This window comes from Pituophis catenifer, unplaced genomic scaffold, assembly GCF_029215685.1.
Source record: "Pituophis catenifer annectens isolate HBS135680 unplaced genomic scaffold, rPitCat1.0.hap2 SCAF_13, whole genome shotgun sequence".
NCBI lineage: Eukaryota > Metazoa > Chordata > Lepidosauria > Squamata > Colubridae > Pituophis > Pituophis catenifer.
Window position 1 is genome coordinate 8,416,360 of NW_027256893.1, and position 144,179 is coordinate 8,560,538.

The following is a 144,179-nucleotide window of genomic DNA, read 5'->3' on the forward strand; positions in this document are numbered from 1 at the left end:
AGAACACACCTGTGTCGAGGTTCTCCTAATGTAAAGATATTCATCAATAGGTTGAAAAGTAGTTATTAAATCAATTAAAATGCATCTCCTAAATTAAGTCCCAATCATACCACATACATCTTCATTTGACTTCTGTAGCTCTGCCAACTCTTAAAAAAACCCAAAACAATAGGTGGCAAATCTTGAAATGTAGAGTGTGCTGATTCTGCATCTTTGCTTTGATAAAACTCTTCATCTCAAGGGCTCTATTAAACTTCTAATACGGACTCTTTGAAGATAAGCAAAAGATCTAAAAAGCAGGAGTAGCTTTGCTTGGTTTTTGGCCTGGCATTGTCACTTACCAAACAGTGACGCCTGCATCTTTTGGTGCTGTTTCCAAAGGAAGCGTTACAGCAAGTTAGTCAATAAAAACCCAGCAGAAATTATCTTCCAACGCTGCTGATAATGGGTGGGTTTTGCACCTCAGCTGATAACAGAGCAGGGGTGGGTTCTACTTACCTTTACTACTGGTTCGCAACAGGGCCACGCGCACTCACTTTCTGCACGCACTCTCTTTGTGCATGCGCAGAGGCATCCTGTTGATGTTGGGGTTGGTGGGCGGAGCCTCCCGCCCGGTTTTACTACCGGTTCTATAGAACCGGTTCGAACCGGGGGCAACCCACCACTGTAAGAGAGGCTGTAATCTAAACCCAGATAGTACAATTACAAATGCATGCTGACTTTAGACTAAGACCTCATCAAGTTTGCTGTGACTGGTTTGAGTATGTACCTACCATTGGAGTTTGCAAACGGTGGTTGATGGCTTAGGGCGGGGGTGTCAAACTCTATTTCATTGAGGGCCAAATCGGGATTGTGTTTGACCTCGGGGGCCGGGGAGAGCGTGGCCAGGGTGGCCGTGGCCAGCTTGACATCACTTGTGTCGGGGGCGCTTGTGGTGGCCCGAGCGCTCGGCCAGCGAAAACGGGCTCCTGATCTCCATTTTTGGCCGCAACAGCCTCCTGCAGCCCTCTGACAGTGAAAATAGCTGGCAGGAGGCCATCACAGCCATAAACAGGGCCTGTGTCCGGCTCTCCCAAGGTCCATTATCACTGGCAGAGGCACCGCAGGCCGATCCTTCGCTGTTTGCAGGGCAGCCCGATGGGCCAGATCTAAGCACTCCATGGGCCAGATCCGGTCCCCGTGTCTTGAATTTGACACCCCTGGCTTAGGGTGACATGGGCTATGAGCAGAGGTAGGTTTCAGCAGGTTCTGACCAATTCTGTAGAACTGGTAGCGGAAATTTTGAGCATTTTGGAGAACCTGTAGTAAAAATTTTGACTGGCCCCACCCCCATCTATTCTCTGCCTCCCAAGTCCCAGCTGATTGGGAGGAAATGGGGATTTTGCAGTAACCTTCCCCTGTCACACCCACCAAGCCACACCCACCAAGCCACACCCACAGAACCGGTAGTAAAAAAATTTGAAACCCACCACTGGCTATGAGTGTCTTCATTAAACTATAGATTAGAGTACAAGAAACATGTCTTCAATAAAGCTAAACTCCTGATTAATATTTCCAGTTTCCAGGCTTATCCCCCATGATGAGGTCCTTCAGATATTCAGCTTTTAAATTATACACAGCCAAAAGTTTGGATTGCAAATTGGAGGTCTAATCTTATTCCACCATGTTGTCTCTTATTTAAGAATAGGCAAATTTATTTTCAGTTCAGAAAGTCCTATTTTCTCAGAGTCATCAACTCCATTGATAGGTGCGCCCCCTCTTAATTGCAACCCTCCCTTTGTGCCTCCCAGTAGTAAGCCACCAGAAAAGGTAATTAATTCTAACTTATCCCTGGTATGTTTCAAGGTATTGTTTGGGCCACACATAACTCTTGGGCTGAAAGCAACCAATCAACCTTAACATGAACCTAATAATACAAGATATTATTTGTTGCTCAGGGTTGAACTGTAGGCTCCTTGGTGCTCTGTAAGCTTGGTTGCTTCCTTGTAGATGTTTCATTACCCAGCTAGGTAACACCATCAATGCTAGAAGTTCCATTCCTTTCTAGCACGGATGGTGTTAACTAGTTGGGTAATGAAACATCTGCAAGAAAACGATTAAGCTCACAGAGCACCAAGGACCCCACATAAACCTAGTATGTTTACTTGGTCCACCCATCCTTCCCTCTAGGTCATGATTTGCTGAACAAGCCATAATAGGCCTTTTAAGCTAGAATTAGATAACACTGGAGAATCAACATCTGCAGCTTAGACTCCCATCCTTTTGAACAACTGTAGCAGGTTTCCAGAGATGCAGCAACATCATTGAAAGAGATAGTATGGTTATTTTTTTTTTAAATATATATCGTTGGCAAGATGTTTATGAAGAAGGAAGAGCAGCATCTCCTCCCCTCCCCAAGGAAAACTGCTCCTATTCCCACACGGTGTATTCCCACATTGAGCGGTGGCTCAGTGGCTAAGACGCTGAGCTTGTCGATCGAAAGGTCAGCAGTTCAGCGGTTCGAGTCCCTAGTGCCGTGTAACGGGGTGAGCTCCTGTGACTTGTCCCAGCTTCTGCAAAGCTAGTAGTTCGAAAGCACATAAAAAAGGCAAGTAGAAAAATAGGGACCACCTTTGGTGGGAAGGTAACAGCGTTCCATGCGCCTTTGGTGTTGAGTCATGGCGGCCACATGACCACGGAGACGTCTTCAGACAGCGCTGGTTCTTCAGCTTTGAAGCGGAGATGAGCACTGCCCCCTAGAGTCGGGAACGACTAGCACATATGTGTGAGGGGAACCTTTACCTTTACCTTTTTAAGCCGTCTAATCTCCGAAAAATAGGCTGATAATTTTCAGTCCTATGAACTTGGGGTATCAGAGGATTACAAATTGCTTATGTTTAACTTAACCTATAAGCACAAAGTTGGCATTCTTGCCCACAGCCTGTCTACCTCCTGTCTCAATGAGACTATTGGTTGGTCTGTAAATCAAACACCACTGAGTTGTTGATCTGCAGATGCAAATCCCTGGCACGTACAGAATTATGTAAGATTGTCACTGCACATCTTCTCAATTCTTATTTCACTTGAGCACTCAGACAATAGAATCAGATTTTGCAGAATCCTATAATAAACCTGTCAAGCTTGTTGTGCCAGTGAGTAATATAATAAATGATGTACATCATAAACAATGCCTCTATTATGCTGCTTTTCAGTCTCGCAGACTGTAGTCTGCTTCTAAACTTAGTTAGCAGCCACTGCTGTGTTTTCTAGTTGGCTTCACCAACCAGAATATGCTAATCACTTTCCTGTCTACAGGATGATGGTTCTTATCAGGATCTTCTTCTTGATGGAAGGGCTAGGAAAAAGAAACGATGCCAGCCGTTTCCGCTTTGCAATGAATTTTTTGTTCTCTTTATCAGAAACTCAAATTTAATAGGTAGGGAAAGTTTGCTTCCTACGTTTGCCCATACCATAGTCAGTGGAAGGGAGTTGTGAAACTAAAAAATATATGTATGTGTACATATGGGCAGGGGTGGGGGTTCGCAGGGGTTTGGGAGAACCTCTAGCTAAGATTCTGTGGAGTTCGGAGAATCCCCAAATCCCACTCCTGGATGGCTCCACCACTCCCGCCCCTCCCAGGAGTCCCACGTGACCTGTTTTGGATGCAGGTAAATGCAGGGCGCACATGGAAGCTTGGAGAGGGTGAAAAACGGGCCTACTGGATGTTCAGAAAGCCCATTTCCAACCTCCAGAGGGCCTCTGGAGTCTGGGGAGGCTGTTTTCGTCCTCCTGGAGGCTCGAGCAAAGCCTCCGGAGCCTGGGGAGGGCAAAAACAACCCCCCCGCCATGGTGCAGGAGGCCATCTAGGCCATGCCCACCATGGCCACGCCCACCCAGCAACCGGGCAGAGAACCCCTTGCTAAAATTTTTGAAGCCCACCCCGATACAAACATATACACATACACATACACAGACACAGACACAGACACAACATACATCCAAATTTTTCAATTCCAGGAACAGAACTCCCTTCCACTGACTATGACAAGGGCAATTGAATCTCTCTCTCTCTCTCTCTCTCTCTCTCTCTCTCTCTCTCTCACACACACACACACACACACACACACACACACACACACACACCTCGGATGCAAAGAGACTAACAATAAATATGATTGACCAAATATTAATTTAAAGTAGAATTATTGCCTATGGGATCCTTCTAAATTGAATAGAAGCTGCCCAAATGGAAGATTACATAGGAATTATGGTGTTGGGGAGACCCTGCTTCAATTGCTATTCAACCACAGACCCCACTGGTCTCGCTTTTATAACAAGTAGGAAAGTTCAGTGTAATGGGCATAAAAAGGGTTAAATGACTCAGCCTACTAATCCAATGCTGTTCTATTTAACCTCCAGGAAATCCATTCAGGGTTAAATTAACTTTACTCAACTATCTTGTAGGAAGGCTAAACTTAGTCATAACTAGGTTATGTAAACTTAAGTCAGCTATCATTCCTAGTCCTCTAAGTAAAAGGACCGAAATGAAAGGTTGACTGATCAGCAAGGAGATGTAAGACTGGGTTAATGGAAGACTGGGTTCTCCCAACACCCTACTTCCTCAACATAGTCTATATGTTCACATTACATTGCTTCACTACAAACTATCATAGATTAACATGATCAGATAGTAATTCACACTACATCTTAGGTCTAGAGCTGAATTCCTAGAATGTACTGCCCAATTCCACTGTAGCAGGGGTGGGTTCTACTTACCTTTGCTACCAGTTTGCAGCTGGGCCGCTCGCGCAGAAGCTTCTGCACATGCGCAGAAGCGTTTTGATGACGTCGGGGTCAGGGGACGGAGCCTCCTGCCGGTTTTACTACCGGTTCTATAGAACCGGTGCAAACGGGGGGCAACCCACCACTGCACTGTAGCCTAGCTGGTTGTGTGAATCTAGCCAGGTATTAGAAAGAGTAATCTGTAGTCTTTCCTATAACAAGTTGGTCCACAGAGTTTTTTCCTTCCTATAATAGTTCTGGCTATTTCTTTTATTTTGAAGGTCAGAGGGCAGCAAAGGACCCTGTAGATTTTAATCATTAGATGCAAATATTAGTGAAACTAGTACAGAAAACTTCCAAGCAAAGAAAATTAACTGTGAGCCAATGAAACAGAAAAATTTGGAGAAACACAATGACCGACAGGATAGAAAGCCATTTCTCTGCACTACCCTAAAAGTATCACACACGGAAGAGGAGCAAAACCTCAACGTTCTCCAGATGCCCAATAAGGCAAGACAGGCAGAGGTTTTGGCCTCGACAACAGGCACCGCCTGTCTGCAAAATCCCATTGATTCCTCTTGGCAGCCGACAGAGATTTTTTTTTTTTCATTCTGCCAAGATCTTTAACGGCACTTTGATGTCATTTCTTCATGCCATTTATATTGTCAAATCGGGATGCTGCTCATAAATTCCCTCTGTTCTGTTGTGCTGTTCCCTATGTATGTTGCAAGGCCTTTCCCGCCCCCAGTTCTGCATCGCTTTTAGATAGCTGTATTTGTTTACAATGTTTTCCTGACTCTACACTGACCTGGAAAGCTTCTGTTAATGCCAAGACTAAAAGCACAGCGGGAGAAGTGGAAAATTGCCTTTGTCTCCTTGAAAATGCCTCCTGATGGTGCATCCCTGAACTCTTAAAACCGCTCAATCTGGAAAGGAGAAAATGAGACAGGAGGAGCCGGTCAGTGCAATTTCTGCAAATTCATTCCAAGCTACATTACATTTAATGGATAAAACACCCAGACACAAACTGGGCAATATGATATACGCAGTACAGTGCAGTGAGACGTATGCAATAGCAATTGCAGTTAGACTTATATACCACTTTACAGTGCTTTATAGCTCTCTCTAAGCGGTTTACAGAATCAGCATATTGCCCCCAACAATTTGGGTCCTCATTTTGCCCACCTCAGAAGGATGGAGTCAACCTTGAGCTTGGTGAGATTGGAACTACCAAAATTGCAGGCAGCCGGCAGTCAGCAGAAGTAGCTTGCAGTACTGCACTCTAACCACTGCGCCACTGTGGCTCATGAAGATCTGTATATTGGAGAAACAAAACAACCACTTCACAAATGCATGGCGCAGCATAGGAGAACAAAACCCATCAGGAGAAGATTCAGGGGTCCATCTGCATTTGAAAGACAAAAGTCACTCTTTGGAAGACAGCAAAGTCCACATTTTGGTTTGAAAGAGGGGTAAAAGAGGCCATTTATGTTAACACTGAGCAGCCCTCTCTCAACAAAGGGGGGGGAGGGATAAGACACCCCTATCTCCTATATACAATGCAGTCCTTTCAGCAGTTCCAAGAAGATTCCACTCCCATTTGCACTCTGATTCAGGTGACCCTGAGGACACAGATAAACCTCCAAGGGCCTCAACGGCCCTCAGACAGAGCACTAACGACAAGATGACTGCAAAGAAATACAATCTCTCCCATCCCATCCTGTCAGGAACCCCCCCCCCCCCCCAATCCAATTATAACTGATGAAACCTCTTGGATAAGAAGTGAAACATCTTCCCATTCTTTTTCAAATAAAAAACAGTCCAGTTGTTTTTTGAAAGACAAAAGAAAAGCACCTTAGAGATAACTATGACCTGAATAGTTTGTCATGCTTTCAAAACAATGATTTATGAATTCATTGAAGAGACGTTCAATGCATTCATAAATCATTATTTCGAAAGCATGGCAAACATCGCAGCATGGCAGGCTTAAACTTGTTAGATGGCTAAAAGGCCGAAATCTAGGTAAATAAATCCCACCCTTTTAACAACAATGTAAAATAAGACAGAACAGGGCAACTTCAAAACCATAAATGTTTTCAACTTGCATCAGACACCTTTGTTAAAAGAGTCCCGCCCTACCAACCTTGTATAACAGTTGGCCTTTTTTATAGGATTGGGTTGATTTTGAGTTCAAAACTCAACTCGGGCCTAGACATCATATAATGGCTACTTCATCCTAGGATAGTGAGCAGGGGTGGATTGTTGGGAGTTTGCAGGGGTTCGGGAGAACCTCTAGCTAAGATTCTGTGCAGTTCGGAGAACCCCCAATCCCACTCCTGGCTGGCCCCTCCCACCCCACCCCTAAGCTTCCACGCAGCCCATTTTTGGATCCAGGAAAGTGCAGGGCAAACGTGGAGGCTCAGAGAGGGCGAAAAACAGGCCTACCGGAAGTTCAGGAAGGGCCTCCAGAGCCTAGGGAGGCTGTTTTTGCCCTCCCGGAGGCTCAAGGAAAGCCTCCAGAGCCTGGGGAGGGCAAAGGTGCCCCCCCTATTGGTGCAGGAAGCCGACTAGGCCACACCCAACATGGCCATGCCCACCCAACAACTGGGTAGAGAACCTCTTGCTAAAATTTTTGAAGCCTACTCCTGATGGTGAACCTCATTCTACTCCTGGGAACATGGGAGAGGGGGAAGGACCTCAGGAGGAGGATGCAAAGTTAAGGCAATACCATGAATGTAGACAGGGCTATGATTGTATGGTCCTCCAGTGTTTCCTAGAGTTTGCCCAAATTTTTGTTCATTGCATCAGTGACACTATGTACCAATCTCACCCTCTGTTGTCCCCTTCTTCTTTCCCAACATCAGGGTCTCTTCCAATGAGCCCTCTCTTCTCATTAGGTAGCCAAATTATTGGAGCTTCAGCTTCAGGATCTGTCCTTCCAAAGGACAGTCAGGATTGATTTTTTTTTCCAGGATTGACTGATTGGATGTCCTTGCAGTCCAAAGGAATCTCATGATCTTCTCCAGCACCACAATTCGAAAGCATCAATTCTTTGGCATTCAGCCTTTCTTATGGTCCAAACTCTCACAGCCATACACGACTACTGGGAAAACCAAAGCTTTGACTATATGGACTTTTGTCAGCAGAAAAAGCAGAGACATCATCCTGCCAACAAAAGTGCGTATAGTCAAGGCGATGGTTTTCCCAGTTGCAATGTATGGCTGTGAAAGGTGGATCATAAGAAAGGCTGAGCACCAAAGAATTGAGGCCTTTGAACTCTGGTGCTGGAGAAGACTCCTGCGAGTCCCTTGGACTGCAAGGTGATCAAACCAGTCAGTCCTAGAGGAGATCAACCCTGACTGCTCTTTAGAAGGCCTGAAGATGAAACTGAAATACTTTGGCCACCTAATGAGAAGGAAGGACTTCCTGGAGAAGAGCCTAATGCTGGGAAAGATTGAGGGCAAAAGAAGAAGGGGACGGCAGAGAACGAGGTGGCTGGATGGAGTCACTGAAGCAGTCGGCGTGAGCTTAAATGGACTCCAGGGGATGGTAGAGGACAGGAAGGCCTGAAGGAACGTTGTCCATGGGGTTGCGGTGGGTCGGACATGACTTCGCAACTAACAACACTTTTGTCAGCAAGATGATGTCTGCTTTTTAATAGGCTTAGATTTGCAATAGCTTTCCTCCCAAGAAGCAAGCTTCTTTTAATTTCATGGCTGCAGTCATTGTCTGCAATTATCTTGGAGCTCAATAAAATAAAATGTGTCACTGCTTCCATTTTCTTCTCTTTCTATTTGCCCCGAAGTGATGGGACCAAGATCTTACTGTATTCAAGTACATGAAGCCTATTTCTCCTGCAGCTTTTGTAAGTTTCCTGCTGCAGTTTCCTGCTGCAAGATGGCGAGAAGCCATGCTGCTAACTCTACCATAGCTAAAGGGTATTGGTGTCAACCCTGAAGCTGACCTGACCAAAGCCATCTTGACAGCTTTGGTGTTGCCACACTGGAGTTGAGGGATAGGGGATGTGGGGGGGATGTGAGATAGTTGGGATTTTGTAGCCAAAACAAAATACTTTCTCTTGGGAACCAAGGACATTCTCACACCTGGTCAGAGGAAGGCGGATTCATGTCACCAGGCAACCAGGCAGCAACGTGATTGGACCATGTGACTGACTGTTTTGAGAAAGTGACAAACTTTTACTTTTAATTAGGTGAAAACCGTAGGAACCTTCAGAGTCAGTTTTCACCAGATCTGTGCCAATATGATATGTCCAATAAAACTATTCTTTATGGAATCTACCTGCCTTGGAATTTTGCTTGCTATGTGTCTATTACTTGGAATCCTGACATTTGGCCTTTGGGGCTCAGCCAAAGAGGTCTAGTCCCTACATCAGTGATGGCGAACATCACCAAGTGCCAAAAAGGTTGTGTGGAAACGTTGTGTGCATGTCTGTGCACTTGTCGGGACCGTGCTTTGGAAAAGCCGAATTTTTGGGTTCTAGCGCGCATGCGCGCCCAACGATCAGCTGGCTGGCATGCATGCACATACCGGTTTTTGGCACTGCCATGTGCGCAAAGGACAGCTGATCATTGTACGCGCATGCACGCCAGAAACCTGGAAGAGAAACAGACAAGGCTGAGTGTGCCGGGCGACATGGCTTCGTGTACCACTTTGGGCACGCGTGATTTGCCATCATGGCCCTACATGTTGAGCTTGGACAGGATCACTTGTGATATGGGCATTCTTCTAGCACTTTTCATTTGGTGGAATTGTTGCATCCATTTCAAACTATTCCTAAGATACAGAAAGATCTTCATTCAAAAGGAGTTGCCTACCTATCTGTGCATCACTCTCAAAAATAAAACAGAGTCCAGAAGAAATATTCATGCAGATATGCAGATATGCAGAGAATATGGGAGGCATTAGACAATTAAACCTTTGGCTGTATACATAGTGAATTTAAAGTTCAATTTAAAGTCCAGATAACAAAGATCTTCTTAGTTAAATCCAATGGAGTTCCTGTGCAAGGAAGATAAAGCCATAAGTAGCAACCCACTTCAACTTTGCTTTTAACTTGTGCAAAGCTCCCAGTGAATTGGAGTTTGGTTGAAAAAGTGCTGAATTAGGGAATAAAGAGAAAGACCCGAGCAGTGGGAAGGATTTGAGGATCTGGTGTTAATCTTGCGATAGCCAGAAACAGTTTTTTAAAAAATCCATAATACTAGAGTTGGATCTACTATACAGGAAGGTAAGCATCAGAGCAGCCAACCTGAGATACAGAAAGAAGTTCATTCTAGATCAAAGTGATCAAATTGTCTACCCAGTCCAATATGGAACTTACTTAAGAATGAGGGGGAAAATGATGATTTAATGTACTTGGGTAGTGCCCAAGACATCCAGATAACCAGAATACAAAAACCAAGTTGGAAGAGACCTTGTAGGTCATCTAGTCCAACCCCTTGCTCAAGCAGGAGACCCTATACCATTTCAGACAAATCATTGTCCCATCTTTTCTTTAAAATCTCAAGTGACGGAGCGCCCACCATCGTCTATCAGACTAGTTCTTGCTGGTAAATGCAAACATAAAAATACTCATCTGGGGGAATTGAGCTAAAAAAACATAGCTAATCCATCACAGAAGCAGAATGGATAGCAAAGAGATGTTTTTTTTTCCTGGTTCTATAACCGACTCGTAAAAATTTAGAGGCATGTATAGCAAGAATTCGCTTGCAAAATCAGAACGTGCCATTTCTCCATGTAATTTGCTCATACGAATATATTTTCCAGCAGAAAATCTCCGTTTTTCTTCTTCTTTTCCCTTCTGATCTTCATGAGGATGGGACAATGCAGAGCTTATCTTCAGCCCTAAGATTAGGTACAAGGCAGCAATGATCTTACGTGACTGGTCTTGATCATCACAGAAGGCCAGCAAGTCAATAAGTAGCTACAAATCCTTGTCATTTTTTTTAGACCACAATGCTGCAGCTGCTATTGAAAAACTGAACCATATTGCTTTGGTTCTTTGATCACAACTATTGCTTCAGTGCAAACAAAAGATAAACTATATTTGTTCGGGCCAATAAAACAGATATGCAAACATTTCCATACCTTGCACAGTAACATTTCATGTTTTGGTCAAAATGAGCCTGTTTTGCCAGGAGTTCATTGGAGAGCATGGTAAAAACCACTAGCAAAGTCTTACGAACCAACCTTTAAATTATAAACAATCATATTTAGGTTAGACCAGAGGTGGGTTTCAGCAGGTTCTGACCAGTTCTGGGGAACCGGTAGCGGAAATTTTGAGTAGTTCGGAGAACAGGTAGTAAAAATTCTGACTGGCCCCGCCCCCATCTATTCTCTGCCTCCCGAGTCCCAGCTGATCGGGAGGGAATGGAGATTTTACAGTACCCTTCCCCTGGAGTGGTAGTGGGAATGGAGAGTTTACAGTATCCTTCCCCTGCCACGCCCACCAAGCCACGCCCACCAAGCCACGCCCACAGAACCGGTAGTAAAAAATTTTGAAACCCACCCCTGGGTTAGACGCACGAAATTTAAATAGACGGTATGGAATTTGAAAGGAAATGATCAAGTAAATAATTATGTACACGGAGAACCAAATAAGAGTGCCATAATCAGCAGTTGCAGAAAATTCACAATACTTAGCCAAAATACCCCAGGCCAAGGGTGTCAAACTCAAGGCCTGCAGGCTGGATCCAGCAGGCTTAGATCTGGCCTGAGGGGCTGACCTGAAAACAGCGAAGGACCAGCCTGTGGTGCTTCTGCCAGCGAAAATGAAGCTTGGAAGGGCCACACGTGCTCCGTTTTTAATGGCAGAGTACTCGGGCCACCACAGGTGCTCCCAACACGAGTGACATTGAACTAGCCACACCCACCCACCTTCCAAGGTCAAACATAACCCTGATGAGGCCCTCAATGAAATTGAGTTTGATACCCCTGCCTTAGACCTAGATCTTGCCATTTTTATAGAAGATGAGAGACAGAAGACCAGCTCATCCCATAGCTATAGGCTACTGCCCTCTTGAGTATTTGCATTGTGGAATGGATTTTTTTTTTTAAATTTATTTATAAGGATGCAATTTTTCAACCTGCTGCTGTGATAAAAGCTTGGATCATATCTCAGATCACATATTTCCAAGCTTTCCGTGGGCTTGGAGAGAGATAACGAGAAAAGTAGAGGTTACATCACTTTAAAATCGTTTTGGGCAGAAAAGATGGTTTCTGAAAAAAAAAGGGGGAAGAAAATTCTTTGAGAGATTGTCAGGCTTCCAAGTAACACCCCCAATGAAAGAAGACTCCGAGGCTAGAAGTTCCTCAAAGTTCCATTTTATTAGAGATGTCCTATTGGCACATCTGGGGCAGGGGTAAAATGCACTTACTACTGGAGGGGAAATGTGAGTGCGCACGCTCCTCTTCTGTGCATGCACAGAGGGTCAAAAACAGGATGTGATGACGTCCCGGCAGATGGGCAGAACCTCCCACTGCTGGCCCTACCGAACAGGGGTGGGTTCTACTTACCTTTACTACCAGTTCGCATTGCGCCTGTGCACGCTCTCCTGTGCATGCGCAGAAGCTTCTTTGCATGTGCAGATCAACTTTGATGACGTCTGGGTCAGTGGGTGGAGCCACTCGCCGGTTTTACTACCGGTTCTTGCGAACCGGTCCAAACCAGGGGCAACCCTCGACTGCTACCAGATTGCGCGAGCTGGATAGATCCGGCCGGATTTCTCCGCTGATCTGGGAATACCTGAATCTGAAAGCTTCCAGATTTTCCTCACCCAAAAGAAAGTCCAAATCCCTTCCCCTGCACCCACATGTCCATCACATGGTCCAATCAAAGCCCCATCCCAACTGGAGATGTGTTCTGCCCCAACTACAGATCCCAAAGAACGCAGCACACACAAAGTCCGTACAAACCTTAGTTTACTAATTAACGACTACTAATGAGCTTCCTTAGTAGTTGTTCGAACACAAGTACAGTTTAAATCAGTCTTTTCTGAACAAGGGCTGTTAATTTAACTTCATTAACAGCCAACAAGAATCCAAAGAATAATAACTCAATTCTGAGGCACAGTATTTCAGATAACCGTAATCCTACTGTGGTTGGCAGAATGCCCAGAAGCAATTTGCAGGAAAACTGATAAGAGAAACAAGAGCCGAATCAAATGTTTCTAGAATCAAGACGCGAAGGAATATGAATGAAGTTGTTTCCTGAAAATTGCATCAGTCGTCATCCTTCCTTAAATAGGCTAAGGGAGTGGCCAATTAGCCCCAAGCCTTACTCTCGAGGAGACCTCCTCCTGAGGAGCCACTCCTGCCTTTTAACAGCTCTGCGTGCTCATGCATCAAGAAGAGGCTCCTCCTCTTCTTCCACCTCACCAGCCTCCTCGCTGTCGGAATCAGCTACTAACTGCACAGGCCGCTGACGGGCCACAACAAGATGCCTCCCAGTCACGCCACTCCAGAGGCAGGCGCGAATGTCCTTGACTCTCAGAGAAAGGAATGTTATTATGGCTAACTATCTCCACTATGCAGTCCCTATGCTCTATGCAATTCCCCCCTCCCAGTTTCCCACAGCACTAAGTGTGGCAGCCCTGAAGACCCAAAGAAAAAGATGGCCTCCGGGGCTGACAGAGATGTTGAAGCAAAGAGCCAGGCCCGGGTTTTTCCAAGCATTTTAATCTATGGCAGGGGTCAGCAACCCGTGGCTCTGGAGCCGCGGGTGGCTCTTTCATCCCTCTGCTGTGGCTCCCTATCGCCAGTCGGCTCCACACTTGATAGGGCTTTCAGTTAGGACAGGTAGAGGAAAAAGGATGCCGCACTAGGAGGAGACTCTATGATGGGGGAACCGGACTTTCGGTTCGCTCCAGTATTGAACAGGGGGCTTCCGGTTAGTACCTTTGTGGCTCTTTGAGTGTTTAAGGTTGCTGACCCCTGATCTATGGCAAAGTTCGGAAGTAAAGTATTGGAGGAAGCATCATATGAATTTTCTGCCCCAGGCGGATCCTGAAGCTGTTTATAGTCCTCAACTGAGGCCATTCCAAGAAACTGGGTAAAACCTGTTCCACAGGCCTACCCATCTCAGTGGCCTAGTTTTCATCCTGGCTTCAAACCGAAACCTTGGAGTCTTCCTTAGAGAAAAGGAGTGTTTGTTGAAATCAGTGCTGGGATTGATGCAAATGATCTCCTGTTAGGAAGAAATACCAAAGGAAAAGCAATAATGTCAATAACAAGCTGACATTACCAAAATGAACGAAAAAAACCCACCAATCCTGAGGACTAGTCTTCATTTATTTGGCTTCTTCTGGAAAAAGAAATGATTTAATTTTAATTCTTTCTGACAAATTTTTTTTTACAAATGGAGTTATTTTTATAAGTACAAAGTAAGGTGAATTTGAGAGAACATTGGTGGACTTCTCTAAGCCATAAATAGATCTGTTTTGCTCTGTTTTGGCAGAGTGTACATAACCAGCCCATTCTGGTCTTTAAATCATCATTTATGACTTGGGAATAAACCTAGAACAGATGGGATGAAGCAGTGGTGAAATCCAAACTTTTTTACTACCGGTTCTGCCCATAATTACTAGGTTAATAACTAATCTGGCTGAAGATGTTCTATGGATACAGCTGGATGAACTGGAAGAAAATAGAACAGAATTCTTCATTGGCCAAATAAACATTGGATTGGATTGGACACCCAAGGAATTTGTCTCCGGTGCATAAGTTCTCAGTTTACATGCAAACATACACTGTACATACAAACATAAGTTCCCAGTGTACATACAAACAGCAAAGTGATAAATCATAAAATATAAACAACAAAGTGATAAATCATAAGGTACCAATAGGCGATGAGAATAGGAAAGACGAGAAGGATAGGAACAAAATCAATAATAGCAAAATTTGAAATGGTTTGACGGATAACTAAAATGGTTAAAAGAAACAAATGCCATAAAAAGAACTTTTTCCTGAACATTCAGCAGTTGCCACCTTCAGTCATATCCAAAGCCAGACCTAAATCTTAATCCCAGATGAACCAAATCCAGACAGTCATATCTACAGCCAAGTATTTTGTCTCCAGTATTCAGTTGAGTGCCTTTGGCATAAACATAAAGACCAGAACAGAGATAGTAGTAAATAGCACTAGCATGTAAATGCTTAGGTCAGCCACTCACAAACAGGTGCCATTAACTGGTGTTGAATTTCCACACACACAAACCTACTAACCCGACATCTAGTGGGAGAAAGTTTCTATTCTTTTTTTGAAGGCATGCTACTCAACCCATCCCTAATGATCTCTCTCCATCTTGTGGTCATTGAAGGTATTCCAAGCTTTCTCAACTATCATCCCTGTAGTCCATACGCCCAACATTATCCAGATTTTACAACCTAGCAAAGCTCTTGAAGAATATTCAGACTAATAATCAAACTCACAATCATATTGCGTGTAAAGCGGTAAGTCAAGAGCTGGTTTTTCTTGGGTTGAAGGAAGTCAGCAACAGCTGTTCATCAGCCTGAAAATCAACAACAATAGAATACTTTTATTGGCCAAGTGTGATTGGACACACAAGGAAGTTTTCTCCGGTTGCATAAGCTCTCAGTGTACATACAAATAACAAGTAATATAAGATACCAATAAGAGAAGGTAGTAGAAAAGATAAGGATAATAGTAATACAACCTACTACATGGGCAAATAGCCTTAGACATAAGACAATACTATGATAATTTGGTGTTCAGGAGGGTGATGGCATGGAGGGAAAAACTGTCTTTGTGTCTAGTTAGAATATAATAGAATACAATTCTTTATTGGCCAAGTGTGATTGGACACACAAGGAATTTGTCTTTGGTGCATATGCTCTCAGTGTATATAAAAAGACAAGATACGTTCATCAAGAATCATAAGGTACAACACTTAATGATATTCAAAGGGCAGAAATAAGCAATCAAATCATACTAATTGTTTTGGCATGCAATGCTCAATAGTGCCATCCTGAGGGGAACAGTTGAAATAGTTTATGTTCGGGATGTGTGGGGTCTGTAGATACTTTCTCAGCCCTCTTTCTGATCCATGTAGTATACAGGTCCTCAATGAACTTGTCTACTGCGTAGGTCATAGCTGAGAATCTGTGTAATGCAGCGTATAGGTTTTCAAGTAAATGTTGTTGCTGTTGTTAGTTGCAAAGTCGTGTCTGACCCATTGCAACCTCATGGACAATGTTCCTCCAGGCCTTCCTGTCCTCTACCATCCTCTGGAGTTCATTTAAGCTTAAAATGATGTAGGCTTCAGTATTGGATAAAGGACCATTGCAAATACACACCACCACAGGAGAGGTCTATCTTCAAGCTGTCTCAGAAAGGAAATACCTTTCCCCAGGAGCTTTATATAGCCAATCCAAAGCCCCTACTCTCTACCCACTATGTACAGCTGAAGCTAAACAGCTTTGGTTTGCTAAGGTCAGATTCTACTGCCTTCTGTCAAGGACTTCTTCTAAAGCTTGGTTCTTCAGCATCTGAATTGAGAGACGTACAAGCTCAGTCCTCTTCTGGATATGTCAGAAAGGCCACAAGCAAGCTAGATTGTAGTTTTCCTAGAGCAGGGCAATAGGACGATGATAGAATCAGAGAAGAAGACCAGAATATTTGGGTGAAAACTGTCATGTCACCCAAAATATCATGGTCATCACCTTTGACATATGTGTCATAGGTTTACCACCACTGGACTAGATCTTACTGAAAGGTATTTTTTAACCAGTCTTGAGATAATACTCCTACTATTCGAAACGTGCATGTCTTTCACCCCAGCAATCCTTAGACTGGTTAATGCATTTGCTGCTTGAAGAGATGCAAGGAAGTGACAAAGAAGATTTCTTTTTATTCCTCAACTCTCCAGAAAGTTGATGTGTACTGTTTCTTTCTATGGATATACAACTAATTTCCACATACCTTCTTTGTTCACAGTTTATAAGGGTTGCTGAAATTGTCACATATATCCCTCAGATGATACACATAATGTATCCCAACATGTCACTACGGATACTGAATTTTTGGCTGATTACCGTGATGAATCAAACGTTCAAGGTTTTTAAATTCTTATTTTGGAATAAAAGGGCCAACAGCTAAAAAATACAATAGCCCCTTTTACCGCCTCTTTTATCTGTGGTTCCCACACAGCTACGTGTGCTTATTTATCAATGTAATCTTCTCCGCTCACATGGAAATTTGTCCATTAAAGCTTGCTGTTTATTCTTCTTGATTTGTAACAGACATTTGCACAATGGCCCTTTTTCAAAAGCCATTGGTACATCAATAGCACCAGGTCGTGCTTTTTTAAAAAATGATGGTTCAAGAAGCTGCTTCTTCTTTTTTTTAATTGGAAGCAAAAGGTTTACTAGGCTGTCACGGACAATAGGAGAAGAGGTAGAAAAGAGAAATAGGTTTACAAAACCAAGTCAGAAAGTGTAGAGAATTGGTGATGGGCTCACTGTCTCTCTCAATGTAGGAGCTGCATCAACTGTTGATCCAGTCATGCATTTCCTTAGTATAATTTTTATACTCCTAGTTTCCTGGTCTACAGAAGAGGACTTATCCTTGGCAGAAGAGATCCCATGTTCAAAGTATCAAGTGGCTTTCAATTACTCGTGCTACGAATTTGTGAAACTCCAACGCACATTCACGAGTGCCCAGAGTTGGTGTGAGAGAGGAGGGGGCCATTTGGCTTTTATTTGGAACGAAGAGACTCAAACGTTCTTGGAGGAACACATCTCTGAGGAGAAGGAGTGGTGGATCGGGATAACCTACACCTCTTCAAATGAAACTAACGAAGGTAAGAAAAATTGAGGACAGTTGTGTGAGCAGCAAGTTGTGGTTAGAATCCTAGATACAAATATGAGAGGTAAATTGTAAAGGGAATGAGAAGCTCAGCTTCTGGTGCATTTATGAACATATCTAGGTAATTTTCTTGACAGTGCTACAAAGGTTTGTCACTGCTCCCTTCCTTCCTTCCTTCCTTCCTTCCTTCCTTCCTTCCTTCCTTCCTTCCTTCCTTCCTCCCTCCCCCTCCATTTCTTCCCTTCCATCTTTATCATTTCCTTCCCTCCTTCCTTCCTCCCTCCCTTCTCCCTCCATTTCTTCCTTTCCATCTCTACCTTTTCCTTCCTTCTTTCCTCCCTGCCTGCCTGCCTCCCCCTCTCTCTACTTCCTCCCTTCCATCTCTATCATTTCCTTCCTTCCTTCCTCCCTCCCTCCCACCCTCCCTCCCTCCCTTATCCCGCCATTTCTTCCCTTCCATCTCTACATTTTCCTTCCTTCCTTCCTTCCTTCCTTCCTTCCTTCCTTCCTTCCTTCCTTTCCTTCCTTCTCCCTCCCTCTACTTCCTCCCTTCCACTTCTATCTTTTCCTCCCTCCCTCCCTCCCTTCCATGTCTTCCATGTGTATACGATGCCAATTCTCAATAAATTGTATTCAAATGTGCCATATAAACAGAACCTTTAGATATCAACTATAAGGCATGGGGGAGAAAGCAGTCATCAGCCTCTCTCCATGCCTACGAACTTCTTAAACATTCTCAGATGGCCAATTAATGAGTGACCAGAATGCAGGAGAGGGCATGGCTCTTGAAGCAATTTACCGGGCATGTTCTGATCGACAGAATGCACCAAGAGCCACCTTTCTACTTACATAAGCACCTAAGATGACTCACAAATTTAAAAGCAAAAATGCCAAGTTTAAAATATTGAAATGAATGGTCCATGAATGATTAAAAGATTGATGGAAGAGCATCTTAGTCATCTTGCTAAATTCTCTTCTTGGTGTTGTGGCATGTGGCAGCAACCCATTGAGTATACTTTGCCATGGAAGCCAGGAGAAGAATAGTAGCTTGTTTGCTATCTGATCACCCACTACTTTCCGGGGGATCCTCTGGTTGAAGAGATATGTATCCAACTTCACTGTGCTACTGCTGGCCAGTGGCCAAGCAAGGAAATCTTGATGGACACTTCTCTTTATAGTTGTAAAATATTCTGTGCTGCATCCGTACGCTATATCAATTTCTTTCCATGCAGGATCGATGATTTGGCTAGATACTTCGAACATCACCTTCACCAAGTGGTTCCAAGATCCACCCTCAGTCTTTGCATCATCCTGCGGCTATATCCTGAAGAACGCTGAGTACCAGTGGGGAGTAACTGAGAATTGTAGCCAGGAGTTTGACTTTATTTGTGAATTTGGTAAGAAATGAAACCCATACCCATGCCTTTGAAATACACAGGTATAACCACCTAGACCAGTGTTTCTTAACTATGTCAACTTAAAAGATGGGTGGACTCAGGGGTGAAATCTGGCGGGTTCTGACAGGTTCTGGAGAACCGGTAGCGGAAATTTTGAGTAGTTCGGAGAACCGGCAAATACCACCTCTGGCTGACCCCAGAGTGAGGTGGGAGAGAAGATTTTGCAATATCTTTCCCCCTAGAGTAGGGAGGGAATGGGGATTTTGCAGTATCCTTCCCCTGCCACACCCACCAAGCCACACCATGCCCACCAAGCCATGCCCACAGAACCGGTAGTAAAAATAAAATAGATTGCACCACTGGGTGGACTTCAACTCCCAGAATTCCCCAGCTCTGCTGGCTAAGGAATTCTGAGAGCCAAAGTCCACCCATCTTCAGGTTGACAAAATTGACAAGTTTACAAGGTTGAGAAATACTAACCTAGATTATATTGACCCAACTTTTGATTTCTAAGCTTTTGGTTAGAAAAGCGAGCAACCGGGCAAATGAGATGGAGCGGATTTCTGCCTACATCAATGGCCAATGCCAGTCTGAGAACATTCAATCGCAGACTCCCAGGTTATTCCATTTTAATGTATAATGGTACTCATAGCAAGCTTCTAACGCCCCTCATTAGGCCATTGTCGAGACAACAGGACAGATGTCATGAAAAACTCCTGGCAGACAAAGATTCTAAAACAATGCAAACCTGTCACTAGATTTGCATTTGCAACCTACAGGACCTGCGTTTTGCCAATGGCACATCAATTGTGCAACTGAATGCTTGTTATATTGTGTAGATTATTAGAAGGGTTGTATTGTTCCCAATACAGTCCCCAACATTTTTGGCATTAGGAAGTGGTTTTGTGGAAGACAATTTTTCCATGTACCAGGGTGGGGGGAGTGGGGGGAATGGTTTCAGTTTTGCTCACTCACCCTGCAGCTGACAGACCATGGACCAGCACCAGTCCGTGGCCCCGGGGTTTGGGGAGGACCCCTGTTTTACAGTATTTCATTTTATTGTTTCTATTTTGATTTCCTTGATGGACCTCCGGCTTGTAATAAAGTTATTCATTCATTTAACGCTGCAACACCTTCAGCCTTTCCCATGTGGTTGAAAGATCGTTCCCAGCCTTCTTTACCAACATCCATGCTTGTTAAGCATTGGTGGTATTTAGCTGGTTCTATCCGGTTTGAGAGAACCGGTAGCAGCTGCTGCGGGAGACTTCGCATTTGCAAACCGGTAGTGAAGTAAGTGAATAGCACCCCTGTTGTTAAGGCTATGCTGCGTTGTTGAGAATGGGAGTTCACCAAATTAACAAAAGCGGCATCATACAAAGAAAACCAATATAAAATGTTATACCAATCTCACTTAGCGCCTGCAAGACTGGCAAAAATCTATCCGAATGTAAGTCCTAAATGTTGGAAGTGTGGGCATCACCAAGATACCTTCTTCCATATGTGGTGGCCATGTCCCGAAGCGAAGAGGTATTGGAGTAAAATACAAAATTAGCTACAAAATTAATTAATAATAAAATTGAATTGATTCCAGAAACTTTTCTCCTGGGAGTACTAAAGACTAAATATGACAAAAAAAACCCAGGATATTTAATCATACACATACTCACAGCAGCGAGAATAACATATGCACAACATTGGAAAGGAAACAATATACCACCACAGGAATCTATTATTCAAAAAATATTCAATTGTGCCGAAATGAATAAATTAACATTAGAACTAAATGAAAAAGAGGATTCAGAATACTATACGGTATAGGATAATTGGTACAGGTAGATTGATAACCGAATTAAAAATGGATAAAGACTAGTATAAAGTTTAAGATATATATATATATATATATTTAGGAGTTATAGAATATATAGGAATAATTAATTTAACCTGTGGGAAAAGTAACACTGTCTGATCGATTATGTACTGGAATTCTGGAAAATGAAAAAAACCACAATAAAAAACTGAACGAGAATTCAGCTCCCATAATTCCCAAGTAGTTTGCCTTTGGCTGTCTTTGGAAACTCTCATATTCAAGTCCAACATCTCTGGGGAGCACCTCATTAGAGAAGCTGCATTAAGAAAATAAAGACACTTGGAAGGAAACTTTCAGGTGGCTCAGTGGCTAAGACACGGAACTTGTTGATCAGAAAGATAGGCAGTTGAATAAATATAGGTTGGTGGCCTTATTTGCAATTTAAGTCACGATACTTAAAAGATAAAGAAGAATATGGTATTGAATTGGTCTCACAACAATAAAAGAGCCTTGATAGTGCAGTGGTTTGGTGCACCCTGTTATTAACACAGCTGCCTGCAATTTCTGCTGGTTCGAGTCTCTCCAAGGCTCAAGGTTGACTCAGCCTTCCATCCTTTCTAAGGTAGGTGAAATGAGGACCCAGTTTGTGGGGGCAATAAGCTGACTTTGTATAAAATATACAAAAGAATGAAGGCTATTGCTTAACGCATTGTAAGCCGCCCTGAGTCTCCGGAGAAGGGCGGCATATAAATCAAATTAAAAAAAAAAAAATTAGACAAATTATTGATTGGCCCAGATGAAAAATCGATAACTAAATTTTATAATTATTTATTAGAATTTGACAGAGCCGAGGATATAGTGAAGGGAGCAATGATAGCTTGGGCAAAAAATGTAGGACATAATATCGAATTAGAGGATTGGGAAATGATTTGGAACAGAAATTATAAAATAACAAAATCAGCAAAAGAAAATCAATAAAGAATGTTTTATCGCTGGTATTTGGCACCTTCAAGATTGGCAAAGATATATCCAAATTTAACCCCAAATTGTTGGAAATGTGGACAAAAGCAGGGTACCTTCTTTCATGCATGGTGGTGATGCCCAGAATCGAAAAAATATTGGAAAAAAAAAATCCAAAATTGGTTACAGGAATTAACTGGCATCCAAATAGATTACACTCTGGAACTGTTTGTTTTGGGGATAATGAAAAAGAAATACGACAAAAAAACAATGTACATTATTCTACATATAATAACGGTGGCAAGACTAACCTTTGCACAGTGTTGGACAAACACAAATATACCCTCGGAAGACTTAATAATTAAAAAAGTCTTGAACTGCACTGAAATGGATAAGATGACACTTGAGCTGAAAGGATTGATGGATCTGGAATATTATATAATATGGGAGAAGTGATATAAATGGATTGAGTATAGAAAAAAAAATAGATAAAGTAGGATTGAATTTAGTTAGAATCAGTGGTGGGTTGCCCCCGGTTCGGTCCGGTTTGCAAGAACCGTTAGTAAAACTGTCGGGAGGCCCCGCCCACCACCCCGGATGTCGTCAGAAGCTTCTGCGCGATCCCACTGCGAATCGGTAATAAAGGTAAGTAGAACCCACCTCTGGTTAGAATGTATAGAGTATAAGTGAAATATAGTAATATGTCACGTAAATGGTTACAGTTATGTACAAACTTTCTTCTTTTTGTATTTTAATTTTTGAAAATCAATAAAATATTTATTTAAAAAAAAGAAAGGTCAGCAGTTCGGCGGTTCAAATCCCTAGTACAGGTGTCCTGCGTGAGCAGTGGGGATTGGAGTAAATGACCTCCAAGGTCCCTTCCAACTCTGTTACTGTTAAAATGCTGTTAAATTATTCCTTACTGTCCAGAGTCAGGCCACAGCATTGCTTGTGACAACTTCAACGCCACCGTGCAGTGTGGATCGGGAGAAGTCATTCAGATCGGAGAGAGCTTCTATGGGAGGAAAACTCCTCACTACTGTGTCCTTGAGACCCCACTACAGTTTGATGACGAAGAAGAGTGCAGTTGGATTAGCGTGAAAGATGAAGTTGCAGGTAAGCCTCAAAACCCATATTGCTAGTATTAGAAAGCCCCACCCTACGTGGCCCTCACTTTGGAAGCCTCCAAAGATAAAGACGACCTTCAGTCAGGTTTGACGTACTATGACCACATGGACACGTCCAGTTAGTTTTCTTGACAGCAATAGGCAAATTCCCTTACATTCAACCTGGCAACTGCCTGGTTTATCCTACGGGTCAAACATTTCTTAATGGTTTCTCACCATATCCAGATGCTAACAAATCCAATTCTGCTTAGCTTCTTGGATAGAGCCTCAATGGGCAATCCAGGCCAGACCAACCCATAATCACAACCAGATGAGCTAATTTATTTTGTTGTAAATCTACATGGACAGAGTCTTGCAAGTCCTAAAGTACAATTCTGTCCCGTTTCTCCCCATTTCCTTTACAGTCCAAGAAACTAGGGAAGGTCCCTTCTGAGTCTCTTGCCCCACCCACTATTCAGCTGCAGACTATGCTGTTTTCCACCTGACTTTTCCCTTTGTAATGTCTCTTGGGCCAGTCTCCCAAGCTCTTTCACACATGTCTGCCTGCCTGCCTACCAATCTATGTATCTATCTATCTTCTTTCTATCTATCTATCTATCTATCTATCTATCTATCTATCTATCTATCTATCTACTTTCTATCATCCATCTATCTATCATCTATCTATCTATCTATCTATCTATCTATCTATCTATCTATCTATCTATTTTCTATCATCTATCTATCTATCTTTTTTCTATCTATCATCTATCTATCGTCTACTATCTATCTATCTATCTATCTATCTATCTATCTATCTATCTTCTTTCTATCTATCATCTATCTATTATCTATCTATCATCTTTCTATCTATCATCTATCTATATCTTCTTTCTATCTATCATCTATCTATCTATCTATCTATCTATCTATCTATCTTTCTATCTATCATCTATCTATACCTATCTATCTTCTTTCTATCTATCATCTATCTATACCTATCTATCTTCTTTCTAGCTATCTTATATCTATCTATCTATCTATCTATCTATCTATCTATCTATCTATCTTCTTTCTATCTATCATCTATCTATTATCTATCTATCATCTTTCTATCTATCATCTATCTATATCTTCTTTCTATCTATCATCTATCTATCTATCTATCTTTCTATCTATCATCTATCTATACCTATCTATCTTCTTTCTATCTATCATCTATCTATACCTATCTATCTTCTTTCTAGCTATCTTATATCTATCTATCTATCTATCTATCTATCTATCTTCTTTCTATCTATCTATCATCTATCTTTCTCTCTCTCTCTCTCTCTATCTATCTATCTATGTTCATTCTATCATCTATCTATACCTATCTATCTTCTTTTATCTTCTATCTATCTATCTATCTATCTATCTATCTTCTTTCTATCTATCATCTATCTATCTATCTATCTATCTATCTATCTATCTATCTATCTATCTATCTATCTATGTTCTTTTTATCTATCATCTATCTATACCTATCTATCTATCTATCTATCTATCTATCTATCTATCTATCTATCTATCATCTACCTACCTACCTACCTACCCATCCATCCATCCATCCATCCAGTCATTTATCTACTTATTCATCCATCCATCTACAAAAACGAGAAACTGAAACCAACTGAAATCATAACTCAGGCAGCCATCTTAACCTTTGCAGGGCAATGTCACGGGCTCCAGGCATGCCAAGTCGCAGCGGATGGAACCTTTTTCGGAGAGCCTTGTCCAAGTTTGGGAAGCTACCTCTCCGTCCAATACCAGTGCATGGAAGGTAAGCAATACCATTTCTACACACCGTCCAGGGAGACAAAGAATGGTCAGTGACATCTGCGTAGAAACCAGAGGTGGGTTTCAGCAGGTTCTGACCAGTTCTGGAGAACCGGTAGCAGAAATTTTGAGTAGTTCGGAGAACCGGTAGTAAAAATTCTGACTGGCCCCGCCCCCGTCTATTCTCTGCCTCCCGAGTCCCAGCTGATCGGGAGGAAATGGGGATTTTGCAGTAACCTTCCCCTGGATTGGGGAGGGAATGGTGATTTTACAGTATCCTTCCCCGGCCATGGCCACCAAGCCACAGCCACCAAGCCACACCCATAGAACCAGTAGTAAAAAAATTTGAAACCAGTAGTAAAAAAATTTGAAAAATTAGAAACCCTGTCTTGAAATTGCCAACCAGCAGTCTGGTTATTTTTTTCCTGCAACAATAATGCAATGTCTGAGATTCAAAGACTTGTCAGCTTGGTGCCAGCCTATATAATAGTTTGTAGAATCATTTAGATTCTTGCAAATGCTGCATTCCTAATGGAGGATTATTTTTAATGGTGAAGAAGCTGGATTTTAATTTTTTTTCAGAATCACCTTGATTAGACTCCGAAGCTACAAACAAACAAATCACTTTAGCAAAAATCCCTGTAGCCCTTGAGGCAAGATGGACGGCAAACACGTTTAATAAAACTAATAAATAAATAAATCTATTTCTTCTCTGACCTTCAGCTCTTTTTGAGCTGGAAATAATTCCAGCTGAAAATGTTAATTGTGCACTTTGCAATGTAGGGTTTATATTTTATTTCTACCTGCTCTGTGATCATAAGTAAACCAATTGTGTGTTAGATGAGAACATTTTTATATAATACTCACATTATTTGAGCCTATACAAAAAAATTTAGTATTGCAATAAACTCATATTAAAATTAATCATTTGGCTGTTATGATTTTTGATTTCATATTCTATTATAGTTTTGCTGTTTTCTCACAAGCTCGGTCTTAACACCGAGGACTCTTCTGTAAGGATCTTTAAGCCTTCAATATGAGAGTATTATGTTGATAATATTAGCTTTTGTTTCCCAGTTTCCATGGTGATGATTTAAATGGTTGTAATTTTTATGGAGGATATTTTGTGAAAGAAAGATTTGAGGAGGCTCAGAATTGTCTCTGGATGCAAAAGAGGATGGCATTCTCTCTATGTCAACTTTGAAGTGAACCTGGCTGAAGCCATCATAGTTGCCACAAAGCGAGAAAGGGGGAAGGGAGGGAGGAAGTAGATAGATAGGCTCTGGCCAAAACAAAATGCTGTCTTGTGAGAACCAAGGTCATTATAACAGGTGGCCTTTGAAAGTGGAGAAGAGCCTGCCTTCCAGGGGTGGGCTTCTGTGGAGTCCCCACACAGCCCATTTTGGATGCAGATAAGTGCAGGGCGCGCACGTAGGCTTGGGGAGGATGAAAAACAGGCCTACCGGAAGTTTGGGAAGGCCAGAAATGGGCCCGTTTCCGGCCTCCAGAGGGTCTCTGGAGCCTGGGGAGGCTGTTTTCGCCCTCCTGGAGGCTCAAGGAAAGCCTTCAGGAGGGCAAAAATGCCCCCCCTACCGAGGTGCAGGAGGCCGACTAGGCCACGCCCACCCAGCAACCAGGCAGAGAACCCCTTGCTAAAATTTTTGAAGCCCACTCCTGCTGCCTTCCATCTTCATTGGACAATGTGACTGGTGACACTTGGGAGGGGGAAGTTAATTAGGTGAAAACCGTGGGAACTGTCAGTGTTTTGTTTTCACTGACTGTGCCGATATGATGTATCCAATAAACATATCCTTTGAGGAATCTACCTGCCTTGGAGTCCTGTTTTCAATGGGTGCATTACTCGGAGCACTGACACTCTACTCTTTTACAGGCTTGAGTTTGACGGTAACGGAAACCACGTTCGTATTGGAAAATGTCACCATCTCCTTGAAATGGCTGCTCTCACCATACACTGGAAACCTTTCCTGCATACTCAGCACTGGAGATGGAAACACGGTGGACCCCTACTATCCTCCAAGGTCAGAGGAAGCTTGGGGAGAAAATGAGGCAGGGGCCTTCAAGAGCCGGCAGTTGCATCTAAGAGTCAGCGAGATTCAAGAGTGGGCTTTGCCAGACTTACGACTTCTGGATATGTTTCGATATTCCCCACCAATGCACCACCATGTCCCCTATAAAAAAGGGCAGAGCTTTGATTACAAAGTCACAGTCACTGTCTTAACCTTTTTGACCCCTAACCTCATCCCTAAATGTAATGTCCTCTAAGAAGGGATGCTTGGCCAATTTGAACCTACAGCCAATATCTTACACTTTTCAATGCCTTGCTGTAGATCAGTGGTGGTGGGATTCTCCAGGTTTAACAACCGGTTCGGTGATTGCACGATTTGCGTGTGCCCGGGCCTGATGCGTGCTGCGTGTGTGTGCACAGTTTGAAGAAATCTTCACTTCTGGGTTTCTTTGGAGGAGTAACACAGCTGATTCGAGCAGCAATCTGCTCTGCCGCGCGAATCAGCTGAGAAGATAAAGGTAGGAAAATAGCACAGGCAGGCGGGTGGGCTCATCTGATCATCGGGACGAACCGGTTCGCTTCCAGCTGATCGTTGGAGCTACCAGTTCACCCAAACCGGTCCGAATCAGTAGAATCCCACCCCTGCTGTAGATCTGGTGATTTTGGGATGGACTGTAGGAAGGAGGTGGATTTCCAGGAGGGAGGGATGCATTCCAGAGAATAAGAGGCAATTCCGTCTGGATACTTGTGACAGAAAGAGAGTGAGGACAGCCTCTTCTTCATAGTTCCTAGAATATATTGTAGATGCCAGATAGGACAGTCTTCCGTCTGACAAGATTTTGTCTACAAGTGTCAAACAATAAAGATCTCATCTTGGAAGAATTACCAAGTGTTATTCTTGGTTTGGGGCTTGACAGATCTGCCGATAATTTGTCCTAGTTTTGTGTTTACAGCTTGCATAGCAATGTGACTCATTGCTTCACCAAACCAGGCGAGTTCACCGTTTTTGTGGAGTGTACTACTAGCGAGTGGCACGTGACAGCTCAAAAACTCGTCACTGTTCGAGATAAAATGGATAAGCTCACCGTGACCGGGTGCTTCAGCAAATATGAAGTGGGGAACAGCTCTCATTGCAGGAGCCTTTATGAGGAAACCTTGTGGATTCAAGTAGAACTTGATGGAGGTTAGTGTAGTCTCTACACTAACTTAACACTTAACACTTAAGAGCCTTGGTAGTACAATGGTCTAAAGCACCCTGTTATTAAGACCAGCTGCCTGCAATTACTGCAGGTTCGAATCTCGCCAAGGCTCAAGGTTGACTCAGCCTTCCATCCTTTCTAAGGTAGGTAAATTGAGGACCCAGTTGTGGGGGCAATAAGCTGACTTTGTATAAATATACAAAAGGATGAAGGCTATTACTTAACGCACTGTAAGCTGCCCTGAGTCTCCGGAGAAGGGCGGCATATAAATCAAATTAAAAACAAAACAAACAAAAAAAAACCCACTGTCAAATAATTTACTATGACTGTATTACTATTATTCTTCTCTTCCTTACTAGGATCTTTCTCTTTCCACTTATGACTATAACCATGTTGCTTGTATCCTTCAATTTACATTATTTTTATTTGTTTCCTAGTATGACTTGATAGCTTATTATACGTAGGATACCAGATCTCCGGGCTTTTCGCCATGCCCTCAAAACTTTTCTATTTCACCAAGCTGGGCTGATGTAAACCCCCCTCCCCCTTAGATATTTTAATTGTAACGGATTTTAGTTGGGATGTTTTAAATTTGGGCCAAAATTTGTTTAATTCTTTTAATAATTTTAAATTTTGTATTGGATGTTTTTTATTCTTGGCTGTTCACCGCCCTGAGTCCAGCAGGAGAAGGGCAGTATAAAAATTTAATAAAATAAAATAAATAAATAAATAAATAATAATAAATAATGTTAGAATCCCTATCTTAGCTTGTAAAGCTGTTTTTCTAGAAGACAGGCCTCTAGGTATATTGCAATTCCCTTTATCTTCAGCTAGCACGGCTATTGTCTGTCCATCCATCCAAGTGCATTTGTTTATTTAATGTATATTGCATTCTATTTGTGTATGTGTATAACAAACACTGGATAAATACATTTAGTAAACAAATACATTTATAATAAGGAAGCCATATGGCGTTTGTTATAACTCATATCACCTTTAAGCCATTTTGGATATTTTTTGTTGGTTTTTTTTGTTGTTGCAGGGACTGGAGTAACCTATACTGTATTAAATGATAACAAGACTGTGATGGAGACCAGCACAAAAATAGGAACTGTTCCTCATAATCTGACCTTGGATGGGGTCCTTCAACGGCTGATTGGCCCTGGGGTCCATTCTCTTGAAATAGTTGCCACCAGCAACACCACAGATTCAGAGGTCGTAGAAATCCTGACTGTTCATTTAGTAGAGCCGATTTCTGGACTCCAAGCCATGTTAACCTCCGACTCCTTGGAATTAGGAGAAGACCTGGAAATCAAAGTCTCCGTACGTCGTGGCGCCCCTGAAAAAGTGAGATTCGAAGTGACCGGGATGAACGAAACATTTTCCCACCGGAAGGATTTCGTTGAAGGAAAGTCTGAAATTTATACCATCCCAATGAATTCTGAAGGTATTGCAATGCAAAGATTCTAATTATCTATATCTAGCTTGTTTACTTGTTTCCTCCAAGTATTAACCCAAGACACCAAACACAATACTCCAAATTTTTCTCTCTGAAAGATCTGGATCTAGCAGTGAGGAGATTTCATGAATGAAGACTAACCTACCCTGTGTCCCCTAAAATAAGACATCCAATGATAATAAGCCCAATTGGGCTTTTGAGCGCATGCACTAAAATAAGCCCCCCCAAAATAAGCCCTCCCCGAAAATATTTAAACGCATGTGCAACCGGTCCCCGCCATTTCCTCTGGTTAGGGTTAGGGAGACAGAGCTGGAAATCAGGTTAGATGGCAAGAGGAGCCCCATCTTGCTCCACATGCCCCAAAGTAATAAGACATCCTTATTTCGGGGTTCAGAAAAATATAAGACAGGATCCTATTTTTGGGGAAACATGGTAGGTTTCTTCATTTCTAAACCCAACCCCGTAAATAATGTATACAAAGATGGAACAGATTAAGTGAAGGTTAGGATTAAAAGAGGAAGCAAACGCTGAAGTATCTAAATCAAAATATGAAAATCTTATTTCGTTTTCCCTTGGGCACATCCAACTAATCACCATTTTACCCGATTTATAGTATTTTCAGGGAAAAAAATAGACTCCTGGCTTGGCATTGTTGGCTAACCGCCAAAGCTCACACTTGGCAAAGAGGACATTACCAAATACTAATGTTTTTGAGTTTTGTTAATGCTTTTCTCTCTCTCTCTCCCTCCCTCCCTCCCTCCCTCCCTCCCTCTCTCTCTCTCTCTCTCTCTCTCTTTGATTGCTGAACCATGAGATGGAACTGAAAAGAAGCAGCAGAAAATATCAGGAATTCAGTAATGACAGGAGGAAAAGGGTGGCTTGCTGACAGTAGAGAGGAAAGATTGCCTAAACTAGGCAGTCTGCTTGGTTGTCAGATCATCAGTATCAGGAATGAAAAGTTCATTCATTCGAGTTCTTCCGAGCCATACCATAATCTCAAACTTTTGCTGTCAGATTAAACTTTTTATTCATCAGGCTTTACTTGCCTTGCCATGGTCACTGCCATCCATCCCCTCTAGTTCTCTGAAACACCAAAATTGTCAGGCCTGGAAGCCATCTTTTACATTGGGCCTTTAGGCCTGCCACATTTCCTACTGTGGGAAACTGGGTGGGGGGATTATATGGAGCAAGGGTGATATATAGTCATAATAACATTCCTTTCTCAGAGAGTGAAGGACATCTTGCTCTGTACTTGGAGGGCTGAAACTGGGAGGCATCTCCAGTTGGAATGATGCTGTAATTGGACCAGGGGTGAGATTCAGCCTATTCGTCCGGTTTGGGTGAGCCGGTTGCTCCAACGATCAGCTGAGAGCGAACCGGTTCGCTCCGACTGTCAGCTGGGCCTGCCCGTCTGCCCCTGCGCTATATCTACCTATATTTCACTTGTTTGAAGCCCAGCTGATCGGCGCGAAAGAGCAGATTGCCGCACCTCAGCTGTTTTACTCACTGGGGCTAGTGGAAGGTAACTATTAATGGTGTTTTGAAATAGACTGGAAAAGTGATTGGCGAAGCGCACACTCAGCAAACCGGTTGTTACACTGGCTGAATCCCACCACTAGATTGGACAATGTGATGGACCTGTCGGTGCTGGACAGGGACTTGGACTTTCTGTTGGGTGGGGAAAACCTGAAAACTTTCAGATTTGGGTTTTTCCAGATGTGCCAACATGATATTTCTAATAAGGAGGAACATTGAGGAACGTCTAGCCTCAGAGTCTTCTTTCATTGGGGTGTTACTTGGAACCCTGACAAAGACCTTCTACCCAGCCAAGCTCACCTATGATCATTCAAGATTCATTTTCAATTGTGACCCTGCTTCAGTTATTCTATTTCATATTGGGTTTTTTTGCCATGTGTTTTTCTCAGGTACTTTTCTGGTCAAAGTGTTTGTGATGAATGCCTTCTCGAACATGAGTGTTGATGTTGGAACTGTCACAGTGTCTAACAGTTCTCACAAAAAAGGTAATCATGGGACATTGATTGTATGGTGCAGGAAATGGGTAGGATAAAAACTCAAAAATGAAAGCAAATATATGTGTCCTAGGATAATGTTGCAGGATCCAATCTGGGTCAGTCACTGTGACAGGGGTGAAATCCAGCAGGTTCTGACAGGTTCTGGAGAACCGGTAGCAGAAATTTTGAGTAGTTTAGAGAACTGGCAAATACCACTGCTGGCTGGTCCCAGAGTGAGGTGGGAATGGGGATTTTGCAATATCCTTCCCCCAGGAGTGGGGAGAGAATGGAGATTTTACAGTATCCTTCCCCTGCCACACCCACCAAACCATGCCCACCAAGCCACATCACGCCTACCAAGCCATGCCCATAGAACCAGTAGTAAAAAAAATTTGAATTTCACCACTGCACTGAGACCAGAAGTTCAGTCTTCTGAGCTTTCGGATTTGTGCTGGAGCCCATCCTCAGGGAACTTCTCGCTTCACATTCTGGTAAGGGATGAGGATAGGCTCCAGCATGAGTCCAAAAGCTTGGAAGATTAAACCTGACATTCTGGTGAGAGAGAAGTTCCCGTCCAGATGGGCTCCAGTTTATGTCCAAAAGCTCAGAAGACTAAACGCCTGGTCTTGGTGGCCGACTCAGATTGGATCCTAGGATAAAACCGTGTAACAAAGCAATGTGACCTTTCAGGATCAATGTCAGTGAATAAAGTGCTGTAATATATACTGTTCTGTGATCCCAAGACCAGTGATGAAAAATGTTCAGGGCGGAAGAAGTCCAGATTTAGCAACTGTGGAACCAAAACTCTTCTAAATGAAACTTCCCTTCCTTTTTAACTTATACCCAAGCCAGTCTTTCTAGAAACCATTTTAGTCATCTTTCGTATAAAAAGAGTGGGTAGAGCAAAGGAGAAACATCCATGTTTTGCAGAGAGAAAATTCAAGCCTATCTTGAATGATGAATTGTACCCTATGACTATCACTAAGTGTTGTACCTTATAATTCTTGACGAATGTATCTTGTCTTTTTATGTACACTGAGAGCATATACACCAAAGACAAATTTCTTGTGTGTCCAATCACACTTGGCCAATAAAGAAATCTGTTCTGTTCTGTTCTGTTCTGTTTTGTTTGATTCGATTCGATTCAATTTGATTCTGAAGTTTAAATCTTCTATTGTGTTCTTGGCCCTAACAGATCCTGTGGAGAATGAAGAACAATCCAGCACAAATGGGAAAAGAAGACTTGTGAGTACTGGAAAAATGTGGAAGACAAGGAAGTGCATAAGACAGTGGATAGAGGGGATAGATTGCTGAGAAATTTCATTTATTTATTTATTTATTTATTTATTTATTTATTTATTTATTTATTTATTAAATTTTTATACCGCCCCCTCTCCCCTCTCCAATTGCTGCCTGGGGAATTCTGGGAGTTGGTCCACATATTTTAAAGTTGCTAAGATCTAACAAGTCTTAAAGTTGCCAAGTTTGGAGATCCCTGCAAAAATCCCATTGGCCTATTGAAATAATTTGTAGACATTTACAATTTTTTAAAATTGTGATGAATCTGAATCCTTCAAGTGATTTAAATCAGATATGCAGTCCTTTATCCTCTACTGGTTTATTTAGAAAAAACGTAATCCAATTTATCCGAACTTATTCCTCTATGAGACATCGTATATGAGATATGATGGAATCTTAGACACATAAAGGCAACAGGTAGGAGAAGTACTTGTTAGTCAACAAGAGCTGAAGAAGCTTCTTGGATGAGAAGCGAAACGTCTTCAAAGAAAAACCAGAAAGTCCAGTTGCCTCTTGAAAAAGCACCTTTGAGACTATTTGTTAGCCATTTAACTCATAGAGGCAGGCAGTTCAATCCAGGTTGCAAAAAAAAAATTGATATTATTTATAAATCTATGCTATTTATGTTATTCGGTTATGCCTGTTAAGTAAGAAAGTTTGGAAGCATATGTCTACTGCCAGAGATAAAATACTTTGCAGAGATATATTTATGCCTAATTCCTCACATTTCTGTGGCTTTAGGATGACAAGGGGAAAAATAGGATATACATTTCACCCAGCCGCCATGCCGGTGTCTTTGCCACAGTTATCTTGGGTTGGCCTGAGACTGACAGCAACAATTCACTCTACACTTGGTCTTGTGGTAAGTGTGTGTCTCTAAGTGTGCTTCCATAATGTAGCCCAGTGGTAGGTTTCACATTTTGTTACTACTGGTTCGCAGTACGCGCCTGCCTTCCGCATATGCGCCCTACCTTCCGTGCATGCGCTTTACTCGTGCACGTGCCTTCCGCGTATGCAACCGTCCTCAAAAATGTGCCTAAATAGAATGGCATAGAGCCAGGGCAGGTGAGCAGGCCCACCTGCGATTTCCGCTACCGGTTTTTCCGAACCGGTCTGAACCAGCTGTATGCCACCTCCGATGTAGCCTTACAATAAAGTAGAATTAGCTCAGCTGATTGTGTTTCCTTCTGCTCTACTGTGAATGCTGACATCAATCTTGCGAGTTTCATAGTACAAATCTCACATCATCTCCTTTACAACCTGAGAAATTAGGGAGGGTCCTTTCTGATCCTCTTTTTCTGCCCATTATGCAGCTGTGGGCTACGCCCTCTCTTATCTAACTGTGCTCTGGGCAGCATCTTTTTGCTGTGTTTCTCAAGGTCTTCCTCATAAACTGTTGCAAGTATCTGAAGGAAAGAAAAGCTAGAAAAGTGGAGATCTGTAATGAGCTGAGCGTGAAGCTCTGGGAAATGGAATAGTGGTGTGTGATGCTTTACAGTTTTTGCAGGTAGAACGCTCTGAATCCTGAAAGGAGAAATCCATCCTTCTCCAGCCCTGAACAAGATAAGCCCATGTCTTGGGAACCAAAGTAAGGGGGAACCCTAGAATGTTTTCCCTCAGTGCTCATACCCGTAACTCTTTCACTGCCATGCAAGACTTTTCAGCAGCTATGGAGTCTTAAAGTCTTGTCAATTAAGTAACAGGAGGGCCAAGAGACACCATTGTTGGACTGTGCTTAGGGAATCAGGTGGCCTTCATCTGGCCTTGTCCATCTCTTAGTTTTGTCAAGCTCAAGCCCAGAAATAAAACAGCAAGATCCGATAGTGACCAATCCTTTATTTGCTTACACCTGGACAGAATCGTGCCAGACTAAAGCTATAAGTTTCTAAGCTGCTAGATACATCCTATGAGATTCTAGGGTATGCTTACCCTGAAATGCTCCCAGTTCAGACCGGTTTGGACGAACTGGTAGCGATGGTGGCCGGTGGTTCGGAGAATCAGAGAACCAGTAGCGATGGCAGCACAAGGCTCTGCTCACCCGCTCAGTCGTCATTGCTTCCTGGTTTTAACCAGGAAGTAACCTGTTTTTTACCCTCTGCGCATGCGTGCATGTGTGCATGTGACATGGCGCGTGCACTTCTGAACTGGTTGAGAAGGTAAGTAGATTTCACCCCTGCCCTGAACCTCTTCTTTCCTTCCATATCCAGCGATCCCTTAATCCTAGTTTCCTTTTGGGACAGCATTTTGTTGTCAGAAAACTCTCCCTCTGCTTCTATAGGTGCACATTCCATCACAAATTGTGTTGGGAAAATTCTATCTTTTTCAAAATAATCACACACAAAATAATGACTTCAATTCCGAGATAACTCATGATGCTCAGGACCATAACATTTATCCTGGTTCTGGGGTAGATGAGAAAGCGCAAATAAACTTGGCTGAAAAAACTGCCTTTTCAGGGTTCTGCTGGCCTCAGTGGGATGAATGTGTCCAGCAACAATCTATCGACACTGTACAAAGAGAGATCCGGATACCCCCCAACTGCCTGCCTCCTCCCAGCTCCGCAGTGACAGTGAAGGTTGTGGTGAAAACCCCAGAGAAAGAGGAGAAGCAGGACGAACAATGTTTGTACATCACTGCAAAACAAGATTTGAGCCTGAGGATCAGGTGTGGCATTCTTGCATTATTGTTCTTTAAGATAGATGGGGAGAAACCTCTTTAGAAGGTTAAATCAGTTTGACTGTAAAAAAAAAAAACCAACGGGACACCTTTCTTGTCCTACAATTATTGTTTGTAGGATGATTGAATACAGGTCAGCGGTGAAATCCAGCTGGATCTATCCGGCTTGCGCGAACTGGTAGCGCTGGCAGCGGGAGGCTCTGCCCACCCGCTGGGATGTTATTACGTCCCGTTTTTGACCCTCTGCGCATGCACAGAAGGCTCTGCACATGCGCAGAAGAGGCGCGCGTGCTCCCATTCCCGAACTGGTAGCGAAGGTAAGTGGATTTTACCGCTGATACAGGCCCTGATATTCATGAATTATGTTGTCTCCCTTTCGCTTCACAAATGTCTCTAAGGCATATTATTTGTTTGCTGTTCTGTTGGACAAGACCTAAATGTTATACTGAAACACATGGCTGATGTACCAATCTGGAATTGAGCATCCCTTATTGTTATTTTATTTTATTTTATTTTATTTTATTATTTTATTATTTTATTATTTTATTATTTTATTATTTTATTTTATTATTTTATTTTATTATTTTATTTTATTTATTTTATTTTATTTTATTATTTTATTATTTTATTTTATTATTTTATTATTTTATTATTTTATTATTTTATTATTTTATTTTATTTTATTTTATTTTATTATTTTATTTTATTTTATTTTATTTTATTATTTTATTTTATTATTTTATTTTATTTTATTTATATTTTATTTATTTTATTTTATCATTTTATTTTATCATTTTATTTTATTTTTTAATTTTTTAATTTTATTATTTTATTTTATTTATTATTCTATTCTATTCTATTTTTTATTTTTATCATCCAATCAATTAATTTCCATAGCCTCTCAACTCAAGCAAGTGACTGGATGGCTTACAATTTTAAAGTTTATGATTGAATGTGATGCATGGATCTAGCCATTGGGAATTATTCAGCAAACCATGGTTATGAAAAATGATAGATGAACAAGGTGTCTAAATCAATGTTTGAATGGAGTATGGTTTGTGACTGTCAAATAGATATTGTAGCAGTGAGTTAAAATGCCTTTGTATTAAGGATGGTGTGAATCACTCTCTGAACTGACAAGTTACAATATTTATTGATTTATTTACTAAAGTTATGTGCTGTTCATCTCATTATCAAGTGACTCAGCATATTGATTAGCATTCTCTGCTGCCGTGCGTCCAGTCAGACTATTAACATACCAGCTCCAATATTTTTTTCTTGTATGTTTATTAAACCAAACCATATTTAGGTTGTGAACCACTAAAAGTTAGTTATACTGAAAAATTGAATTTGTATATTGCTAAGAGAGATCAGGTATATGCTCCCTCTGGGAAAACACTGCTCAACAGAAAAATAGCTTGAAGACCCAGTTGTCATCTTGAGGTTAACCTCATGCCGTTTTGGTGGAAACAGTTGATTTTCTCAGCAGGCACTTATTTTTATTTTACTAAATGCCATTTTCTTTGGCTCTTCCTAGTTGTGAGAAGAATTGCCATCCTGTGAATAACAGTGAAGATGTTACGCTGAGAGTCTCAATGAGGGAAGATGCAAAGTCTGTACTTTACAAGTGGTATTTAGACCACACCTTTGAAAGAAAGGTAAGCCTATTATGACCACCTCAGAAATTCCATATGTCCCTACACACTCTGAAAAAGAATATTTTGTAGAGTTTGTAACGCTCCCTCTGAGAACAAACAACATTGAAGAGATATGGCTATATTGGATGATCAAAGTAGGGTTATAATAACTATGGTATGTAATTTTTCAGGGAGTAGATTCAGGGGTCGTGGGGAGGGGGGGTGTCGCGTGCACATGCACAGGGGGGGCATTGAATTATGGGTGTGGACACGCATGCACGCGACAACCCCTGTGCGACACCCCCCCTCCCCGGCTTTTGGCACGCGACGGCAAAAAGGTTAGCCATCACTGACCTAGAACTAAGGAGAAATTTGCTGACAGTGAAAATGTTAACCATTGGAAGAGTTTGCCTCCAGAAGTTGTGGATGCTCCATCATTGGATGTTTTCAAGAAGAGTTTGGGCCATGATATAGGGCAGTGATGGTTAACCTTTTGGGGGTTGAGTGCCCAAAGGGTGCACGTGCGAATCCCCAAAATGCAATGCAAGTGCCCCGCCCCCGCGCATGTGCTTCACTCATCCCCATCCCCCATTTTGCCTTCCAGGTTGGTGCAGGAGGCCTTTCAGACCCAAAATGGGCCACGGGGTGTGTATGTGCACGCATACCCCCAAAATGCAATGCAAGCAGCCCCGCACGCATGCACCCCACTTCCCATGCATACGCACGCGTGTCCTCCGCATGTGCCCCCACCCACCGTGCATGCGCAGCAGAGACCCAAAGACCAGCTGGCCGGCGGGAGGCGCATGTGCGTGCGTGGTGGAGCTGAGCTGGGGCAATGGCTGGCATACCTGCAGAGAGGGAGCTGTGTGCCACCTGTGGCACGCATGCCATAGGTTTGCCATCACGGATATAGCGTCTCCTGCTTGAGCCCTTCCAACTCTATTATTCTGAAACAGTGCGTCTAGTTTTCACCCTTTCTAGAAAATTATCAATCTAGTTTTGGAAAATTTACATGCAGAATAGGGTGGGCTCTTAGCTTACCCCCCCTCTTTCTCTCAACAAAAATGAAACATGTGTTCACGGATGTGTGGAAAGTTCCTTGAAGGCAGCTACTTCTTGGCAGCACTTCCTGTTATGATCTGGATGTATGTGATTTCCTTTTAACTCAATGTTTTTCTTCCTCTTGAGGCTTCATTTTTGTTGAAGTGAACTTGGTCTTCTAATTAAACAAAGCGGCCCGTCTTTTAGAAACCCAAAGCTATTGTTCCTAAACATAGTTGCAATTCAAATATATCCCATGTAAATACAAAGACTTAACAGAAAGATACATGAGCCAAAGAAATGCTGATTACCGTATCTTTCGGAGTATAAGACGCACCTTTTTCCCCCCTAAAAGGGGGTGAAAATTTAGGTGCATCTTATACACCGAATGTAGCCCTGCCCACCCACTGGCCCCCACCCTTTGGCCTCTGCCTCCCAGCAGTTACCCCCTTGCAGCAAGCAGCAAGCAGAAACAGCTCCTTTCAGCTTCAGCACAACCTAATTAGCACAAGTTGATTGGATCGGCCTCCCGACTCTCAGCTGTTTTGCTCTCAGCTGTTTTGCACAGGGCTCTGCTGCTTGCTGCAAGGAGGTAAATTGATGGAGCAGATTTTTTTTCCCCTTGTACTAATCAAGCTATGCTGAAAACGAAAATGAAAGTAAAGCAGGCTGTTTGCTGTTTGCTGCAATGAGGCAAAATTGCTGGGAGGCAGAGGCAGAGGCAGATTTGAGCCTTGGTAGTACAAGGGTTTAAGGCACCCTGTTATTAAGCTGGTTATTAAGACCAGCTGCCTGCAATTACTGCAGGGTTCGAATCTTGCCAAGGCTCAAGGTTGACTCAGCCTTCCATCCTTTCTAAGGTAGGTGAAATGAGGACCCAGTTGTGGGGGCAATAAGCTGACTTTGTATAAATATACAAAAAGATGAAGGCTATTGCTGAGCACATTGTAAGCCGCCCTGAGTCTTCGGAGAAGGGCGACATATAAATCAAATTAAAAAAAAAAAAAAAAGATTTCTTTTTCTTGTTTTCCTCACCAAAAAAGGTAGGTGCGTCTTATAGTCCAGTGCGTCTTATACTCCGAAAAATATGGTATATTCTTTCCAAAAGAATATTTAAGAAGGAAGAGTTTAATCCCACCATGTGAAGATGAGATGAAGCAAATAGTCCTACCTAGTGGACCTAGCCTGTTTGGAAGAGATGATGGCTACTTTAAAAAAAAATGGATATTTTTTAATTCCTGTTTTTCTTCGACTTTCATTTGATTTCCTTCCTCAGTCTAATCTGCTTCCTCCAGGATGCAATTTAAATGGTTTCCCACAAAGCTCACTCACTTTTCTTCAGAATGATACTGAAGTTCTTGTCCTGAACAGCTCCTTCTTGCAATCACATGGCGAAGCCTTTCAAATCAAAGCAACAGGTATTGGCCACTAAAATTTGGATATTTTGTTTGAAGCAATTTATTGCCCGATTTAGTGTTTTTTTAAAAAACTGGCAGTTTTTAGTGTTACGCTGATAATTGTTAATTGTTAATTGTTATGTTAATGGCTTATTTTAGACTTATGGACTCTCAAAGTACTTACAGGTGCTCCTTGACATACAAGCAGTTGCTTAGTGACTATTCAGAGTTAGGATGGACCCCTAAAAAAGTTACTCATAACCCAATTTTGATTTACTTTTTTGCCCATTGGATTTGCTTAACAACTGCCACAAAAAAAAAAAAAAAACCTCATAAAATCGGTCACAGTTACACTTAATGACTGAAAGAACTTAGAACCATAATTCTGGGATCAATTACAGTCACAGGTCAAGAACTACTTATATTGTCTTGCTCTTATTATTAATTCAATTTCAATTCAGTTTACTGTAGTCATAGACCAGTACAAGCAGAATGCTCTGTGAATATATACCGTATATATAAAATCTATCTTGGGAGACGATAAATAAAGTTTAAGGCAACGTTTAAATATGTTTATAAAACAACCCAACCAACATCTATAAGTGAGGTCCAGTTTATATTAAATTGTAAAGTAGACGCTAAAATTATATTAAACATTTATTATTGAAATACCATATTTCAAACTCCTACTTGGAATAGAGAATAACTAACATTTGTTTTGTGTAAAAATCATATGTTCATCTGAAGGAAACTCCAACTGATGAAAGGAAATAAAAACTGAATTATTGGATTTCTGACTTCCCCCTTTTTATAGCAATATTTGTAGACATTTAGCTTCCCTTACAAATGAGATTGTAAGTGATTATATTTACTATGCTGTGTAACATGTAGTATGTATGGGAACCATATTTGCTTAAATCTGATTAAACATCTCTTGTGTACATATACTGTTAGTTTTGCCATTGTTGCAAATTCTCCAAGTTTAAGTTCCCAATCAGATACTGTCGGAATCGTATCGTTCTTCCAATTCCGAGCAAAAATTGATTTTTTTCCCTGCTAACTTGGAGACTATCTTTTAAAGGTACTTTCCAATCCCAAATTCCTTTTTCAAAAGTTGACACCAACATTTTAAGTAGCTTTATGTTAACTCAATAAATGCTGCAATTCAGCTGAAAAATGTCATAACATGCTAAATCAATAAAATTTCTATTCTGTTCTAAGTAATAACAGGTAAAAAAGATTAAGAAAGGAATACTAGTAGATACATTTTAATGCCTATTCCTCATGATGTACATCTGAGGTGGGTCTCAGGAGGTTCTGATCAGTTCTGGAGAACCGGTAGCAGAAATTTTGAGTAGTTCGGAGAACTGGTGTAAAAATTCTGACTGGCCCCGCCCCCATGTATTCTCTGCCTCCCAAGTCCCAGCTGATTGGAAGGAAATGGGGATTTTGCAATATCCTTTCCCTGGAGTGAGAATGAAGATTTTACAATATCCTTCCTCTGCCACGCCCACCAAGCCACCACACCCACAGAACCGGTAATAAAAAATTTTGAAACCCACCACTGATGTACATCACAGTAAACCAATTTTTGACCGCTTCTTGTTTCCAAAATTTGCAGCTGTGAGTGAGAACAAATACGGAGAAGAAACCTACATTGTCAGCTCGGTGCCTCCTCCAGTAGTTCCAGAATGTTCTGTGTCTCCTCCTCAAGGATCAGTGCTCACCAGCTTCTCCATCTCCTGCCAGTCTTCCTGCCTATTGGGCCAGTGCCCTCCAATTGAGAGCTCTTCATTCACATACTGCTTCTACCTGGAATCAAGTGAGACTCAGTGATTAGGTTGATGCCCTCAAGGTCCTTCTTTAACTAATGGACTGTGATGGAATGTAGTCTGGATTCCCAGGAGGGAGGGGAGTAGATTCCAGAGGAACAAGAGACAGCAAAGTTTAGATAATTTGTGTGGGAGGGAAGAAGAGAGTTAAGTGGGTTTCAGCAGGTTCTGACCAGTTCTGGAGAACCGGTAGCAGAAATTTTGAGTAGTTCAGAGAACCAGTAAATACTACCTCTGACTGGCCCCACCACCATCTATTCTCTGCCTCCCGAGTCCCAGCTGATTGGGAGGAAATGGGGATTTTTCAGTAACCTTTCCCTGGAGTGGGGTAGGAATGGGGATTTTACAGTATCCTTCCCCTGCCACACCCACCAAGCCACACCCACCAAGCCATGCCACACCCACCAAGCCACGCCCACAGAACCGGTAGTAAAAAAAATTGAATCCCACCACTGGTTAAGACAGCTTCTCCCTTACATTTCTCAGAATATAGGTTTAATGATAATAGAATAGAATAGAATAGAATAGAATAGAATAGAATAGAATAGAATAGAATAGAATAGAATAGAATAGAATGCCGAATGGGAATGGGAATGGGAATGGGAATGGGAATGGAGTGGAGTGGACTGGACTGGACTGGACTGGACTGGACTGGACTAGACTAGACTAGACTAGACTAGACTAGACTAGACTAGACTAGACTAGACTAGACTAGACTAGAATAGAATAGAATAGAATAGAATAGAATAGAATAGAATTTTATTGGCCAAATGTGATTGGACACACAAGGAATTTGTCTTTGGTGCATATGCTCTCAGTGTACATAAAAAGAAAAGATCAATTCATCAAGAATCGTAAGTTACAACACTTAATGATAGTCATAGGGTACAAATAAGCAATCAAATCATATTGGGAAACAGTCAATATAAATCGTAATGATACAAGCAACAAAGTTACCGTCATATGATGCAAGCTTTAGTTTAGGAATATTTTGGTCTATAGGTGAGGAATAATAAAGGAAACTGCTCAGAAGAACCTCAACATGTCTTCCTTGGTTTCTGGATCTTGACAAGGATGGCACTAAGAGCCCTTCTGCAACTTCTGAATTCTTTCTTTATCTCATGTCCCCATGTTTCGGGGTTGGCAATTTATGCTTTTTGAACGCCACAAGAACCCCACAACTCTCCTAGATATTGTCTGTGGAATTCAAACATTTTAAACAGCCTAATATCTCATGAGGAACATTTGATCATGCATGATTTTTATCGCCCTCTCAGGAAACATCGTAAGATTTCAAATGACAAGGCATGAAACTCACAAAAGCTTCCACAAGGGCTTGCAGATGAGATTTCGCAATCTCACAAGGTTTCAGCTATATTTTCATGATTGGAATTTGGTGTTCCCTTCTGGCTTAATAGCGTTATGGTTTAGCACAATTGTGCAAATCTCACAAAAGGCTCTAACTGGGAAGTTCTGTATGCTAACTGCTGTTTTCTTAGATGAATCAATGATGTGCGTTTCCATTCAATGATAAGGCATTGAGGGAACTTTTTACCATGCTTGGTGGCTCTGCCCAGAAATTAAGAAATATTGGAACAAGATAAAAACATGGATAGTAGAAATAACAGATTACGAAATTTTTTTTTTTTAATTTGATTTATATGCCGCCCTTCTCCGGAGACTCAGGGCGGCTTACAATGCGTTAAGCAATAGCCTTCATTCTTTTGTATATTTTATACAAAGTCAGCTTATTGCCCCCACAAACTGGGTCCTCATTTCACCTACCTTAGAAAGGATGGAAGGCTGAGTCAACCTTGAGCCTTGGAGAGATTCGAACCAGCAGAAATTGCAGGCAGCTGTGTTAATAACAGGGTGCACTAAACCCCTGTACTATCAAGGCAAGAAATTGAATTAGAACCCGAAATTTTTTTATTAGGCATGATTAAAAAGAACATTAGAAATGATATAAAATATTTAATACTTCACATAATTACGGCGGCTAGATTAGCGGTAGCACAACTTTGGAAAATAGATTGATTGCCAACCGACCAGGAGCTAATACAAAAGATATACACATGCGCAGAAATGGACAAAATAAATTTAGAGTTACAGGACAAGGAGGACTCAAAATATTTTACAATATGGAATAGAGGGTACCAGTGGATAAATCAGAGGAGGGGAAATGGGTAGAGATGAAATTTAGAAGAAATCAATATAATTAAAAACTGCACTGTCAGATGGATAGAAAATGAAATATGTCACTGTATGTTTGTATATATGTATATATAATAATGGAAATTAGTTAGTAGGTGAAGTTGTGTACTGTATATGTAAATTTGTTTCTTGACTAAGAGAAACTTGTATGTTTTAAATGTTTTTAAGAATGAATAAAGTTTTGTTTTAAAATAAAAAAGAGAGAGAGAGAATAGCCAATAAATTATAACGTCAAGGCAATTTAAGGGCACATAGACTGGTTCATTAGCCCTTTAATGGCTTAAGGAAACATCCTTTTTCGTTTGGTGAGTTCCATCTGAGTCCACTTCCTTTTTTCTTGTTCTTTTCAGATTCACTCCTTCACTGTGGACAAGATCCAGCCCTACCCTTGGTCTACCTTCCTTTGGGAGAAGAAGACAATGACTTTATTCTTCAGATTAAAATCTCAGTGACCAATAATTATGGCCATATTGTTTATTCAAATGCCACTGTCAGGGTGAGTGATGGACTTGCTTGTTTTTTGTTTTTTGCCCTCCCCAAGCTTCCATGCTCGTCCTGAATTTACCTGCATCCAAAACAGGCCTCATGGGGGACTCCTGGGAGGGGCAGGGCAGGGTGGGCGTGGCTAGCCAGGAGTGGGATTTGGGGTTTCTCCAAACTGTACAGAATCTTAGCTAGAGGTTCTCCCGAACCCCTGCAAACCCCCAGTAGCCCACTCCTGGACAGAGGTCAACTAGACTTGGGACAGTGAACGGATTGGACCATGTGACGGACATGTGGATTAGGGTACAGAACTTTGACTTTAATTTGGGTGGAGAAAACGCGGGGCTTTCAGAATGGGGTTTCCCCCAGATGTGACAATATGACATTCCTGTTGTGGCCCATGTGCGGCCTGTGCGGCTGGTAGCTGATTCGGACAGCGAGGAGGCTGGTGTGGTGCTGCGCCAGCAGCCTGTGCAGCTGGCACTCGAGTCGGACAATGAGGAGGCTGGAGAAGATGTGGTGCCAGAGGCGGGGATTCAGCCAGGGCCTTCAGAACCTCCAGAAACTCCTTTAAGTGAAGAGGATGAAGAGGAGGAGCCTCTTCTCGATGCACGGACGCGCAGAGCTGCCAAAAGGCAGGAGTGGCTTCTCAGGAGAAGGTCTCCTTGAGAGTAAGGCTTGGGGCTAATTGGCCACTCCCTTAGCCTATTTAAGGAGGAATGCCGACTGAAACAATTTGCAGGGAACAACTTCGTTCACTCTCCTTCGTGCCTCAATCTTAGTTCTTTGCAAATTGCTTCTGGGCTTTCTGCCAACCAAAGTAAGATTAAGATTATTTATTCTTTGGATTCTTGTAGGCTGTTAAGAAAGTTAATTAACAACCTTTGTTTGGAAAAAAAAACTTATTTAATTTAGTAAAACTAAGGTTTGTACAGACTTTGTGTGTGCTGCGTTCTTTGGGGTCTGTAAGTGGGGCAGAACAATTCCTAATAAATCTATACTTTGAGGAATACGTCTGCCTTGGAGTTTTGATTCTGCTGGGGGGGGTGTTACTTGGAACCCTGACAGACGGACAGACAACTCTGTTTTTCCCCCCTCCTAAACCATCTTGTTTTGCCAGGTTCAACCTGAAGATATAAACAGTGGGAACCAAACTTTGCAGGCCATGATTTTGGAAAAATCAAACAGCATCCTAAAAGGAGAGAATAACAGCATGTCCCTCTTTCAGCTGTATAAGTCGGTTTCTTCTGTTCTTAACCAAGAAAGGAAAGAATCTAATTTTAATTCATCTCTGCAGACAGATACGCGGAAAGAGGTTCGTCTTTTGAGCTTCTCTCTCAAAACCATTTGCTCCAGTTGTGCTTGAGTTTGGAACCAATAGTTCAAGAAACAATATCTGTACAGTTCAGTTATGGAAAGCAATTTTGGGGTCATAATAATTTGTTGTCATATTGGAAAGACCATGAAGTGAACTGAAATATCATATTATTATTATTATTATTAGTTCAATTTATATGCCGCTTTTCTCCGAAGACTCAGGGCGGCTATAGCCGTGATTGAGAACCTATGTCACGTGTGCCCAAAGTGGCACATGGAACCATGTTGCCTGGCATGTGCGGCGTAGCCCGTTCCTCTTCCGCGACAATCCATTGGCCTTTGTGCGTGTGGCAGTGCTTCCATTTTCCAGCGTGAGCATGAGCACTGGCCAGCTGATTGGCGTGTGCGCATGCGCGGCAGTAACTGGAAGATTTGTTGGAAACCGGAAGTACCTTATCTGGCACGCACATGCCTCCTTGTTATTCTATGCGTCCTTCCTTTCATGGTCTCTCCTTGTCTCTCAAGCTTAGAGAGCTAATGCTGACAACCCTTTCCGTGGTTAATGTCACATCGATGCAGACAGCCCTCAAAATGTCAGAAGTCCTCAAGGAAATCACCTACAGGAGCGATGAACTCTCTTCTTCTGCACAGGTGAGTGGGCAGCCCAGCAGGTGTTGTAACAGTAACAGAGTTGGAAGGGACCTTGGAGGTCATCTAGTCCAACCCTCTGCTCACGCAGGAGATCTATACTAGGGATTCAAACCGCCAAACTACGGACCTTTCTGATCGACAAGCTCAGCGTCTTAGCCACTGAGCCGCCTAGCCAGTCTGTAAGAAATAAAGCGAGACTAGTATAGATCTATTTCAAGCTATTTAGCTCTCATCAGCTAGCCATACCCTTCGGGGATTTGAACCTGGGTTGCTTGCATATTAGGTAGATGTATTAACCCCTAAGCCAGTCGTGTTTTCCTCGTGTTTTCTGTCCTCTGGATAAAACAACCCAGAATGTAAGAAGGATGTCAGAAGCGGAATGTGGGTCATTTCAGAAAATATTCCACAGCGTGTAAAAGGGGGGAAATTTGTTTAAAAAAAAAAAAAAGTTGGGGGAAACAAAGAGGGAATGGGTCAGAACAATTTCATTTATTTATTTTTTTTTAGAAGGAGAGCAAAGCATTAACTTGCAACATGGCAAGATTGGACAATAATAATAGCCAGGCCAAAATTTCTGTGTGTTAAGTGAGACATTTGTTAAGTGAGTTTGACCCCGTTTTATGACCTTTCTTGCCACTGTTGTTAAGTGAATCACTGCAGTTAACAACCCGGGTTGTTAAGTGAATCTGGCTTTCCCCTTGACTTTGCGTGTGAGAAGGTCGCAAAAAGGGGATTTATTTATTCATTTGTTTATTGGTTCGATTTATATGCCGCCCTTCTCCGGAGACTCAGGGAGGCTTACAATGCGTTAAGCAATAGCCTTCATTCTTTTGTATATACCTGCTTAGTAGGGCTTTTGGCCCCCCTAAGCGGTGTTCTGTTTTATACAAAGTCAGCTTATTGCCCCCACAAACCAGGTCCTCATTTTACCTACCTTGGAATGATGGAAGGCTGAATCAACCTTGAGCCTGGTGAGATTTGAACTTGCAGTAATTGCAGGCAGCTGGTGCTACTTAACAGCACTTTAGTCTGCTGCGCCACCAAGGCTCTTGGTAATTCCAGAACATTTTCAGCCATCATAAATATGAGTTGGTTGCCAAGCATTAACATTTTGATCACATGATCATGGGGATGCTGTAAAAAGGTCGTAATTTTGAAAAACAATCGTAAATCACATTTTTTAGTGCTGTTGTAACGTTGGTCATTAAATGAACTGCTGTAAGTGGAGGAGTTTCTGTATAAGAATCTGAACTATTAAAGAGGGGTCCTTGGTGCTCTCTGAGATTGGTTGTTTTGTTGCAGATGTTTCATTATCCAAACTAGGTAATATTATTAGTGCTTTGGAGACCCCCCCCCCCCCATTTCAACCCTAAGCTACAAATATTTTTCTTTATTGGGAACTATTAGCAGTCAAAGCATATTGGCACTAGATAAGAGTCAATAGAATTCAAGGTGTGCTGGAGTTAAGATCTCTTCTGGGAGCGAAGGGACTTGAGACTGATGACATGCTTGACCCCGCCCTCAGGATCAGCCTGGTCATCTCCTGCAGACCTCTTCTTCTCCTCTCTAGGTGGAAGCCAGTCATACGCTGAAGAGTGTTAGTAAATCCTTACTGGTGTTGGACACAGAAGATGGAGATCATCTAAAGCGCAAGGAAGCTGCCAGCTACCTTTTCAGCGCAGTAAGCAATGTCCTGGAAGCTACTGTGCAGAATGGAACAGAAGAAGTCTCTGTCCCTGAGATGGCACAGGTGAGGGTGTGGTAAAGCAGGTGTGTTGTCTTGCAATTTGCATGCCTCTGCAAATCTTGTTGGTATCCTTGTTCACTATTTATGGTCCCATGTGATGCTGGTCCCGAGCATGTTCTGGATACTCTCATAAAATCGGTGCCTGTCTTTTCACCCACTGTTATCATTAACAGGTTGCATGTAATTTCTAACACATCTTCATATTCAAGTCACATTGGAGGGTAGCAATTTATGGTGTGGTTTTCCCATTTCCTACTTTGTAAATGGTTAGAGGCATCCAAAACAGGGGTGAAATGCTACTGGTTCGGACCGGTTCGCTCAAACCGGTAGTAATAAAAGCTAGCGGGCGAACTGGTAGTAAAAAAAAATGCTACCAGTTCGGACAAACCGGTATTTCCGACAATCAGCTGTGCCGCACGAGTTATATTAGCTAGAAGGCAGGATTTCCTGCTTTCTAGTGAATCTAAATCGTGCGGCACAGCTGTTTTTCCCCTCCTCACTGTTCTACTTACCTTAGAAAAGGCTTCCTAATCCTCCTTTTTCAGCGCTGCGCGGTAGCGCCTGCAGTACGCATGCACACAAAATGAGCATTTGGCGCACACCGCACATGCGCACACTCAGCGAACCAGTAGCGAAAAACACCAGTAGCAGACTTTGGAGCATTTCACCCCTGATCCAAAATATAAAGCAATGTTCTGTTAGATAACAGTTTGATGGATGTCATAGAAGGTGGAGATACTGGTATCCCATTGGAATATCTTTAGGGGACCTCCGTTCTACCTGACATAAAGGACTCTTACAGAATCTGGTTTATTTCTTCTGCCATAGAATTCAGTCTCACAAGAACTCATAACCACGGTTGAAAACCTTCAGAGTGCTCTCCTTTTTGGAAAATTGCCCGACAATGAGCCTTTGGTGCTAACAGCTCCTTCTGCGGCTATGTATATCAACAGGTAACCCATCTCAACTGACTTCCATTTCTGTTTAGGAAAGACATATTATACCATGGGTATCCTATCTGGGCTGCAAACTTTCTTATGACCCTAGGGAAAAGAAGGGAGGGAGGGAGGGAGGGAGGATTTCCAGCCCTCTCCAAACGGTTTACAGAGTCAGCACATTGCCCCCAACAATCTGGCTCCTCATTTTACTGACCTCAGAAGGATGAAAGGCTCAGTCAACTTTGAGCTGGTCAGGATCGAACTGATGGCAGTTGGCAGAGTTAGCCTGCAATACTGCATTCTAACCGGAAGGAAGGAAGGAAGGAAGGAAGAAAGGAAGGAAGGAAAGAAGGAAGGACGGAAGGAAGGATAGAAGGATCCTAGTTTGTTTCATAAAGTGCATTTCTGAGTTTATGCATTGTATTAAACCCAAAATAAACTGATTTCACTTAGCATTTTTTATTTTCCTAGAAGTAGCTTCTCAGAATGATTTCCTAGATCTTCTGTTTAGGCTCCTTAAGCTGGAGATGCTAGGAACAAACTAAGGTTTACCTAATACTTGTCCTTTCTGCTCATCTCTGGTCTTACCTAACAGTAACAGAGTTGGAAGGGACCTTGGAGGTCATCTAGTCCAACTGCCTGCTCACACAGGAGACCTGTACTAGGGATTTGAACCGCCAAACTGCCGACCTTTCTGATTGACAAGCTCAGTGTCTTAGTCACTGAGCCAACTAGTCAGGCTAGTCAGGCCTGATAGCCTTTCCCTTCCTTTCCCTTCCTTTCCCTTCCTTTCCCTTCCCTTCCCTTCCCTTCCCTTCCCTTCCCTTCCCTTCCCTTCCTTTCCTTTCCTTTCCTTTCCTTTCCTTTCCTTTCCTTTCCTTTCCTTTCCCTTCCCTTCCCTTCCCTTCCCTTCCCTTCCCTTCCCTTCCATCATTGCAGGACATGTTAAATCATAAACCATGATTAATAACATTATCCAGATCCCTATAATGTACTAAACAAAACCCAAAGCCAAACAGCCACATTCTATCTTACAGAGTGTTATGAACCCAGTTTCTTACTTGTTTCTTATTTCTCCTCTTAAGAATGCATAAGAGAAGATCAAGGGAGGAGACATTCCTCATAAATTGAGCCCTTTCACCCAATGCAGCCTGCGACTTAGGATCTGTGTCTTTGCTTTTCTGCCTTGTCTTCTCATCTGTCTTGTTTTCTGACCCTTTTGTGTAAAGGTTGCAGACCGAGAATGTCAACAGCACGGCCATTAAAATCTCCAACTCCAGTTCCGCTGCCTTCACGCTCCCTTCTGCTTCTTCTCTCAGCATCTCGGGAGACAGCGATGAGATGGTGGACATTAGGGCAAGCCTGCACTTTTATTGGGGTTTTCTTTGTTCTTAGAATGGGTTTCCTTCTGGTCTTGAAATCTCTTTTCGTTTTTAGTCAGAATTTAAATGTTGAAACAGCAGCAAGGGTCCATATGACCGTCTCTCCTTCTTTTTTACTTTGGTGGGTTCAAATCAAGACTGACTTCCGGTGACTGTTCGGGAAAAGTTTCTGCAGGTTTCCCTGGCAAGATTTCAGAAGTGATTTGCCATTGCATCCTTCCAAGGGCTGAGAGACAGGGACTGGCCCTTAACTGAAGAAATGTTGACCATTAAGTATCCCTTCTTGCAGATGGTGAGCTTCTCGGTGAATCCCTTTTCCTCAAGTGACTCATTTGATATCCACGGAAGCGTTGGAGGCCTGACTCTCACCAGCCTAGATGGACTGGTCATTCCAGTGTATGACCTGTCAGAAGATATTGAGGTAATTTTTGTTCTCTGCGTGCTTTCCATTCCTGAGGGTAGGGGTGTCGAACTCAAGGCCTGTGTGGTGCTTAGATCTGGCCCACACGCCCGCCCTGGAAACAGCGAAGGACCGGCCCACGGTGCCTCTGCCAGTGAAAATGGAGCTTGGGAAGGCCATGTGTGGCCCACCTGGGCTCCATTTTTGCTGACAGGGGGCTGCAGGAGGCTGTCATGATCAAAAAGGAGCCTCAATGAGTGATGTTGAGTAGGCCACGCCCACCTTGGCCACACCGATTCTGGCCATGCCCTCCCCCTGGCCCCCCGAGGTCAAACACAACCCTGATGCGGCCCTCAATAAAATCGAGTTTGACACCCCTGTCTTAGGGGGTTTGCTGAAGACAAATTTGTCCTGTATCCTGATGGTTCTGCTCTTTTCTTCTTCTTCATTTGTAGTTCCTCTATTAAATGGGTAGTAATACCAGAGTTGAGAATGATCAGAGCAGAAAAGACTAAATATTCTACCAGCATTCTACATCTCTCCACATCCCTCCATTTTCTCTTCCTCAAGTTATTCACTCTCTCCTCCATTCTTCAATATTTAGGAGACAGAAGCACCTTCTTATTTGTCCTATTATCCTTAAATTTATAAAAAGTTGGCGTAAATTACAAAGACTATAGTTACTGCTATCATGTAAATGCTTGTGATTTATTTTTTAAGGCTCTCAAGGTATGAATGGATTTCCAGAGCTAATTGGTTAACTTTAACCATAGATAAGGCTACCCAGTCCCGCAACTCAAGAGGATAAGAATATATTGAATCTGGGAAATTTCACAGCTGTCCAAGTCAACGTGACTTCAGCAGACTCATCTCTAGTGATCTACCTGGAGGTGGATCAAAATATTCCACTTATCCTTTATTTGGGATACGATTACCTTCCCAACGAGACTGATCATGAACTGATGGCACGCCTTCCTCAGAACAGAAATACCAGAGGTAAAATAAAATACTCTCAAGAGGTTGCACATTTTTAAAGCTCAATCAGTCATGCTTTATTGACTAAGACATAATGATTACCAATAATGGCTTGGATCAGACCTAAAACTATATCTTTAACTACATTATGACATAGTTCTGTGGTCCTTAGCATGGGGTTTAACAGTGTCATTGTGTCCTTTGAATCCACTTGTCTTCCTAATCTGCCTATTTTTTCTGTTTAATTCAAAATAGAAAATTAGCATTCCGAAAATGAAATGGTTAACTTTCAGTGTCATTTTCTTTTTAAGAATTCCCCCAGCCTAAAATCGCACCCTTAACTTTCATTAGAAAATAAAGATGATGGTTAGATGAGTGTTACAATTCAAACTGCTAAATAATAAAATATAATAGGGTAAAGAGTGAACATTTTGGGGCAAAAGGATCTATAGAGGATGGCAGATCAGTGCTTTGCATTCCTCCTAGCATCCATTTTGTCATTCACAAATTCCAAACACGTCTACCAGCCTGAAAAAGTTGGAAACTCCTTTTGAAGTAACGTAAAAACATTTTTTTAAAATCCTTTTTGGTATAAATACAAAAGACTCTTCAAAAACAATTCTGTATGTTTTAACACTGGTTTCCTAACCAGGCAATGCTCTTGTATTGCTGTGCTAAAATTGATCTGCATTTATAAACTGGTGATTGTATTTATTCACTGTTTATATCCCAGATTTATTCAACTTTTTATCTGATCTCTACATGGCTTTATCTGATTTTGATGAAGTCTACTCAAAGGGCATCAAATTTGATCTCTGTAGAATCCAAAAACTGGTAAATTATTTTGTAATGAGTATCAATTATTTTGTAACTGTTGTGTGGCCATAATGATATTTTATGTAGAATCTGAATTTGTGGAAAAAACAACAACCACCTAACAAATACTTGTTGCTTTTTGTTTTATTTTTGCTACTCAGATGAAGTATATTCCTGGGTGCTTCACTCAGAAGATCTGATATTTGGAGAAGGAATGTATTATTTTGTAGTGAGACCAGACACAGAACTGGACTTCCTTGCTTCCAATGAAATGAACTTCTCCATCACTTGTTTTGTGTCCCAATGCGTATTCTGGGATGAGCACCAAAAGAGCTGGAATAGCTATGGATGCCGCGTAAGTAGAGAGAAGTAGAAATATTGGAATACATATTGAAGATTTATTGCTAGGCAACATTTTTCCCTGCTGTGAGATCTTTTAGATATACTGGGACTGCAAGTTTTGAATGCTGGGAGTTACAGTATATTGCTAAAATTTCCGGAGAATGCAGGTTATGGACAACTGGTGTATTGTAAGACTTAGTTCCCCCTGGGTCAAAAGTAAACAACCTGATTTTAAATGAAGATGTAATTGAAACTAGGACTACATGGGAAGTGTTTCTCTTGCCTAAAAGAGAAACATGTGTAGCCCTTTATTGTCAGACACAAAGGATCAGGACCATAAGTTGAACTATAGCTCAGAAAGATTTATTGCTCTAGCAATAAAAGTGCGTATAGTCAAGGCTATGATTTTTCCAGTTGTAATGGATGGCTGTGAAAGTTGGACCATAAGAAAGGCTGAGCGCCAAAGAATTGAGGCCTTTGAACTCTGGTGCTGGAGAAGACTCCTGCGAGTCCCTTGGACTGCAGGGCGATCCAACTGGTCAGTCCTAGAGGAGACCAACCCTGACTGCTCTTTAGAAGGCCAGATCCTGAAGAGGAAACTCAAAGACTTTGGCCACCTAGTGAGAAGGAAGGACTCACTGGAGAAGAGCCTAATGCAAGGAATGATTGAGGGCAAAAGAAGAAGGGGACGGCAGAGAACGAGGTGGCTGGATGGAGTCACTGAAGCAGTTGGCGTGAGCTTAAATGGACTCCAGAGGATGGTAGAGGACAGGAAGGCCTGGAGGAACGTTGTCCATGGGGTCGCGATAGGTCGGACATGACTTTGCAACTAACAACGACAACAAATACAAGAATCTAGTCAACAAATAGCCAGCACTACATTGGTGCTAGATAAGGGCCAACTGAATTCAAGGAGGGCTGGACTTGAGTCTTTTGTGGCAATGCAAGGATTCTAAACTGATGGCACCTTTTATTCCACCCTCAAGGTCTGCCTGCTTTCTATAATAGAAGGTAAAAGCAAGAAAACAAAAGAATGAAAAAGACTCCTGCCTTGGGCAGGGAATTGGACTGGAAAACCGCCCAGGTCCCTTCCAGCCCTATGATTCTGTGAAATCAAATCTTAACCTAATGAGGTTTTCTCCACATTTATTTATTTTATTTATTAATCAAATTTCTATACCGCCCTACTCCCGAAGGACTCAGGGTGGTGAACAGCCAAGATAAAATACAGACAATACAAATATTAAAAATCCCTTAAAATTATTAAATATTTCGGCCGAAACACAGATTAAAACACCCAATTTATAAAATCACGAATTAAAAAATTTAAAATTTAAGAATTTAAAAGAGGGGAGTTAGGCCAGGCCAGCTTGCTGAAATAGAAAAGTTTTGAGAGCACGGCGAAACGTGCGCAGGTCCGGGATCTTCCGTATCTCTGGGGGGAGCTCGTTCCAGATGGTAGGTGCCCCCACAGAGAAGGCTCTCCCCCTGGGGGCCGCCAGTCGACACTGTTTGGCCGACGGCACCCTGAGGAGCCCCTCTCTATGGGAGCGTACTGGTCGGTGAGAGGCTATTGGTAGCAGAAGGCGGTCTCGTAGATACCCCGGTCCGATGCCATGGAGTGCTCTAAAGGTGGTAACCAAAACCTTGAAGCGCACCCGGAAGACCACCGGGAGCCAGTGCAGCTCGCGCAGGAGGGGGGTCACATGGGAGCGCCACGTCGCTCCCATAACCACCCGCGCGGCCGCATTCTGGACCAGCTGGAGCCTCCGGGTGCTCCTCAAGGGGAGCCCCATGTAGAGAGCATTGCAGTAGTCCAAGCGGGAAGTAACAAGAGCATGAGTGACCGTATTTAACGAGTCCCGATCCAGAGATCGGGAAACGTCTCTTTCCCTGCATAATAAGCAATTTATTTATTTATTTATTTATTTATTTATTTATTTATTTATTTATTTATTTATTTATTTATTTATTATTTTGTCGCATTTCTATGCCGCCCAACTCCCAAGGGACTCTGGGCGGCTTACAACAGAGAATAAAACAATGCAACAATATCCCATACAAAAATTAAAAGAAAACATTAAAACATTAAAACTTTAAAACACATACACTCCAATTCGTGGCCGGGTCTCGCAAGATCACTATAACGAGATCACTTTACCTACCACACTGACAGATGTGGAAACAAAGACCCCAAACATCTGTGTGAAGTCTGTGATTGTACAGATGGGATAGAGATAGAGATCAAAATGACACCTCTTCTTTGGCTTCTAGGTTGGTCCCAAAACTACTCCTGGGGATACTCAGTGTCTATGTAACCACCTGACCTACTTTGGTAGCTCTTTCTTTGTCATGCCGAACACCATCGATGTCAGCAAAACTGTGGAGCTGTTTGCCACTTTTGTGGACAACCCTGTTGTGGTGACAACGGTAGGATGCATCTTCCTCATCTACCTTCTGGTTTTGATTTGGGCCAGAAGAAAAGACATCCAAGATGATGCCAAAGTAAGTTGTACATAGTGTCGGTCTGGCTCCCCCCCCCCATCTTCTTTTGCAATACAAAGAGTTCTCTTTTTGTAAAGAGGGGTTGAGCCATTATGGAACCTACAAGATGGTACCATGGTTTATTTACCACTAGCTGATAACCCGGCATTGCCCAGGTATTTATTTATCCCAATCCTGTATTAAGATTTTCCCTCTTACCAGAGGGAGCCCCCTTGTGGTGTACTGTGAAGCTGTTACCATAGCAACTCCACTGTGTTGCACAGTAGAAGCCATTTTAAGGCAGTACAGCAGACACTATTTTAAGGCACAACAGGCTGTATCTTAACAGAACACCCCCCTCCCCCGAGGAGTGTTAGGGGTGTCTTACCCCCACAGTATTTGTTTCCAGAGAGTAAGTTATCTGTGTACCAAGTTTGGTTGAAATTGTTTGAGACATTCTAGAGTTATGCTGGAACACACACACACACACACACACACACACACACACACACACACAGCCATTTTTATATATATAGAAAATTCATGAAGTCTATGAAGATTTTCAGTCATCCAGGTTTACGGTTGTCCCAAAAGTGGTTTGGGACCAGAAAGTCCGAGAGGCAACTTGCTTTTTGCTTATCCAATCTTCCACCATGGAAGATTGTCCCATTTTCAATTCTGTAGATTTTGAACAGTGTACATTTTTTAAACCTCTCAACACTGATCTAGCAAGGAATCTTTCCTTGTTTATTTACATGTCTACAAAATAGAATAACAGAGTTGGAAGGGACCTTGGAGGTCTTCTAGTCCAACCCCCTGCTTAGCCAGGAAACCCTACACCACTTCAGACAAATGGTTATCTAATCTCTTCGTAAAAACTTCTAGTGTTGGAGCATTCGTAACCTCTGGAGGCAAGTTGTTCCACTGATTAATTGTTCTAACTGTCATATTTCTATTCAACATCTCCTGGTTGTTTCTGAAGTTGCATTACTTCTCTCTAGGTGAAGATAATCCTCCTGGAAGACAATGATCCTTTTGCTCAATATCGTTATCTAGTGACAGTTTATACCGGACATCGCCGAGGTGCAGCTACGACCTCTAAGGTAGCCATGGAGTCCCAGATCTTGTGGCTTAAAAGAGCCATAGCACTTATTTCATCCCGAGTCTAAATAAGCGCCAGAGAGAATGTTCTCTTAAATCACCAAGCCATAAACCCTCCTTATTGCATTCCCCACTTAGCATGGCATGCGCATGGCCTAATCTTTAATTAATAAAAATGAAAATTAAAAAAAACTATCTGCACAGTGTACTCTTGTCTGATCCTCAGACACTCATGCCTTGTAATTTGCTAGAGGGAAGACGAACAGTGATAGACAAATAGGAACCCTTCATACAGTACAAGTAGTCCTCAATTTACGATTTGTTTAGCGACAATTCGAAGTTATGACAGGACGGGAAAAAGTTACTTACGAATGTTGTTCAAACTTGGCAGCATTCCCCCATGGTTACAGCATCAAAATTTAGGCACTTGACAACTGGCATGTACAGGTAGTTCTCGACATAAAACAGTTCATTTAGTGACCATTGAAATTTACAACGTCACTGTAAAAAAAAGTGATTTAGGGCCACTTTTCATACTTATGACCTTTGTAGCATCCCCACGGTCATGTGATCAAAATTCAGATGCTTGGCAACTGGTTCAGACTTACGACCGTCACTGTGTCCCAAGGTCATGTGATCCCATTTTGCAACATTTTGATGAGCAAAATCAACGGGGAAGGCCAGATTCACCTAACAATCGTGTAACAGACGTATCAACTGCAGTGATTCACTGAACAACGGTGGCAAAGAAAGGTCGTAAAATGAGGCAAAACCCACTTAACAAATGTCTCACTTTGCAACACAAATTTGGGGCGCAACTGCGGTCCTAAATTGAGGACTACCCGTAGGCAAATGAAATACACGAGGAAGTGAAGCAATCCTTATGCATCCTTTCTATTCCAGGTGACTCTCACCTTGTATGGCCAGGAAGGAGAGAGTGAGCCGCATCATTTGATGGACCCCGACACCCCCGTTTTTGAGCGAGGGGGTGTGGATATCTTTGTCTTATGCACCCTCTTTCCTCTTGGGGAACTACAGAGTATCAGACTGTGGCATGACAATTCAGGAACAAGCCCTGCCTGGTACGTAAGAGAAGGAACATGTTCTGACCTAGGCTTCCCCAGCAACACGAAGCCGAGTCCTCGTCCCGATAATTTTATTTAATTTACAGTGTATTCCTCTCCAGCAAAGTCTTTCCTCTCCCACAGTCTTTCAAGATAGTTCACAATTGCTGACCTTGATCAAGCTTGGAGAGTGGCCAGGCCGATATCTTTCAGACGCTGCAATATGGCAAGAATGCAGGAATGAACTAACTGTCTCCTGCAAACTCCACTCCCCTTTCGCTCCTCTTTTATTCCCTCTGGGAGGGGCCCTTCATTGTCCACCTGTGGCCTTACTCCCAAGTCGACCCTTGTTCTTTAGCTGTTCCCATCGTCTGGCAACTCTGTGCATGCGCACACTGGGAACAGGCTCCAGCTGTACGTCTGCCTCACTGATGTCCGATTCCGAAGGCAACTGAAAACTGGCATACGGCCCGTGCCCCCTCTCTGCCTCTGATGCAGAGCCCTCGTCAGAGCCTTCCCCAGACTCCAGGACTGGCCTATGTTCCTCCTCAACCTCCTCACTGTCCAAATCTGCTGCCAGCTGGCGAGCCCCAACAGAACAGAACTAGAAATGTCCTTTTATCCTCCTTTTGCAAAGAGGGCATCTTCTGAAATACTTCTTTATTGTTTGCATTTACATTTCTGGTTAATTTTTTTTTTTGCATGGTTTTGCATTGAAGTAACTCGCAGTCACAGATGTGAACTGGGCAGCCATATCAAATTAAAAAATGAAGATATGAATAAAGAAATAAAATTGTTCTTTTTCCTGAAAGTTCAAGGAAGGGCTCTTCTATTTTAATTTAATGAACTCCAATTTAAAGGGGCCCTCAGATATGTTGGGTTACAATTCTTGCCTTGTTAGATTAACCTTTATAGATTGTTTAATTCCTTGGGAGTGGTAGACCATGACTTCTGAAAGGCGCCCAGTTGAAAAATTAATGTTGTTTGGTATCAAGAGTGTCCTTAGTGTGAGACGTGAAATATTACTGCTTTCTACTAAGTGAGTCTAAAAATGGCTTGCGGCCAGAACATGTTGGCCAGTCGTCAATCTATTCCATCAAGAATAAGACTGCCAGATAGCTTCAAATGATTTTATTGGGGTTTGGGTAAGTAAAAGTTTACAGGTTTGTAAACTAGGTTCACACATTCTACTGTATCAGCCTAGCTATTCTATGACTAAGGTGGGACTAGAACTCACTGTCACCCAGTTTCTAGTCCTGTGATGGCGAACCTATGGCACGCGTGCCACAGGTGGCACGTGGAGCTATATCTGTGGGCACGCAAGCGTTGCCCTAGCTCAGCTCCAGCGTGCATGTGTGCATCGGCCAGCTGATTTTCAGGCCTTCCGGTCCCACCTGGAGTCAGGAAATGAGCTGTTTCCGGCCTCCGGAGGGCCTCGGGGGGGGGGCGGGAGGCAGTTTTCACCCTCCCCAGACTCCAAGGAAGCCTCTGGAGCCTGGGGAGGATGAAAAACGGGCCCACGGGCCATTGTGTGCCAAGTGGGGGTCGCATAGGGGGGTCACGCATGCATGTGCGGGGAGCAGACTGCATTGAATTATGGGTATGGGCACACGCACACATGACCCCTACTTTTGGCACACGATGGCAAAAAGGTTAGCCATCACTGTTCTAGTCTGATGCCTTAACTATTAGACCCAGGGCTGGGCTGCTGGGGATTCTGTGCAGTTCGGAGAACCCCCAAATCCTGCTCCTGGCTGGCTCCGCCTTGCCCACCCCGCCCCTCTCAGGAGTCCCCACGCAGCCCGTTTTGGATGCAGGTAAGTGCAGGGCGCACGCAGAGGCTCAGGGAGGGCAAAAAACAGGCCTACTGGAAGTTTGGGAAGGCCAGAAATGGGCCTCCAGAGCAGGGGTGAAATGCTACCAGTGCACTCTGGTTCAGGCGAACTGATAGTGACAAAAACTATCGGTTCGGGCGAACCAGTAATAAAAAAAAGCTACCGGTTTGGTTGAACTGGTGGTTTAAAAAAGCTAAACCAATTTCTGACAATCAGCTGTGCAGCGCGGTTTAGCTTTGCTAGAAAGCAGAAAAACCTGCTTTCTAGTGAAGATAAATCGCGCGCCACAGCTGATCCCCCCCTTGCTGTTCTACTTACCTTCCCAAGAGTCCTTTTGGTGTGTACTATGCCTGCGCATGTGCGCACAAAGTGCACGATTGGGACACAGTATGCATGCAGTGTGCTTTTGGCACGCGGTGTGCATGTGCATGCAGTGCACATTTGGCACGCAGTGCGCATGCACAGCCAGCAAACCGGTTTGGATTTCACCACTGCTCCAGAGGGCCTCCAAAGTCTGAGGAGGCTGTTTGTGCCCTCCTGGAGGCTCGAGGAAAGCCTCCACAGCCCGGGGAGGGCAAAAACGCCCTCCGTGGTGCAGGAGGCCGACTAGGCCACCCCCACCATGGCCACCCCCAATCAGCAACTGGGCAGAGAACGCCTTGCTAAATTTTTTGAAGCCCACCCCTGACTGGACGAAACTGGCTCTCTGTGTTGTGTGGTGTGGGAACCAGATTACTTTGCTTTGCAAACCAACTGTTATCTAACTATGCAATTGCTTAATATAATGCATGAACCTCACCGTGTCCTTTCTTTTATATTTTTCATTCGCAGGTATGTGAATCGCATTCTCGTCCATGATGTGGCCACTGATCAGAAGTGGTATTTTCTTTGTAACTCTTGGCTGGCCATTGACGTTGGTGATTGCGTCCTAGATAAAGTCTTCCCTGTGGCCACTGAACAAGACATGAAGCAGTTCAGGTGTGTGTTTTTGTTTGTTTTGGAAAGTGGTGTGCCTAACATATAGTATATATTTTTTTTATTTCCAACGAAGGCTCAAAAAAAATAAAGAGTTTGGTCAAGTTTCCAGAATTCTACTTATATATATATATATATTTTTTTAAAAAAATGGCTTTAGATCAGGGGACTCCAATCTTGGCAACTTTAAGACTTGTGGATTTCAACACCCAGAATTCCTCAGTCAGAAGTCCACAATTCTTAAAGTTGCCAAGGTTGGAGACTCCTGCTCTAGAGATAATTAATTAGTGAACATTCTGGGAGTTGAAGTCCATAATTCTTAAGGTTGCCAAGGTTGGAGACTCCTGCTCTAGAGGTAATTAATTGGTGAGCAAAAAGCAGCAGTTTTTGTTTTGGTTCCTCATAGTTTCATCTGGTCTCTTTCTCTTCTCTTCAGCAATCTCTTTTTCATGAAGACCTCCAGAGGTTTTCGCGACAGCCATATCTGGTACTCCATTTTCAACCGTTGTCCACGCAGCTCTTTTACACGAGCCCAGAGAGTGTCCTGTTGCTTCTCGCTTCTTCTGTGCACCATGTTGACCAGCATCATGTTTTGGGGGATACCCAAGGATCCAGCAGACCAAAAAATGGATTTAGGTAATAGCATTACGGCTTTATTACTTTAGAGTACAGTAGGAAGGACAACTAAGAGGAGTTAAGAGGACTATCTGAATATGAAATCTAGGCACGGAGAACAAATTCTAGATTTGATGCTTCTTCTTGCTTTGAAGTTGGTGGCACTTTGAAAACATTTTCTTGATTCCTCCCCTTACCAAAAACTATACTGACCTACAGTATGCTAAATGACTGTTATGAAGATGTTGGAGAAAAACTTACAAAATGTTTAATCTTTATGAAATCTGCTGCATAAATGCTTTGCCGAGACAGATGTGAGTAAGAACTATGGAGTCTGTCATTTGTAGGTGAAATATGTTGTCTTGAATCCTCTTTGTGGTTTGTATTTGGAGATGGCCAAGAGGAGATATGGAATCTGGCATATGAAAAGCAAAAGAAAAGGTGGAATAGAAGAGAACAAGGAATGACAGTTAGGGAAGTTGGTGAGATGGATGTTCCCAATGATTATTGAAAAAAAAGCAGAGCGAGAGAAGAGTAGGGGGTGATGGGTTGGGAGCCTTCATCCCAAATCTTGTACCTTCCAGATAGATTGGACTACAATTCCCCAATTATCAAGCATTACAGTCAAAAGTCAAGATAGCTGGAGTCTCAACGTAGCTAAGTATCTCATTCACCTTCAAAGGGACTTTTGTTAACCTTAAACAATTGTCAGTAGAATCGTTGTTTAAAGACTCAAAGCCACACCCTTCTGTTGGAACAATACTCTAGTTTTCTTTCAACCATCTACTTGTGTTGATTGTAACTCATATGACTTCTGTGCAGCATGGCCAAATGCTCCATTAATGTCAATATTAGTCATAATCTGGTGCACTTGAATGGGATTAAGCTGGTGTCTTATTGGCATTATTAAAGTAGGATTCACACATTATGCTAAACCATGGCTTCCAATTCATTAAAATTGGCTTTACAAAAATAGATTAAGTCAAAACTGGTCAAGCACATGACCTTTCTTTTTCGCTTGCTCTTCCCAGGCAAGATAGAGTTCACGTGGCAAGAAGTGATGATTGGTTTTGAAAGCTCCATCCTGATGTTCCCCATCAACTTGCTCATCGTCCAGATCTTCAGGAATATCCGTTCTCAGTTTAAGAAAGAACAGAAACCAGGAAAAAGTGGGCGTGTATCCCCTGACTTGCCTTCTCTTCCCCAACAATCTCCCCCAAATGTGTCCCTCACTGCTGAGGCTGTGATCAAGGCAAGTGATTGGAATTATTTACGGCGAGTGAGACAGATGGTTTGACTGATGTAAGAGATCCCATCTCAGATAGGACGCTCAAGTAGCAAATGATGAGCAAGAACAGTCTAAAACAGAGGTCTGCAACCTTAAGCACTCAAAGAGCCATTTGGACCCGTTTCCCACAGAAAAGAAAACATCGGGAGCCACAAAACCAGGGTGGGCGTGGCCAACACGATGTCACTCACTTCCACCAGTCACATGACCCCCCCCAGCCACACCTACCCAGTCGGTCATTAGGGCAGAGAACCAGTTGTTAAAAAACACCAGGAACCACAAAGCCCTTTTGACATATCTCTCTCTCCCCTCCCACCCTCCCTCCTCCCTCTCTCTCCCTCTCTCTCTATGTCTCTCTCTCTCCCCCCTCTCTCTGTATCTCTCTGTCTCTGCCCTGGCCACTTCTCCATCCCCCGTCGCCCTTACCTTCTTAGGCCAGGCGAGGAGTGACTCAGACGGGAGGGCGAGGGGCAGTGGTGGGATCACCCAACAGGGAGCCACAGCAGAGGGCCCAAAGAGCCGCATGTGGTTTCGGAGCCGCAGGTTGCTGACCCCTGGCCTAAGACATATTGTTTTCTATGGCAAAACAGAAAATGATGCTCAGGTGCATCTTAAGTACCCAACTCCAGGAAGGTATCCATCCCACAAGTATCTTTCCCTATTGTTAGATGTTCAAATATGATAATAACTTAATCAAATGAAACAAGAAGCTGAATGCCCATATGACTCGATTAGAACTTAGACATCTGTTTTATAGTCTTCTCAAAAGTAGGGCAGCGCTATTGAAGAGCAAGACTTCTGTCTGGAAATCTCTGCCAGTCAGAGCAGACAGTGCTGAACTCAATGGACACTCAACCCATTGAGAACTCAATAACTCAGATAGTCAAATTTAGGGGAGCCTCCTATGCCCAGTGGTGAAATCCAGTTGTTTTTACTACAGTTGGTGGGTGTGGCTTGGTAGGTGTGGCAGGGGAAGGATACTGCAAAATCTCCATTCCCTCCCCACTCCTGGGTGAAGGATATTGCAAAATCTCCATTCCCAACCCCACTCTGGGTCCAATCAGAGGTGGTATTTGCCGGTTCTCCGAACTACTCAAAATTTCCACTACCAGTTCTCCAGAACCTGTCAGAACCTGTTGGATTTCACCCCTGCCTGTGCCCCTGTTGCCTATCTGGATCCAGTGACACAATTTCTAAGTGGCAGTGTCTCAGGTAGCTCTTTCTCTGCATTTTTCAACTTGCATTTCTTTCCATTGGAGGAAAGTGGGATTTGGTATTAGATGAGGACCTTTGAAACTCATGTTCAAATCCACCTTGTCTATAGAAGTTCATCAGGTGACTTTGGGCTAGTCACCTGATGAACCTCTTTCAGCCCAACCTGCCCTTTGGAATTTTGGGGAGAAAAACTGAAAGAAAGAGCGCTATATATGGTCTCTTGAGCTTCTGGGGGAAAAAAAGCAGGCTATACATCTAATACATTAATTTAAAAAAAAACCAGGAAAAGACCCTAAATTATTTTCATGAGAATAAGTTTTGCTTAGGTCAGATTAGACAATCTGGGATGGAGATGCTGTCCATTTCTCCTTATACCAACAGAGGAGAGTATTTGTAGCTCGGGGTTGAAATGAAGGATTCTCAGTGCTCCCTGTAACAGAATTTGTTACAGAAATCAAATCCAAAAAGCCCACACAGGTAACTGATTCAGCAGGATTCATTAACTTCTCTTCATATCCATAATAGCACATGAAATAAATATACAATACCAATGACAGATTCTCCAACGTGGTAGTAGTTACAAGCAAAACACAAGCAGAGGAGAGAACTGTTTCAGTTTCAATTCAGCAGACAGACCTCAGAGCTAAGCCACACCCAGACTCCAAACTGTTTCAGCTCCCATTGGCTGATCTGTTGCTATGGCTATTCATTGGCTGACCTTGTTACCATGTCTCCCCAGTCATGAACTCACTGACACTCTGAGTTTAGTTGTTTTCCTGCAGATGTTTCATTATTCAAACTAGGTAGCATTATCAGTGATATTACCTAGTTGGGTAATGAAACGCCTGCAAAAAACAATCAAGTTCAGAGAGCATCAAGACCCTTCATTTCTCCTTGTCTTCTCCTTCTCTTGTGTGACTCCTTGATCTTCCATTTCCATTCCCACCTCAAAATGTGATGGTCTCCTTTGGCCCAGGAAAACTGTGGTTTTAGAAAGATTGCCCTTCTGAAAGATCGATATATATTTTTTAAGCCCCTGAATAATTTTAGGAAAAAGTTAGATTTCTTTTTTCCCCTCACGAATTGAATTTTGGAGAGTTTTGGGATTTTTCCTCCTGTCTGCCTTCTATTCCTGGAGGAAGTCCTCCCAACACAAATACTAAAGGATCAAAGCTCTCATCCAGAATAAATTGTCTAATCTTGCTTTAGAAGACAACAATAAAAGTGTGGTTTGCAATCTGTGTGGAAGGAGCATCATTCCCATGATTCTGATCGAACTCTTTTTTTTTTTTTTTTAACTACCATTCTTTTAACAATTTTATCCAGGATATTAGGCGGATTGCCAATTCCCTGTTCAAAACCCTAAAGGCCCCTTTACCTTCCTCGGATCCAGATTTCAGTAAATCGACTGATATCAACAAGCTGCTGGCCTTGGTGGAGGACATTATCTGTCAGCAGAACAGGGTGGGGGAGGAATTTTACGATGAGAGCAAAAAGAAAGATGACCCAATTATCATTAGCCTCGGGCTGGTGGATCTAGAAGGTAAGTCATACGTGGCAGGATTCCCACAAGTGAAGGAGAGGGTGACCTCTCAAAACGGAATCTTAATTAGCCAATTAAAATCTCCTTCCGTTGTGGTGATAATTAAGCTGGTTATTCTTCCCGCTTGTCTCACAGGCAGGTGTGTTTAAAATGACTTTTAGCACTATCTCCTCTCTCTCAACGAATTGAGACTTTCACACTTCTGGACCATATTACACGTGTTGGATGCAAAATTTAAGTTTGTCCCTGAGCACATTTTATATAGAATTTCAGAACAGTGATATGGTTTTTATAATTCTCAAATAACTTCCTTCCTTCCTCCCTCCTTCCCTCCCCTGACATATATATCTACATTTCTTTCCTTCCTTCCTTCCTTCCTGCCTGCCTGCCTCACCTCTTCCCTCTTGCCCTCATCTGACATATATATCTTCCTTCCTTCCTTCCTTCCTTCCTCCTCTCCTCCTCTCCCCTCCTTCTCTCATCTGACATATATATCTACATTATTTCCTTCCTTCCTTCCTTCCTTTCCTTCCTTCCTTCCTTCCTTTTTCCTCTCCTCCTCTCCCCTCCTTCCCTCATCTGACATATATATCTTCCTTCCTTCCTTCCATCCCTCCCTCCTTCTCCTCTCTTCTTCCCTCCTTCTCTCATCTGACATATATATCTACATTATTTCCTTCCTTCCTTCCTCCTCTCCCCTCCTTCCCTTGTCTGACATATATATCTTTCTTCCTTCCCTCCTTCCTTCTCCTCTCTTCTTCCCTCCTTCTCTTGTCTGACATATATATCTACATTATTTCCTTCCTTCCTCCCTCCCTCCCTCCTCTCCTCCTCTTCCCTCCTTCTCTCATCTGACATATATATCTACATTATTTCCTTCCTTCCTTCCTTCCTTCCTTCCTTCCTTCCTTCCTTCCTTCCTTCCTTCCTTCCTTCTTTCCTTCCTTCCTTCTCCCCCTGCCTCTTTCCTCCCTCCATCAGAAAAGAGAAGGACCCCAACGCCAGAGAGAGGGATGGGGGAAAGGCTGAAGCATCGGGATTACAAGCGTTGCCTCCATGCGCAGCTGCAGCACGTGGAGCTTGAACTGGAGCTGCTGGGACCTCATCGCTTCCAGGACCCGCAGAGCTACACCCAGGCAGTTCGACAGGTTCAGCACATGAAATGCTTTTTGGAAAGTCAGCTCTGCTCTGCGATGCCTGACAGCGAAAGGTAAAAACAGGCCACTTCCATCCAGAATTTTAGCACGGCTCCTGGTTCATAGGAAATCGCATAAAAGAGCCAGGGTGGCTTTAGCAGCGGAGATGCTGGATGAAGAAGAGGGAGACCCAGCTTCTGATGCCCCTCCCCCACAACAGCCATGAAAACTTCCTGGAGGACTTTGAGCCAGTTGCCTCTTCTTAGTTCAGCCTATTTCCAGAGTTGTTACTGGACAAATGTAAAAAAAAAAAAAATCCTTGATAACCACAGTTACTCATGCCCTAGTCACCTCCCGTATGGACTACTGTAATGCTCTCTACATGGGGCTCCCCTTGAAGAGCACCCGGAGGCTCCAGTTGGTCCAGAATGTAGCCACGCAGGTGATTATGGGCGCAGCTCGTTGCGCCCATGTAACACCTCTCTTGCGCGAGCTGCACTGGCTCTCGGTGGTCTTCCGGGTGCGATTCAAGGTGTTAGTTATCACCTTTAAAGCGCTCCATGGCTTAGGACCTGGGTACCTACGAGACCGTCTTTTGCCACCAATAGCCTCCCACCGACCAGTTTGTTCTCACAGGGAGGGACTACTCAGGGTACTGTCAGTCAAATTATGCCGACTGGCGACTCCCAGGGGGAGGGCCTTCTCTGTGGGGGCTCCAACCCTTTGGAATGAACTGCCCCCGGAGATACGGAATATCCCTGATCTCCGTGCTTTCCGCCATGCCCTCAAGACCTGATGTTCCAACAGGCAGGACTAAACATACAAACATGTGAATGATTTTTTAAAATGTTATCTAATTCTGGGTTTTATTTAATTGGCCAAACTAAGTAATATTTTAATTAGCAATTTTATGATGTTTGTGTATCTATATTTTTCTTGGCTGCACACCGCCTTGAGTCCTACGGGAGAAAGGCAGTATAGAAATATAATAAATAAATAAATAAATAAATAAATAAATAAATAAATAAATAAATAAATAAATAAATATGTGGAATAGACATCTAATAAATAGCAATAGCACTAAGACTTATATACCGCTTCACAGTGCTTCACAGCCCTCTCTAAGCGGTTTACAGAGTCAGCTTCTTGCCCCCAACAATCTGGGTCCTCATTTTACCCACCTTGGAAGGATGGGAAGGCTGAGTCAACCTTGAGCCTGGTGAGATTCAAACTGCCAAACTGCTGGCAGCCGGTGATCAGCAGAAGTAGCCTGCAGGACTGCACTCTAACCACTGCGCCACAGCGGCTCTAACCACTGCGCCACCGTGGCTCAATAAAACCAATAACTGGTCCTTGAAGTACCATAGAATGCTGCTTCACATCAGACTCATCCATAAGAACAATAGAGAGGAACGGCTGAAGTTCAAGCCTGACTAGGTGGTTCAAGTGGCTAAGACGCTGAGCTTGTCAATCAGAAAGGTTGGCAGTTCGGTGGTTCAAATCCCTAGTACAGGTCTCCTGCATGAGCAGGGGGTTGGACTAGATGACCTCCAAGCTCCCTTCCAACTCTGTTACTGTTAGCCAAGTTCTCATTATACAATAATCTTCCCCTTGGTCTGCCTTCCTTCCTTCTGGCTCAGCTCCTTCTCTATTTTTTGTTCCTTCTCTACTTTTTTCAACGTCCGGATTTGATTGCTTGATTGCAAACCGTGCCCAGCCCTGGTACTACCCATTTCTTTATTACTCTAGGAACTCACCAACTCCAAGCCTTCCTGGAGATAACAAGAAAGAATTGACACCTAAAGGTTTACCTTGGTGGTTCGTGTTTGTCGGCTGGTTTTTGGTGGTCCTGACCAGCGGAGTCTCTGGTTTCTTCACCATGCTGTATGGACTGCATTATGGCAAGGATAACTCCATCAAGTGGCTGATTTCCATGGCCATCTCTTTCTTTGAGAGCCTCTTCATCACCCAGCCATTAAAGGTATCTTTTCTTTTTTCTTATGGACAACTATGTCTCTTCTGTGAAGTATGACATGGCTCCAACCCTAGTTAAGACGATGCAATTTGATTTGAAAGTTGCTGTCAACCCTGAAGCTGGCCTGACGGAGGCCATTGCTGACATCCTGGAGAAAAGGGATAGGGAGGGGGGGGGAATAGAGATAGTTGGTGTGTTGTAGTTAAAACAAAATACTTTCTCTTGGGAACCAAGGACATCCCTGCAGGTGCTAGGAAGGAGGGGACTGAAGCAGAGGTCTCAGAGTCACAGATTCTGTGCTCCATTTGGCCTTGCACAACTAATGGACAATTAGGTCTCTGGCAGCATTTCAAGGGAGATAGAGGTGGGTGCTTATCAACATTACCCTGAAAGACTGTGTCCACTTGAGCAGACGTCTGTCGGAATCTTCACAGGCTGTTTGTGAATCGTTACGGGCTGTGAATGACCATAATTCACAGCCGTCTCAATAAAAGAGTTTTTTCGGGGGACTAAGATTGTGATATATGCTTTCTCAGGAAGCCTAGGTCAGAACAGGCCCAAGCATCTCAGTCAAAGTTGTGTATGTACTGCTTTTTCCTAGGTTCTTGGCTTTGCTGCTTTCTTTGCTCTGGTTCTGAAAAAGGTGGAACAGGAAGACGAGGAGAACACACATATTCACGGTCCTTTGTCGGTCACAGGTAATCTATTTAATTCATTGAGACCTGGAGCAGAGTATCTGCGTCTTTCCAGGTTGAGCTGACTATAACAGGCCCTGGTGAGGGATGCTGGAAATTCTAGTTTAGTAAAGGTAATCCTTGGCTTACAACCACAATTGAACCCAAAACTTCTGTTGCTAAGTGAGATTTGTCCCATTTTTTTTCCCAGTAGTGGTAAGCAGCTGGGTAGAAAGGACGATTCCGTCAGTTTTAGCTTCTATCATCTCATTTTTCTAAATTTATCAATTTTGATTCCTTCGTTTTTTCATTATTCCATTTACTGATTTGGCTGTCACACTGAACAATGGAAACGCATTTTTTTAAAAAAGCACAAAATTGTTACACATTCTCTTGTATGGTTCTCCAAATACTGCACCCAACATTTCTATTTGGATTTTTGTATCTGTGCAGTTTTCAACCATTTCTTACCAGAATGAATAATCACATATTAAATGCATGAATAAACACGTCTTTGTGCAGAGTTTCCCCCATGTCCATATTATGGGGTTAGCGCAAACTTCCACAGAGCCCACATGGAAAGGATAACTGAGTTTAAACAGTGCATCAAAAAGATGTAATTAAATCAGTTCACAGCCAGATGAAAACTTACTAAAGTTCTCTTCCAACCTTAGTACCATAAAAATTATTCTAAAATAATAAAATAAAATAATCTAAGATTATTCCTTGGGTGAGCACATCCTAAAAATATGATTCTGGAAAGTCTCTTTTTCCACGAGAAGCTGTTTTTTTTTTTTAAACTTTGGTTTCATTAGAAAATGAGTCCATTTACAACCATCTTGGACATCTGCCAGTTCTCCTCATGTCTTTGAAGAGCAAGTACTGCACCATTTAGGCCTCTTTTCTTCCTGATTATCTATTTTTATCTCCTCTTAAATTGGACGTTTTCTCTCTTCTTATCCCTTTTGATAGCCATGACGAGCGCAGGATTACTTGTTTTACTTGGTATCTATTTTTCTATCTAGCTATCTATCTTTCTTCTCTCTTGTTTTTTTGGCCTGTAATCTGAGCATTCGGTAAGTCTCATTATTTCGCATATCTAAACATTGAGCTTTTCTGTTGAGCTTTGAACTCTCTTATGAACGTGTATTTTAATACTGCTGTCCTTTTCAATAAGAGCGTAAAACAACCTGCATGCAAACTGAATTCAGCACCAAATACGGGCATCAAAGGAAGGACTTGGCTGCAAACAATTAGGCAGTCAAGGAGAAGAAGAATTAAAATAGGTGGTTGATTAATATTGTTTCAAATATTAGAGATCCAGGTCAATGACGTATTAGTTCAAAAGAATATCTTGTACATTTTGATGATAAACCCTGCTGCGTTAAGTAGAAATTATTCCATTGTGTGTACTGTATATTTATGAATAATCTACATATTTACCGGGAAATGGTTCCATTCGGTTTAGTAACTGAAATGAATTAAGTCTGTATTTATCAATACATGTAAAGTTTTGATATACTTTTTGGTAAGTTTTGATATGCCGCAAAGAAAAGGGGGTCAACTTATTTTCCAAAGCATCAGAAGGCAGGACATGAAACAATGGATTGGAAGTAACCAAGGAGGGAAACAACCTGGAATTAAGGAGAAACTGCCTAACAGTGAGAAAAATTAACCAGTGGAACAAATTGCCTTCAGAAACTATGGGCGCTCCATCACTGGAGGTTTTTAAGAAGAGATTGGATAACCATTTGTCTGAAATAGTATAGGGTCTCCTGCTTGAGTAGGGGGCTGGACTGGAAGACCTCCAAGGTCCCTTCCAACTCTATTCCAAAATTCCATTCTATTCAATACTATTAAGTGAAATTGCAAAGTTTGCCCTTCAAGAATCCTGTGACTGGATGTCTCTCCGTGTCTACATATGCTATTTATATATAGGGCTTTTTAAAATAAACTTCATGGTCCCAACTAGTATATTTTATAACAGTTAATAGTCCTGTTTGGTCTTTTTGTGGGGCAGGTGATCCAACTTCTATCTTTGGGGCGCGCAGAGATAGTGGAAATAACATCTACCAGCCTCCTCCTGCTACTGACATTGAGAAAATGAAGATGGACCACATCAAGGAGCAGAAAGCTTTTGCCCTAATTCGGGAAATATTGGGTATGTTTTGTGCCTGTAATCTGAAAAACTGGTGGAGGAAAGGAAGCTTCAGACTGAAGCTTGACTTTGTAAGGCTAGCAAGCCTTTGGCCTCTTGTATGCCATCCGCTTAATTTCCCATTTATTTTGAAAATTCCGATCAGGAGCTGTGATTCTATTTGCTGTCTAACTGTCAGGCACAAGAAATCAGGAACCAAGGTTATTCAAATGAGTACAAGGTTAATCCATGCTAGCTCTCTACAAGACTCTGACAGTCGAGTCAAATTGGTGGTAGATAAGAGTCAAAGGAATTCAAGGAGGGCTGGACTTAGATTGTTTGTGAGCGTGAAGGGACTCCAAACTAATGACATGCTTGACTCCTCCCTCAGGTTCAATCTGGCCATCTCCTGAACTATCTTTGACATCTGGTTGGCCAAGTATTTGGGGTGTCGGAGGGTGCATAAAAGATTAGGAAGTAAATTAGAAAGTAATAGATATATTAGGGATGCGGTGGCTAAGACATTAAGCTTGTCGATCGAAAGGTCAGCAGTTTAGCGGTTCGAATCCCTAGTACTGCGTAATGGGGTGAGCTCCCGTTACCTTTCCCAGCTTCTGCCAACCTAGCAGTTTGAAAGCACATTAAAAAATGCAAGTAGAAAAATAGGGACCACCTTTGGTGGGAAGGTAACAGCGTTCCGTGCACCTTTGGCATTTAGTCATGCCGGCCACATGACCACGGAGACATCTTCAGACAGCGCTGGCTCTTCGGCTTTGAAATGGAGATGAGAACCGGCCCCTAGAGTCGGGAACGACTAGCACATATGTGCGAGGGGAACCTTTACATTTAGCTTTTAATAGGTATATTACCAGGAAAATATAATAAAAGAATTACATATTTAATATTACATGTGATAACAGCAGCAAGAATTATGTGGGCACAAAATTGGAAAAATGAAAATATACCCATAGATGAAAATGTAATAAAGAAAATATTAGACTGTGCTGAAATGGACAGGTTAACAATGAAAATTAAGGATAAAGAGGAAACAGAGTACTATTTAACTTGGGACCTATTTTATAAATGATTAGAAAATAGAAGCAGAAGTTAGTAATTTATAATTAAGGATGATTAATAAAATAAAAGCAAAGACACACAAACATATATATATATATCTATATAAGCAATAATACCATAAACAATATTATCACTGGATTATAGTTGATTATAGATTAAATTGTATAGGGCAATTAGAAGGGAAGATTATATTGTCAGTATTATGAGAATAATGGTTATAATTATGGTGTGTATAAAATTATGTGTACTCAAAAGAGAGTTGATACAGACAGCACACTGCCGTTGCAGAAATGGAAACATTATAACAAAGGAAAATGAATAATAAAAATAATAGAAAAATAGAAAAAAAAAGATTAGGAAGTAAAATTGGTCAGAATCCCTGATTTGAATGCGTTAGCAAGTCTTAGGCAACTGCACTGTGATAAAAATCATAGAAATGGTTCTACCAGCATCAGTCTGTGACTGTTGTGGCCTGTCAGCGGCCTGTGCAGCTAGTAGTTGATTCCGACAGCGAGGAGGCTCGTGTGGTGCTGCACCAGCATCCTGTGCAGCTGGCACTTGAGTCAGACAATGAGGAGGCTAGAGACGATGTGGTGCCAGAGGCCTTCAGAACCTCCAGAAGCTCCCATAAGTGAAGAGGACGAAGAGGAGGAGCCTCTTCTCGATGCACGGGCGCGCAGAGCTGCCAAAAGGCAGGAGTGGCTCCTCAGGAGGAGGTCTCCTTGAGAGTAAGGCTTGGGGCTAATTGGCCACTCCCTTAGCCTATTTAAGGAAGGACGATGACTGAGGCAATTTGCAGGGAACAACTTCGTTCACTCTTCTTCGCGTCCTGATCTTAGTTCTCTTATCTGTTTCCTGCAAATTGCTTCTGGGCTTTCTGCCAAGTATAGTAAGATTACGATTATTTATTCTTTGGATTCTTGTAGGCTGTTAAGAAAGTTAATTAACAGCCTTTATTTGAAAAAGACTGATTTAATTTAGTAAACTAAGGTTTGTACAGACTTTGTGTGTGCTGCTGTTCTTTGGGGTCCGTAGCTGGGGCAGAACAGTGACAATATAACTTGTTTTCCATGCTTGGCATCTTTTCCTCAGCCTACTTGGGATTCTTATGGATGTTGCTCTTGGTTGCCTACGGACAGCGTGATCCAAACTCCTATTATCTTAACAAGCATATTGAGAACAGTTTCACAGAAGGATTTGAAGAGGTTTTAAGTTACCGGGACTTCTTCAAGTGGGCAAGAACCGTCTTAATCGGCAATTTATACGGGCCGTATGAAGGTATGGCGCAACTATCTCAAACCAAACTGAATGTAGTATCACTCTCACAGAGTTCTTCGTTAAGAAGATATATTGAGATGAATGGGTCGGAGTTACAAAATTTATAATAACTGAATTATTTGTTCATTTATATCCTATCTTTCCTTTCCTACATATCCACATCTTTCCTACATATCCATATCTTCCTCCTCCTATTTTCTCCACATCAATAACCCTGTGAAATGAATTTGTGCTGAGAGAGATTGGGCCAAAGTCACCCAGCCAGCTTTTATACCTAAGGCAGGACTAGAACTCACCATTACCCAGTTTCTAGCCGGGTGCCTTAACCACTGCACCAACCTTTATCTTCATGTACCTTTAAATGGATTTTCTCTCTAACCATCATCATATAATATACAGCAAGGAGGCAGGACTCTTTAGTAGTAAGGGTGTCTTGAATTATTTTGCAGATACTTTTTGTTGGTAGGGTAACTCATTGTTTATGCTACAGTGCTTATGCTACACATCACCAAACTTTTGGGGTGCTGGGAATTATCATTCAATAATGGAGGAAGGAAGGAAAGAAGGAAGGGAGGGAGGGAGGGAGGGAGGGAGGGAGCCAAAATACATTTAAATGGCCAAAATGCAGTTCAAACTCCAATAACTGAGTTCAATTAATAGTTGTTTGTCTAACTTGCTTTGGCTGAACTGGAAATCAGCAGCCTTGTACCCATAAATCCTGGGATATCTAGAATAGTTCCTACAAACAGCCATACAACCTAAGCCTTGAGAAATCATCAGACAGATCTCAGAAGATTTGGGGGATTTCATTCCCAAGGGCTTCAATGATCTTATGCAAGAACACCCACATCTTCTGAAATTCGATGAGTTTGCAAGATTTCAGAAAAACACACAGAGGCATACACGGATCCACAGACACACACCGTATTATCTCCACATACAATTGGGGAAATCATGAACCATGTTTTCCAGTACTGGGTTTCACTTACCTTTGCTACCGGTTTGCAAATGTGAGTGCATGCGCCATGTCTGTGCATGCACGGATGCTTCCGGTTTGCCCGAACTGGGTAGAACCGGTAGAAACCCACCACTGATGTTTTCAGTCCTTAGTTTTAAGATAAAGGAACTGACAAGAGAGAAAATTACTTTGAAGCTCTGCAAGTGCGTAGGCGCTGAATCGGGTGGGTTCTACTTACCTTTACTACCGGTTCGCAACGGGATCGTGCGCACCTGCGCCTTCCTTCTGCACATGCGCGGATCGCTGATGACGACATCCAGGGCGATGGGCGGGGCCTCCCGCCGATTTTACTACCGGTTCTTGCGAACCGGTCCAAACCGGGAACAACCCACCACTGGGCTGAATGGCATATTCAAACCCTCCTTCCTTCTCAAATCCTCCCAAGGTTTCATCACAGATGGCAACTCCAAACTGGTGGGGAGTGCTCGGATTCGGCAAGTGAGGGTCAAGGGCAACTCCTGCCCCATTGATCCGAGCTTAGACAGGACGGTCAGAGAGTGTCACGCCGCCTATTCCTTTGACACCGAGGACATGGGAGATTATGGCATCAACTGGAACGGCTCTTCTTCCTTGGACAACTCTTCAGAGTTCTATTCGGCTTGGCAATATCAGAGCCAGGCAAGGCTGAGGGGACATCCCATCTGGGGCAAACTGGCTGTTTACAGAGGCGGAGGCTACATTGTTCACCTCGGGATGGATTCCACCAATGCCTCCAGGTAACCTCTTGCTGTAACGTGAGTTTGGGTTGGCTCCGTGGTTCTTAAGGGCAAAGCAGCGATCTGGATTTGAAGGGGAAAGGATGAATTGGCAGTGAATGTACATTTATGGTTCTTTCCATACTAGGGCTGTAGCTTCTGACATCTTCCTTCTATCGCTGTCACATCCCACTGGTTCAAATGTCGCTATTCTAGATTTTTATCCCATTTTTTTTTTTAATTAATTGGTAAATCCTTTTCTTTATGCATGAGGGCGACTTCTTGCAGAAAGTGCATGATGCAGCAAAGGGGTTGTCACAAGGCCCAAGCTGATTTGGGCTAAGAAGGGCATAGTTGGTCCAAGATCACCCAGATGGCTTCCAGGTCTAAGGGAGATCTAGAACCTGGTTCCTCTAATCTCTAGTCCAGTACTTCAACCAGTAGACTACACTGGCTTTCAAATAAAACCATAATATCTTCATCAAAACATACTACTGTACTATAGCTTCAGTAGTTAACTATATCAGTATTTGAGTAACATAAGCTTAAGATACTTGATCCACTATTGTTCCAAAAACAGCTTTTCTGAAACGTTTTTATCTTCTTGCTTGGGCCGATCTTCTCTTAGTGCTGCACAAACCCAGACTTTGTCTCCAGAATCAGGCACAAGTGTGCGCTAAATCATCTTCTTTTATTCAAATCCCTATCTCTGCATCACCGAGGCTACAACTGCCTCTCTTTTGGGTTTGCCCTAAATGGCAAAGTTTAACCAACTAATCAGATCGATTGATTTAAACATGTTGACTAAAAGGACTCACTTGGCAGTTGCTTTTAAAATGAGCAGGTTAGTAATCTCGGAGTTTATTTGCTTTTGTTTAACTCATTTTGAGCGTTATCAAATGTGGTAACATTTTAAGATGTGTGGGACTTCAACTCCCAGAATTCCCCTGCCAGAGTAATCATTACTGAGTATTTGGGGAACTGAAGTTCTCACACCTGGAAGCGGTCAAAATCTGAGAAATATTGGACATTGGCAGTGGTGAAATGTAAAATTTATTACTACCGGTTCTGTGGGCGTGGCTTGGTGGGGTAATGTGACTGGGTGGGCGTGGCCAACTTTTTTTTTTTACTTTTAAAAGCATTTTTTTAACAACCTCTAAGACAGTGATGGCTAACCTTTCTGCTGTAGCGTGCCAAAAGAGGGGGAGCGCGAGGTCGCCCATGTGTGTGCCCACACCCCTAATTCAATGCACCCCACCCCTGCACATGTGCTTTTAGCACGTGATGGCACGGTGGGCCTGGTAGGCCTGTTTTTCACCCTCCTCAGGCTCCAGAGGCTTTCTAGGAGCCTGGGGAGGGCAAAAACAGCCTTCCCCACCCCTGCGGAGGCCCTCCAGTGGCTGGAAACAGCCCATTTCCCATTTTCGGTGAGACCGAAAGGCCCAAAAATCAGCTGGCCAGCGCACACATGCGTGCTGGAGCTGACCTACAGCAACGCTTGCGTGCTCACTAATATGGCTCTGTGTGCCATATTACCCAGCTCTAAGAGGTTGTAGAAAAATGCTTTTAAAAGGCTCTGACGATCCCAGCTGAGCCGCGCGATCATCAGAGGCTTTTTTCTTACTTTTAAAAGCATTTTTTCGGCCGAAGAGGTTGTAGAAAAAATGCTTTTAAAATTTAAAAAAAAAAAAAGCCTCCAATGATCGCATAGCTTAGCTGAGCATAGGGGGGGGGGCGCAGGGATTTTTGCTCCCGGTTCTTCGAACCACCCACCACAATCGCTACCGGATCGGGCGATGTGGTCCAAACTGGAAGCATTTCACCCCTGGACACTGGGTATTTGTCTCTCACATTTGGAGTAGGCTGAGAGGCATGTTGTTGTTAGTTGCGAAGTCATGTCCGACCCATCGCGACCCCATGGACAATGTTCCTCCAGACCTTCCTGTCCTCTGGAGTCCATTTAAACTCACGCCTATTCCTTCGGTGACTCCATCCAGCCACCTCGTTCTCTGCCATCCCCTTCTTCTTCTTTTGCCTTCCATCTTTCCCAGCATTAGGCTCTTCTCCAGTGAGTCCTTCCTCCTCATTAGGTGGCCAAAGTATTTGAGTTTCATCTTCGGGATCTGGCCTTCTAAAGAGCAGTCAGGCATAGTAATTGCTTACTGTTATTTTTCTGAGTTTTTTATGCAGCTGTCCCAAACTGGGTACTGTAGATCTGTGTGCAGATAGGAAAATGTATACAATTGATTTTTTTGTAAAAAAAAAAAAAATCAATCAGTCTTCTAAATAAAATCATAAAAAATAAATTCCACGGCCTTAACTGGGTAAAAGAACCATGAATGGGCTGGATAGAATGTATTTATGGAATTACTGGGGAAAAGGTTTGGATGTGCCTTAGATTGGGCATTGCTAATTCTTGCCCCACATGGTCAAGTCTTAACATGAGTAAGGTCTCAATGTCATAGGAGCAACTAATTGTTTGTTCATTGATTTATTCCTTGCCAGAATTCTCCAATACTTGTTCGATAACACCTGGCTGGATAGCTTTACGAGAGCTGTGTTTGTCGAGTTCACCGTCTACAATGCAAATGTGAACCTGTTCTGCATTGTGAGCCTGATGTTTGAAACCAACGCCTTAGGTGAGAGTTGGAGGTCTTAGACCAGAATCTACATAGCTCATGCGATAATTTAGGAGACCTCCTAATGCTGCCAGATTGCAACACATACAAACCACGGTTTGCAGGTTCAATGAAATGGTTTCCAACTCTAGCAAAATGGTAGAATAAGCCTCTTAAGACTAAAGGAATGATGTACATTCACCCCAAAATGCATGCTTTGATACTTTGATACTTTAATCAACCTCGTGCAGAAACCAAACAGCCTGGATGCCACTTTTTATTTTCCAACACTTCAGCTCATTGTGAGTTCTCATATCCTTGCTTTGAATCCCACAAGGAGTAGACACATTTTTTTTTAAAATAGCTGCTAAGGCAGCTGGGGAATTCCCTCTGAGTTGTCATTCCTGTGGCATGTCATCACACCTTTAAAAAAAATACTGCAGTTTCAGGAGGGGGGGCAGCTAAAGAAAGAGTTGTAATAATAATAATAATAATAATAATAATAATAACAACAACAACAACAACAACAACAACAACAACAACAACAACAACAACAACAACTTTATTGTCATTGTACGTGTATACACAGTATACCCATACAACAAAATTCACTTAACACCCAAAGACCAGGCCCAACACACATAACAATCCCCAAACACACTCCCACCCACCACAAATTCCCCACCCCTAAACCATCCAAACATCCACACAACAGACCAAGTAATGCTGTCCAACAGCTCACTGATGGTGGCCCTTTAGTTCATTGTTGAGTGCAACTATAGCTCTGGGATAAAAACTACTGTATTTTCCAGAGTATAAGACGCACCTACCTTTTTTGGTAAAGAAAAGAAGAAAAAGAAATCTGCCTCTGCCTCTGCCTCTGAGCAATTTTGCTTTGTTGCAGCAAACAGCAAACAGCCTGCTTTACTTTCATTTTCGTTTTCAGCATAGCTTGATTAGCACAAGGGGGAAAGAAATCTGCTCCAGCAATTTACCTCCTTGCAGCAAGCAGCAGAGCCCTGCGCAAAACAGCTGAGAGCAAATCAGCTGAGAGTCGGAAGGCCGATCCAATCAACTTGTGCTAATTAGGCTGTGCTGAAGCTGAAAGGAGCTGTTTTTTCTTGCTGTTTGCTTGCAAGGAGGTAACTGCTGCGAGGCACAGGCAAAAGGGTGGGGGCCAGTGGGTGGGCAGGGCTATATTCGGTGTACAACGCACCTAAATTTTCACCCCCTTTTAGGGGGGAAAAAGGTGTGTCTTATACTCCAAAAAATACGTTATTCAGAAAATGTGAGGTCTGAGTTTTAATTGTTCTGTATCTTCTGCTAGAAGACAACAGTCCAAAAAGATTGTAAACAGGATATCTGAGAGTTAGGTTTGATTTGTTTGTTTGGTCAGCTGCAAAGGGCGTGAAAGTTAGCTGTAGCCATGTAAATTCTCCAACCTAAAGGACAAAATATAATGAAGCAGGCAAGGGAGGCCACTTGGAATAATATTTTCAGTAACTACAAGTGGTTTTGATTCATGTTTCTAGTTCTTTGAAGAAAGAAGCAAGAATGTGACATTTGGATAAGAACTGGTTCAAACTGGTTGGAGACCAGAATTTCTCCCAAAGTTGAAAACTTTAAAACTCGTTCTAATATGGGAACCACACCTATTGAATATGCAATTGGGTATTAACAAGATCAAGCTAAGAATATTATGGGATAATGTGAAATGTTACATAGTACATAGAGAGCTATTGAGCATGCTTACTAGATGACAGATGAGTCAATTGATGCTAACTAATGAAAGAACACATTTCAAACACAGTATGTTTGAACGGCATATAAAGTGATTCCCAATCTTTATAAGGAGCTTCTCAACTTGTATCTGTGGGATATGTTTATGCATCAATAAAGAGATATTAATCCAGCTTTCCAGCTCTTGCCATTGTTTACAGATAAGAAATATTTCTGTGCAACTAACTCCTGCTTTGATTTTTTTTTAGGAGCTTTTTTCCCACGGGCAGAATTGCAAAGTATCCGCCTTTATCCGTACACCGATGGTCTACATATCTTTGTTGTTGCAGCAGAAATAATTTATTTTCTCTTTGTTATCTACTACATGGTGGAGCAGGTAAGAAAACTCTGCTGAGTTAAATGGAAGGCCTGCAAATTGTTTTATTATCAAAGTGACCAGTTCCAGATCCTGGGTGTCTAGTCTACAGAGAGGAAAGCCAATGGGCACAAACTAATTTCCAAAAAAGTTATTAAAAAATTCAAGCAGAGGTACGATGGCAATCCATTAATTAATGATACTTTGCAAGGAAAACAAGCTGTAGCCAGTCTGATCTTAGGTGTCCTCCTGGACACGCGGCTGTCTTTAGAAGAGCATACGACAGCCGTGGCCAGGGGAGCTTTCTATCAGGTTCGCCTGATTCGCCAGTTGCGACCCTTTCTAGATCAGGACTCCTTACGCACAGTCACTCATGCCCTCATCACTTCCTGTCTGGACTACTGTAATGCTCTCTACATGGGGCTCCCCTTGAGGTGCACGCGGAGGCTCCAACTGGTCCAGAATGCAGCTGCGCAGGTGATATTGGGAGCGACATGGCGCTCACATGTAACACCTCTCCTACGTGAGCTGCACTGTCTCCCGGTGGTCTTCCGAGTGCGCTTCAAGGTGTTGGTTCTTACCTTTAAAGTGCTCCATGGCTCAGGACCTGGGTACTTACAAGACCACCTTCTGCAACCAATAACCTCCCACCAACCAGCACGCTCCCACAGGGTGGGCCTCCTCAGGGTGCCATCACTAAAGCAATGTCGACTGGTGGTTCCCAGAGAAAGAGCCTTTTCTGTGGGGGCACCTACCCTTTGGAACAGGTTACCCCCAGGGATACGAATGATCCCAGATCTTCGTACTTTCCGTCGTGCACTTAAGACCTTTCTATTTCACCAAGCCGGGCTGGCATAAATCTCTTCTAATTGTTCTAAATCTTTATGCTGCAAATTCTTAACCGATGAACCAAATTGGCTTAATCATTTTATATTCACATTTTATATGTATGTTATTTTAACTGTTCACCACCCTGAGTCCTTCAGGAGAAGGGCGGTATAGAAATTGAATAAATAAATAAATAAATAAATAAATAAATAAATAAATAAATAAATAAATAAATAAATAAATAAATAAATAAATCTTGGCTGGTATTTGCCAATTATGGGCAGAAAACAAGCCGAATGGATTGGCTGGTCAGATTTTTGCCAGCAAGCAAGAGATAAGATGTGCTTTTGCGACATCTGGTCATGTGCAGTGGTATCACTATGCAGGGCTTCTTCTACAACGGCATTGTTAAGTCCGGACACGAAAAGAGAGGCTGGATGATCGTAGTGAAGTAAAACAACCATTTATTGTAGGCAACAGGGAACAACAAATAACTAACTGCGAACTGAGAACCGCGCGAGGCTGCAGCTCCTTTTACCGGGAGCTGTCCAGCCTGTCAGCCACTGACACTTGTTCATTTTCCCACCAGCAGGAAAATGAACCAATGAGTGAAGGCTGATGTAAGACTCTCTCCTATTTGCATATTCAACAGGCATCATAGCATACTCATCTAAAGAAGATCTGAGCTAAGAATTTGAACTGATAAATAATCATGGATTTAAATTCGGGGCTATCTGGCAAAGGATGAATGTGGTTTCCTGGTTGCCAGTTGTCACAAGCTGTGCTTGTATTCTCCATCTATCTTCTCATCTAGTCCCAGCCCTTTAACTGTTTTGCAAAAACGGCATGATAATCGTTTCTGTTTGCAAAAAATGAAGATAGATAACATCTAGGTGTACTAAAAATCTCAGGTCTGCTTCAAAACATCACGGACAACAGCTTTTGAATCAAAATGGAGCTGGGCTGGCTTGAGCTAAATTTTAAATTGGTTTTAAATTGGGTTGTTTTAATTTACGGCCAGAATATGTAATTATTTTAATACTGTTTTTTAAATTTTGTATGCTTTGTTTTTACTTAGGCTGTGCACCGCCCTGAGTCCTATTTGGAGAAGGGCGGTATAGAAATTTAAACAAATAAATAAATAAATAAATAAATGTACTTCGAATAAGCCAGTTTACACAATCTGCCCCAAATCTGGCATTCATGACTCCCGTGGAATTGAAATTTGTGGCTGCTTCAGTGCTGCTGAGATCAGCTATGGTCATTTCTGACATTCCCTGCCAGCTTCCTACATGGAAAATCAGTGGGGAAGCCAGCAGGAAGTCAGAAGTTACTCCTTCCCCTTCTGCTTTTTTTTTTGCCTGCCTCTTTGTCTGTTTAGGTAAAGAAATATCTCTGAAACAATGATTCAACTGGCCATGGGTTGCCTAGTGTATAAATAAAATTGACCAAGACATCCGCACTTGTCTGCAATCATCTAAATAAAACTGCATTGCACTCTAGTGAGTTATATACCGTAAATGCTGCCTTTTCTCCCCACTGCTCACAGATTGTACTACCGAAAACTGAATATCTTGTTCCAACAGGGAAAAATCTTGCGGGCTCTGAAATGGAATTACTTCCACAGCAAATGGAACCTCCTGGAGTTGGCCATCATCTTGATCAGCTGGAGTGCCCTGTCCGTTTTTGTTCGGCGGATGATCTTGGGCTTAAGAGACATCTGTTACTACCAGGAACATAAGGATGAGTATGTTTGATGCTCTGGCATTTATTTGTTCTAGTCTCTGGTCTTTTGACTGTAATAAACTTGATTTGGTGCACTGGCGCTTTCTAAATACACTGTCCCACCAAAGACAGAAAAGAGGATAATTTACTAATAGCAAGACTTTTCCTTTTAAGAGTCAAGATTGTTATGATTTACAACTTTCATTCAATAAGCATTTGTATGCATGTGGTTTACACACACAAGCTAAACCAGGGGTGTCAAACTCAAGGCCTAGTGGCCAAATCTGGCCTATGGGGTGCTTAGATCTGCCCCATGGGGCCACCCTGGAAACAGCGAAGGACCGTCCTGCAGTGCCTCTGCCAGCGAAAACTGAGTTTGTGAGAGCCACAAGCAGCCCTCCCAAGCTCCATTTTCTCTGGCAGAGAGTTGCAGGAGGCTATCACAGCCGAAAATGGAGCTCGGGAGCCCATTTTCGCTGGCAGAGTGCTCAGGCTGCCATAGGCACCCCGACACAAGTGACGTCAAGGTGGCCACGCCCACTGTGGCCACGCCCATCCCAGCCCACTGAAGTCAAACACAACTCCGATGCGGCCGTCAGTGAAATCAAGTTTGACACCTTGAGCTAAACTATTTCATCTGACTTCTTTCTTTTGCAAAAGAAGTGGCAGAGAAGATTTTTCTTGGCGATTTTTGTTTTGCTTTGATTGTTTGCTGGTGTCTTTCTACCATGTGCATCCTCCTTGGCTATTCTCGCCTCCTGGCTGGGAAAAAAAACCTCGGAAAAACTATTTCCAAATGTCTGCCATGATGATTTGATTGAAGTGCGAGAAACTGGGGAGGTTGCAGAGAATTTAGTTATAGAAGGCAGGATGAATGAGAATGTCTTTAAGGTAAAGGCAGGGAAATTTTTCTTTGCAGCACTTATGCAGGTGACCCAAACATAAGTCAATAATCAAGTGAGTTTTTCTTTTATTAGAAAGATGTAGGGTAGTTTGATGTGCAGTGGCTGAGCAGTTAAGACACTGGGCTTGTTGACCTGAAGGTTGGCAGTTCGAGACCCAAGCACTGTGTGATAGAGCGAGCGCCCGTTACTCGCCTCAGCTTTTGACAACATTGCAGTTGGAAAGCATGCAAATGTGAGTAGATAAATAGGTACCACTTTGGTAGGAAGGTAACACATTCTGTGTGGCTTAAGTGTATAGTCGTTCTGGCCACATGACCACAGAAGCATCTTTGGACAACACTGGCTTCCTCTCCTAGGAGACAGAGATGAGCACCACCCCTCAGGATCATCTAAGGTGGCTTGTGACTGACTGAGAAGCTGAACCTAGGTTCCTCCAATCGTGGCTCAATCCTCTAGTTTCCATGCTCTGATCAATGGATTGGGATGGCAGTTCCCACAAGCAAGGCACCAAGACTTCCCTCCCCACTGCTGCATGCCAGCTGATTACAATCCCTGAATCTCCTTTGTAGGTTTGTGAGCTTCAATCAAACCGCTACGGTGGATGCAGTTTTGGGCTACCTGATTGCGTTCCTGGTGCTCCTTTCCACCGTGAAACTTTGGCATTTGTTGAGACTCAATCCCAAATTGAACATGATCACCTCCACCTTGCGGAGAGCCTGGGGGGACATATCCGGATTTGCCACCGTGATTATCATCATGTTCCTAGCTTATTCCATCGCTGTGAGTAGTCCGGAAGGCTGGGCTCAGGCCTTCTTGTATGTTTGTTTATTCAGTTTAGATAGCATGAGCCGAGGTGGCACAGTGGTTAGAGTGCTGTACTGCAGCTACTTCAACTGACTGCTAGTTCAGCAGATCAGCGGATCATATCTCACCGGCTCAAGGTTGACTCAGCCTCCCATCCTTCCGAGGTGGGTAAAATGAGGACCCAGATTGTTGGGGGGCAATATGCTATTTAGTATACTGTCTTTGGTGTAAGCCGCCCAGAGTCCTTGGAGAGTGGGCGGCATAGAAATATGATTAATAAAAAGAATAAAAAATAATAATCTGTTACATGGGTTATTCATAAAGCAGAGAATTCTAGAACAAAATGGACACTTTTTCACCAAACCTCAAATCCTGAGTGAACTGGATATTAGAGAGATATTATCTCTCCCCCCCCTTTTTTTTTCTTTTAGGTGGATGACATGTTTAGAAGTTAGGATAGACAGAAATAGGTGTTTTTTTTTAACAAAATGTGATATGATTAAAAGCTAGAATAAATGTAGAAAGGAATGTTATTATGGCTAACTATCTCCACTATGCAGTCCCTATGCTCTTTGTAATTCCCCCTTCCCAGTTTCCCACAGCACTACGTGTGGCAGCCCTGAAGACCCAAAGAAAAAGATGGCCTCCGGGGCTGACAGAGATGTTGAAGCAAAGAGCCAGGCCCAGGTTTTTCCAAGCATTTTAATCTATGGCAGGGGTCAGCAACCCGCGGCTCTCGAGCCGCAGGTGGCTCTTTCATCCCTCTGCTGCGGCTCCCTATCGCCAGTCGGCTCCACAATTGATAGGGCTTTCCGTTAGGACAGGTAGAGGAAAAAGGATGCCGCGCTAGGAGGAGACTCTATGGTGGGGGAACCGGACTTCCGGTCGGCTCCAGAATTGAATGGGGGGCTTCTGGTTAGGGCCTCTGTGGCTCTTTGAGTGTTTAAGGTTGCTGACCCCTGCCCTATCCCATTCCAGACAGATGGCTGTGCAATCTCTTCTTGAAAAACCTCCAGTTATGGAGCACCCACAACTTCTGGAGACAAGTCGTTGCGCTGTTTGTTCAATTTTATCCATACCAGATGAAATGTGAGCAACAGGAGGGCCTGCGTAAGCTGCTTAATGGCAGCAGGGATCTTACTGGGCTTTCTTGTTCAGCGGCCTGCTGACAGTTCTTTTTTTCATTATTCATTAATTTCATCCATTCATTAGTTTCATGACCTTCCTCCAGGAGCTCAAGATGTCATATGTAGCATTCCCCAGCCCCCAAATTTTTTTTTCCCTGCAACTATGAGGTTGTTTGTACTCTTAAAGACAGGGCAGCTGGCTCAAAGTTCACTGAGGAGCTTCAATAGCTGAGGGAAGGCTGGTTAAACACTTTATCTACTATTTATTCTACGGCAGTGATGGCGAACGTTTCTGCTGTCACGTGCCAAAAGTGGGGGGCGTCGCACACATGGCCACACCCATAATTCAATGCATCCTGCCCCCCCGCGCATACACCTGCAACTCCCCCGCACGACCCCCGCTTTTGGTATGTGATGGTAGGGTGGGCCCGGTAGGCCCGTTTTTTGCCCTCCCCAGGCTCCAGAGGCTTTCTTGGAGCCTGGGGAGGGCAAAAATGGACTTCTCCACCCCCACCCCCGGGAGTCCCTCTGGATGCTGGAAACGTCCCGTTTCCTGACTTCCGGTCCCACCGGAAGTAGGCAAACAGGCCGTTTCCAGCCTCCGGAGGGCCTCTGGGGGGATGGGGAGGCTCCTAGAAAGGCTCTGGAGCCTGGGGAGAATGAAAAACAGGCCTCCCCACCCCCCCGGAGGCCGGAAATAGCTTGTTTTCCGACTTCTGGTGAGCCCGTAAGGCCCGAAAATCAGCTGGCCGGCATGCGGATGCGCACCGGAGCTGAACTAGGGCAACGCTTGCATGTCCACCGATATGGCTCCGCATGCCACCTGTGGCCCGCGTGCCATAGGTTCGCCATGGGGTTATATTTGCCTTGACCATCAATTAATCAGAAGCGTTTCCCATCAAAGTGGCTCAAACGTATTCCGTTTCCTCAGAATATCTTCCTGTCAGAATAAAAAAAATGAGCAGTAGATATTATGGAGAAAAAAATAAAATGCCTGGCATCTAAGATTATTATTACTTTTTTGGTTTGTTTTAAATGCAGACAAATCTAATATATGGCTGGAAACTGAATTCATACAAGACTCTCTTTGATTCTGCTGAGACTATGGTCAGTCTTCAGTTAGGAATCTTCAACTATGAAGAGGTATGATATTTTCTAAATAAGGCAGTAGTGGGTTTCAAATCCTGGTACTACCAGTTTGCTATCGGTAGCACGAGCGTGCGGCGCTTCTGCGCATGCGCAGAGCAGGGGTGTAAAATCTGTTACTACCGGTTCTGTGGGCGTGGCTTGGGGGGGTGTAATGTGACTGGGTGGGCGTGGCCAACTTTTTTTTAAAAAAAACTTTTCAAAGCATTTTTTCTAATGCTTTGAAAAACCTCTCTGCCGATCAGAAACTCAGCTGGGATCGTCAGAGACTTTTCAACGCATTTTTTTACCATCTCTTCGACTAAGAGGTTGCAGAAAAAAATGCTTTGAAAAGTCTCTGATGATCCCAGCTGAGCCGTGCGATCATCAGAGGCTTTTTTTTTTACTTTTAAAAGCATTTTTTCATCAGAAGAGGTTGTAGAACCACCCGCCGCCATTGCTACCGGATCGGGCGATCCGGTGCGAACAGGGAGCATTTCACCCCTGGCGCAGAGCGTTTTTGATGATGTCTGGGCAGGTGGGCGAACCGGGGCGAACCAGGAGCAACCCACCACTGAAATAAATGAAATGAAAAGATCAAACAGTGTTTATTTAGAGCATGGAGAAATTTGGACTAATCTTGTGATGAGAAACGTGATTTAGATCGAGAAAGAGAAAAACATCTCACCGGGGAAAAAAAAAATCAAAACTGAAATATAGACTAACTTGGGATGCAAATCTATGCATCCTTATCATACACAACAAAGCTTATTTTTGCATATACATGCAAAGGATTGTACCTAGCGTACCATTAAGTCTCTCCAACTTGATACCCTTCAACTATCTGGTGTCAGAGTTACTCAGTCATATTAGCCCCTGTTGAGAATTTTGGGAGCTGAAATCCATAAATGGAAAATAATTTGGTTACAGGAAATTGGGTTAGCTTCTTCTTGTTATTAGAATGGGTTTTATGCAGTGGTGAAATCCATTTTTTTTTTACTATCGGTTCGGTGGGCGTGGCTTGGAGGCGTAGTGTGGCTTGGTGGGCATGGCAGGGGAAGGATACTGCAAAATCTCCATTCCCACCCCACTCCTGGGAGAAGGATACTGCAAAATCTCCATTCCCACCCCACTCCAGGGGAAGAATACTGCAAAATCCCCATTCCTTCCCCACTCCTGGGGGAAGGATATTGCAAAATCTCCATTCCCACCCCACTCTGGAGCCAGCCAGAGCTGGTATTTGCCGGTTCTCTGAACTGCTCAAAATTTCCGCTACCGGTTCTCCAGAACCTGCTGGATTTCACCCTTGGTTTTATGGATGGATGGATGGATGGATGAGAGAACAAACAAAAGTATACAGTAACATCAAGAGAGTAAAAGAATTGAAATGAAAATGGACTGGACACATAGCAAGAAGAACTGATGGCAGGTGGACCAAGGCAGTCATAGAATGGATCCCACTTGATAAAAAGAATCCATGAAACAGGCCTAAAACAAAATGGATAGAAGATATTAGCGAGGATTGCTGGGCCAATTGGCAAAAGAAAGCTCAGGACCGTATAGGTTGGAAATATGCAGAAGAGGCCTTCATCCTGCAGTAGACAATGGCTAAAATGAAGACAATGGTGGTGATGTAGGTATGTATCAGAGGTAGCTTTCAACAGGTTCTGACCAGTTCTGAAGAACCGGTAGTGGAAATTTTGAGTAATTCGGAGAACCGGTAGTAAAAATTCTGACTGGCCCCGCCCCCATCAATTCTCTGCCTCCCAAGTCCCAGCTGATTGGGAGGAAATGGGGATTTTGCAGTAATCTTCCCCTGCCATGCCCACCAAGCCACGCCCACCAAGCCATGCCATGCCCACCAAGCCACACCCACAGAACCAGTAGTAAAAAAAATTTGAAACCTACCACTGGTATGTATGTATATATGTATTGGATTTTAAAAAAACAGATTTTACTTATTGCTATGCCAATTAAAACATACTTATGTCAAAAGTAATAACTGTACAGGTAAATAAAATCATAAGCATTGAAATAGGTCTGTTCTATGTACACAGGATAGTTGGATTCCTATTCAGAATCGGATTCCTGTTCAGGCAACATAGCAGCTACTGCCCTGCTCAAAAGTTTTTAAGCAGCTTTATAAAAACATTTTTTTTCTTCTATTTTTTTCCCCGTAGACTTAATAATATCTCTCGAATTACAGGTCTTGGATTACAATCCTATCTTGGGGTCCTTCTTAATCGGTTCCTGTATCATCTTTATGACATTTGTGGTGTTGAACCTCTTCATTTCGGTCATCCTGGTGGCTTTTAGCGAGGAGCAGAAACATTATCAGGTTTGTTCATCGGATCTCAGCGTTTAAAGGGGGACCTGAGAAAGTCCCAAAGGGTATCCTGAGGGCCTCTGGAGTCCTCTGCAACTTTACCACCACCAAGTGTGGTTGATGGAACTGTCTTAAGATTGGCAGAATGCTTTTCTGCCATTTTTGTTGGAGGAAATAATGAAACTTGGAATTTTAACATACCTAGAGATTATCAGGGTAGGATGCTCTGCGTTAAATAATAGGTTTTGATTTGCAAGATGAATTTCTTTCTCTTTTCTTGATTTTTGTGGCATCAATTCACTGTCAATTCAGCCAGCTGGCTGGGGAATTCTGGGAGTCCAAGTCAGTGCCTCTTAAATTTTCCTAAGGTTGAGAAACACGGTTTTCTATCTAGGAATCCAGCATTGTAACACTGATAACATTTCTCTCTCTCTCTTTCTTTTTTAAGGCTTCAGAAGAAGAAGAGATAGTGGACCTCCTGCTGAAGAAAATGTGCAGTTTTCTTGGAATTAAATATAAAAATGACTGTACTCCAGTTTGTGGCAAGCAGCTGCAAGCATCTGGGAATGACATCTAATGGCTCAGCCAAGATTTTGCTTCTCATGTGAATTTGTAGCTATTGTGTTACTTGTAAAGATTGTGATTTCTGGGTTTGTGAAATGCTGTGGTAGAAAACGGGAACCCATTTTTAGGAATCAAAAGCTTCATTTGATCTCTTAATAATTGAATGTGAAAATACTTTAAGCTATATAGAGCAGATTTCCCTTTTAGGATGTGCATGACTATCCGCTGTTTCCGGTCATTATTTCTCAGTGTGGTATAATAAATGTTAAGTGTTAAAGCATAATTGTGGCTCAGTTTATTTAAAATTAGAAACCTGCATCAATTTGCAACTGACATGTCTCATACTCCTGTAAAAATTTTCCCCGTGGAAATGTTTGACTCTCCTTCAAAAGTCATCATGTGTGAGTGGAAGGCCCTAGAAATTCATAATGATTTAGAAGAAAGGCTGAATCAGTCCTTGTGCTATGACATTTTCCACAACAGGCCCAGTAAATATAATTACAAAATGTAAAAGGTTAAAAACAAAACACTCCTTTTTGGGGGAGCGGATTTGCAATATTGCAAACGAGCATAGGAAGTGCTTCACAAATCTCTCACCCATTTTTTTTTCTCTAGCCAAAATAATTCCTCAAAACAAAATTCCTTTGTCTGGGGATTCCAACCTACATTCCAGAGAACAAAAGAGGATGTTTATTTGGGTTTTCTAAGGAAAACAGACTTGTTGCAATCTACTGGGGACAAATGCTTTAAAAAACAAAAACTGATAAAGAGATACAATTTAAGTAAAAAAAAAAAAAAGGTTTATCAACACTGAAGACTAACTAGCAGAGTATCCTCAGATCCAGCTTGACTGCTGGCATCTGTATCCGTGCACAGTTTTCTGAAGGGGCTTCGGACCTGGCTGGCCATAAACTCCCAGATGTTTGGCCAAATCCATATCAAATCCATATCAAATCCATCCCAGTCCATAAACCAGATCTGACTTGGCCCAGCTTAGGGGCGGTCACCATCCCCTAAAAATGGGGAGCTTTTGCAGTTTTGCAGCTGCCTCTCTCTCCTTTGTTGCTCTTCTTTGAAGCAGCAGAAAGCCTCTCTGGTCAGAGGTTCAATTCTGGCGCTTTCTCCAACTTCACATACACCGCCCCAGATGCTCCCTGGATTTTTCTGAAGGAGTATATGAATCAAACTAATGTTGGCTATTTGCTTTTATTGTGAATTGCCTCATAATATAATTGTTACTGATTAAACCAATATTTGCTGTTTGCTTCTGATATGATATACTGCTAGATATCATTTATTAGGAATTAAACTTTGTTATTGGCTTCTGCTTGTATTATTGTATACTGACAGAAATTAGTTGTTAGGAACTAATTCTAGCTTAAAATGTAACCTTAATACTGGTTGGCATTAGTGCGCAGTTTGTTATTTCACTGCTGTGTCTCCCTTCTATTTATTTTATTTATTTATTTATTTTTTAAAATTTTATACTGCCCCCTCTCCCAAAGGACTCGGGGCGGCGAACAGCCAAAATTAAAAACACACAATACAAATATTAAAATACTATAAAACGAAATTAAATTTATCTTTGGCTTCCCCAATTTAAAACCCCTTACCCATAAAATTGCCCAATTAAAAGATTTTTAACCCAGCTTATTCTCGGCTTCAAAGCTAGGCACATCCTTGAAAATATAGAAGAGACTTTTATCCAGGAATATCAGGCCCCATAGATAAAGGAACCAGAGTAGGGAGTTTTCCTGCCTCATAAATTCAGAATCCTGAAAGCATTCTGCCGAATAGACAATTTGGCCAAAGTGGGGGACGTAGACTGTCCCTACACAAGGTTATAGGAATACTCCATAGATAAGATGGACAGAGATAGGGGCCTGAACAAAGAACGCTTTGGTAAACTTTTGTTTCTATCTGCGTAAAATATACATAATATTCTGAGCCATTCTCGCAGGGGGGTGGCTACTCCTTACATACATTTTGTTTGTATGTTTTGGATATCTTTTCTTTTATGTACACTGAGAGCGTATGCACCAAGACAAATTCCTTGGGTGTCCAACCACACTTGGCCAATAAAAAAAAAAATTCTATATAGTTTTGTCACCCAGCTTTTGTTACGGCCATAAATAAAAGCTGGTATTTTTTTTTGCAAGCCTAGTCTCGAGTCTCTCTCTCTTTGGCATCTCAGAGGCTCGGGGAAACCTCTGGGATCTTACACTTCCTTTATGCAGGCCGGGGAAGAGGGGCATTGTAGTCCCTCCACTCCAGAGCGCACCGCGTGGGACAAAGGAAGGAGAAAAAAAACCACACAGAGACACACACAATCTCTCCGCAGCGGCGCGCAGCGACTCCGCCCGGCGCGGCGGCTCTTCCCTTCCCTTCGCCCGGCCAAGGAGCCTCCTTCGGGCCGGGAAGGCCCGCCTCCTCCCTCCCTTCCCCTCCCCTCCTCTTCCCCGGCTGCTTTTGCCCTCCGGCCCGGGCCGCCTCTTCGCGGAGCGGCCCCCGCGATGGCAGTGGCGGCGACGGCTTGGCGAGCCTTGCGGAGGGTCGGGCTTGGCGCAGCGGCCGGGCCGCGCGGATCCTTGCTGAGTTGGCCCGGGAGCAGCGGGAGCAGAATCGTCCGCAGCCCCGAGGCCCGGCGGCTCAGCACCAGCCCTGCGTTGCTGCTCGCCGGTAAGGGTGGGCAAGCGGGCGGGGAGCCGGAGCTCTCTTTGCGCCATTGCAATGGAGAGGCTGGCGTGCGCCAAAGCGCGCGGCGGGAACCACCCGGCCCCTTTGGCTCGCTCTGCTCCCGATCCAAGCGCGCCGAGGGATCGCAGCCAAAGCCCCGAGCACCGATTGCGCTTAGCCGGAGGCCTCTCCGCCTCTCGGGCAGCGCGCTTGCCGCCCTGCACGGCTCGGGGCCCCGGATTTTGGCCGAGTCGGCCGCGCAAACCGGGCAGGTCGCATAATCCGTGCAGCTCGAGGGCTGAGTTGCACGCTTCGGGGAGAGCGGGGGCGTTTGCATTTCGGCTTCCCGGGAATCCGTCCTGCAAGTCACCGGGCCTTTTGCTTCCACGCGTGGGCAGCGCACCCAGGAAGTTGGGCTTCCTGGATAGGACCGTCGTGCAACGCAGGGTGGAAAAAAACAAAAACAAATAAATTTGATCTCCAAGCAAGGCTAAGATCCTAAATGAATAGAATAGAATTTTTTTAAAAAATAATAATTGTTATTGTTATTTCTCTTTTTAAAAACAAAACAAACACAAACATAAAACGTCTATTTCCTTTTTACAACAGTTTCAAGTCGGTGTTCTTCTATCATTTGTATTTTCTCCTAACTCTTCTTTTGCATATATTTGTCTTTATAGTCTCCTTATTCCTCTAGGCAATCCTTCACATATAATATTGTAACTATATATTATTTTTCTAACATCCTCCGCTTTATAACACTTTCCCAGTCGTTCTTATTTGCTGTTTCTACTTCTCAGCCAATCGTACCATTTGTTCCATCCTAAATAATATCCTGTTTCCTTCTTTTCTTTTATCTCTTTTGTTAATTTGTCCATCTCTGCACATTCCAAGATTTTTCTTATCAGTTCTTCCTCTTTTTTTTTTATAATATATTTTTATTATGGTTTTCTTTTTCAAAATTCCAATACATAATCGAACCGACAGTGTCATTTCCCCAAAAGACAGGTTGGATTAGTTGTTCAGGCAAATTCTACATTTTATATATATAAAAAATTCTGTGCAAATACTATCCTTGCTGCCCTTATTATGAGAATAGAATAGAATTCTTTATTGACACACAAGGAATTTGTCTTTGGTGCATACGCTCTCAGTGTACATAAAAGAAAAAAATACATTCATCAAGAATAAAAAGATACAACACATAGTGATAGTCAAGGTTACCAATAAGCTATCAAATCATACTAGGAAACAAATAAAAACAATATAAATCGAAAGATACAAGCAACATGGTTATAGTCAGAAGTGGGAAGAGATAGATACTAGGAAGGAAGAGAAGAATAATAGTCTTTCAAGCAGCTAAATGTTACTATGAAGTGCATTGTAGCATAGTATCCCCCCTTTCCAATACATAACTCTGAATTCTAGGCCACCTCTCATTCCTTCCCAGGAGTGCAGAGAAATGTGTTGGAGAAATTGGGCAGGAGAGCTGGTTTGGATGACTTTGGGCCAGTTCCAGTTTCTCAGCCCAACCCACCTCACAGGGTTATTGTTGTTGTGGGGGGGGGAAATAGGAGGAGGAAGGAGTATTAGGTATATTTGCGGCCCTGAGTCGCTTATAAAGTATTAAAGGCTGGCTAACAATCAATCAAACCGCAAAAAATTTATTTGGATTTGGGACATTGGCATGCATTGGGATATTGAAAAGCAAACGGGAGACTGGTTGCGGATCCTGAGGCATTAACTGGGTTTTGCAAACAATGTTGGCTTGCTCTTGTGCAAGATCTAAGCACATAAACTACCGTATCTTTATACTTTTTGATACGTGCAGTAACGTGTGGGATTAAAGGAGACAGAGAATTGGAAATATTCAGCTTTTAGCCGTGAGTCACGGAAGAAGACTTGTTAGGGTTTTCCAAGTTTTGAAGAGAGTTTCCTGTTCAAAGTTTGGAAAAACATTCCCAGCAATAAGGCCAATTTGATAGTGATTATGGCTGTTGACTCGTAGCAATCATATAGATAATCTGAAATGAGGATTTGTCCCTTACCTGGTCTTTCAACCATTTCTTAAGGAAAGTGGTGGTCTCTCCATATCTACACAAGTTCAAAGAGAGGTTGGGTTGCAATTTCTTCGGGATGATTTCGTTTGAATTCCAGCCTTGATGGAGTTGAGTTTAATCACCAAAATGGCCCCCACTCAACTCTGCGATTCTATAAAGACAAACATATTGTGTGGGTGGTTAGCTAGATGGAGTGTTATGTTATTATTTTTGCAATAAAACGCACCCGGAGATGCCCTTGATATCTCCTGCAAATTGGTTCAGAAGAACACGGAGTTTGGTCAGTTGTGGAATTGTGTCAGCTGGAAAGGAAGCAGTGCAAAGAGAAGAGGGCAGGACAGTGAAGGGGCCTTTAAGAAAATAGTATTAATTGGGAGTGTGTGATTGTGTTAAGAGATCAAAATCTCTGCTTGCTTGCTTTCTGTTATTTAGTGCCTTATTTATCCCTCTCTACTATTATGTTGAATATGAGCGAAAAGTGTGCCTTTGCAAATTGTGGACGGGTTTTACAAATTGATCAGTTCCGTGCCACCAATTCAGTTGCAACTTTAAAGCCATCTCATAGGTGTGCAGTCATTTAATTTCTTAGCCACCATATCACCATATATAGTAGTGTGTACTCACACGGCGCAACTCATAAAATTAAAACAATTAACAAATAACAAAGCCCCGAAATCAAACATTAAAAATAATTAAAATAATAAAATAAAATAATCTGGGCGAGCACAGCACATATATGAGAAACAATACATCCATGCCACAGGTTGCATAATGCCACTTGATCCCAGATCTGATGCAGAGTCATGTCTGGGAAGGTTAGTGAGATCTCCTGCAAGGTGATCTGCCCACTCCACCCCCACCAGATCCTTCATCTCTTTCCATAGTTTTCCCTTCTATACTGTAATCAAATCCATCCTCCTTGCTGGTGGTTATTCCCTTTGTTTCTCTCTTTCTACCTTTCCCAAGGCTCTAATATAATAAAAATTATACTCATCGTCTTCGTAATGTAGAATAATGAAGCATGTAGAGAGATACGTACTGTCCGCGCAGAAGGGGAAGCAAAGTATGAGTATTGTAGAAAGCGAAAGCTGCGTCTAGCAGGGGTTGAATGTTTGACAAAGTTTGATTTTGATCAGACGGGGTATAAACTAAGCCGATATGAATACATAAACAATAATTCTTAAATATCATTTACCAGTTACGCCACACATAAAGGGTTTCCTAGCTCAAGTTTAAGTTTCGGGGTTTATACTAGAAGAACATAAGTAGGATTGCAGAGGGATATGCAAATACAGAGCCTTAAAATTGACCCATTGGTTGTTTTTTGTTTTAGCTCGTCGGTTTACAGACAAGCACGAATGGATCGCCGTCGAAAACGGAATTGGAACGATAGGAATTAGCAACTTTGCACAGGTACTGTTTTCTGCCCTCCCGGGAGATCTTGGCATTGTCGGTTGGCCTTGCTCTTTGATTTCTCGATTGTGCCAACTGCCGTTTCTGCCTGCAAAGCCAATTTGTGGACTTGGACCTCGGAGGCGCCTGCCTGGAAAACAGGATTGAAATGCCCTGGCTGTGCCTCATTGGCTTGGCCTCATCCCAAAAAAAACCCTTAGAACCTGAGATGGGATCGTGCCTGAAAGTTTCTATTGGTTTCTGATTGGTTCATTGGAGAAAATGCATTCATAATGTAAGAGAAGGCCAGGCAGCCTTTAGATCAGGGGTCTCCAACCTTGGCAACTTTAAGACTTGTGGACTTCAACTCCCAGAAGGACTACCTGTAACTTAATATTTTAGTGGAGAGGATGAAGGCTTCAGTTGGCTGGACAGTAGTCCCAAAAATGGGTAAGGCTGTCCCAAATCCATGGATAGGGGGCCAAGATATCCTACTTATCGTATTTTTCAGAGTATAAGACGCACCTTTTTCCCCCTAAAAAGGGGTGAAAATTTAGGTGCGTCTTATACACCAAATGTAGCCCCGCCCACCCACTGGCCCCCACCCTTTGGCCTCTGCCTCGCAGCAGTTACCTCCTTGCAAGCAAACAGCAAGAAAAAACAGCTCCTTTCAGCTTCAGCACAGCCTAATTAGCATAAGTTGATTGGATCGGCCTCCCAATTCTCAGCTGATTTGCTCTCAGCTGTTTTGCGCAGGGCTCTACTGCTTGCTGCAAGGAGGTAAATTGCTGGAGCAGATTTTTTTCCCCCTTGTATTAATCAAGCTATGCTGAAAACGAAAATGAAAGTAAAGCAGGCTGTTTGCGGTTTGCTGCAAGGAGGCAAAATTGCTCAGAGGCAGAGGGAGATTTCTTTTTCTTCTTTTCCTCACCAAAAAAGGTAGGTGCGTCTTATACTCCAAAAAATACGGTATTTCCCTCAAATCTCATTTTAGGGTTTTCTGGGCAGATTTTTTTTTTTTGGCATGCTTTCATCTTAAACTGGTTGACAGTGACGCCGATAATTTCTGACAAATATGATCAAAGGAGCGAGCGTCTGGGAGGTGTGAAAGATGTACTTGTGGGGTCCATGCAGCAACTAAGAAGGAACCTAAGGCTGTTTTATTATGTCAGCATTTCAAAGTCAACCTGACATTGTCCCAAGTGGGAAAGCAGCACTTCCTTAATGTCAATGGCTGTTCTTATGTTTGTGAAACACAACACAACAGGATCTGCTTGCTTTGAGCACCCTCGGCTGGAGACCACTGGATTGGTGAGGAATTTTGCAAGTTGCAGTTCTTGAAGCTGTTTCAAGGCTTTATTTATCTTTGTTTGTTTGTTTGCATCCCGCCTTTATTATTTTTACAAATAAGGTGGCAACAATATCCAACACAACTCCATCCTCCTGTTTTCCCCACAACAACAACAACAACCCGGTGAGGTGAGTTGGCCTGAGAGAGAGAGAGTGACTGGTACAAAATCATCCACCAGCTGGCTTTTGAGGCTAAGATAGAACTCGAACTCACAGTCTCCTGGTGATTGGCCCAAAGTCACTCAGCTGGCTTTCGTGGCTAAGACAAATGTAGCCCCGCCCACTCACTGGCCCCACCCTTTGGCCTGTGCCTCGCAGCAGTTACCTGCTTGCAAGCAAACAATAAGAAAAAACAGCTCCTTTCAGCTTCAGCACAGCCTAATTAGCACAAGTTGATTGGATCGGCCTCCTGACTCTTAGCTGAATTGCTCTCAGCTGTTTTGCACGGGGCTCTGCTGCTTGCTGCAAAGAGGTAAATTGCTGGAGCAGATTCTCCTACTCTCTCTCCTATTCTCTCTAGCATGAACTCTCTATTCTCCCTAGCATGGAGCCTTAGCCATTAAACCAGGGGTGAAATGCTCCCAGTTCGGACCGGATCACCTGATCCGGTAGCGATGGCGGTGGGTGGTTTGGAGAACTGGTAACAAAAATCCCTGACCCCACCCCCATGCCCAGCTGAGCCGCGCAATCATCAGAGGCTTTTTTTAAAAAAAATTTAAAGCATTTTTTCTACAACCTCTTCAGCCGAAAAAATGCTTTTAAAAGTGTAAAAAAAAAAAAAAAAGCCTCTGATAATTGTGCGGCTCAGCTGGGATCGTCAGAGGCTTTTAAAAGCATTTTTTCTACAACCTCTTCGGGCGAAGAGGTTGTAGAAAAAATGCTTTTAAAAGCCTCTGACGATCCCAGCTGAGTTGCTGATCCTCAGCTGAGTTGCTGATCTGAATAGGTTGTAGAAAAAATGGTTTTAAAAGTTAAAAAAAAAAAAGTTGGCCACACCCACCCAGTCACATTTCCCCCCCCTCCCACCAAGCCATGCCCACAGAACAAATGTTATATTTCACCACTGTCCCAAAGGTGCTTTTTCAAGAGGCAACTGGACTGCCTGGTTTTTCTTCGAAAACGTTTTGCTTCTCATCCAAGAAGCTGAAAAAAAACAAACCATCTTTGGGGCAATCATGGCCTGGAGGACTGAGAATCTCCATAGACGTTTGTTTTCTGCTTAAATTCCACCAAGAAGATGCTCAACTTTCTTTCCACAGCGGTTTCCACTTCTTTAAATCATGGCTGATGCGGGAACTTTTCATTTCAGGAAGCATTAGGGGATGTTGTTTATTGCAGCCTTCCAGAAATTGGAACAAAGCTGAACAAACAAGGTAAGCTTTATTCTTTTTTTTTTTTTTAAATCTTGCCTCCCCCCTAAACATAAATGTAACATTAGACAGCAATCTCAACTTTGGAGGAATAAAGTTACTTTAGGCTTTTTTTTAAGGATACGGCTGCGCCCCAAATATTTTTTTTTCTTTACATTAAATAACAGACCTCTCCCCATCCCAGCCCCCAGTTCTTTGCCTTACAAGGTGTCAAGAGGAGAAACAAGTTATGTGTTGTGGCCCACCCAGATTCGGACAGTGAGAAGGTTGGGGAGGAACATGGGTCCTGAAGAGCCTTGGTAGCACAGTGGACTAAAGCACTGTTATTAACATCTGCTGCTTGCAATTACTGCATGTTCAAATCTCACCAGGCTCAAGGTTGACTCAGCCTTCCATCCTTTCAAAGGTAGGTAAAATGAGGGGGCAATAAGCTGACTTTGTATAAATATACAAAAGTATGAAGGCTATTGCTTAACGCACTGTAAGCCGCCCTGAGTCTCCGGAGAAGGGCGGCATATAAATTAAAGCAAAAAAAAAAAAAAAGTCTGGGGAAGGCTCTGACAAGGGCTCTACGTTAGAGGCAGAGAGGGGGCCAGGGCCATCTGACAGTTATCAGCTGCCTTCGGAGTCAGACATCAGTGAGGCAGACAAACAGTTGGAGCCTGTTCCCAGCGTGCGCATGCGCAGAGTTGCCAGAAGAAGGAAACAGCTAAAGAATAAGGGTCGACTTGGGAGTAAGGCCACAGGAGGACGATGAGAGGGAATAAAGGAAAGAACTAAATGTGCTTGTTTAGCAAGACTGTATGGACCGTCCCGTGGGATGTGGTGGCTCAGTGGCTAAGACGTTTAGCTTGTCAATCGAAAGGTTGGCAGTTCAGTGGTTCGAATCCTTAGTGCCGCGTAATGGGGTGAGCTCCCGTTTCTTGTCCCAGCTTCTGCCAACCTAGCAGTTTGAAAGCACGTAAAAAATGCAAGTAGAAAAATAGGGACCACCTTTGGTGGGAAGGTAACAGCGTTCCGTGCGCCTTTGGTGTTGAGTCATGCCGGCCACATGACCCGGAGACGTCTTCGGACAGCGCTGGCTCTTCGGCTTTGAAACGGAGATGAGCACTGCTCCCTAGAGTCAGGAACGACTAGCACATATGCGCGAGGGGAACTGTTACCTTTACCAATGGACCTTCCCATCCCCCAAATGCATGCAGCTCTTAAACCTCCAGAGAGAGAGAGAGAGTGAACACCTTACTAAGCTACTACCAGCTTCTGTTGATAGGACAAGCACTAGGAGTAGGACAATGACTAGATTGGTTCCATAGCTGCAGATTTATAGTTGTTATTATTATTATTATGCTTCGTTGCACAATCAGCCAGATGTTCAAGACTGGATTTGGCATTTTTTGACTGCTCGTTGAGTCCTTTCTAAGGACAAGTTGGATAGGCAGATGTGGATGTTTGATAGTGTTACAGATAAACCATTGCAGGATGGAAGCTGTTCTGAGTAAAGCCGCCTTGTGCCATTGACCGATTGTGAGTTGGTCAATGCTGACCTTGTTCAAGTAGGGCTCCAGTTGTTTTGGGGCTGCACCCGAGGTACCCATTAGGGTTTGTCACAGAGTCAGCCAGATGTTCAGATTTGGCATTTTTGTCTACCTATTATTTTTATTTGTATTACTTACTTTATTCATTAAACATGAAACTCAGTCAACTGAACATTCCAAAATGCATCACAAATATCATTGACTGGTGCTAATGGTTGCTGCCAGTGTCCCAGGTATTATTATTATTATTATTATTATTATTATTATTATTATTATTATTATTATTATTATTATTATTATGTTTTTAATGTTTTTAATGTTTTTAATTTTTAAATGTTTTTTTATAATGATTTTAAATGCATTGTGAGCCGCTCTGAGTCTTCGGAGAGGGGCGGCATACAAATTGAATTAATAAATAATAAATAATTTTTTTTATTATTATTATTATTATTATTATTATTATTATTATTATTATTATTATTATTATTATTATTATTACTACTACTATTATTTTGTTAAATTTATTTGCCGCCTATCTTGCTATATTGGGCTACTCTGGATGGCTAATAACAATAAAAAGGAAGAAATGAAAAGAGCATGAAGAGAAGGTAATAGAACCAGAAATAAATATTGAAAGAACACAATGAGAAATACAGCTATATGATTAGCAAAAAAGAAAGATGGACAGGTGGAGAGCAGGTGTGTATGTGTGTGTGTGTGTGTGTGTAGTCTGCCATTAATCCGGCAGCCACTTGTAGCATGACATATTATACAAATGCAAATTCTCGTTTTGGGATTTCTGTACCAAGGCCTTTTCCCATTTAATGTTCCAGATGAATTTGGAGCCTTGGAAAGTGTGAAGGCTGCTAGTGAAATCTACTCTCCCATCACAGGAGAAGTCACAGAAATTAACACCGCCCTTGCTGATAATCCTGGACTCGTCAACAAATCTTGTTACCAAGATGGTAAGAGAAGGAATCCCCGTTTTCCAAAGGATTGCGAACAGTAGTTTTGCAGAAAGAAACCTGTAGAGTTAAGACTAGAAGCCATTGGACCTAAGAGTAGCATTTACTACCCTATTTCCCCTAAAATAAGACATCCCCTGAACGCATGTGCTAAAATAAGCCCCCCCCCTGAAAATAAGCCCTCCCTGAAAATATTTAAACGCATGTGCAGCTGGTCCCCGCCATTTCCTCTGGTTAGGGTTAGGGAGACAGAGCTGGAAATCAGGTAAGACGGCAAGAGGAGCCCCGTCTTGCTCCACGCATCCCAAAATAATAAGACCTCCCCGAAAATAAGGCCAAGCACTTATTTCGGGGTTCAAAAAAATATAAGACAGGGTCTTATTTTGGGGGAAACACAGTAGAACTACAGGAGCCCTGGATATCTTGGTGCTTATTTAAAAAAAACACACACACACACATACAAACCCTAATTTGATTGTTTGTTTGTTTGTTTTTGGCTCACAGGTTGGCTTATCAAAATGACGGTGGATAATCCTTCTGAACTGGACGACCTCTTGACTGAAGATGCGTATGAAAAATACATCAAATCCATCGAGGAATAAGCTAAAAGGTGCCAAGCTGAGCCAGTACCCACTACTTTCTTTGACGTAGATGGCCCCAAATTACTGGAGAAGTTGGCGCAGCAGCTGGTTGAGGAAATTTTGAAAGGAAAAAAGCACTGCCTTTCTTCCAACTGCGTTAAAGGCAGTCCACAAACGTCCGTAAATCAAAAAAACGTTTGTGACTTTTCTGAGTAGGCAAGAATCAGGAATAGTTTCGATTTTTCTCCCCTCCGTTCCTGATGAATATAATTTCAAGGTTTGAAGTCCATCATGCCTTCTGGGCTAGAATGACCTTTGTTCCTGAAATGAACCCAGTAGGTTGATAAAATAGATCTGGAAGATGATGCAACGTCCTTAATCCCAAACATCTAATTTTTATTTGTACAGATTTTCTTGCTTTTCTTTGTCCGCCCTCTTTCCCCGGCCGTCTTGTTTTTGGGCATCTACCAGAAGCTGTCCTGCTGCCTTTGGTATTAGTGAAAGTCCTCAAGAGATTAGATGGTTTAAAAGTGCAAGTGTTGGGCTGGAGGCATGGAGACCTCCGGCTAACCCTTCCTGCCTCGCAACAGATAAGATAACAGAAGTTAATAAAAAATCCTGACTTTACCAAGTTTGTTTGTTGTTCCCGTTGTAGCTTAATAGTTAAGTGGTGGGTAAGACTGAGGCGGTGCATTCGACCTTGTAGTTTATTGGAAAGTTTGAAAGTCAAATCTTGGGGCCTCCGTACAGGCAGTCCTTGTTTTACGACCACAAATATGTGTGGCCGATGCGTGGCCGGCATCGGGCGATACAGTGTGGATTCTGGAGCTCCAGAAGAGCACCGAAATCCCAGCCGATTCTGGGGATCCCTAGGGATCATAGCTGTCTTGTAGGGACAGTGAAGAAAGAAGATGCAGGCTGGCACGGATAGGGAAAGCAAGTTCCCTGAAGTGCCGGCATTAGTCTTCTTGCCACAGCTGTTAAGTGAATCACCGCAGTCATTAAGTTAGTGACGGTTGTTAAATGAATCTGGCTTTCCCACTGACTTTGCTTTAGAAGGTTTGCAAAACGGGATGGCATGACCCAGGGATACAGCAACCGTCGTAAATAGGAGTCATAATTTGGAGTCAGCAAAAATGTACACTACTACAAAAATATACAAAATGTAACAGTAACAGAGTTGGAAGGTCATCTAGTCCAACCCCCTGCTCTACTAGGGATTCTGAACAGCTGAACTTTCTGATCGACAAGCTCAGTGTCTTAGCCACTGAGCCACCTAGCCAGGCATGTAAATATAAATGTAAATCTAATATAAATATTTATATGCAGACAGCAGGAAGAGAAAGCTGTGTTGGATATGTTCGCCTCTTTATTTGTAAAAATAAAGGTGGAATATAAAATAAATAAAATATTGTATAGTACCATATTAGGAATAGCAGGGTTGAAGGGACTTTGGAGGGCTTTGGAGGAGATCCTATCCCATTTCAGGCAAATGGCTGTCCAGTCTCTTCTTAAAAACCTCCAGTGATGAAGTACTCACAACCTCTGAAGACAGTCTGTTCCACTGGTTAATTGTTCTCACTGTCTGGAAATGTTTCCTTATTTCTAGTTGGAACTCTTTGTTGAGCTTCCATCCATTACTTCTTGCTCTGCCTTCAGGTGCTTTGGAGAATAGGTTGACCCCAGTGGTGGGATTCAAAATCTTTTACTACCGGTTCTGTGGGCGTGGCGTGGCTTGGTGGGTGTGGCAGGGGAACGTTACTGCAAAATCCCCATTTCCTCCCGATCAGCTGGGACTCGGGAGGCAGAGAATAGATGGGGGTGGGGCCAGTCAGAAATGGTATTTACCGGTTCTCCGAACTACTCAAAATTTCCGCTACCGGTTCTCCAGAACTGGTCAGAATCTGCTGAAACCCACCTCTGGTTGATCCTCTGCTCGCTGTGGGAGCCTCTCAAATATTGGAAGACTGCTATCATGTCACCCCCTAGTCTTTTTACTCATTAGTATAAACATACCCTAGTTTCCATAACCGTTAATCATACACTTTAGCCTCCAGTTCCCTAATCATCTTCGTTGCTCTTCTCTGAATTCTTTCTAGAGTCTCAATATCTTTTTTTGTACCATGGTAAAAATACAAGTGGGAAAAGGCCCAAAATATGGGATAAACACAGTCCCAGACACCTGCAAATCGGGACGAGGGTGGAAGCGACATCATGGCATCGTGATTTTCATTAGACACCCACCAGCATTAGTAAACTCTACTTGCAATACCCAGGAAGTCAACCTCTGGAAAGAGAGTGAGTTCTGGATCCCTCCAGTAGAGGGCACTGCTGGCTTGCTAAGCAATCTCCCGAGTTCCCATGACCAGGTGGTATTCCTCAAGGTGCTACCTCTCAGTTGTGTCGGGACTACAACTCCCAGAATTCCCCAAGTAGCTCAATGCTGCACCAGCATGGGGAAAGATGGCAGAACAGTACACAACGGTGATTCAGACTCCAAGCAGTTACACATTTGTGTTGCCATCCTAATGTCTGTTTAACCTCACAGAGGCTGGAAGGCCTCAAGGGTGTGCAGCCACTTAGTTTATCCTAGGTCAGTGTTGGCCAAACTTTTCAGTACCGAGTGCCAAAATGGGAGTGCGCACAGGGGAGAAACCGGAAGAGCAGCTGCCCAGTGTGCATGCGCACGCCGGGAAGCTGAGCTTCCAGTTTCCGGCATGTGCATGCACGCCGGTCACCTGGTCTTCTGGTTTCTGGCGTGGATGCGCTCGCAAAGAGCTGGCCGCTCTTCTGGCGCTCCCACACGCACGAAGACCAGCTGGCCAGCGCGTATGCGCACACCGGAACCCGGAAGAGCAACGTACGACGGCTGGCATGCCTGGAGAGATGGCTTTGCGTGCCACTTCCATCACACATGCCATAGGTTCACCATCACTGTCCTAGGTTGTAGCACAAGGATGCATATTCAGAGTATCTGGAGAAATTTCAGGGCTATTTTGATGCCACAATGTCCATCTTTTCAATTTATTTTGCATGTCTTACCTAAGTCTCAAATTTATTTCCTGGAGAAATCAAAGATGGTTCTCTGTATAATGCCCAGGTCCAGATATCGTAGTAAGCTTGTTCTTGTTTTATTGTGGTTTACTGAGTAAATTACCACTGTCCAGGCTTAGTCATACACAGAAGCTGGATCCACATTATTGTTATTTTATGTAAACTTGCTGCAAAATGTAATTCTGATTGAATTGCATGCCTCAACTAGGCTACAATGGCTTCTTCGACAAACCAGTTTGAAAAACCTTGGTGTTGTTTCATAGATGATGCCACAATTCTTTTTCTGTCACACAGGGACACAGAGATACACATAGAGGGACAGAGATAGAAAGACTATATGCACCATGAGGGGGAAAAATGTATTTTGATGAGAATCTACTGGACAGTGCCCTCAATAAATAACACAAGTATTTTGGAATTCTTATTTTTTTTTCCCCTAAAAAACTAAATGGGTTAAATATATATTTATATTTGTGTGTGTATATGTATATATGTATATATATGTATGTATTTTGAAAAATATTAGGAATCTCTCTCCTATCATCTGTGGCATCTCATCATCTATCATTCCTCTATCTATCTATATCTATCTATCTATCTATCTATCTATCTATCTATCTATCTATCATCATCTATCTACCTATCATCCATCTATGTCTGTCTGTCTGTCTGTCTATCTATCTATCATCTATCTATCTATCTATCTATCTATCTATCTATCTATCTATCTATCTATCTATCTATCCCTCCCTATCTAGCTACCTCTCTACCTATCATCTATCTACCTATCATCTCTCTCTCTCTCATCTATCTATCTATCTATCTATCTATCTATCTATCTATCTATCTATCATCTTCAGAAACAAGGCTGCATTATTCTACCAAACAGAAAGATTTATTTCTCAATAAAAACCTTCTTTAGAGATAAAATAGAACAGAAAACCGTGATGACTCATAAGTACACCATTTTTATTGATCTGCAGTTTCAGTAGGAATCAAGAGGAGACATTTTGAGAGAAAATTGTCCCTTTATGGGTCTGCAGAGAGAGGCTACGATTCATACAATGAACCATCAAGCTTTTTTGGTAATTAAAAATATTTCCTTCCTGTTCTATGACAAGTGCAGTTCTCAAGCTGTGCACGCTAAAAAGGAAAGGCTTTTCAAATGCATGATGGGAAACCACAAATGTTCTGCTAAGAATGTTATGGATCTATACAGATAGTCCTTGACTTATGATTTTGAGCCCAAAATGTCTGTTGCTAAGCAAGACAGTGAGTTTTAAGTGAGTTTTGCCCTATTTTGAGTCCAAAATGTCTGTTGCTAAGCAAGACAGTGAGTTTTAAGTGAGTTTTGCCCTATTTTATGAACCTTTCTTGCCACAGTTGTTAAGTGAAGCAATGCAGTTGTTAAGTGAATCTGGCTTCCCCCATTGACTTTGCTTTGTCAGAAGGTCGCAAAAGGGGATAACATGACTTCAGGGCACTGTGACCGTCATAAAATAGGAGCCAATTGCCAAGTGTATGAATTTTGATCACGTGACATCACGGGATGCTGCAAGAGTTGTAAGTGTGAAAAGCGGTCGTAAGTCACTTTTTTCAGTGCCGTTGTAACTTGGAACGGTCACTAAATGAATGGTTCTTAAGATGAAGTCTACTTTTTAGCTTTTTAAGCTGTGGGTTAATTCTTGGCATTTGAGTTGTGTATGGAATCTCTTCTTCAGGAAAGAAGGATGGAGTGGGGTGGGGACGGAGGCAGGGTTGCTATTCAGTAGGTTCTGACAGGTTCTGGAGAACTGGTAGCAGAAAATTTGAGTAGTTCAGAGAACCGGCAAATACCACCTCCGGCTGGTTCCAGAGTGTGGTGGGAATGGAGATTTTGCAATATTCTTTCCCCCAGGAGTGGGGAGGGAATGGGGATTTTGCAGTATCCTTCCCCTGCCACGCCCACCAAACCAAACCACACCCACCAAGCCATATCCCACAGAACTGGTAGTAAAAATTTTGAATTTCACCACTGGTTGGAGGAAACCCCAAACTTAATTGATCTGATTTAATATCTTTACAAAGAACTACAAATCATTTTGATAGTAAAATACATAAAGTGATTCACTCCCCTCCCCCCAGTATTTAATGGGATGGGTCATATTTTAAAATTTATATCTGGTGGCAGGTTTTGAAAGGTGGGTATTTCAGGCTTTGGAGGACTTCAGGTGTATGCATCCTGCTGTAAAATGCTAAAGGGATGCGGTGGCTCAGTGGATAAGATGCTGAGCTTGTCGATCGGAAGGTCAGCAGTTCAGTGGTTCGAATCCCTAGTGCCGCGTAACGGGGTAAGCTCCCATTACTTGTCCCACCTTCTGCCAACCTAGCAGTTCGAAAGCATCTAAAAAAAATGCAAGTAGAAAAATAGGGACCACTTTGGTGGGATGGTAACAGTGTTCTGTGCACCTTTGGCCTTTAGTCATGCTGGCCACATGACCACAGAGATGTCTTCGGACAGTGCTGGCTCTTCGGCTTAGAAATGGAGATGAGCACCACCCCCTACAGTCAGGAACGATTAGCACATATATGCGAGGGGAACCTTTACCTTTACCTATAAAATGTTAAACCAAAGGAAATGTCAAATGGAATGAAGACTGGTCCTTAAAGGCCCTATAATTATTATCATCATCATCATCATCATCCACGTCTTTTAGTACTGGTCTGCTCAGAGAAGTTTAAAGACTCGCCCATCGGGTGGAATTTATGAGCCTCTTATGAAACCTGTCTAAAGGAAACCTCTCCCCTTTGATAACTTTAATTTTCAATCGCTCGGCTGCAAAACACTCGCTGGGAAAATAACATTGGCAGCTGACATAACTATTATTTCCAAGCCGCTTCCCACAGAGAGTGCTGGAAAACAGCCCTACTCTCCTTCTCTCCTTCTGGCCCTAAAACCAAAAGAAAAGCAACATCCATTTGACCATGAAACAGGAGGTGTCTTTCCCTGCCCCGCTAATAAATTTTTATTAAAAGGCAAAGCTTTCAGGAGCTGCAGCTTGCTTGTCAGCTGCATCTACATAACCAGCCTGTCGTCTTCTTCTTGTCCTGTTCATGTCTTATCCCAGTTTAAATTCTCCATCTGTTTAGCCACGTCATTGCCTCTGAGGGAGCTGCAACCTTTTAATAAAATTGGTTGGACAGAAACGGTGCTACCACAGTCCTTCTGAGGCTTTGTACCCAAGACTTACACGGCTTCCTCCGAGGATGGAGAAAGGATTACATTTTAATTATGACAATAAATGTAATCCAGGATTGGTAAAGGAATTAAATGCAACTCTCTTGCTAATTTACAGCTTTTAACACACCCAAATTTATCTATCTATCTATCTTTCTATCTTTCTATCTTTCTATCTATCCATCCATCCATCCATCCAGCCAGCCAGCCAGCCAGCCAGCCAGCCATCTATCTTCCTCTCATCTATCTATCTATCTATCTCATCTATCCATCCATCTATCTATCATCTTCCCTCCCTCTCTCTCATCTATCTACCTACCTACCTATCTATCATCTTATCTATCTATCTATCTATCTATCTATCTATCTATCTATCTATCTATCTATCTATCTCATCTATCCATCTATCTATCCTCTTCCCTCCCTCCCTCTCATCTACCTACCTACCTACCTACCTACCTACCTACCTACCTACCTATCATCTTATCTATCTATCTATCTATCTATCTATCTATCTATCTATCTATCTATCTATCTATCTATCTATCTATCTATCTATCTATCATCTATCTCATCTAGCCATCCATCCATCCATCCATCCATCCATCCATCCATCCATCCATCATCTCCCTCCCTCTCTCTCATCTATGTATCATCTCTCTCTCATCTATCTGTCTATCTGTCTATCTATCTAATCTATCTATCTATCATCTCTCTCATCTATCTATCTATCATCTATCTATCATTTTTCTCTCATCTATCTATCCCATCCATCTATCTGTCTATCTGTCTATCTATCTATCTATCTATCTATCTATCTATCTATCTATCTATCTATCTATCTATCAGAAGAACTAGGGGTGACATGATATTAGTCTTCCAATATTTGAGGGACTGTCACATAGACGGAGTTGGCCCAGTCTCCAAAGCACCTGAGAGCAGTACAAGTAGTGACAAATGGAAACTTATCAAGATCCAACCTAGAGTAAGGAGTAATTTCTTGACAGTGAGAACAGCTAATCAGTGGAACAGAAGTTGCCTTCAGAAGTTGTGGGTGATCCATCACTAGTGGTTTTTAAGAAGGGATTGGACAGGCATTTGTTTGGAATGATATAGAGTCTCCTGCTTGCGCAGGGGTTGGACTAGAAGACCTCCAAAGTCTCTTTCAACTCTTATTTTGTATGACATTTGGGGTTGCATGGTGGTATAAAATACCCTAGCAAGAACACTTCTGTCTAACGTAGCTGGTGGTTTAGCTTGCTAAAAGGCGAAGTTATTTTTAATTTGCTGCATTTGCTCTCTTCTGTTTTAAGTTGCTTTTTAGGCTTCTCTTCTTCTTTTTTCCCGCTCAGCTGATTGATTTTTTCTGGCTGAAAACAGAGTCTGAGCTTGGGTGATCAAAGGACAGGCTTCTGCTGTCTGCCTGCATCTTGGCCAGGATGATAGATGGCTGGCTAAGACCGCAGACAACTCACTGATGTCATGGCATGGACTGTAATGCTTTTTCATTGTCGCTGGCTGTGTCTTATGCTCCATGTCCCCAGTGTGATGCTTGCAAACATAAATCCTTCTTGCAAACACAAATCCTTCTTGCAAATCCAAATCTTTCTATGGAGAAGCTGATGTGGACCCCCTCCCATCCCACCCGGTACCTTGTCCTTCCTGATTTTTCCTTTTACAGTCCACTGCTTTGTTTAAAATAAATAGCAAACACAAAACCTCAACCCGATACCTCAGTTTTATTTCTAAGAACGCTTTAGGGTCTGCCTAACCTCAAAGACATTCTCAGGAAATATCAAGAGGTTATATAGTCTCGGCATTTTCCTGGGAAATGTGACTCTCCCTGCAGAAAGACACATAGGCACACAAATGCCTAATACACACACACACACACACAAAAGTGGCTATTCTGGGAAGCAAAAGGGGACGAGATGGGTTTCATTTTCTGCGTTTGGCAATACCTACCTTCTTGGCAGCCATGTTGTGAAAGCACTCCTATCGCACACTTAAAATGTTAAAGGTGGGTCTGTCTTTCTCGTAAAGGTCACCTTAACAGAATCTTGCAAAACCGGAAGTCTTTCTCTTCTCCTTCCTTTTAGTCTTTGGAAAACTAGGAACGGTCCCTTCGAAAATGCTTCCTACACCCTGCCTCCTTCTGTGGGCTGAGATAGTTTTTACACACTAGTTGTGTAAACAGTCTGCGGCGCTCATACAATGGGGGCAGAACTCACTTAATGACTGTCTTGCTTAGCAACAGGCTCAATTGTGGTCGTAAGTCGAGGACTACCTGTACAATCAATGTCCAAAGTAGACAGAATGTGCAGAGGTTGGTGTAGGATAGCTTGCCTTCCTCTTTTGCTGTCAGGGTCATTATTAGTCGGAAGAGCTTCCTTAGTCTCGGATTCCATTAAAGATAAGCCTTTGAAAGCAGCCGCATCCTGATGCCTTCCCCACTGGGTGGGACCATTCCAGACCCGTCTTATTTTGGCGGCTGTGACACAGCTCAAAGGAGAAAAAAAGACTCGCTCTGTTTACCCTTTAAGCGCCACGAGATTTATGATCCACTCAGTGTCTGATCTCCGCCCGGTGCGCACACAATCGCAGCAAAGTAATTGAAACCGACATTTAAAGAACTGGAGACAAGCCATGCATCACCGGGATGGGCTGAGAAAGGTCGGGTGCAGCTCTGGCAATGTTTCCAGGGGAACTATAAAGCTTTCCATGTTTTATACCTGGCAGAGATCCAAGAATAGGAAACAGAGACTGGGCTAGGAGAGAAAGAGACAGGGTAGCGAATACTGAGATCAGTGGAAAGGATGTGTGGGGCCATACTCCCATAAACACCATATTTTTCGGAGTATAAGATGCACCTTTTTCCCCCCTAAAAGGGGGTGAAAATTTAGGTGCATCTTATAAACTGAATGTAGCCCTGCCCACCCACTGGCCCCCACCTTTTGGCCTCTGCCTCGCAGCAGTTACCTCCTTGCAAGCAAACAGCAAGAAAAAACAGCTCCTTTCAGCTTCAGCACAGCCTAATTAGCACAAGTTGATTGGATCAGCCTCCTGACTCTCAGCTGTTTTGATCTCAGCTGTTTTGCGCAGGGCTCTGCTGCTTGCTGCAAGGAGATAAATTGCTGGAGCAGATTTTTTTTCCCCTTGTGCTAATCAAGCTATGCTAAAAATGAAAATGAAAGTAAAGCAGGCTGTTTGCTGCAAGGAAGCAAAATTTCTCAGAGGCAGAGGGAGATTTCTTTTTCTTCTTTTTCCTCACCAAAAAAGTTAGGTGTGTCCTATACTCCGGTGCATCTTATACTCTGAAAAATACGGTATTTGCCACAGGCCATGCATTGGATGGGAACTGAAGTCTAAACTGTCAGGAGGGGGCCTGATCCCACAAATGGGTGAGGTAAGTAGCGACAGTAAGCCTCCTTCCATCTCTTGAAAGCCCTTCGCTCGAAGGAAATGTCTCCTTCAGTTAAAATAAACCTTTCTTGTTTGTGTGGCATCTTTGTGGTTCCCGAACTGCAAATATCAGAAAGAACGTCACTTATGTTAGTTTTTTTTAAAGACATTGCTTAGGGGTATTAAATTTGGCTTGCAAAGACCCAGAAGACCACTAGATGGCAGCAAAGAGATCTAGCAAACTGCCTCTTTGCTGCCATCTGGTAGTTAGGATTTTTGTAGTCCAAAATGACTACAAGGAAAACAGAACTTCACTTGTTTCCTTTTATTCCTTGTACGTGAATATAACTGGTACCCTGTTGCTCTGAAAGAATCAGAGCACAGCCTACATTTCTTGGAAGTGTTTGTGATAGCAAAAGTTTATCTAGTAGAGCATTCTTGTGGCCAGAGACACTTCAGGGAAGATTGTGAAGCAGGATGGAAAAGGGAGAACTCTCTGCTGCTAAAGCTGATTTCCCCTGTACTTCTTGGCATATAGCTGAGTCCATTTTACTTTTATATATAGCATTCCTCTTGCAGAATTCATTTGAAACTCATTCCACTCGAAAGCCACCTGAGCAAATGGCCAGGTCTATATTTGTGATTTTATTTCCAGCATATTTTTACCCTGCTCAAAAATAACTGTAGCCCAAGAAATGCGATATTGTCCTGCTTTCAGATTTATAATCTTGATGATCTTCTTCTTCTTCTTCTTCTTCTTCTTCTTCTTCTTCTTCTTCTTCTTCTTCTTCTTCTTCTTCTTCTTCTTCTTCTTCTTCTTCTTCTTCTCCTTCTTCTCCTTCTCCTCCTCCTCCTCCTCCTCCTCCTCCTCCTCCTCCTCCTCCTCCTCCTCCTCCTCCTCCTCCTTCTCCTAACGACCCCAGAATCCCTTACGGAGTGGAGTCTGGGCAACTCAATGGAGCTAACAGAGTGTTTACCGGCCGGATGCCCTTCCTGTCACCAATGTGGAGTTTTGTTCAGCAGATATACTCACATTTGTGTCCAGAGAGAGAAATATCCGCCTCTACCTAGGATCGAACTCACAGCCTCTTGAGGTGAGAGCTCCACCTCGAGGCCACCACACCACTCCTATTTATAAACTTGATGATACAATGCAAATAGGAAAGGAATACCAAGGGAAGGGCCAACACCATGCTCAGACCTCCATCCTTCAAGTGACAGTTCGCACGTTACCAAAATCAGTTGGGATGAAGACACTTAACGGAGTAATAGATTTGGAAGGGACCGAGATCTTCTAGTCCAACCCTCTGCTCAAGCAGGAGACCCTATACCAGTGATGGCTGACCTTTTTGCCATCACATGCCAAAAGCGGGGGTCATGCGGGGGGTTGCACACGTGCATGCCCACACCCCTAATTCAATGCCCCCATGCATGTGTGCATGACCCCCCCGCACGCTCCCCACGCTTTTGGCATACGACGGCAAAAAGGTTACTGGTGGGTCCGGTAGGCCCGTTTTTCACCCTCCCCACGCTCCAGAGCAGTGGTGGGTTACTCCCGGTTCGCACCAGCTCTATAGAACCGGTAGTAAAACCGGCGGGAAGCTCCGCCCATCGACCCCGACGTCATCAAAATGCTTTTGCGCATGCGCATGCCCCTCCCATAGGAAATAAAAGAGGAGCAAAAGGGGAGTGGATTTTGGCAGGAAACAATTTGTTTGTTCAGTTGTTCAGTTCAGAAGTGTGAAGATCTGTCCGTGAATCTCAGAGACTCTGTGCCAAGTCTTTCCTTGCACAGCACTGCGTTTGGAAAATATTTACATGGCAGCTTTCCAAGCTAGATAAGGTGTGTGGTCATAAATTCACCTTTGAAAGACTGGTTGCCAGGCTTTTGCTGAAGGTGAATGAGAGGAATTCACATTCGTTTAATAAAAGGGGTTTTGTCGGGACCAGGATTCTGCTTCGTGCTTTTTTGGGATGCCTAGGTCAAAACAGATATATTGATTTTTTTTTTTAAAAAAAAATAAAAAACAAATAGATTAACATAGTTCCTCAGGTCTAACTTCAGAATTTGCTAAATGAATTAGGCTGCGCTTTGAGATTATGCCAGTATTAATTCGGAGAATGAAACAGCTTTTGTAAACTTGCCTTGATCTGGTACGTGACGTACTCTGGGTTTTATGTGAGGGTTACCCTGAATTTCAAACTAAACCTTTTTTCACATTTGTCTGCTTCTGTTAGCCATGCTCCTATTTTAAGATGTACTTCTGAAGCAGAAGGCCTCCACTACAGAATTAACACACCATCAAGGTAATTATTTTAGCAGCCTGAAATAATTGCATCAGTTCCTCCAAGGAGCTGGAAGGCAAAGTTTCTCCTTCTGCATGTGCACCTTCATTAAAAACACGGATAGCTCGATTCATAAATCAAAAGTTCTGCTTAATTACCATATTCTCTTACCGATCTACTTTAAGACTCTTCTTCTTTCCTCGGAAATGTCTTTCGAACAAGCAATAAATCAGACCCTTCAATTTTAACTCACTTAGATCATATAACCACAGGAGAAAAGAAAATCTAAGTGAGTTAAAACTGATGGAGAAAATATATATATATAATCTAAGTGAGTTAAAATTGATGGCTCTGGTTTAATTGCTTGTTCAAAAGAGGCTTCCAAGAAGAGTCTCAAAGCAAATCAGTAAGAGAATAAAATAATTAAGCAGAACTTTTGATTTATGAATCGAGTAAGAATAAGAAAACTTTCTTTTTCCAGCAAGCCGGGCTGGCCTAACACTTTTTAAATGTTTTAATTGGTTTGTTACTGTTTTTAATTATGGGGCCAAATTTATATATATATATTTAATGGTATTTTAATATTTGTAGTCTATGTTTTTATGTGGCTGTACACCGCCCTTAGGGAGAAGGGCAGTATACAAATTCAAAAATAAAATAAAATAAAATAAAATAAAATAAAATAAAATAAAATAAAATAAAATAATAAAATAAAATAAAATAAAATAAAATAAAATAAAATAAAATAAAATAAAATAAAATAATAAAATAAAGATTTCTTTTTTCAAAACAGAAAAAGGTGTGTGGAATAAGCCAGGCAGGACAGGAGACACCCCTTCCCTATTTATTTATTTTTATCTAATTTATATGGTCACCCATCTCACAAGAAGCGACGTTGGATGGTTTACAATTTTGGACAGTGAATTTTTTATTTATTTTTTCTTTTCTTGTCTATATTTCTGGTCCCTCATCTTGATTGGGTTGTCTTTGTCATTAGACGAAGAAGATGGCCGTCTCAGGTAGCTTGGAAAAGAGCAACTAATTCTTAGCCTTAACCTTGCATTATTTTATTGTTTAAAAAGGGAAACAGTATTTTGTGGGATTTCATCTGAAGCCAAATACTGTAGGTTGCTTACTCTTGGGTATAGTGTACTGGGTTTCCTCGAAAACAAGCCTTCCCCGAAAACAAGCCCTCCCTGAAAATATTTAACCGCATGTGCATCTGGTCCCCGACATTTCCTCTGGTTACGGTTAGGGAGACAGAGCTGGAAATCAGGTAAGACGGCAACAGGAACCCCGTCTTGCTCCATGTGCCCCAAAATAATAAGACCTCCCCGAAAATAAGGCCAAGCACTTATTTCAGGATTCAAAAAAATATACGACAGGGTCTTATTTTCGGGGAAACCCGGTAGTCTGGAGAAATGAAAATTCTTCTCTTGTTCACAACAGAAAGATGGAAGAAGGATTATCTATAGATCACTATTTCTAAATCTTGGCCGAACAGTTTGGCAACTGTTTCATATTTATGACGGTCGCCGTGTCCCAGGGTCATGCGATCGCTTTTTGCAACCTTCTGACCACCAAAGTCAATGGGGAAGCCAGATTCACTTAACAACTGCGTTACTAACTGAACAACTGCAGTGATTCACTTAACAACCGTGGCAAGACGTAAAATGGGGCAAAACTCACTTAACAAATGTCTCGCTTAGCAACATAATTTTGGGGCTCGATTGTGGTCGTAAGTCAAAGACTACCTGATTTCATGCTAGGAAACCAAGCAGAAAGTTGATGATTGCATCTGGCATTCTCCAAGCTGGGCTATCATCCTACATCAGTGATGGCTAACCCATTGTGTGCCAAAAGCGGGGGGAGCATGGGGGGGTTGTGCGCGAGAGTGCCCACACCGATAATTCTATGTGCCTTGCCCCCTCCCTGCACATGCATGTATAATCCCCCGTGCTCCCCCCGCTTTTGGCATGTGATGGCACAGTGGGCCCCGTAGGCCTGTTTTTCACCCTCCCCAGGCTCCAGAGCCTTTCTAGGAGCCTGGGGAGGGTGAAAACAGCATTCCCTGCCCCCTTAGAGGCCCTCTGGAGGCTGGAAATAGCCTGTTTCCCAACTTCCGGTGGGCCCAGAAGGCCCGAAAATCATCTGGCCAGAGCATGCATGTGCACCGGAGCTGAGCTCACGGGCCCACTGATATGGCTCCATGTTCCACCTGTGGCACGCATGCCATAGGTTTGCCATCACGGTCCTAGATGATAGTGACTGAAGAAAATACTCCCTTCATGCTTAGCTTTACTGCTCACAGAAGCAGTCAAACCCGCTGCAACTCATCTGATGTTGGCAGCCATGCTCTTTAGTGCTTTCAGTGTTTTAATTTATCCATTAACATTGTAGGCTGTTTTAGTCTCTTAGCTTTTTTTATTGATTCTTAAATATCCTGAAATAGCAAACGCTGAACAAAAGGTTTGGAATCAAAGCTCAGAGGCAGCGCTGAGGTCACTCGTAACATTGAACTAAGAGCCAATATGGCTTGGATTTGGCTAAGGGAAGGATCCTAACTATGTTGGTTTGTAAACAATAATTTGTTTCGCAGCACAACAGGCGAATTGAATACATTGTGGGTTATTTGGCCAATTGGTTAACAAAACCATACTTCAATGCAATGAATAAATTTAGACAGTGACTGTCCAAGGATCATGGTTTTGTAGAAGGTTAGCATCCACCCTCCTCCTAGAAGAATGAAATGTTTTGAGGAATATTTAACAATGGCAGGATCAAATATTTCCCCTAAAAGAGAAATAAAAGATCTGAAGGGAGACAGAAACTCAGAGCCCCAGCTCCCTCCCCCCAGCAGATATTTTTTTAGAATAGAATAGAATAGAATAGAATAGAATAGAATAGAATAGAATAGAATAGAATAGAATAGAATAGAATAGAATAGAATAGAATAACAGAATTGGAAGGGACCTTGGAGGTCTTCTAGTCCAACCCCCTGCCCAGGCAGGAAACCCTACACCACTTCAGACAAATGGTTATCCAACATCTTCTTAAAAATTTCCAGTGTTGGAGCATCCACAACTTCTGCAGGCAAGTTGTTCCACTGATTAATTGTTCTAATTGTGAGGAAATTTCTCCTTAGTTCTAAATTGCTTCTCTCCTGGATTAGTTTCCACCAATTGCTTCTTGTTCTACCCTCAGGTGCTTTGGAGAATAGTTTGACTCCTTCTTCTTTGTGGCAACCCCTGAGATATTGGAACACTGCTATCATGTCTCCCCTTGTCCTTCTTTTCATTAAACTTGACATATCCAGTTCCTGCAACCATTCTTCATATGTTTTAGCCTCCAGTCCCCTCATCATCTTTGTTGCTCTTCTCTGCACTCTTTCTAGAGTCTCCACATCGCTTTTACATCGTGGCGACCAAAACTGAATGCAATATTCCAAGTTTGGCCTTACCAAGGCATTATAAAGTGGTATTAACACTTCACGTGATCTTGATTCTATTCTGTTGATGCAGCCCAGAACTGTGTTGGCTTTTTTGGCAGCTGCTGCACACTGCTGGCTCATATCTAAATGGTTGTCCACTAGTGGTTGTCCACCACTGATATTTGGTGCCCATTGAGAAAGACTGGGCCATCCTATCTACAAAGCAAAAACCCTTCAGCTCCAGGGCGATGGGATTAAGACATGACCACTCTGGACATAATAGGATTAACCCACTACCATCTAGTAGCAGAGCTCATCACATTGCATAATCTCTTAAGGACATTGCATCACCCTCCAAACTTCAACCAAATTTAGCTCAACCTACCGAGCCAGCTATGACCCTTACAACAGCCAATAGAATACATGTTCTTGCACAGGAACAGGAAGCTCAAGTTCAAAGCCTAAGAGAAGGTATAAAAACCCCTCACTCTCAACTCCATGTGGTCAGCTACCCAGAATCACATATGCTTGGTGGTTCTGCTTCACCATTAAACCCTCTTTCCAATCAGCCTCCATGTTTCCAGTGTCTTTCTCCCAGCTTGGAACTGACCCAGATGGATATTTCTTCCAACAGTTTATACATGAACTTAGTACAATACTTGGGATTTAAACTCCAGATCTGTTGGGGGTAAATACCATAGTTTAATCTCCATATTATAGCATGGGAGGGAATTATTTATTTGGAGGAATTGGTGGATGAATTACAAAACAGTAGTTGTTTTTCCCGAGTAAATACATTTGTTATTTTTGCTTATGAGTCAGGCTTTTCAGCAATGGACCGTAGCAGACACATTAAAATATTGTTAGTCATTTGGGTAATCTGATTATTACTATTAATTTTTGTCTAAGGCATCCTTTAATGGGAATCGGTGCCTTTAGAAAAGAACTTTAAATGTGCTTTTAATGGCAATGGATGTTTTCCCGAATAGGAAATCAGCCTGCAGGGAATGCAATCTGACGACAGCCACTGCAGGGGGTTTATGAAAGACAAAAACAAGAAAAGCAGCTTTTTGGGGGGAGGGGAGGGGGGGCTTGCTATTTCAAAATTAAAGCCGTAAAGATTGGCTGAAAACGAACTATCTCTAAGTGCAAGGAATCTCCTCCTATATATGTAGTCCTCAATTTAGGACCAGAAAACTGCAACCAGAATTTCCAATACTAAATAAGGTGGTTGTTAAGGAAGTCATGTCCACGTTTTTGGTCACAGTTGTTAAATGGATCATGTGGTCGTTAAATGAATCCAGCTTCCCCCATTGACTATGCTTGTTAGAAGCAGGTTGGGGGGAGGTCCATAAGTATCCATAACCCCACGATGCTGCAACGGTCACAAATACTTGCCAGTTGACAAGCAGCTGAATTTTGATCATAAGATTGCGAGGATGTTGCGACAGTCATGCATATAAGAACTAGTCATAAATCACTTTCTTTAGCGCTCTTCTAATTTCAAACAGTTGCTAAAGTAATGGTTGTAAGTCACAGCCGAAGAGCCAGCGCTGTCTGAAGATGTCTCTGTGGTCATGTGGCTGGCATGACTCAATGCCAAAGGCGCACGGAACGCTGTTACCTTCCCACCAAAGGTGGTTCCTATTTTTCTACTTGCATTTTTTATGTGCTTTCGAACTGCTAAGTTGGCAGAAGCTGGGACAAGTAACGTGAGCTCACCTCGTTACGCGGCACTAGGGACTCAAACCGCTGAACTGCCGACCTTTCGATCGACAAGCTCAGCGTCTTAGCCACTGAGCCACCGTGTCCCTATCTTATATATATGAGATATATACACATACACACACATTATTTGACAAGTGAAAGGACACTGCATGGTGTTGTGATGGTTAGAAGGCAGTATTGCAGGCTAACTCTGCCGAGTGCCAGCAGTTCGATCCTGACTGGCTCAAGGTTGACTCAGCCTTCCATCCTTCCAAGATCGGAAAAATGAGGATCAAGGTTGCTGGGGGCAATAGACTGACTCTGTAAAACCACTTAGAGAAGCGCTATAAAGCACTGTGAAGTGGTATATAAATCTAAGTGCTATTGCTACAATATAGGATCAAAGGGCCGGAAGGGATCTTTGAAATCTTCTAGTCCAACCTCCAGATCAAGACAGAGGGTTGGACATGGCTAATTTAATCAGGGTCAGGTCTGCGAACATATCCCAGTATTAGAAGCAAGGTTAAGAAGAACCCGATTGAAAAAACTACTTCTGTCTTGCTGCCAGTAAGCCTAAATAGATGCATCCACGAGTCAGCAGGAACTGGAAGGGCTCTTAGCACTGCCCAAAAAAAGAGACCACAAAGGCCTGCTTGGACGTTAACCAAAAATATTGTCTCCAAACTAGAAATGGCACACATGCACACACCGAGACCCCTATGGAGGGAGGGCAAAGGATTTGCTTCCCACGTTGACCCTTGGGGTTTTCTCCCCCACCCCTCTTAAATCTCACTCTTTAGCAACAAATGGGAGTTTTAAAAGCAGGCAGAGGAAAAAGCACAACCCCATCAGTAGAAGCTCTGCTTGGATAGGCTATAAAACCAACCGGGAACTAAGGTCTCATTCAAGTTTAAGGGAGGCTGCCTCCAAGCCCTTCTTAAGCCTTGAAAAGAGAGTGCAAAGTCTCACCCATAAAAAGCTGAGCACAGCGATGGGGGAGAAATAATAGATGTCATTCATTTTGGGTGCAAACAGCAAACAGCACACCATGACCGGGAAACTGCTTTCATCTCGTGGATGTTTTTGAAAGAACCACTGCAATGTCTCCTAGCCTCAATCCGCATGAGACGGTTGTTTTCCCTCATTTGGACGTGAACGGCAAGAGGAAAAGGCTGGAATAGAAATGTCCAGAAAGCTCTGTGGGGCAGGGAGCAGGGGGAGATCATCTTCAAAGGCCCTGCCAACTGCTCTGGCAGAGCAAACAGGCCATAAAAATGTGGGGTGAGAGGAGGACGAGGAGGAGGGGGGATGCCAGGGAGGAATTGGGCTATAAAATGTGAACAGCTCTGAATGAGTTACAGAACCATTTGAACAGCTTTTCAATTACAAAGCATCAATCCAGAAAATAAGCAAATGAGGGGGTCGGCTGGGAGAGGGACGAGCAAGGCAATTCATAATATTTATAATAAAAACCTTGAAAGAACCTCGTTTTCTTGCGGAGGATGAATGGTAGAATTGGCTCAGCTGGCTTAACCCCTGCACCTCCCACCTTCTAGGTTGAGAAGCAACCTAGAACTAAGGAGACATTTTCTAACGGTGAGAGCAATCAACCAATGGAATAGTTTTCCTTCAGAAGTTGTGGGTGCTCCATCATTGGAGGCTCTCAAAATAGACTAGACAACCATTTCTTTGAAGTGTTATAGGGCAGTGATGTTGAACCTTTTTTTCCTGGGTGCTGAAAGCGTGCCAACACCCATAATGCAATGACCCCCCCACGGGCCCCACCCCCTGCACATGTGCGCATGACCCCCCATGCTCCCCGCACATGCATGCACGACCCCTGTTTTGGTGCTAGCAGGTCTCCCTGAAACCTCCTGGAACCAAAAATGGGGCGCAGGGGGCGATTCCCTCATCACCCATGCATGCGTGCGTGCGTGCCCTCCCACCCCTTGCCATGCATTCGCGTCTCCTGGCAAAGATCCAGAATTTCAGCTGGCTGGCGGGAGGCTCGCAGGCATGCGGGGTGGAGGTGACCTGGGCGTCGGTTCGTGTGCTGGCAGAGATGGCTCCTCATGCCACCTGTGGCACGTGTGCCATAAGTTCGCCATCACGGTTATAGAGTCTAGCACAGGGTTGGACTAGCAGACCTCCAAGGTCCCTTCCAACTCTATTATTCCTTGTATTTCTGTTTCTTGCTTGGAGTACTGATCAGTGTGGCAAACTTTACCAAGGGGTTTGGGGTGGCTTTTACCTTTTTACATCTTTGTGGGGGAAAGCTACATTACGGTATCAGAAGAATAATAATTTCTGTCAGGGTTGTGCGAGAAGAAATCAGAATGAAATCCAGACAAGTTGTGTGGAAAGGAGATGATGTATTCGTTCCTAAAAGCAAAGAGGTTCACTTCACTTTGGGGTCAGCCACATGTTAAGGATGTACAAGTAGGTATTTATAACGACAAGAAGCTTCGATGTTCAGATATGTAGATTGAGATGTTCCTGCCCTGGGCTTTGATTGTGAGGTGTGTTAGATGTGTATCTGGGTATTCTTTTGAGAAGTTGTGAAGTCCAGGGAAGGGCAAATTCCCTCAAATGTGTAGATGCTTTTCTAAGTGTGGATTTATTGTAAGGGGTCTACTACTTTGATTTTCTCTTGAGAGGATTCCATCTTTCTGAAGTACTTGCTGGGAATGTTACATATGGTCTCTAAGTACTCATACACTAGTTCAGGCCTTACAAAACTCCTTGAATAGACAAGTCATTAGGATACATACGTCTATGGAGCTTCTCAGTCATCCAGGCCCTGGTTGTCCCAAAGGTGCTTTTTCAAGAGGCAACTGGACTTTCTGGTTTTTTCTCTGAAGACGTTTTTGCTTCTCATCCAAGAGAAGAAGAAGCTGAAGAATCTTCTTGGATGAGAAGCAAAACGTCTTCAAAGAAAAACTAGAAAGTCCAGTTGCCTCTTGAAAAAGCACCTTTGGGATTAGGATACATACTTCCCATGATTAAGGAATTGTATAACTCATGCCCATGGTTAAGGAACCTTTAACCGTGGTTATATGCACTTAATGAATCAACATAGTATAAGTATTTATGGTTGAGGAATTTGGAGCCAGCACTTGCATGCTAAATGTGATTTGCTCAGATACCTGAATGGATGCCCCAGTTGTTGATCTGCAGGCCAAGACCTCCAGAGATCACATTTGAACAAAGAGAAAGCAGATACGGGCTGCAGTTTGCTTATAGCTCCTAATCTGGAAGAACTGCTGAAATGTCTTACAGGTTCGTGTCCCTTGCACATTTCGAGGAGCACTGGACACACTCAGTGACTTATGGCAGGAGCAGGGGACACTAAAGAAAGCAACAAAGAAAGACTATCCTGAAACTCATACACCACCATTTCAAGTTGGTTGCAAGCTGCACTTACATAACAATATGCGATAATTCAATAATTTAACGCAACCTGGAAACAGGATTCTGGCTGTGTCTGATTGGCTTCTCGCTTGTCTGTTCTTTTCAACAAAACAAGGATTTTAGCATGCTTCACTCCAAGAAAGACAACTCCGTGCAGCCTTGGCACAAGGCTCTAAAAGAGATCTGAATTATACATTTGGCAAGCCTTCCGCTGCAGAGAGCAATCTTTCCATTTTAGGACTACTCCCTAGTCAGCCATTGTTGGCTACCCCAGGAGAGAATGACCTGATTTTCTTCTCGTGATAAAGCAAAACTCCAGTGACTTATCATTCTGGAATGTTGTTGCTTGCATCGTGCAGGCTAATGGGATGGATGGGTGCCTTAATTTCCATCTCTGCTCTGAGGCTGCCATGGACTTAAAAGGGTTGCAGCTGCAGTAACGAAGGGCCAAGTCCTTTGAGACTGTCCACACTAATTATCCATGGCGTTATTTCTGGTGGCTCTAGCAAAGTTCTGGCATAGTACATATCTCGTCGCTGGAGATGGTTGACAGGGTAAGAAGACCTCATCCCCAGGCCATCCATCTCTCGTTCCTGTTTTTTTATATAGCTTTACATTTTTAATTTACATAGTTTTAATGTTTTCATCATTGTTCTCTCTGTCTTTTTATAATCTGTAAACTGCCTAGTATCACCTTACAAGCGAAATGGCCGGCATAAAAAATATTAAACAATTAAATACTATATAAAGATAAAGATTTCCCTGTCACTCGTATCCATCTTTAGGGCATGGTGCTCATCTCCGTTTCTTGGCCAAGGGAGCTACCATTGCCCAAAGACAATTTCCACGATCATGTAGCCAGCATAGCTATATGCCGAAGGGACACGGAACGCTATTATCTTCTCACCAAAGTGGTACCTATTAATCTACTTGCATTTGCATGCTTTCAAACTGCTGGATTGGCAGGAGCTGAGGCAAGAACGGGAGCTCACCCCATCACATAGTGCTCGGGTCTCGAACACGGGCTGATATAGACAACCTGAATCAGCAACCTTAAGATGTCTGCTCTTTTCTCTCTTATTCAGGTTTCTTATTGCTCGTTTATTGTTTTCGATGTTTGCCAATGGTTAATATATAAATATCGAGCTATCATTTTTGCTATTTGCATTAAGCGATGCATTTGGATATTGAGATTCACTGCTGGTGCAGATTCAAAATGATGCACGCTCATTTTCCAGAATGGGGAATGACAGCGTTTTCTATTCTACCTCAGTTGGGCTCTGAATCAAGCCAGGAAATGGGAAAACAAGAAAAGAAATGGGTTTAAATCCCCTTTTTAAAGGAAAAGTGACAAACGTATCCAAATCCTTATTCCGATACCCAGTGAAGCATATCAATATGGCTTTGTGGTTGCTTAATTATTTGCATTAATGGGAAAAATCAGAAACATACCACTAGATTCTCCACTGCCAATAATTTATGACACTTTGGGCCAATTTATGACAATTCTAGTCCATGGCTCTGCAATTGGAGCACAGATTTTCCTTCAAGCTGCCTGCACCATGTATAAAAATTCACCATACTCTATTTTGCACCAGTTTTTAATGACATTTAGTAATTAAATACTTACAAATATATTTTTCAGTGTACTAGGACAACCTGAATAACATTTTTAGACAAGACATGTAATATTGTCATAAGGCAAGATATCACACTGATATTCACTGGCTTCAGAAAAAGTAAAAGACATTAATATAAAATGGCACAAAACTCTTTTTTTTTTTACAAAGAAAAAGATCAGGAAAAAAACAACAACCCCTATCGACCAATGCTTGAAATCTAAACATTATGGAATCAAGACACTTAGCAGCTAAGAGATAATGCTGAATACGATGAGTGTAACCAAGTTACATTTTCACAACATGGAACATGTGTTTTTAAGAGTTCTCTGAGAGCTAGCAAGCATGGGTACAATCACACAAGAGTTTCCTATGCAAGTCCCTCTAAAATGTGTAAATTGCAGGCTTAGCGATTAGTGAAAAATAAAATACAGCGGGTGGAAATGTACCTTTAAACTAGGGGTGAAATCCAGCAGATTCTGGAGAACCGGTAGCGGAAATTTTGAGTAGTTCAGCGAACCGGCAAATACCACCTCTGGCTGGTCCCAGAGTGGTGTGGGAATGGGGATTTTGCAGTATCCTTCCCCTGGAGTGGGGTGGGAATGGAGATTTTGCAGTATCCTTCCCCTGCCACGCCCACCAAGCCACACCACGCCCACCAAGCCACGCCCACAGAACCGGTAGTTAAAAAAAATTGAATTTCACCACTGCTTTAAACCATTTCAAAAGGCTGAACGTGACTCCAATTTGTAATGGAATATGCAGATATGTCTAATCAATCTTGCCTTCATTGAATCAATAGGGTTTAGCTGTGAGATTAAAGACAGAACTGCAATATTAACCGGACAAATTAGTAATAAGTAATTTGTCTTCACTGAACAGATTCCTAGCATCAAAGAATTTTTTCTTTACTATTTTTTTTTTTAAAGGAAACTCCTTTCTTCCATATAAATGAGTCAGATACTGTTAATCATTATTAAATATATTTTCTGTTATTCAGATCATCGTCATAAGAGTGCAGGTAGTCCTTGATTTACAACCAATGGTTTGGTAACCGTTTGAAGTTACAACCGCACTGAAAAAGAACTTACGACTGTTTTTCACACTTACGACTGTTGCAGTGTCCCCATGGTCCTGCGATCAAAGTTCATATTTATGACAGCAGCAGTGGCCCGGGGTCACGTGACAAGCAAAGTCAATGGGGAAATCAGATCCACTTAACAACCGTGTGACTAACTTAACAACCGCAGTGATTCGCTGAACAATTATGGCAAGGAAGGTCGTAAAATGGGGCAAAACTCACTTAACCACTGTCTAGTTTAGCAACAGAAATTTTGGGCTCAATGGCGGTCATTAGTTGAGGACTACCTATATAACTTCAATATAAATCTTTACTCTAAATGTCAACGGATTTTTTGTTACATAAAGGTTTGGTCCATTTTTGCTCAACATTTCTGGTTCTTCCTGATTCCACTTCGGTATAAACACTGGTATAAACACTGATTGCACTGCTATTAATGTTTGTATTTCATTTGCTGCGCAGTGGCTCAAAACAGAAACGACGCAAATTCGCCAGTCAGCAGTCACAATAAACTCGTACACTTGTTTATAAAGAGTTAACAATGAACAATCTTTTTCCCCCAAAGTTCATTGAGGTTTATCCTCACGTATCCTCCTATACAGGCTTGCAGCCTCGTAAAGTGCTCATTTGCATAATGTTTTCTTGTTTTTCTTCTTTAAACCAAAGCCCAAAATACATGCAGAAGAAATGGACAGCTTTTATTGCATAGAGAAATTCCTGGGACGAACAGGTTTTTTTAGTCAAAAACAGAAAGTAATTTGGGGCAGTTTTTAAAGCAAATAAAGGCCAAGCATTACTATGTTTCTAGTCACAAAAAAATATGATGAAAAAAAGAGAAAGAAATGCTCTTTGGAAGTGCTAGTTATACTTTCCTCTAAATAGATTTGTTTTGCATGCTTGCTTGCTTGCTTGGCCAGTGACAAGGCAATACTTTAATGCTTTCACAGAGTGAAAGTTTTTTTTTAAAAAAAGTGAATCTAACAATAAAACCAAAAGGGCTCTGAAAGGATTCACGAACAGATTGCCAAGGCTATCGCATTTGCGATGAGGTACAAGCTGAGTGTCGTAAAATTCACACTTTCCCACAAACGGGGGGGGGAGGGGGGGTTCCACAAGACAAACATACAACACTATTATTCAAGTTTTGCTAAAGAGCCGTGCAAAAATGGAGAAGCTATGTCCTTCGGCGAATGTTTTTTTTAATACTTCAACATGTGCAAGAGAGAAACTCAACCGAGGGTGCCAATGCAGCATAAGACTAAACACTTTCATAAAATAAACTCTGCAAAAAAAAAAAAAAAACCTCTTAAAGAATAGAATTTATATAATAATATTACATTGGCCTTATTTTTTTCCTAACCCAAGTTCATTGTGAATGGATATGCGGAGCATAAATAGTTATCCCTACAATTAGTTACCGTGATAATATGAAAAATTTTAACAACCTGTTAGGCTTTTTGAACATACAGGGGGAAAGAGAGAGCTAAGAATTGATGGGTTTCATTTTAGTGTTTTGGAAGGAGATATTCACAGTGCAAAACCAACCTCTGACTTAAAGGAACTGTTTAAAGAACAGATCCACTATCAAGTGTTAGAACAATGATGACCCTTGGAAAGCAGCTAAAAGATTCAAATTTAGAATGTCTTTGGACACACCTATGCTTCTCAGATTTTTGCTGGTAAGTTTTTCTCAACCTTGACAACTTGAAAACATGTGGACTACAGAATTCTGGGAGTTGAAGTCCACACATCTTCAAGTTGTCAAGGTTGAAAAACACTGGACCAGTTGAATAATGCTCGGTTCTCAAATTTGGATAAAATGGAAAAATAAGAGTTCAGCCACCCTAATTATAGTGGAAATTCAAGAGAGTAGGAGGGTGGCACCTAACCAGGAAAGTCTGTTAGAAACACGGGGTTGCATCTGGGTGAAACCTTTTAAAGCTATGGTTATCCATCCGAGCAATAGTCCTCCAAGAGCAGATCTTACAGGTAAAAGTGTACAGGTAGTTCTCAACTTACGACTGGTCACTTAATGGATATTCGAAGCTATGATAAACTCCCAAAAGGTACTTGGAATCTGGTTCCAAAGTTCTGACGGTTGTCCGCCTGTAATCACATGACTGCATATTGGGCGTTCAGTAACTGGCCTGCATTTTACAGCTGTCTGTTGTCACACACACCGTGTTTTTCAACATTTTTGCCAAAACCTGGTGTTTACTTCTGGTTTTTGGCAAAAATGCCCCATAATGAATAATGGGTTTAATTAATGACTGTGGCATTCACTGAACAACTGCATATTCACTCAACATCCACATAATTCACTTAATAATCATTACAAAAAAGGTCATAAAATTGGGTCGGTCATACAATGATCTGCTTTACAACTGCCGTGATTAATAATCAGAATGGGTAGGATCCATTACAGTCATAGGTCGAGAACTACCTGAAACACATTACAGATTGTACGAATAGCATAGAACAAAACAGAACAGAACAGAACAGAACAGAACAGAACAGAACAGAATAGAATAGAATAACAGAGTTGGAAGGGACCTTGGAGGTCTTCTAGTCCAACCCCCTGCCCAGGCAGGAAACCCTACACCACTTCAGACAAATGGTTATCCAACATCTTCTTAAAAACTTCCAATGTTGGAGCATTCACAACCTCTGAAGGCAAGTTGTTCCACTGATTAATTGTTCTAACTGTCAGGAAATTTCTCCTTACTTCTAAGTTTCTCTTCTTGATTAGTTTCCACCCATTGCTTCTTGTCCTACCCTCAGGTGCTTTGGAGAATAGGTTGACTATCTCTTCTTTGTGGCAGCCCCTGAGATATTGGAAGACTGCTATCATGTCTCCCCTACTCCTTCTCTTCATCAAACTAGACATACCCAGTTCCAGCAACCGTAATCCAACCGTATTATATGAGACAACATCGTGAGACAACCTGCCTACGTACTCATTTTCCTACTGAAGAATCCCTAGTAAACGTCTTGCTTTCAGGAACCTAAAGTGCCTTTACGGATCAAGATGTGTCATTACTGAAGAGTCACTGAGGAGCACATGGCATCACAAACCCAGAAGGTTTGGCCACCTGAACAGGCCAATTTGACTCCACATGCTAAGCCCAAGCATGTGTGCCACATTTGCATTTTACACCTGTTAATCCAAGGTAAGATCTGCAACCCACCGCTTTAATTATTGCTTTGGGGGGAAAGTCATTCTAAGCTTCCTAAAAACGAATCTGCTGGTTTACACACAGATAAGGACACACTAGAACAAATCGTTTTTCTAAAAATATATAGCATTTAAAAAATACCCACGCTGCCATCAAGAGGGGGTGGAGAGAAAGAGCGAGAGAGAGAGAAAAAAAGAGACAATTTGATTTATGTTAGTAGGACACAACTTTGGTTCAGGAGAAAAAAGTCCTTGCTTCTGTCTCCTTCATGTGGGTTTGAGCCAATAAATCACAGACAGATCTTGCTCTTTAAAAGAATCCTTGGTATGAAATATTTGGCTGCGTCAAGACAAGAGAGCTCGGCTAAGAGATCTTGCTCTTTAAGAGTCCTTAAAGTATGAAATATTTGGCTGCGTCATGACAAGAGAGCTCGATTACATTCGGTGACACATTTAGCAAAACTCATTTGGGAAAGTGCTTCTTTTTCCCCCAGTACCTTCAACGTTGGCTCATCAAACTCTGCATTTGATTCTAAAATGCTGCTCAACAATCCTGAGTTTTCACGAGCGATTCTTTTCCTTCCTGCTCGACCGTTTGAGTCCATCCGAAGCGAGCCATTCTGTACTTAGGAAACCTGCATAAACTCTACCTAGCAATGTTATGAATACCTTTCACTGTCTCTGTAAAAAAAGAAGAATGATTTACAGAGTTGGCTTTAAGAAGGTTGATGCAGAAGGTCGAGAAAGAACAGATGGTGTCATCCGCGATCCTATGAATTATCTTACTATGGGATGAACCCCCAGGAGATCAGGATCTAGAATAAGTGATTGTTAAGGGACCAGAACATTCTTCAGCTGCTAATGGGAAGAAATGGGGGGGGGGGAAGGGGAGAGATGGGGGAAAAATACAGTACCAACTCTTCTCAATGGAATTAAAACAGCGGCTTAAATACCTATCAGATCAGAAGCCACAAATTCCCCCCCATAAATAGCTTTACCCTTGCTCTGTAAGATTTCACATGCACCAAAGTCCATTGGCATCTTTTAGACAGGGCTCTCAACTTGGCAACTTATTGGCTTGTTTTGTCAAACTTGGCAACTTGTTGACTTGTCTCCAAACTTTAAGACTTGTTGACTTCAACCAGCACGGCTGGCTGGGGAATTCTGGGAGTTGAAGGCCACAGATTTTAAAGTTGTCAAAATCAGACACCTCTGTTTCAGAAACATGACCAATAAGACCTGAGCATCAGGTTACTTTAAATATCTTCTCTTCTGTCTTTGACACATTATGCAGAAAATGACCAGGGAAGATTTTTTCATCATCACTTCCATGGCCATGATTTGGATCCTCAACTCATTCTTCCTAACTTCTGGTTTAGATTTGCCGCATGACTGATTCACTAGGTAAAGGTTCCCCTCGCACATATGGGCTAGTCGTTCCCGACTCTAGGGGGTGGTGCTCAGCTCTGTTTCAAACCTGAAGAGCCAGCGCTGTCTGAAGACGTCTCCGTGGTCATGTGGCTGGCATGACTAAATGCCAAAGGCACACAGAAGCTGTTACCTTCCCACCAAAGTGGTCCCTATTTTTTCTACTTGCATTTTTTACATGCTTTCAAACTGCTAGGTTGGCAGAAGCTGAGACAAGTAATGGGAGCTCACCCCATTATGCAGCACTAGGGATTCGAACCGCTGAAGTGCCAATCTTTCAATCGACAAGCTTAGCATCTTAGCCACTGAGCCACCGTGTCCCCTATAGGATGTTCAATATTGAATGTTCAATGTTCAATATTCAATGTTCAATATTCAATAATTAATAGGATGAAGGAAATACAGGTGGTCCCCGACTTACAGCCATTTTTTAACAACTGTTCAAAGTTATGGCAGTGCTGCGAAAAGTGACTGACGATTGATTTTCTTGCTTACAGCCATTGCAGTATCATGTGATCACAATTCGGGTGCTTGGCAACTGGCATGGATTTATGATGGTTACAGCATCCCGGGGTCACTTGATCATTATTTTTTGACCTTGCTAGCTGGCTTCCAACAAGCAAAGTTTATGTGGGAAGCCAGATTTGCTTAACGACTGTGGCAAAAAAAATAAATAAATCGTAAAATCAGGCGTAAATCACAGGATGATTTATTTAATGACTGATTGCTTAGTTCTGGTTCCAATTAGGATTATGGAGGACTATCTGTAGCAGTAACCCCAAAACCTTGTTTTTTTGGGGGGGATTATAAGGTTCATAATCAAATGTATGTGAGATGAGCCTTGGCAGTATGGGCAAAGAGTTGGAAATAAGAGCACTTAATTTGGGGGAAGCCCCTCCTGCTAACAACAACAGTCTCTGTATAAGCTCAGTCCATTCCTTCTGGGCCATCTGCCTTTAGAGACTCAGGCCCTTTCCCTGCAGCCAAGTCGAATCAACCTCTAGTCATCCTTCAATTGGCAAAAGGAAATAAATCTATACTGGCACGAGATTATCATTCCCGCTCCTGTGCCCCATCACTTCCAATCATGCAACTTTCTTGCAAGATAAAACTGCAAGCAAAACCCTACTGGTTTTGACACACCTAGAGGCTGCCCTTGGATGGACCAAGCCAGCATTTTAGCACCGGGTCGTAAAGACAAATTAAGGTTGCCTCGTTCATGGGCTGGAGACACGATGTAGCCAACATCATGAGGATGTGGCTGAAAAAAGCAAGATGCCAAAAAAAAAAAAAAAAAAAAAAAACAAAACCAGAAGTCCAATGATACAATAGAAACTCTGCCTGTTTTCATGTGTGTGGCTCCCTGTAGCCCTCATTTTCTGACAATCCGCCATGCCAGGATAAATCTATGCCAGGATTAAATGCCAGTGAGGAAAGCTTGACAGACTGCAAACCAAAATGAATGAACTCCAGTGTATTGAAAGCACATTCTAGAACATCAGGAAGTGGAGACAGCAGCATAAATCATAAATACTCTTTGCTGGTTATTAAGCAGCTAGTGCAATATTATCGCTATACTATTTGATATGCAAGCACATATTAAAGACATTTGGATTACAAGAGAAGAGATGCATTAGCTAGCCCAGATCATGAAGAGCTTTGAGGTCGCAGTTCAGGTCAAACTGACCAAGCTCTATATAGCATTTGGATATATATATACATATATATAAAGGTAATAAAGGTTATTAAAGGTAATAAAAAGGAAGAAACAGCTGCAATCACACACATTGCTCCTAGAAGCACGAAGCCGAAAACACTAGCCTGAAGATGACGAATGAGACTTCGTCGAAACGTTGCCAAGACACCTCTAATTTTACGCGGGAGAAAACCCGAATAACCAAAGACCTACATATAAAGGTAAGTCTATATACATAAGTGTACCTATCCACATATTGTCTTTCAGAACTGATAGCTGATAATTATCAAAACGCTGTTAATAGAAAAATAAACACCTTCCCTATCTAAATATACGCTGGTAATGAATGGAATGGGCAGTAGTCCAAATAGCTTACAGCTGAATAAGTTGTAAACGTCCATGCAACTATTAGACAGGAACAAAACTTGCAGCTCAGGTGCAGACGCCTTCCCTTAAGGCAGGCCTTAGTTACACTTGACAAGCCAAACTGAGGTTTGTCAGTTTGTGATCATGCCATTAGGAGCACGCTAGAGGATAGCAGCCTAACTGGCGAAAAAGATAAATTGCAGAATGGTTGGCAGCTATCAGAAGCTTGTGCTGAACTGTGCATTTAAGCCATAAGCCGCTGAAAAAAAAAATTATTGGATTTCTTTATCAGAAACAAAACTAAACTAAAAAACCCTTGGATACAATTCACTGAAAGCTTTCTCTAAGCTTTCTTATGAATGAAGGGGTTCTTGGGTACCACCAACAATTCAAGATAAGGGCGTTGAGGCTTCGTGTTCTATCTCTTTGGTTTTTTCACTTGAGGAAGGGGTTTCTAAAAGAGAAACATTAGCCCACGGGTGTCGAACTCAAGGCCCATGGGCCGTATCTGGCCCACAGGGGTCACCCTGGAAACAGCAAAGGACCGGCCCGTGGTGCCTCTGCCAGTGAAAATAGAGCTCGGGAGGGCTGTTTTGCGGCCCTCCCGAGCTCCGTTTTTGCTGGCAGAGGGTTGCAGGAGGCTGTCGCAGCCAAAAACGGAGCTTGGGAGCCCGTTTTCACTGGCAGAGTGCTTGGGCCGCCACAGGCGCCCCCGACATGAGTGATGTCGAGCTGGCCACGCCCCCTGGCCCCCACGAGGTCAAACACAACCCTGATGTGACCCTCGATGAAATTGAGTTCGACGCCCCTGATTTAGCCAGTGAAACAGAAATCCACTGAACAACAGACAATTTCAACAAGGCTAGGATTCTTCCAGTATTTGGAATTGTATTGAAATAACATTTAGGATAGGGTTTTTCCTTCTTCTTTTTGGTTTATAATTCACAAGATGGAAAGGGCACTTAGCTTGAACCTTTGGGATTCAATTTAACCATCACCTGATGACACGGGACTTTGTAAAACTAAACAATCTGCATTATATGTTTACTAAGTTTCTATTTAAAAGAGATAGCAAAAGTCAGCCTTCTTTCTCAGTGTTCCTCCACCATCAAGAATTTAAAACAAATAAAAAGATTTCTGCTTGGCATCCGATAGGAAACCAATTAGAAATTCTAATTCCATTTCCACCCCCACAACATCAAAACGTCCGTATTTCTCTGATTCATGTGCTTGCGCACCTTTCCCACATAATCAAATGGTGTTTTACAGGGCACAGATGCTGCAGTCGTAATAAATAACAGCAGTCAAATTATGCAGACACATTTGCAAAAACAAGATAAAACAAAAAAAAATGCCCACAAAGAATGCCAATGTGCATATTGCCGAAGACACAGCGATGTATTCGCAGAGTGAAAAATTTAAGCCTCAACAGACTTCCTATGTACAAATCCTGCAGGAAAGGCTGCAAAAAAAAAAAAAAAAAAAAGAATTATTTCAAATATTCAGTTTCTTAGGTTCCAGCATAGACAATCTAAGTGAGGCGTTAGATCCCGCACAGCTTCTTCAGCTATTCAGGTCCAACCCTCCCCACCTCCTTAAAGTATGCTTGATTGAAGAGACAGCAAATAAGAAAAAGTATCTCCACCCTCCCACGTTTCCAATGCCAGAACCTGATTCATTCAGTTTAAAAAGATTAAAAATTCAAGGTGAATAAGGCTATCAGTGACTATTAGTCAATGGCCTGTGCATTGTATTTGGGGGAGCGGGGCATGGGGGCAGGGGGTTGCAGGGCAATCAAAGCATCCCTCTCTGTTGTTGAAGATGCTTGCCTCGACATGGCCACTAAAGGTCTCAGCGGCGTAGGTGTGTGCTCAGAAATTCAAGGTGAGACCTCAAGCGCATGAGCTTTTGAGGGATATGGTCACCTTGATGCTCTGAGCAGCAGCTTTGGATGGCTGAATACCCCTCCAAACACTTTGCACAGACTTATTAGTTATTATGGCTAATGTATATTTTGTCCAGGAAGAGACTGGGGTCATGCACAAATACGTGGCTAGTATACTGTCTTGCCCTTCTGACTGAGCCATGTGTCCAGCTAGATGACCGGATATAAAATAAAACAGAATCCTAAAGCAGGAAGGTGCTACAAAGGCCTCTAACTTCCTGCCACCGTAGTCCCAGTTACCCCTATTCAAGCATCCCTGATAGATGGCTGTCAGCCACCAGCTGAACATACCCAGGGAAAAGAAAGGTAGACCTCTGGTTTGAATTGTCTTATCTTCTGTTTTTGAAACAGGGTTGGTCATGAAATCAAAGGCTACAATCCTATGCACCCTTATGTCTCCGCACTTGTTCTGCAAGAGCATTGAATTAATTTGGAACAAACATCCATGGAATGTGATGCGGGAACAGTCAGAAAAGCAGATTTAGCTCTGGGTGAAGGATCGTAAAAACCGGGCTTCAGAATGAGCAACCCGTTAAGGTGGGAGTTTCAGAAAAGAGGACTCTGTCCCAGGAAAGAAGACAGGGTGAGAAAGAAACTCATAGTAATACTTCCTTGATTTTCTTCAGTATAAAACGGGGCAAATAAAGAATAATTTCGGCTTTCAAGATTGTGTTTTTCTGCCCTACAACATTAACGTTTCTGGTATGTCTGCAGTATTTATTTCTTGAGCTGGTCTACCTCAAAGGGCTCACATTCTGGTGTATGGTAACATTTCTTCTGATATTCCACATTTTTCCAAATCTAGAAGATTTATCAACCAGAACTACCTTACTTCCAGTTGGTTGGCGACCCAACTTCTTAGCTGTAATTTTTTGACTCCTTAAAACCAAAAAAAATAAAATAAAATGTACTGATGACCCAAAGATTGATTGTTATGCCTAGAAATGCTCAGGAACTGAAGTTAGATTTTTCCAAGTCTTCTTCAGAAACCACTTCAACAACAGTATTAACTCATTTTCATTTCCTTACAGCTTGGCCTAAGATCTTCAGGTTTTGTAACAATCAAGGAAGGGCAAAAAAAAAAGAGGAAACGGGTACCATAAGAAACAATACCACCAGACTGGTAATACTTGCCAGTCATTACAACACATGTTTCTGAACAGTTGCATTCAACTATTAGTTCCTTCTCTGAAGGAAGCTTGAAGCAGCTTCTCTTTCCCTCCCTCCCCTCCCCCAATTATAACTCTCAAAATATAAAATATAGACCATCTGTATTTAACTCGGAAACACACACTTTTCAAAAAATAATCCTCTGGCGACGTGAGTATAAATCGGGAGCATCTCACAACTCAGTGACAGCAAGGGAAGAATTAGCAGAGAAAGAGATACCCGTGAAAACACTAAAGAAAGGTTTTATGGTCCAGACCAGCTTGAGAGAGAGAGAGAGAGAGAGAAAGAGAGAGAGAAGGCTGTGGGAATTTGAATCAAGTCAGAAGTTCCCAGATGTTGAAAAATCTCAGTGATAACCTTTCAGGCACGAAGGTGCAGAGCCTTTGATGGAACAGAAGTACAAGGCCAAGATCCGTCAAACCGGAGCACAACCAGACACGGATAAGACTGCTCCCAACACAGCTTTGGAATGGTTAGTGGAGATCATCTACACGGTTAGACAAATGTTGCAAGAAAGAGCAGGCAGGCATGCAAAACAGGAAATCTTTTTTTGGCCCTTTCTTCAACCTTTGGGATTTCTTTCCAAGGCAGTTCTGATCCAGGGCTTGTGATTTTTTTCCTTTCTTTCTTCTTTCCATTGCTGGCCGCATTTTTTTTTTTTAAAAAAATAAAATTCTGTCCCATCCATCTTCCTCATTCTGGTGTTCTTCAGAAGTGCCAGACTTTTGATTCTCCAAGGACGCCTGGATGCCCTTGAATTATGTGAAGTCCAACAGCTCTGAGGAGCACACCTGAAAAAGGATGTGTGTTGTCTTTGCCAGCTAAACAAACTTTCATTTGTTCCCTTTTTTTTGAAGGGGGGGGGAAGAGAAGGTACAGTAGATTTGACAGGAGGCTGAAAAAGCTGTATTTAAGGAGGAAGTGAAAATGGGTTGCGACCTCACCAGTGTCCGGCCAATCTGAGGGAGGCACTCTTATGACTCTCTTCCTCCCCCGGATATGGTTGTCCCTGATTTTTTTTTTTTATTATTATTATTTAGAAGATTGTTTCATTTAAGGCAGAGGTCTTCAAACTTGGCAGCTTTAAGACTTGTGGACTTCCACTCCAGCATAGCTGGCTGGAGAATTCTGGGAGTTGAAGTCCACAAGTCTTAAAGCTGCCAAGTTTGAAGACCTTTGATTTAAGGATAAACCAATGGGGTAACTTTTGCCAGAAATTTGCATTTCAAATCACCTGGGCAATTTATGCCTGGACCATCTCAAATGCAGAAAAAGGCTTTATGCAGCGGGACCATCTCCCTTCTTGAAAACTCTCCCCCCCACCCAATAGAAAAGTGACCTGTGTAGGAGAAAAGCTTGTCTTCATTCTAACTGTTTCCATGATGGAGGATTTTCTTTTCTTCCAAAGAGACAGCAGAGCAGGCAGCCGTTTTTCGGCTTCCTCCAGCAATTCTAAAGAGTACAGATTAGGCATTTCAAGAAGTCAGATATTTAATCGGATTTACTCTGGAATGGCAGGTCAAGGAGCTGGCAAAAGGAAGAGGTCTCTGGCAGGTTAATTAGGGGGCAAGTCCAAGGGAACAATCCCAGCCCTTCCCAACCTCTTGGGGGAAAAAATGCACCCCCAAAAGGGAAGTCAAGGCATCATCTACTGGGAATCAAGCTTGACTCAATGAGTTGAATTGCCTTGATGTACAATATACTCGACTAGCCTAGTTGGTGGGATTTCTCAGTGGTCTCCCATTCAAGCTCTAACCAAACCAAGCACAGCTTAGTTTCCAAGCCCGGAGAAGGGGACATAGGGGGCTGCCCAGGTCAAACCCCTCGGGAGAACCATTCTTCTGCACAGTTGCCATCCGAAGGGCGATTTTCCACTTTAGCATTTAAATAAAAATTGGGGAAGGGGGGGGAGGCTGTCACATTTCCGCGCCCCTCGATCTTCCTCCCCGTCCCATCTCCAAGGGGCGCTCCTGCCCTTTCCCCGCCGAAGGAAGGAAGGAAGGAAGGAAGGAAGGAAGGCGCCCGCTTTCCCGCCGGGGGAGAAAACCCGAGCCAAGCCCGGTTCAGATAAAGTGGATCCAGGCGCCGCCGCCTTCGGGTTCCTGACCGCCGGGCCGCTGCCTTCCTCGCAGTTTGTAGTTGTGGCCGTCGTTGTTGTCCCAATACTCGGTGTCGGCCACGCGGTAGCGGACGGCGAACTCGAGCAGCGTGGTGCCGGCGCCCACGGGCAGGTGGAAGGCGAAGCGGTCGGTCTGGGCGTCGTGGGCGGCGGCGGGCGGCGGCAGGTAAGCGGCGGGCACCTCGTTGCAGCTGGCCCAGCGGTTGAGCGTGTAGCGCACCGAGACGGTCTTCTCGTAAGCCAGGTTGAGGACGCGCACGGCGCCGCGCAGCCCGGCCGCCTCGGGGCGCACCCATTCCAGCTTCACTTTGTGCTGCCGGACGCGCTCCGAGAAGCCGGCACCGGCGCCGGGCTGCGGCGGGAAGAGAGGCTCCAGCACGGGCGCCGGCGGCCCGAACAGCACCGGCTCCAGCTCGCCCAGAGCCGGCGGTTTGCGCGTCTTGAGCAGATCCACGCCGCGCGGGAGAGGCGAGGCGGCCAGCGGGGCGGGAGGCGGCGGGACCTGCGGCACGTCGGCTTGGCAAAAGTGGCGCACGGCGATCAGCTCCAAGCCCAGCGAGTCGGCGAAGCGCACCGTCTTGCGCCGCGACGGGCTGTGTTGCAAAGCCGGCCGGAGCCCCCGCTCGCCCGGCGTGGGCAGGGATTTGGCGCGGCGGCGGAGGGTCGGGCTGGGCGGCACGGGCGGGAGCGTGGGCTCTCTGCCGCGGGTGGCCGGCGGCGGCGACTGCAGGGGCGGCGAAGGGGAGCGGGGTGGTGGTGGAGGAGGAGGAGGCGAGCGGGCGGCTTCGGCTTCGCGGGTGACGGGCGGCGAAGGGGGCGCGGGCAGCGGCTCCACCGCCTCGATCTCGGGGCTGCAGCCGCCTTTGCACTGCTCGGCCAGGCTGCCGTAGAGGCAGGCGCTGCAGCTGAAGTTCCGCGGGAGGTAGAGGCGCGGCGGCGGCGTGGGCACCGAGGCGTGCAGGGAGCCGGCCTTCTCCATCCTGCCGCGCGGCACCGGCTTCTCCTCGGTTGCAAGGGGGGTGGGGGGTGGAGGGGAGTCACTCGGCGGCTCCTCGGTTGCGCATAGCCGGCCTTGGCGCCTCTCCCGCGGCGGCCGCCAGCCGAGGCTCCTTGGAGCTGCTGCTGCTGCTCCTGCTGCGACTGTGCCCCGCGGCGGAGGTGCTGCAAGCGCCGCTGCTCTTGTGCCTCTGCGGCTACTGACGTCGCCGGAGCCCTGCAGTCAGCTAGAGACGCGCCGGGCCGCGGGTCGGGCCTCGCCGCCTCTTCGGCTCTGCCTCCCGCCCGCCCCCGCTCGCCGGCTCGGGCCGCTCGTCCTCCGCCTGCCCTCCCCGCGTCCTTCAGGCGGGGGATGCGGGCGAGGGCGGCGCGTGGGAAGCCCCCGCAGGAACAGCCGCTCGCTCAAAGCCGGCCGGGCCTGCGTGGCTCGGAGATCGGCCACGACCCCCGGTGGGAGCCGGGGGCCGCTTCGCCGGCAGCGCCTCTCCGCGAGTTCCTTTGGGGCAGAAGTGGTGGAGGGAGACCCCACCGCCGAAAGAGGGGAAATTCCGCCTTGGCTGCAGTTGGCCGGCAAAGTTTGGGCTGAACGAAGCGCGGTTCCCCCTTTTTTTTTTTAGCGGTAAAAGGACCGAACTGCGTCTTTTTAGGGCAGAAGGACGCCGGCCGTTTTATGGTCGTTTTATGCAAACCCAACCCTCCCGTAGCGTTGCAGTTTCTCGGTTGCTTTCGCTGAAGGACGGTGACGTGGAGAAAACGGGAGGAAAATCTGGGCGCTCGGTGGGAGTGGAAACGTGACTCCCATCTGAAATAAAAAGAGGCTTCGACAAAAGCTGCTTCCTCCTCCTAACTTCTCTGAGTCATTTCCCCATCTGGACATTTATTCTGGCACTACGATTTTTATAGGAGTCTCATCTAAGAAAGTTATAGGTGTTTCCCCGAAAATAAGACCGGGTGTTATATTAATTTTTGCTTCAAAAGACACATTAGGGCTTATTTTCTGGTTAGGGCTTATTTTTTTGGGGGGGGGAAATAATTTGGTGGTGCAGCAGACTAAAGTGCTGTTAACTAGCACCAGCTGCCTACAATTACTGCAAGTTCGAATCTCACCAGGCTGAAGGTTGACTCAGCCTTCCATCCTTCCGAGGTAGGTAAAATGAGGACCCGGATTGTGGGGGCAATAAGCTGACTTTGTATTAAAAAAAAAGAACACCGCTGGGGGGGGGCAAAAGCCCTACTAAGCAGGTATATACAAAAGTATGAAGGCTATTACTTAATGCATTGTAAACCGCCCTGAGTCTCCGGAGAAGGGCAAAATATATAAATTGAAAAATAAATAATAATAAAGAAATAAATAAATAATAAATAAATAATAAGTAAGTAAGTACTAAATGCACCAGTGGTGGGTTGCCCCTGGTTTCCTCCAGTTCTATAGAGCTGGTAGTAAAACCGGTGGGAGGCTCTGCCCACCAACCCCAACGTCATCAAAATGCTTCTGCGCATTGGCAGAAGCTTCTGCGCGCACGCAGCCCCGTTGCAAACCGGTAGTAAAGGTAAGTAAAACCCACCCCTGAAATGCACCCATCTGGCTGACAATCTTAACTGGGGCTTATTTTGGAGGGTAGGGCTTATATTACGAGCATCCTGAAAAATCATGCTAGGACTTATTTTCCAGTTGGGTCTTATTTTCGGGGAAACAGGGTAGCTAGATAGACTTTTTTTTGGGGGGGGGGAAGAGTAGTTTTCAGGAAGAGCTCCTGAAAATTAATACTTAACTATTCTGCTTTCTCATTCTTGAGAAGTGAATAATAGAATTCTTTATTGGCCAAGTGTGATTGGACACACAGGAAATTTCCCTCAGGGGCATGAGCTCTCAGTGTACATACAAACGACAAAGTGATACAGTAGGTCATAGTTGCAATCATTAATCAGAAGATACAACAGCAAGGGATAAAATCATCAATACCAATAGGAGAAGGTAGTAGGAAAGGTGAGAAAGAGAATATCAATACAGATAATATCGATACGGAATAAAGATAAAATCGATATATTCCTCAATGAGGGGAAATCCTGCCAGCCAGTTTCCCGCATCTAGATCATTTCAGCAGCTCGTGATTTTTCACTGGTAGATTCAGATAAAATGGACATTCAGGTGTGATAAATGCACCACTGGGGTGCAATCTTTCTCATGAACAGATTTGTCCTTGGAGGAAGATCTGTTAGGGCAGGGATGCTTGTAGCTCTGATTCAGATGGCTGATTTTGGAGGACCACTTTCAAAAGATGCTAAAGCAGCCCACAGCCTTTGACCATGATAGAGGACCTTCTCTCCTTCCTGCAGGTGAAGCTATCTAGTTTTTTTCCCTCTCCTTTGTTCAATCACTAAGTCGTGTCCGACCCTTCACGACCCCATGGACCACAGCACGCCAGGCTCCCTTGTGCTCCATCGTCTCTCGCATTTCCCCCAAATTTATGTTCAGGGCGTCAATGACACTACCTAACCATTTCATCCTCTCCCATCCCCTCCTCCTTTTTTTGGTCCAAGCTTATTTGAGCTTCAGTTTCAGGATCTGTCCTTCCAAAGAAAAGAGTTCAGAGTTGATTTCTTTAGGTTTGACTGATCTGATCTCCTTGCAGTCCAAGGGACTTTCAAGAGGCTTCTCCAGCACCATATTTCTCTCCAGCACTAACTATTTTTATCTGCCTACCTGCTTGCCTGCTTGTCAACCAGCTAGCCTGCCTGCCTTTCTATCTTCTCTTCTCTTCTCTTCTCTTCTCTTCTCTTCTCTTCTCTTCTCTTCTCTTCTCTTCTCTTCTCTTCTCTTCTTTTCCCTTCCCTTCCCTTCCCTTCCCTTCCCTTCCCTTCCCTTCCCTTCTTCTCTTCCCATCTTTCTGTCTGTCTGTCTGTCTATCTATCTATCTATCTATCTATCTATCTATCTATCTATCTATCATCTATCTATCTATCATCTATCTATCTATCTACCGTATCTATCTGTCAGCCAGCTAGCCTGCCTGCCTATCTATCTTATCTTATCTATCATCTATCTATCTATCTATCTATCTATCTATCTATCTATCTATCTATCTATCATCTATCTATCTGATCTAATCTATCTACCCTATCTTTCTGCCTGCCTGCTTGCCTGCCAGCCAGTCTGCCTGCCTATATATCTTATCTTTTTTTTTTTTTAATTTGATTTATATGCCGCCCTTCTCCGGAAACTCAGGGCGGCTTACAATGCGCTAAGCAATAGCCTTCATTCTTTTGTATATTTATACAAAGTCAGCTTATTGCCCCCACAACTGGGTCCTCAATTTACCTACCTTAGAAAGGATGGAAGGCTGAGTCAACCTTGAGCCTTGGTGAGATTCGAACCTGCAGTAATTGCAGGCAGCTGTGTTAATAACAGGGTGCATTTGACCACCGTACTATGAAGGCTCTTATCTTATCTTATCTTATCTTATCTTATCTTATCTTATCTTATCATCTTATCTATCTATCCATCTGACCTAATCTATCTATCTAATGTAATCTATCTACCGTATCTCTGCCTGCCTGCCTGCCTACCTACCTACCTACCTATCATCTTTACGAACAGAAAGATCAAGAGATACCTTGAATAAATGGGGATACTTGGTGACTTCTGCCTACTGTGAATGTGGAGATCTGCAAAGCACCACACACTTGTACACTTGCCTTCTGCCCCATGTCCTCTTGAGGGCCTTATGACAGTGCAACAGAATGCAATCAATGTTGCATGCTTCTGGGCAAGCACCGCCCAAATTAGGCTTTTATACATTTGCAAATTTACATTGTTTTGTTTGCATTCATACCTACGCACGGAATTTTAATAACGATGCTTCTGACACAAATAAATAAATAAATTTAGGCACCATGGATCTGCCTCACAGGAGACTCTGGGCGGTGTTCAAATAAAACATTAAAAACTGAATATAAAATTTAAAATGGAGGCCAGGATAGTTAAAGCTGACGTTAAAAGTTAATTACAAGACAGGAGAGTTCAGTGTTAACCAGCCCCATGGTTGCATATTCAAGCGAGGTGGCAGAGCCAGGTCCTTAGATATTTTCAACACCTGCAAACTATGCCTTGCCAAGGAAGGTCTTCTGGAAGATATAAACAGGGGGGCGGGGAGGGGGGGAGGAGCAAAGTGTTGGAGAAATCTAAATTTCTGTCATTTGCACCAACCTCCACCCTTTTCATAACTATGCGGTTGACATAAATAATGTATGCAATAAACCCTTGATTTTAACACACGGACCCTCAGATTAACAGTCTGTGGGGGAGGAAGGAGGCACAGTTCCTTCCTTCCTTCCTTTTTCTTTCTTTCCTTCTTTCTTTCTTCTCTCTCTCCTTCCTTCCTTCCTTTTTTCTTTCTTTTTCTTTCTTTCTCTCCCTCTCTCCTTCCTTCCTCCTTTCTTTCCTCCCCTCCCTCCCTTCTTTCTTTCCCTTTCTTCTTCTTTCTTTCTTTTTTCTTTCCCCTTCCTTCCTTCCTTCCTTCCTTCCTTCCTTCCTTCCTTCCTTCCTTCCTTCGTTTTTAAAAAGCCCACTTTATCTTTTAATCCAGGGACTTCAAACGTGGCAACTTTAAGACTTGTGGATGTCAACTCCCAGAATTCCCCAGCCTGCAATGACTCTTAAAGTTGCCACATTTGGAGAGCCCTAGTCTAGACCAAGCCCCGTCCTATCAAGATATTCCTGTACTGTCTATTTGCAGAGGGGATCCAGAGAACGTGCCAATGCAGTAATACTGCTGTGCCATCCTCACTCAGGAACTGAGATGGGATCTCCACTAGAGCTATTTGATCGTTAACTGTACCGAGATCGCGGGGATGAGTACATCCTTTTTGTCACGTTAGCCATGCCTGGTGCTGCTTTAAGTCACCAGAGACCAGACTCTTATAAACTGTGCTTTGCTCCTGGGAACTTTCTGGGCATATTATTTACTTAGCAACAGCATGTAAGCATTTGGCATTGTTTTGTTCCTCTCCCCCCCCCCAAGAAACACCTTCCAGCTGATTAATGATTTCCAATAACCTGGAGTGGTTTCTAGGAAACCCAAGCTAAGCCATAAAATGCAGTTGTGAGTGCGTGTTTGCGTGACTGTGTCTGTTTGTAATAAACGACTAGCAGTCGCCAAAACAGGCATTCTATAGTAGCAGTGCAACAGAATCAGAAATGATCTTTCTTGATAGAAGATTTACATCTTCCGTAAACCAGTGCTGCACCTTTAAGAGAGAGGCCATGTCTGTTCCTTAACCTCAGCAACTTTGAAGAGGCGTGGACTTCAACTCCCAGAATTCCACAGCCAGTATTCTGGGACTTTGAAATCCACACCTCTTATTAAAGTTGCTGAGGTTCCAGAAACGTTGCTCTGGAACAATCCTAACCAACTCTATGGCTGTCAGCTAATGAGAGGCAGTTGGAGGTCTTCCAGGCTAAGCTTCACAATCTCTTGTTCATCAGCCTGGCTGGCTGGAGGGAAGAAGTTCAACCTGGGGAATGGCAGGTGGCCATAAAATCAAAGCAACTGTAGGGACAGCTTGCTGCCGGTCCCAGCTCTCTTCCTAAGATTGGGAGCCAGGCTGGAAAACCCTCCATGCAGAATATAAACAGCAGTGGGCCTATAGCAGGGGTGAAATCCAGCAGGTTCTGACAGGTTCTGGAGAACCGGTAGTGAAAATTTTGAGTAGTTCGGAGAACCGGCAAATACCACCTCTGCCTGGCCCCCGAGTGGGGTGGTAATGGAGATTTTGCAATATCCTTCCCCCAGGAGTGGGGAGGGAATGGGGATTTTGCAGTATCCTTCCCCTGCCACACCCAAGCCACGCCCACCCTCCCGGAATACCCCCAATCAGCTGTTCCCGGAGGTGAATTTTAGCAACAGGTTCCTTGGTTGTGAGCTCTGTGCCTTGCTTTTTTTTCAGCCTCTGAAAGCCTCCGAAACAGAGCTTCAGAAAAAAAGCCTCTGAAACTCTGTTTGCGAGCTTCTTTTCTGAAGCTTCTTTTCTGATGCTTTTTTCAGCCTCTGAAACCTCCGTTTGAGAAGCTGGGTGGGGCTACATTCGGAGTATAAGATGCACCCAGATTTTCACCCTCTTTTTTGGGTATCTTTCATTTCCGAGGATCAGATGGTGAGCCACTACATTTTTAGGCCAGTAGACTCAGGTGGACTTCCAGATTTTCTTTCTCCCAGAGAGGCTCATTTCTGACATGCAGAAGATTTAAGGAAGAGAAAAGATTGAAAAGAAGGTATGTCCAAGGCTTTGAAAAGATTTGAGATGATCATAGAAAGTTGCTGTGATGGCAATGCAACTGCTCCAATTGTCTTGCTTTCTAGGCCCAGTAGGAACGCTGAATTAAGAGTTTGTGACAGCCAAATTGAACTAAAATTATTATTTTTTTTATTTTTTTTTTAATTTGATTTATATGCCGCCCTTCTCCGAAGACTCAGGGCGGCTTACAATGTGCTCAGCAATATGCTCAGCAATGTCTATTTAAAGTAGACATTAAATTATATGTTGATCTGCTGGAGTTTGTGGGTGTGCACACATATATACATATGTGTATATGAAATAAATACCTACTACTTTTAGAAAGGTTTTTGTGAATATTCAGAAGGGGCGAGGAAGCAGAATTTATAACTGAGCTTTTTATTTTTTTAATTTTTTGATTTGATTAGCTAATACATATGTATAGATGCCACTTTACATTGTATGAGAAGGAAAACAAAGCTGTTTTGTGTTGCAAGTTAGGATAAACCAGGGGTCGGCAACCTTAAACATTCAGAGAGCCATTTGGACCTGTTTCCCACAGAAAAGAAAACACTGGGAACCACAAAACTCTTCCTGTGCCTATTTCCTGAGCGGCCACAAAACTAGCACATATAGTTGAATTAAAGATTCTGTTTTCTTCTGAAACTTTTCTTTTCTTGGATTTATCCATGATTGGCCTACCGGGGGGTCGAAAAGCTTAATAAACTGTGCGTTGGTAGGTGTCACAATTTGGTAGTCGTGGCGCATAGGTTTTTTTTTTTTTAATTTGATTTATATGCCGCCCTTCTCCGGAGACTCAGGGCGGCTTACAATGCGCTAAGCAATAGCCTTCATTCTTTTGTATATTTATACAAAGTCAGCTTATTGCCCCCACAACTGGGTCCTCAATTTACCTACCTTAGAAAGGATGGAAGGCTGAGTCAACCTTGAGCCTTGGCGAGATTCGAACCTGCAGTAATTGCAGGCAGCTCTTCTTAATAACATGGTGCTTTAGACCACTGTATTACCAAGGCTCTTGATAGTTTGAGCGACAGGGAGCCGCAGCAGAGGGATGAAAGAGCCACATGTGGCTCCAGATAAACCAACTC

General features: G+C 43.1%; 3 protein-coding genes across 3 annotated transcripts; 2 read left to right on the top strand and 1 right to left on the bottom strand.

Moving 5' to 3' along the window:
* Positions 1–9,360: 9,360 nt before the first annotated feature.
* On the top strand, positions 9,361–88,779 carry PKD1L3 (polycystin 1 like 3, transient receptor potential channel interacting). The gene is made up of 45 exons (XM_070953201.1): positions 9,361–9,424; positions 13,347–13,472; positions 17,355–17,603; positions 18,841–19,005; positions 22,703–22,888; positions 24,590–24,700; positions 26,588–26,735; positions 27,685–27,905; positions 28,964–29,368; positions 31,306–31,401; positions 32,588–32,641; positions 35,148–35,355; positions 36,905–37,025; positions 39,322–39,463; positions 41,064–41,264; positions 43,839–43,984; positions 45,092–45,286; positions 45,814–45,939; positions 47,510–47,695; positions 48,515–48,639; positions 49,854–49,980; positions 50,296–50,427; positions 51,180–51,402; positions 52,359–52,552; positions 54,814–55,044; positions 56,025–56,126; positions 57,028–57,206; positions 59,855–60,001; positions 60,435–60,634; positions 61,645–61,856; positions 64,443–64,659; positions 65,641–65,839; positions 66,383–66,385; positions 67,545–67,776; positions 68,372–68,468; positions 70,465–70,605; positions 72,751–72,936; positions 74,340–74,670; positions 77,155–77,288; positions 79,256–79,383; positions 81,777–81,937; positions 83,390–83,600; positions 85,793–85,894; positions 88,083–88,214; positions 88,651–88,779. The coding sequence occupies exons 1-45, from the start codon at positions 9,361–9,363 to the stop codon at positions 88,777–88,779; spliced, it is 7,425 nt and encodes a 2,474-aa protein (XP_070809302.1).
* A 2,439-nt stretch (positions 88,780–91,218) lies between these two features.
* On the top strand, positions 91,219–101,322 carry GCSH (glycine cleavage system protein H). The gene is made up of 5 exons (XM_070953000.1): positions 91,219–91,445; positions 94,836–94,915; positions 97,554–97,617; positions 99,983–100,114; positions 100,619–101,322. Exons 1-5 carry the CDS (start codon positions 91,280–91,282, stop codon positions 100,714–100,716), a joined length of 540 nt encoding a protein of 179 aa, XP_070809101.1. The 5' UTR covers positions 91,219–91,279; the 3' UTR covers positions 100,717–101,322.
* Positions 101,323–135,745: 34,423 nt separating this feature from the next.
* Positions 135,746–136,780, bottom strand: LOC139323712 (protein phosphatase 1 regulatory subunit 3E-like). The gene has a single exon (XM_070953169.1). The coding sequence runs from the start codon at positions 136,778–136,780 to the stop codon at positions 135,746–135,748; it is 1,035 nt and encodes a 344-aa protein (XP_070809270.1).
* Positions 136,781–144,179: the final 7,399 nt, after the last annotated feature.

Bases quoted from the DNA above. Each gene is read 5' to 3' on its own strand.
- PKD1L3 (XM_070953201.1), top strand. From the start codon at position 9,361: ATGCACGCCAGAAACCTGGAAGAGAAACAGACAAGGCTGAGTGTGCCG. The intron at 9,425-13,346 runs GTACCACTTTGG...CCCCCCTCCCAG, and splicing joins GCCGGGCGACATGGCTTCGT to TTTCCCACAGCACTAAGTGT. The intron at 70,606-72,750 runs GTATGTTTTGTG...TCTTTTCCTCAG, and splicing joins CCTAATTCGGGAAATATTGG to CCTACTTGGGATTCTTATGG.
- GCSH (XM_070953000.1), top strand. From the start codon at position 91,280: ATGGCAGTGGCGGCGACGGCTTGGCGAGCCTTGCGGAGGGTCGGGCTT. The intron at 94,916-97,553 runs GTACTGTTTTCT...TTTTCATTTCAG, and splicing joins GAATTAGCAACTTTGCACAG to GAAGCATTAGGGGATGTTGT. The intron at 100,115-100,618 runs GTAAGAGAAGGA...TTTGGCTCACAG, and splicing joins CAAATCTTGTTACCAAGATG to GTTGGCTTATCAAAATGACG.
- LOC139323712 (XM_070953169.1), bottom strand. From the start codon at position 136,780: ATGGAGAAGGCCGGCTCCCTGCACGCCTCGGTGCCCACGCCGCCGCCG.